This window comes from Ailuropoda melanoleuca, chromosome 14 (genome assembly GCF_002007445.2).
Source record: "Ailuropoda melanoleuca isolate Jingjing chromosome 14, ASM200744v2, whole genome shotgun sequence".
NCBI classification, from domain to species: domain Eukaryota; kingdom Metazoa; phylum Chordata; class Mammalia; order Carnivora; family Ursidae; genus Ailuropoda; species Ailuropoda melanoleuca.
This window is the reverse complement of record NC_048231.1, coordinates 15,028,945-15,171,126: the sequence shown is the minus strand read 5'-3', so window position 1 is coordinate 15,171,126 and position 142,182 is coordinate 15,028,945. Positions and strand designations below refer to the sequence as shown.

General features: G+C 47.8%; 3 protein-coding genes and 1 long non-coding RNA gene across 10 annotated transcripts in view; 2 read left to right on the top strand and 2 right to left on the bottom strand.

Annotated features, from left to right (window-relative positions):
- The first annotated feature begins 26,664 nt into the window (after positions 1-26,664).
- Positions 26,665-42,053, top strand: ABCD4 (ATP binding cassette subfamily D member 4). Of its 5 annotated transcripts, XM_034642584.1 has the most exons (19): positions 26,669-26,854; positions 29,001-29,119; positions 29,269-29,396; positions 30,561-30,700; positions 31,907-31,986; positions 32,595-32,769; positions 33,382-33,432; positions 34,861-34,955; positions 35,214-35,335; positions 35,415-35,506; positions 35,679-35,768; positions 37,455-37,663; positions 37,835-37,926; positions 38,424-38,460; positions 38,856-38,905; positions 39,338-39,390; positions 39,906-39,982; positions 40,653-40,768; positions 40,939-42,052. In XM_034642584.1, the coding sequence occupies exons 1-19, from the start codon at positions 26,817-26,819 to the stop codon at positions 41,005-41,007; spliced, it is 1,833 nt and encodes a 610-aa protein (XP_034498475.1). In that variant the 5' UTR covers positions 26,669-26,816; the 3' UTR covers positions 41,008-42,052. The 5 variants fall into 5 exon arrangements, 4 of the variants coding, with proteins under 4 accessions (XP_034498473.1, XP_034498476.1, XP_034498475.1 ...); XM_034642585.1 differs by having other exon boundaries at positions 26,668-26,854; positions 31,907-32,014; positions 32,644-32,769; positions 40,653-42,053; XR_004620256.1 differs by lacking the exons at positions 29,001-29,119; positions 29,269-29,396; positions 30,561-30,700; positions 31,907-31,986; positions 40,939-42,052 and adding an exon at positions 40,430-40,575 and having other exon boundaries at positions 26,665-26,854; positions 32,644-32,769; positions 39,906-40,341.
- Positions 42,054-43,569: 1,516 nt separating this feature from the next.
- LOC117796108 lies at positions 43,570-47,486 on the top strand. The gene is made up of 2 exons (XR_004620474.1): positions 43,570-46,415; positions 47,083-47,486. It is a non-coding gene; the product is annotated as an uncharacterized LOC117796108 (long non-coding RNA).
- Positions 47,487-54,133: 6,647 nt separating this feature from the next.
- On the bottom strand, positions 54,134-71,017 carry VSX2 (visual system homeobox 2). The gene is made up of 5 exons (XM_002914692.4): positions 70,648-71,017; positions 69,309-69,393; positions 65,373-65,496; positions 56,315-56,495; positions 54,134-55,500 (listed from the first exon to the last, which is right to left on the bottom strand). Exons 1-5 carry the CDS (start codon positions 71,015-71,017, stop codon positions 55,172-55,174), a joined length of 1,089 nt encoding a protein of 362 aa, XP_002914738.1. The 3' UTR covers positions 54,134-55,171.
- A 36,851-nt stretch (positions 71,018-107,868) lies between these two features.
- LIN52 (lin-52 DREAM MuvB core complex component) overlaps positions 107,869-142,182 on the bottom strand; it is a 109,611-nt gene continuing 75,297 nt past the window's right edge. The window contains exons 6-8 of one of the 3 annotated variants that reach the window (XM_034642430.1): positions 113,871-114,061; positions 113,597-113,724; positions 107,869-109,930 (exon numbers count right to left, since the gene is read on the bottom strand). In XM_034642430.1, the coding sequence (XP_034498321.1) occupies positions 109,783-109,930; positions 113,597-113,724; positions 113,871-114,061 (467 nt within the window). In that variant the 3' untranslated portion in view covers positions 107,869-109,782. The remainder of the gene's footprint in view (positions 109,931-113,596; positions 113,725-113,870; positions 114,062-142,182) is intronic. The other 2 variants (XM_034642431.1, XM_002914691.4) reach the window with 2 other exon arrangements.

The following is a 142,182-nucleotide window of genomic DNA, read 5'->3' as shown; positions in this document are numbered from 1 at the left end:
TCCAAGGGCTCCATTCCCACCTTTCTCTGAGCATCCCCCAGGCGTGGGGCTCAACACCTCTCCCAAAGCCTGCCTGGGCCAAAACTGCGTCTGTCGGGGGCCAGGGTGCCTATCCCAGGACACCTAGTTCTCTGAGCCCCACAGGAAGGCGGGGGCGTGCGGTACCTGGGCTTCCGTCCCTCCGGGAGCTCATCCCAGCCCAGGGGCCTCAGATAATCCCAGAAGAACCAGTCCTATCCGCCCGTCTAGTCCCCGCTGGTGGGGGAGGTGAAGGCCGCCGGATTTCAGCCTTTGGTGGTAGCTCCCCCCCAGGGGCTTTCCTGCCCGGCTTTAACCCTTTGGAGTGCTGGGGCTAGCTGCTGCCCTCCCGGGCTTCATTCCACCCACCTCCCCTCTATGGCCTGACCCCTGACTACCCCTGTAAAATGCCACCCCCGCTCCCCCACCCCAGACCCCCAGTGCCGGTTATGCCCCGGCTCACAATTACCATTTCTCCTCTGCCAATCATGAGCCCTACACTTACCACCTAGATCAAAAATCCTTTATTGAACGCTCGTTCCCAGGAGCACAGGAGGAGGAGGGGGGGCCACCAGATGTGAGCTCAAGTCCGGTCCCTGGATCGAAATCACACCAGCCCCACCCACCATGCTGGCAGGCGCCCGAGGCTGCGGCTTAGACTTGTCCTGGACTTGGATTTGAATGCCAACCCTGCCCCTTACTAGAGTATGGCCTTAGGCGAATTGTTTCAGCCCTTGGAGCCCTGATTGAAAGGTTACTGGGGCACAACCTTTCCCCCAGAGTTGCGGCATAGATTCAACGAGATGATCAATTTAAAGCATTCAGGACCGTGCTTGGCACGGAACAAGTCTGTTGCCGTCCTCAGCCTCTCCAGCTAATTTGAAATTATTTTAAGTTCTTAAGATATATGTAGCATTTTAAAAGTTTCAGAGAATAGTGGTTATCTTGTAGAAGGAGCTGGATATTTTTCCTTTCCAAATTATCTTTCTGTGTTGACATTTTATAAGAAGTTACCTTACTTGCTATCATTTTAAAAAGCAATGAAGATAATTTTAAATTCTTTAAAAGGCTAATGGAATCTTTAAAGGTATTTTTTAAAAAGAAACTAAAGGTTTGTTGGTGCTTCCATCACCAAGGTATGAGTCTTTTTTATAGACTAATTGGGAAAATTTAGAATAATTGGGAAACTTTTTAAAGTAGAAAGAAGAGGGGCGCCTGGGTGGCACAGCGGTTAAGCGTCTGCCTTCGGCTCAGGGCGTGATACCGGCGTTATGGGATCGAGCCCCACATCAGGCTCCTGTGCTGGGAGCCTGCTTCTTCCCTTCCCACTCCCCCTGCTTGTGTTCCCTCTCTCGCTGGCTGTCTCTATTTCTGTCGAATAAATAAATAAAATCTTTAAAAAAAAAAGATTTAAAAAAAAATAAAAATAAAAAAGTAGAAAGAAGAAAAAGTTACCTATAATCTCATTACCTAAAGACAGATATTGTGAACATCTTGGTATATTTCTTTCTAATCTAGTTTTTTTTTCTTCTTAGACTTACACAAATTAAATATTCTCTTTCCAAAAGATCCAAATGGTACAGAGTAAAAAATAGAGTAAATTGAGCAAGTCTTCCCTTTCAATCCCTAACACATTCTCTTCACTATGCTTAACTGCCAGTTCTTTTTCTGTACATTTACAAAGCGTATAAATTTCTGATCTTTCTATGCATATTTTTGTTCTATGCTAAACATTTTTAAATTACTTTTGACTAATATATATTCTGTTTTATATACATAAAAAATAACATTATTCAAAGCACATGTAAATTTTGCTTCAGGAATTTACAAAAGGATTCAGGATTCAAATTTCAGCCTTGTCTACAGTTTCCCTCTCCAGAAGCAGCCAATGTTGTTTCTAGGGTACCATTCCAGAAATATGCATAAACAAGCAAATCTCTGAGAGAGTGCTTTTTCCCTTTCTTTGAAGCACAAATGGTAGTACACTAAACCCTCTTATGCACCTTGCTTTTCTCACTTTATTTTTTTATCCAGTCACCATTGTCCAACAAAACGTAATGAGAGCCACACATAAAACCTTTAAATTTTCTAGAAGCCACATTAAAGAGAGTTAGAAGACTTGAATTGAATGGACAGAGGGATCATTGAATTGGGCAGGTGAAATTAATTTAACAATATATTTTATTCAAACCAATATATCTGAAATATTATCATCTTGAGAGGAAATCAACATAAAAATTAGTTTTTAATTTAAAAATTATTAATGAGATGTTTCACATTCTTTTTTTGCACCAAGTCTTCAAAGTTCAATGTCTTTTCCACTTGAAGCAAATCTCATGTAGAACTAGCCACATTTCAAATGTTCTATAGCTGGTAGCAAATGCACTAGGATGTATCTAGATGGAGCACGAACTGCATTTTATGAATTAACGTAATGTCCTATCCAGTCCTCTGCTGGTGGACATTAAGGTCATTTCCATCTTTTGCTCTTCAACCAAGCTACAATGGGTAATCTTGCACATACATAGGTATAGCTATACTTCCAGAGTGCACTGTAGTAATCTGTATAGATTTTGCCAAATTTCCCTCCCTAGAAGTTGTACCAATTTATTTCCCCCAAAACACAGTATGAGAGTGCAGTCTCTCTACCCCTTGGCCAGGACAATGCGTTAACACTTCTTTTTTTTTTTTTTTTTAAGATTATTTATTTATTTATTTGACAGAGATAGAGACAGCCAGCGAGAGAGGGAACACAAGCAGGGGGAATGGGAGAGGAAGAAGCAGGCTCATAGCGGAAGAGCCTGATGTGGGGCTCGATCCCATAACGCCGGGATCGCCCTGAGCCGAAGGCAGATGCTTAACTGCTGTGCCACCCAGGCGCCCCAACACTTCTTTATCTTTACCAGTTTAATAGGTGAAAAATTAGTTCCTCCACATGGCTTTCATTTACATTTTTTCATTATGAGTAAGAGAGAACATTTTTCATATATTTTTTTTCATATATTTTTGAAACATTCATATTTTGTTCCCTGTGATATCCTTTGCCCATTTTCCTATTGATCATAAACCTTTTCCTTACTGTTTTTTTTTTTAAGATTTTTTATTTATTTATGTGACAGAGAGACAGCCAGCCAGAGAGGGGAACACAGCCGGGGAGTGGGAGAGGAAGAAGCAGGCTCCCAGAGGAGGAGCCCGATGTGGGACTCGATCCCAGAAGGCCGGAATCACGCTCTGAACCCAAGGCAGGGGCTTAAGGACTGCGCTACCCAGGCGCCCCCCTTTTTCTTACTGTTGATGAAAGTTTTGTATAAAGATCGTCTTTGGTCCATGGTAGGAATTACAAATGTCTTTTCTGGGGGCACCTGGTTGGTTCAGTTGGTAAAACACTAGCCTCTTGATCTCAGGGTTGTGAGTTCAAGCCCCAAGTTGGATGTGGGATTACTTAAAAATAAAATCTTTTAAAAAAAATTCTTTTTAATAGATTAAAAAATAGGGGTGCCTGGGTGGCTCAGTCGGTTAAGCATTTGCCTTCAGGGCGGGTGGTGATCCCCAGGTCCTGGGGTGGAGTCCTGCATCAGGCTCCCTGCTCAGCGGGGAGTCTGCTTCTCCTTCTCCCTCTGCCTGCCACTCCCCCTGCTTGCCACTCCCCCGGCTTGGGCTCTCTCTCTCCCTCCTTCTGTCAAATAAATAACTAAAATCTTTAAAATAAATAATAAATAAATACAATCTTCTAAAAAATAAAGTAAAATAAAAATAGATGTTTTTTCCAATTTTGTGGTTTATAATTAGACTTTGCTTATGGTGGTTTTTATCCTGAAGAAAACTTTTTATGTTTGCATATATTGACCATACCTGCTTTTCTTTCATGGATTCTGGTTTTGCTAAATTTTAATTTACCTTTCTTTAAACTGTTAAAATTAGGTATTACAAAATTAAGGTCTTAGTCATCAGGTGTCCAAACACCAAAAATCCTAGATTCCCAGCGATAATTAAACGAAATCCTACAAGTAGACATCTTTAGTTAATATGTACCTTGCTTTGAACAAAATTCAGATTTAGGAAGCAGATGAGTCGGGGGGTAATCCTTCACTTATAAAGAGACATACAATAGAAAAGCTTCCTTTAAATAATGAACTGAGATAAGTAATTAACTGGGTTTAAATGTATAGCTGTCCAGGGCTTGTATAAGTGGGGGGGGGTCACCTGTATTTGCATCACCTACAAAAAATAAGTTCTGAATTGAGCATCGATTGGGCACTGGCTGGGCAGTGAGCAGCCCGAGCTGTGGGGTGGGACAGCAGGGTTGAAATTCCAGTTCTGCCCTTGTGTGCAACTGAACAGGTTTTCTCATGTCTCCAGACCTAATTCCTCGCTTAAAAAATGATGAGAATAATACTGGAGAGGTTTGCTATGAGGATTAAATGAAAAACGGCTTATGAAATTCTTAGCACGGGTCTAATGATAAAGGCTCAGCAAAGGACACTGCTATTCCATTTAGCTGTACTACTCATTCCCCACGGAGATTTAAAGAATTCATCCCTCTCCATTCAATTCATTTATCCACTGGTGCCTAAGTAACATACATTAGTCCATCATTCATTCAATCATTTCTTTATTCCGTCGTTCACTTACTCCTGTATTTGCTCATGCGCTGGCAGATATCTGAGCTCTGACTACGCACCAGGTCCTGGGCTAGGCCTGAGGGGGACACAGTGATGTCTAAAGACCTGACTCTAGAGTCCGAGGGCTGAGGCTCAAAACTCTTGTCATACCTTCCACATGCAAAACCACACTTATTACTGTGTTTACCGAACATGAAGGCCCTACATTCGATGGCTGACAGTTACTCCATGATGTCATAATCTCCTGGTTTCCTTTCTTTTTCCTTTGTTCCTTTTCTTCTCCCTCTTCCTCCCTGCCACTTCCCCTCTACCCAGAGTCCCTTGGCAATTACACGGAAAGACAGGTAACAACTCAGACTCCGGATTCTGGCCAACCCGAGCTGACTCTCCGCTCCTGTACTACTTCCTGGTTAAGGGAACTTACACAAATCTGACCCCTAGTTTCCTCATCTGTGAAATGGGGACGATATCCACTTCATTCCAATGATGGAATTAAACACTGACGTCACTCCTGGGCTGTGAAGAAACATTTAATACCAGGGAGATATGATTATCAATTCAAATCACAATGGGCTGAGCATCTACTCTCTGTAGACGTTACGCTCAGTGCTGTGGAAGCCACCTAAAGAGCTCGTGTCATCTCTTCCAGTCAGAAGCCACAGCCCAGCTGGGGTCGCAGTGAGTACTCCAGAAGAGCTACTCTTACCAAGGAAAGGAACAAGGGCTTTGTGAGTCCGTCACTCCTGGACGCTGGATGGCTCAGAGCCCTGTGCTGAGCAGGCTGTCAGGCTGTTGCTGGCTTCTCTGGCTTCGTTTGCAGCTCCAATCTGGAATTATCTGTGGCTTTAGAGTCATTTACTGGGGCACCTGGGTGGCTCAGTGGGTTAAGCGTCTGCCTGTGGCTCAAGTCCTGGGATTGAGTCCCACATCAGGCTCCCCCTGCTTCCTCCTCTCCCTCAGCCTGCTGCTCCCCCTGCTTCTCTCTCGTTTTCTCTCTTTCTCTCTGTCAAAAAATAAATAAAACCTTAAAAAAAAAAAAGTAAAGTCATGGGACGCCTGGGAGGCTGCTTCGGTGGCTCAGTTGACTAAATGCCTGCCTTTGGCTCTCGGTATGATCCCAGATCAAGTCCCATACTGGGCTCCTTGCTCAGCGGGGAGCCTGCTTCTCCCTCTGCCTGCTGCTCCCCCTGCTTGTGTGCTCTGTCTCTCTCTCTCTCTGGCAAACAAATAAATAAAACCTTAAAAACAAATACATAAAGTCATTTACTTTGGTGGTAAGTTTGAATATAGACTGTCTTAGCATATACTAAGGAAGTAATGTTAATGTGTACAAAGTGGTAATAGTAAAATATGTCCTGAATTTTCAGATAGACGTGTAAGAGGCATGAAATGATAGGACCTCAGGTATTTGCTTCTTTTTTTTATTTTTAATCAGGTATTTACTTCTTAAAAACCACAGGAAAAGAAGAGAAAAGGGTAAGCTACGTATGTCAAAGTACTGATAATTATTATTGAATCAGGGGTTCCTTTTCCCATTCATTCAAGGTGATTCATTATGCGGTTCTCTCAATTTTGGTGTATTTCGTAAGTTTTATAATAGAAGAGTGAATTATGTAGGGTTGAGGTGTGGGAGTATCACTTTCCGGGAAGGAAACTTACCTGCAAGCAGCATTCCCATTTAGGCGCAGGGCAGACAGGACAGTGTTGGAAATGTGCCTGGTGGACAGTCTTTGCCCCCAGGGATCGACACTTACTTTGTCTGCAGGGCCTTTGCTAGGGGCCCTTGGAGTGAGGGGCTTCACACAGCAGCCGTCCTTAGGGAATTTACCTGGAGAGGAAAGAGGGCTGGTGGATAATAGCTCCTCCCCGGACCCCAAGGGAACAAGCACGTGTACCCAACTAGAAAAGCCCAGCCTCAAACAAGGCTTCAAGGGCTCCTGGTCCTCTCCCCACTAGTTCATTGCATTTCTTCTATCACCTCTGCTTCATCTGAAAAGAGGATGAACCCAAGGTCCCCCAATCATTCTGTTCTTAATCTCAGGCCCGGTGCCCTTGATTTTGGTTAGCTTATTCCCAATTCCCTCCACTCCGCCACTCCACTCAGTTAAGCACTTTTATTCATTTCCTTCCAGAGTTTCTTTTTATAAGTACAAGCAAATACAAATATACATCCTCCAAGTACGTTTTGAATAGGCTTAAAACTAACAACAAAGCAAATTGAAAATACAGAAAATTGCCAAGTGTTCCAGGTAGAGTGAAATCCGGGAGTTGTTGGCCTGTAGATAAGATCTAAGGCCAAGGGAAGCGATAACAGATAATGGAGGAAGATAGGAGGAACAAGAGGAAGGAAAGAAAGGGACCACCCCATAGAGTGGGCTGGAGAAGAAAAACAAAGGAGCGAAGGAAAAATCAAGAGAGAGGATTTTTTTTTAAAGATTTTATTTATTATTTGACAGAGAGTACAAGCAGGGGAAGCAGCAGAGGGAGAGGGAGAAGCAGGGAGCTGGATGCGGGGCTCCATCCCAGGACCCTGGGATCATGACCTGGGCAGAAGGCAGACACTTAACCAACTGAGTCACCCAGGCACCCCTCAAGAGAGGATTTTTTTTTAAAGGGATTAAGTAGTCAATTGTGATACTTCTTCTAAGGTGTAAATAGATCTGCGTAAACCGACCTGGAAAGATAGCCAAGTTAAAAAAGGAGTTAAGAGTAAAATGTATTTTCTGATCCCATTTTTGCAAAAATCTATCTAATCAATATCTATCTACACGTGTTCAGTGAGGAGAAGGAAGTTTGGAAAACATTAAAGAGAACAAACATAGGGAGAAATCCTGGTGAGCATGTTTGTGGGAAGAGGTGGCTTTTTTACTTTGTACCCTTCAGTTTGGTTAGCCTTTTTTTTTTTTTACCATAAGAACACATTCTTTTCTTTTCTTTTTTAAGATTTTATTTATTTGCAGAGAGAGAGAACACAAGCAGGGGGAGGGGCAGGAAGAGGGAGAAGCAGGCTCCCCACTGAGCAAGGAGCCCACCTGGATCCCCCAATCCCCCAGGACCCCAGGATCATGACCTGAGCTGAAGGCAGCCGCTTAACTGACTGAACCAGCCAGGCATCCCAAGAACACATTCTTTTTGTAAATAAAAAAGATTTGGAAAAGAGGAGAAACTACTGGTTAGAGCCATCTATATTCAGAATTTTTCTTTCTTTTTTTTTTTTAATATTTTATTTAAGTAAACTCCATGCCCACTGTGGGGCTCAAACTCATGACCTGAGATCAAGCGTCTCATGCTCTCCCAACTCAGCCAGGTGCCCCTGTATTCAGAATTTCTGAGGCTGTAGAGATTAAGATTAAAAGCACTGGCTTTAGGAGCACCTGGGTGGCTCCGTTGGTGGAGTCTCTGACTCTTGATTTCGGCTCAAGTTGTGATCTCAGCTCCCTGAGGTCCAGCCTCCAGCCGCGGGCCAGCTCCCTGCTCAGTGGAGAGTCTGCTTGTCTCCCTCTCCCTCTGCCCCTCCCGCTTGTGCGCGCTCACACACTTTCTCTCTCTCTCAAATAAATAAATGAATCTTAAAAAAAAAAAAAAGGCAAGAAAAGCACTGGCTTCAGAAACTAATAAGCCTGAGTTTAAACCCAGCTCTACCCCAGGAACAAATTAACCCCTGTAAAGTTCAGTTTCCTCACCTGTAAAATGGTGATTATGATGATAATTACCTCATGGGTTGTGATAAGGGTTAAATGAAGAAATGCAAATAAAGCATTTAGTACAGCGACTGTCACACCGAAAAAGCTCAGTTAATACTAGTTGGCTTTTAAAATAGTTATTACTAGGGGCGCCTGGCTGGCTCAGTCGGTAGAGCATGGGACTCTTGATCTCAGGGTTGTGAGTTCGAGCCCCACAGGTTGTGTGTAGAGATTGGTTAAAAATGAAATCTTAAATACCTGGTTGTTACTAGACCAAAAAATAAAACAGTTATGACTTAGTCAGATGGGCCAATCACAGAGTTGCAAAGTTGGACCACATTATTCTAGAACTGCTGTCACTGAAATGCTTTTTCTGTGTTGTGCTGTGGACCTTCACAGAGGGTCGGTCAGACTGGGAACTCAAGAGGGACCCTGTGTCCACTGGAGGGAAGAGACAAGATGATCCTCAGAATTTCTTTGTGTATCTATATTTTTCTCTCATTCTTTTCAATTTTTATTTTTGTATTTTATAATGCATGTCCTATTGCATACGTTCATCCATGCATATGCACAGTTTATAAGCAAATATACCCAATGCAGGGTTAAAACCCACGATCCTGAGACCAAGACCTGAGCTGAGATCAAGAGTTGAACACTCAACCAACCCAGTCACCCAGGTGCCCCATAAAGCAATTATTATTTTTTTTAATTTTATTTTTAAGTAATCTCTGCAGCCAACTTGGGGCTCAAACTCACAACCCCAAGATCAAGCGTCATAGGCTCCAGGAGCAGAGCCAGCCAGGTGCCCCAGCAGCTAAAGCAATTAGAACAGGCGTGCCTGGTGCTTGGCTGGCTCAGTCGGTAGCGCATACCACTCTTAATCTCAGGGGTCATGAGTTCAAGTTTACTTAAAAAAACTTTCTTAAGTATAAAAAAAAATAATAAAGCAATTAGAACAGTACTCAGCATATACTAAGCACTCAAATATTATTTATATTATTATTTTTTAAAGATTTATTTATTTATTTTAAAAAGAGAGCACATGAGTACGGGGGGGAGGGGCAGAGGGGGAGGGGAGAGAGAGAGACGCAGACTTCCTGCAGAGTGCAGAGCCCACTACCCTGAGATTATGACCTGAGCCAAAATCAACAGTCTGACACTCAGCCAACCGAGCCACCCAGGCGTCCCGATATTGTCATTATTTTTATGATTATTATTGGCTCTCATTCTAGGATTTCCTTACCCTCCCATTTCTTCAGCCCCATTTCTGCAACTCTGTAGGTATTTTAGGAAGATACTTCAAATCTTTTTTTTTTGGAAAGAGCATAAGCAAGCAACTACATAAATATATTTTTAATATGCCAGTCACTGTGTTCAGTGCTTGAAGAATACACAGATCAACAAAAGATTGTTTCTGTCTTCAAGGAAATGCTCAGTCTGCTGGGGGAGACACACATACCCACAGCTATAACCCAAATACTCCAGTAAGCCATGCAGTAGTGGTATCCAAGCGCCATGAGGACACAGAGCAGCTGAGACACGTGGAGGTTCCTGGAGAAGGTGGCATGAGAGCATGCTGCCCAGGAGACACAGATGACAGAGCAGGGATTCCAAGTGGAGGGAGCCATGGATGACCCAAGACAGACCCTCCAGGACTGATGTGCTACCCATGCTGCTGGGTCTCACGGGCGGACGTGTTCAGCAAGGCCCTGTTTGTGACTATTTGATTCAAGTGGTGGAGGTGCCTGGGTGGCGCGGTCGTTAAGCATCTGCCTTTGGCTCAGGGCGTGATCCCAGGGTTCTGGGATTGAGCCCCACAACAGGCTTCTCCGCTAGGAGCCTGATTCTTCCTCTCCCACTCCCCCTGCTTGTGTTCCCTCTCTGTCAACTAAATAAATAAAACCTTAAAAAAAAAAAAAGAAAGAAAAAAGAAAATAAAAAAAAAAGTGGTGTGAAAAGGGGTAGGAAGAGACAGCAGACAATGCCCAGGGGCACCTGCCTTTTTCAAGAGAACTGAAAAAGAGTAAAAGCAGAACCAAATCCTCTGGAGTAGGAAGATGCACTTGCCTGCCAGGCCAGGAAACAGGTGTGAACACCAGGTTAAGCTGCAGCTGTTTTGAGGGAGGAGGGAATGGAAGGTTTGGGGGTGGAAAATGGGAGGCCTCCTCTGCCCAGATCCGTCTGCCGTGCAGAACAAATGCCCAAAGCCTCTGACACTTCCCCTTGGGCTCAGAGATAGAAGTCTCCTTGTCTTTCATGGTGCGGGTTCCTACAGGTCTTAACGTGTTCTATCATTTCCAAGCAGAGTGACCCCAGATGACTTTGGCCACACCCTCCCTTTCTCTGGTGGTATATGGAGAGTGCATCTGAAAATGAGAGGGGCTAATCACAGTTATTTTCCAGCCCCAAATGTCCCTAAGAAGTGACAGGGTGGGGGCACCCGGATGGCTCAGTAGGTAGAGCATATGACTCTTGATCTCAGGGTCTTGAGTTCGAGCCCCACGTTGGGTGGAGAGAGTACTTTAAAAAAAGAGAGAGAGAGAGATGTCAACGTTTGCCTCCCAAACAACGGGGCTTGTGTGGGAGGATTGTGCGACAGAATGCCCAAGTGCCTGGTACTTGGCTCATCTCTGAGCTCCCTCCCTTCCTGAAAACAAAGAAGCTACCACTTTTTGAGAGCCTCTGCTGTGTCAGGCCCTGTGCGTTATCTGTGCTCCCAGTTTACTAATGAGGCGGCGGCTCATGTCCTTTGGAACGCAGCAACGTGGACCCTTTCCTTTATTTCTGCCCTTGGAGACTTGATCTCCTCAAGTCAAGCGATCAACTTCTAGAAGACCTCAGGTGTCATCAGAAAAGTTTGGTATCGCTAAGTTCCATGCCGATAGAAGCCTAGGGATGATTCGAAGTGACCCCAGGCCCGTTCTTTTCCCAGAAAAAAGGAAGGTAATATCTGTTTAAATTTCATGTGAAGCATTTACAAGCTCATTTTCCTTTCTCAACCTTTCCTTCCTTCTGTTTCTTTAAGGTGGTTTTTCCCAAGTTGGCCGCTCGTAGGAATCACCTGAAGAGGTTAAAAAAGAGGTGACTCCCTCTCACCCCAAGAAATTATGATATAATTTGGAGTGCAACCTGGGCTTCTGGATTTTTTTTTAATACCCAGGTATTCTAAAGACTTTTTTAAAGACTTTATTTTATTTATTTAAGTAATCTCTACACCCAATGTGGGGCTCGAACTCACTACCCTGAGATCAAGAGTCACATGCTCCACTGACTGAGCCAGCCAGATGCCCTGATTACCTCACACTTTTAACAGCTGCAGAATACATATGTATGTTTTAAATTTTATTTGAGAGAGAGAGTGTGTGCACAAGCAGGAGCGTGAGCGGGGAAGGGGCCGAAGGGGAAGAAGAAGAGGGAAAGAATCCCAAGCCCACTCTGTGCTGAGCCAGAGCCCTGCCTCCAGAGCTCAATTCCACGACCCTGAGATCCTGACCTGAGCCCAAATCAAGAGTCAGACACTTAACCAACTGAGCCAGCCAGGCGTCCCCCAGCTATAGAATATTTTATTGTAGGGATTAATAATGTATTTAATCCCTTGCAATTGGACATTTAGGTTGTTTCCAGTTGTTCTGTATTATAAAAACAATGTGCAGGAGACATATTTGCACATATTGTGCAAACATTTCCATAAGACTCATGAGGTGGAATTGCTTAGCCAAAGAACATAATATGTAGGTAAGTATTTACATACTTCTGTATTTATTTCTGTGTTTCAGTAAGTGAACAAAGGAAGCACCTCGTGTTGTCTTTTGCTCAGTACGTACATGGAATTATTGTGACTGAAGTGGCTTCTGAAGGTGGGGTCCTTGGCCCTTTGAGGTTGAGGCTGGCAGGGCTACTGCCCTTGACCACATCCATGGCTAGATTTCAGCTCTTCAGTCAGAGGCAGGAGGTGGCCAGGGAGCAGAGTTTTCCTTCCTCTCCCCATCGGGTGCCTTTTGATGTGTTGGCGGGTGACCTAGGAAGCCGAAGGCACTTTGCGAACTATCAGAAGAGGTGGAACATGCCAGTGAGAATCAACCAGCACTCATTTTGACTGAAGCTAGGCCCTGTCCACAGAGGCCGGGCCTGACAGAAATGAAGGAGGGTCAGGGAGCCGCAAATCCGAGCCATACTTGAATCTTGACAGGGCTCCTCACAGAGGTGAGGAATAACTATCCCTTACCTTGGCCTGTCCTGCTGAGCTAGTATTTGAAACAAAATGTGGGCTTCTCAGGAGGCCATCTTAGGAGGGCAAGGGGTGCTCAGGTGGGGCCAGTCCTGAGGCCCCAGGAAGGGTCAGGATGATGGCCTGATTTTGGAGCCGGGGGTAAACGTGTAAATAACAGAGGCTGAGGAATTGTGCAAGAGAATGTGAGGTAGGGGTTACCCAAGGGTCCTCAGACTTACCCTTAAGGTAGAGGGTAGGGGGAGACCTGGGCCCACATCTTGGGCTGCCGCTGATAGCTGACTGCCAGCTGACTGTGTGGAGGCTTGGGGCAAGCCTCTCCTCTCTGAGCCTCTTGTCTCATCTGGAAAATGTGGCCCATACTCATTCCACCTGGGGTGGTTTTAAGATTTACAGGAGGGGACAGATACAAAGGCATTCACCACTGTTCGCAAGACACGGGAGGTGCTTAATAAATAGTAGCTGCATTTATTAGTGGATTAGGAAGCCATGCAAAGAGATAGGGACCAACATCCTCCAGGGCAGCCCCCACGTGGGGCCTGGAACCGCGACCCCAAGAACAGGGAGGCAACTAACGTGTACTGCTGCTGGGTGGGACGTCCTGTCTTGGACAAAGGGCCGCTCCTTCGGCCCAGCATTCCGGCTAGCATGGGCCCTGAGCATGGTGTCCCTGTCGGTATTCCTGCTGCCCTGGCTGTTTCCCCGGCAAGTACCCTCCACCTCCAGGGAGCTGTGGACCGGTGGCCCTGGCCGTGGCCAAGAAGGAAAGAGGGGAGCGGTGGTGGCAGTGGGGAAGCTGTAAAAAATGTAAATTGTGTGGCGTGGAGCATGGCTCCAGCTGTCTGGCACTCCCTGGAGCTGGCAAGAGCCCGAGGAGGGAGCCCCAGACCCCGGGCGCCTTTTGTCCCTGGTCTTGGCTATGTAAAAGGTGGGGGAAGGGGCAAGAATCCGTGGAACTTGTCCATTCATCGGAGCCCCCCTGCTGCCAGCAGGTGCGAGAATGGGGGAGGGAGATGCGGACTCTGGCCTGGAAGGTTTAGAAATAAGAATTGCAACTCAGCATGCAGTGGACTGACAAACAGATTCCTCGGGTTCCAGCCTCTAAGGCTGTGAACCTTCAGGCCAGCCAGACTCCATCCTGCTTTGAATGCGGCCGTGAACTGGTTCCCCGCCCCCCAGGTGGCCTCCCGAACTCCCCTCTCGCCAGTTCCCAAATCCCAGCTTCGCAGGCTCTGCCAAAGAACGCTGCTTCGCCAGGCCTACTCCCAAACCCATTTGATTTTCTGAGGTTTTCGTTTGTTTTTCTTTGTCTGCTCCTCTCTGGCTTCCAGGGCCTTCTCCAAAGCACCACATTCGAGCGTTAGATGTTGCCTGGACTGAAGTCTTAGAAAAAGCAGCGTGGGGAGAGGAAGGACTTGAACCACACAAACCTGAGTCTGAACCCTGCTCTGCCCTTCCCAGCTGAGTGCGTTCAAGGCAAGTTACTAACCTTTCTAAGCCCACGTGTTCTGCAGGTAAAATGGGAATTCCCTTTGTTCCTGTTTCTCAAGGTTTTTGTACAAATTAAATGCTGAGTTAATGTGTAGAAAGCTCTTAAAGCACAATACTTGGCACAGAATAGGTGCTCAATGAATATTAAGTGATTCCCCTTAATAATCATAGGAAAATAAGGCAGAGCCTCCCTACAGTCTTGCTACAATTTGTATTTCCCTGTTGCTAGAGACATTCATCTTGTTTTTCATATGTATATTGACCATTTGTATTTCCTGTGTGAATTGTCTGTTCATATCTGCCATCCATTTTTCTTTCTTTTTTTTTTAAATTTTATTTATTTAGTTGTGGGCAGAGGAGTGCACAAGCAGGGGGAGCGGCAGGCAGAGAGACAAGTAGGCTCCCCACTGAGCAAGGAGCCTGATGCCGGACTCCGTCCCAGGACCCTGGGATCATGACCTGAGCCGAAGGCAGATGCTTAACCGACTGAGCCACCCAGGCATCCCTGGCATCCAGTTGTCTTTTCTTTCTTTCTCTTTCTTTCTTTCTTTCTTTCTTTCTTTCTTTCTTTTAAAAAAGATTTTATTTATTTATTTATTTATTTATTTATTTATTTATTTATTTGACAGAGAGAGAGAGCCAGTGAGAGAGGGAACACAAGCAGGCGGAGTGGGAGAGGAAGAAGCAGGCTCCCAGCGGAGGAGCCTCATGTGGGGCTCGATCCCAGAACGCTGGGATCACGCCCTGGGCTGAAGGCAGACGCTTAATGACTGAGCCACCCAGGCGCCCCTCTTTCTTTCTTTCTTTCTTTCTTTCTTTCTTTCTTTCTTTCTTTCTTTCTTGTCTTTGGTTTAATGATTGGTGGGACATCTTTATGCATTCTGAAATTCCTTGTTAATACAATTTGCAGATTTTTTTCTTTTGGTCTGTCACTTGCTTTGGCTTTTTTTTTTTTTTTTAAGATTTTATTTTTAAGTCATCTCCACACCCATCGTGGGGCTTGAACTCACAACCCCGAGACCAAGAATCGAGTGCTTTACCCGCTGAGCCAGCCAGGTGCCCCGCTTTTGTTTTTTGGGGGTCTCTCAACATACAAAGTCTGTTTTCTTTCTACACGGTGTACACCCAAATCTGCCCATCAGGGCCGGTCCCCTACAGGCTGACTTAGTTGGCAGTTTGGGGGCCCCCTGACCAGCGCTCTGCCCAGAGCTTTCTCAGACCCTCCATTGTTCTCTCAACCACAGTGAAACCCTGCGGCGGTGCTGTTTGACTGCTCCTGCCGAATCCCACTTCAGTCCTCAAATGCACACACTCCCACCTACTGGTTTCTGGAAGGATCACATCTTTCTGTTACTGGTTGGCGGATTTGGGAAAACTCCAAGATCTGACTAAGAAATTAGCAGCTGAATGAGACTTTGGATGTCCTCCAGGAACCCTCTGTTTGGGGCCCAGGACTGACTGATCTCTCCATACTTCACCATCCCAGCCAGACTCACGTGAACTTTCCATTTACCTGATCTATTTCTGAGAAGCTGTGTGTAAATCTGATTTGATGAATTTTACTTTAATGCTGTAGGAGAGAAGGAAATTAAATGTTAAAAATTCTACTAGCTCATTTATAGGGCACTTATCATGTGCCTTCCGCTGATGAGGCACTTTACAAAAGACCTTATTTAATCCTCATGACAATGAGGAAAGCTCAAATTTCTCCATTTTATAGATAAGAAGCCTGAAGATCAAAGGGGGTATTACGTAGCTTGGCCAAGGTCCACCCAACTGGGATGTTGCCAGATTAGGCAAATAAACATGCAGGGGCCCAGTTAAATTTGAATTTCATATAAATGAGTAATTTTTTAGTATAGCATATCTCAATATTGCATGCAGTGTTTTAGCTGGCAGCCCTATCCACATGGTAAGTGGGGAATGCGAACTGGAATCCAAGTCTCCTGATTCCCCAGCACGTTCCAGCGGTACGACCGTGGACTACTTGCGTGGGATTCTTTGAAAACAGAAGAACTGCCTTGTGCTAAGTTTTGGCCTCCACCTCAGACATGCTGAATAAAATGTCTGGGGGTAGAATATCCAGGAGAAGCACCCTCAACCACAAACCCCTACTCCTCAGGGTGTCCTTTGCTCTCGGAATTTTGAGAGCACTTTAGTATGTATCCAGCTTGCAAACTTATTTATTTATTTTTTAAGATTTTATTTATTTATTTGACAGAGAGAGAGCAGGAGAGCACAGGCAGGGGGAGCAGCAGAGGAGAGGGAGAAGCAGACTTCCCACTGAGCAGGGAGCCCTGGGATCATGACCTGAGCCAAAGGCAGCCGCTTACCTACTGAGCCACCCAGGTACTCCATCCAGCTTGCAAATTTAGATGGCACGTATTCAGCTGACTTGTGGTTGCCAACATTCCTAGTAACTCTTTACATTCCTTCAGTCATCCATCTATTCAACTCCTTAACAAATATTTGCTGCTGGAGGGCCTGTCCTGCCAGCCAGAGATAGGGAGATGAATTAGATGGAGCTTGTGCCCTTGAAGAGGTCCTGCTCCACTGCACGCAGGACTGATAAGTAAACAGACACATTGTGGTGGGTGCTGGGTGCTGGGTTGGGCAACAGCATAGTAGAGACCATGATAGAAGTTTGGCCCAAAGCAGAGGGGGTGGGGGTGGGAGAAGTCAGATACAAATACCAGGAGATTCGCTTCAACCAAGTCTTGAAGGGTCCACAGTTTTGTTTCTCTCTGTGGAGATATAACACAGGATAATGGATATAAATTTTAGCCAGTGGTTGTGTTTTGCAGTAAGAGAGAAATCCAGATGAAGAAGAAAGTGAGCACAAGGGCCCCAGAGTCGGACCTCTTGCTTACATACAATTACACCATGGTCATGAGACCATGGCCATGTAACTAACCCGTCCTCCCCATGCCCCAACTTGTCTTCTGTGAAATGGGGAGGACAACATTATCTACCTCATTGGCTTGGTGCACAATTAAGCAATCCATATGAAATGCCTGACACAGCTCCTGGAAAGTGGTAAGTATGCAATGGAGGTTCACATCAACAATTTCCCCTTGTCTACTAGATCTTTCCTTCAGCCTGCAAACGTATCACAATACCTTTCCATCTTTGACCTCATATCCTCCTCTGACCATTGGTATATTTCTGTTCCTTTTTTAGGCACAACTCGGAAAAGAATCACCTCTTTCTGATTGCCTATTTCCACTTTCTCACCTCCTCTCTCCTGAACCCACTCCATGGAACCTGCCCTTGGCAAGGTTGCTGACAAGCTTCACGATGCAATTCCAGTGAACAATTTGTTTCTGTCTCTGTAACCCTATGGCAGTCAGCCCGGCTGATCTGGCCATGTCTCATGAAGCGTTTGCTTCCCTTGGCTCCCAGGACACCACGGTCACCTGGTTATCTCCTCCTCCTTCCCTGTTGCTGCTTCTTCATCTTCTTTGCTGGCTCTTCCTCTTCCTGTCCTGGTCCTACTGCTGGATGTGAAAGTCCTGCAGGGCTCAGTCCTCTGACCTCTCTCTCTGTCTATGTTCGCTCCTTAGATGATCTCTCGTAATCTACTGATTTCAAAGGCCACCTTTCTTCTGATGATTCCCACATTGATAGCACCAGCTCATCTCTGTCCTGAATTCAAGACTAAATAGCCAGTCACCTATGTAACGTCACCCCTGGGCGTCCAGTAGGCATCGTTGATTCCACCTGTCCTTAAGCAGACCCATGACTTACTGCCTGTCCCTACCCAGAATCTGTTCTTCCTTCAGAGTCCCCCGTCTCAGTAAACAGTACCATCATCCACTGCTATTCAGGCCAAAAGCCTTAGAATCACTCTTGATTCCTCTTTCTCTCATTCCCCACACCCAAATTCAAATTCTGTCCATTCTAGTTTCAAAATACATCCCAAATCTGATACTTCTCACTTCCTCTGAAGCAAGGTCTCTCAGCTTCGCTACTTTGGACATTCTGGACTAGGGGGCTCTCTGTTCGGAGGGCTGTCCGATGCATTATTGTTGGGTGCTTAACAGCATCCCTGGTCTCTCCCCGATAGGTGCTAGTAGCATCTGGAGACCAAAAATGTCTCCTGATGTTGCCAAATGTCCCTAGCCTGGGCAGTAGGGGATGGACAGGGTGGGGCAAAATCTCCTTAGTCGAGAACCACATCTCCACAGCTACCATTCCCTAGTCTCAACCATTATTCTCTCTTACCAAGTAGCCTCCTGACTGGTGTCCCTACCTCCATTCTAGCTCCTCTTTCTCCACGCAGCAGCAACCAGAGCCAAATTTTTTTAAATTAATTTATTTAAAATAGGCTCAAGGGGCGCCTGGGTGGCACGGCGGTTAAGCGTCTGCCTTCGGCTCAGGGCGTGATCCCGGCGTTATGGGATCGAGTCCCACCATCAGGCTCCTCTGCTGTGAGCCTGCTTCTTCCTCTCCCACNAAAATAAAATAAAATAAAATAAAATAAAATAAAATAAAATAAAATAAAATAAAATAAAATAAAATAGGCTCCACAGCCAATATGGAGCTTGAACTCATGACCCTGAGACCAAGAGTTGCATGCTTCACCAACTGAGCCAGCCAGGTGCCCCCAGAGTAGTCTTCTTAAATCAGAAAGCCATTCTTGTCCCTCTTCTGTTTTCAGCCCTCCGATGATTTCCTATACCATTAACCATAAAACCCAGTGTCCTTATGATGGTATGCAACGCCCTACATGGTTTGGCCCTTGTTCATTTACCCCAGTCTCCCCTTGCTCACGGCACTCCAGCCACGCTGACTTTCTTGCTGCACCTTGAACATGTCAAGAATATTCTTCCCTCGAAGCATTTGCATTTGCTGTCCCTTTATTTAGGATGCTTTCCCTCAGAATCCTCCCCTCCCATTACTTCATTCAGGGTTGCCATTGAAACATCCTCAGAGAGGGCTTCCCTGACCACCCTGTCTCAAGGCCACGGGCACTGCCATCCCTCTCTCCCCACACTCTGTGTGATGGCCATGGACGTGTGCAGCCTAGATCCCCTTCCTTGAGGAGGGACTCCTGCCCAGCGGCTGGGAATGCAGTCAGCAGACAGCTTTCAGCTCGCAGCCCCTTCAAGGATTGCCTCAGCCACAGAGAGAGTTGCCCAAGCTCACGGCCTTCGCTGGGTAGCCCACATCCAAGCATTGACTGGGGGCAAGTAGAAGGGAGTCCACTCAGTTGGGTCCTTTTAGCTCTGGAGTTCCCCGTGGAGTTGGCTGAGGCTGTCATTAGCTCTGCCTCTCAGCCTGATTTCCCCCTCTGCTCCCTCTTGCTTCCTTCCCCTCCCTTGCACAGATGTGATACGAGAGCATTCAGGGTGCTCACCATCTCAGGGGGTGTGGCCCAGAGGACTCCACCACTGACATCCTCTGTAGTTTTCTTAGACTTACATTTAATATCATTTTATTTGTTTATCATATTATTTGCTTAAGGTCTGTGAAAGCGGGGACTTTGCTCTGAAACCATTGTAGCTCTGGCACCTAGAACAATGCCAGGCACACGCCGAGTGGGTGGTCCCAGTGAACACTTAACTGAATGTTGAATAATTCTTCTTCTTTTTTTTTTTATTAAAGATTTTATTTATGTATTTGAGATAGAGCGAGAGTGAGCGAGGGAGAGAGAGAGCAAGTGAGAGCACCAATGGGGGGAAGGGCAGAGGGAGAGGGAGAGGGAGAAGCAGACCCCCCACCGAGCAGGGATTCCTGACCTCCATCCCAGGACCCCGGGATCATGACCTGAGCAGAAGGCAGACGCTTCACTGACTGAGCCCCTCAGGCACCCCTGAATGAATGATTCTCATCCGCAATCTCAGCTCCGCACTGCTCTCAGATTTCTCTGTGGTCAGGGAATCCTTGAGTGACTTCTAATATGAACTTTGTAACAGACATGCAAGTCAGGGGACGTAATCTTTCCAAAATGATTTACTTCTAGAGTGGGAACAGACCCAGATGGTTTCAAATCTAGAAGATGTGACAGCAGGGCTCTGCTCAGCTAACAACTTTATTCCTCCCGCTCTGTCGTCTTTCTGTCTGGTAACAAATTGAACATGCTGGTGTCATATGGGGGAAGCTGCCTCGGGCCTTTGAACCAGCCACACTGGGGGTGTTTGACCTTGTCAGCCCATAGGATACATTTCAGATTGATGATTCTTGAGTATTTTTATACACTGTTTCATCTTTTTCCTTTTTTTTTTTTTTTTAAGATTTTAATTCATTTGACAGAGAGCGAGAGAGAGCACACACAAGCAGGGCGGCCAGGAGGCAGAGGGAGAGGGAGACTCCCTGTAGAGCAAGGAGACCCACGGACTCTGGGATCACGAACTGAGCCGAAGGCAGGTACTTAACCAACTGAGCTGCCCAGGGGCCTGTTTCATCTTTTTCAAGAACATTCACGTTGCTCAGTAATTTCTTGTGATGGCTATGAACTGCAGGTCTGCTTTCCCATCCTAGTTTTGTATCCAGGGAAACTGGCGGTTGGATGATTAACTTCATTCATTCTGAAAGTGTTTACCAAACACCTTCAATGTGCCAGGCACTGGGCTGGGTGCTGCGGGATGTGCGGGTCCCTAGGCAGGCATGCAGGGGCGAGAGGCAGGAATTCTCTACGACTGAGGTGTGAACCCAGAGTTGAGAGAGCCAGAAGGTGATGTGATTGTTTCTGTATTGGGAGACAGTTTGGGGGAAGGTTTTATTGTGTGGGTTACATTTTCATTTTCATTTTTTTAAACCCACTTTCAACATACAGGCTCTTTTGTTCAAACTGTCCTCTTTCTATTCCTTGCATTCCTAATTCCTACAGATTCCAATTATTTTCAGTGGGTGCATACTTACGCACACACCAGCATGCACTGTAAAAACAAAATATGGACTACTCCTTCTTTTAAACTTAACCGTATTTTGGCTATATCCAAGGATATTCATTGCTGCATTCTATGTATTAGCAAGAGAATATCACCCCCTAAAATGTCCATCAGTAGGGAACTGGATAAATAGTTCCTCCTTAGGTGGTGTATGTTATAGTGGGGGAAAAAATGAGATAGCTATGAATGGTATGGAACAAGTTCCAAGCTACACTATAAACCATAAAAAGCTAGGGTGCCTGGGTGGCTCAGTCACTTAACGTGGAACTAACTCTTGATTTAGGCTTAGGTCATGATCTCAAGGTCGTGAGATTGAGCCCCGTGTCGGGCTCCATGCTTGGCTGGGGGGGGGATTCTGTTTGAGATTCTCTCTCTCCCTCTCCCCAGCCCCCTCCACCTGCCCATGCACATGTGCTCTTTCTCTCTCAGTAAATAAATAAATAAAATATTTTTAAAAATAAAGTGTAAAAAGCAAACTGCAAGACAAAGTGTTTTTTTATTTTTTTATTTTTATATATTTTTTAAGATTTTTAATTTATTTATCAGACAGAGAGTTAGAGAGAGGGGGAACACAAGTAGGGGGAGTGGGAGAGGGAGGAACAGGCCTCCCGCCCAGCAGGGAGCCTGATGCAGGGCTCAATCCCACACTGGGATCATGACCTGAGCCGAAGGCAGACACTTAACGACTGAGCCAACCAGGCGCCCCAAGACAAAGTGTTTAAAAGGAAAAGATGGGTGTGTGTGTGTGTGTGTGTGAGAGAGAGAGAGAGAGAGAGAGAGGGAGAGAGAATAATTATCACACATATAAGTTTGTATATGCATAGAACATTTCTGGAAAAATTCCTAAGAAACCGTGAATAGTAGTTGTCGCTGGGACAGGAGACAGACTTATTTTTCGTTATATACCCTATCATCCTGTGTGAATTTTTTACCATGTGTTTAACATTTTTTTTCTTCCTTTTTTTTTTCCTCTTAGTAATCTCTACAGCTGACGTGGGGCTCGAACTCACAGCACCGAGATCAAGAGTCGCTTGTTCTCCTGGCTGAGCCAGCCAGGTACCCCAATTAACTAGTGCCTGGCACATAGAAGGTGTTCAGTTTAAATTTTTCAATTAAAAAACTAGTTAATTTGGAGCTCCTCAGTGGCTCGGTCATTAAACATCTGCCTTCAGCTCAGGGTGTGATCCCAGAGTCCTGGGATCGAGCCCCACATCGGGCTCCTCTGCTGGGAGCCTGCTTCTTCCTCTCCCACTCTCCCTGCTTGTGTTCCCTCTCTCGCTGGCTGTCTCTCTCTGTCAAATAAATAAATAAAATCTTAAAAAAAACCCAAAAAAACCCTAGATAATTGGGGCACCTGGCTGGCTACACATTGGGTATAGAGATTACTGACAAAAATAAACTTTAAAAAAAACTAGTTAATTAAAAACAAACTAAACAATATAGTAGGGGCATTTTTTCTGTGTTACTATACATTATATATAGGAAAACTCTCATTGCCACATACTGTTTAGATATTTCATTTGTATTAACTTACTATTTCCCACAACAACCCTCAGTCATTATTCCATTTCACAGATAAGGAAGCTGAGACAATTTGTCCAATGTCACACAGATATTAGGCGGTGGAGCAGGAATTTGAACCCATGTGACCTGGCTCTGAAGTCCATGCTTTTAACCATCTTGGTGATGACACCATTCTCCCGTTAAGGTAAGGGCTGCAAAGTGTATTCTACGAAGTGATGGTGTGGCACTTTATCTAACCTTTCCTCCTTTAATATGCATTCTGGTTGCTTCTGGGATTTGGCTCTTACCTACCAGGCTGCAGAAACACCCCTGTGATGAACCCTTTGTGCTCTTGGGTAAATATATTCATAAGAGAAGTCCGGGAAATGAAACCACTGCATCATCTAAAATTTGGTAGTTATTGCCAAATTACTTCCTATTGTTTTATTTCACCAATGTGTTCTCCCCTTGTCTATGTATGAGAATGAGGAAGTAGCCCAGAAGTCCAGTAGCTAGAAAAGGGGAAGCTCGGTCCTAGATGAAAACCGAATGGGCAGACACACTGACCTATGTGTTTTGTGAGATTGTCTAGCTTGTCTTTGTTCAACATTTATTGTGCCCTTCCTGAGTGCGTTTGGACAACGGAGACAGAGTCAAGGCGAACACACAGACATGGCCCATACCTTCATGGGGCAGACAGTCTGGGGAGAGAGGCGTTAATGAAGTAAACACACAGCGTGAAAATATAAAAACAATGTGCAATAAATGCTATCAGGTGAGAAAATGGAGTGTTGTGGGAAGGAATAATGCAGGCTTTCTTCAGAGAGGGTGGTCAGGAGAGGACCTTCTGGGGAAGACACGTTACACAGGGGACAGAAGGAAGAATAGAAATTAACAGCAGAGTTGAGGGGAGCAAGGCTATTTCCTGGCCCCTAAAGAAGGTGGAGTGGTAAGTAGGGTCAAAGCCCTAGCCCGGGGCCCCTTGAGCCTTTTGAAGCACTGAAGGGTTTAAGTGAGGTGTTGATCTCGTATACATTTCTGCGATGTAGGAACTGGATTAGAGCAGGAACAAGAATCTGAGTAGGAAAACCAGTTAGGAGGCTGACCTATGGTGATGGAGGAGGAACCTATGGATTAAGAGTCTCCAAAAATGCATGGATCGACTGCCATGTGTGGACCTCATTTGGATCCTGATTTTTTTTTTTAGGATTTTTAAAATTTATTTGAGAGAGAGCGTGCGCACGCTCTCTAGTGCAGAGTGGAGGGGCAGAGAGGGAGGGAGAGGCACAGGGTAAGAATCTCAAGCCGACACCGAGCTGAGCACAGAGCCCCACACAGGACTCAATTCCACCATCCTGAGATCATGACCTGAGTGGAAGCCAAGAGTCGGAGGCTCAACCGACTGCGTCACCCAGGCGCCCCTGGATCCTGATTTTTTTTAGCTGTAAAAAAAAAAAAAATCACAGCTATGAGACAATTAGAAATTTGAACACAGTATATTTGATATTAAGGAACTATTTTTAAAATATTTAGGTATTCTGTCAGGTTTCCCACTATCCCCACGCCTGGATTAAAGAGTTGGAATTTAGAAATGTAAACCAATATATTAATGAAAGATATGATACACATAGCATTTTGTTATATTTCATTATAGTTTTTCCTATGCAGATATTGACATACATATTTTCATAGTTGAGATCATACTTAAATCCAGTTGGTATTGGAACAATACTTTTTAAAAGGTTAAAGTAATATATAGTGTTGAGGTGCCCTGGGACAGTAATGCCACCATATACCAAAGCAGGACACTTTTGAGAGTAAAAGGTGACAAGAACTGGAAACCTGAATTGCCCTAGACAGGCGAGGTCACTTGCCTTAATACTTTGGTTGCCTTATTAATTTTCCAGAGATTGCATCCTGACATGTTTATTTGTTGATTTTCAAAGTGACAAAGACATACTCGGGAAATCATACTTGGGAGTAAGTTAAGTTCTTGCCATCTCTGAGAGATGCTCAGTTATCTCCTCTACAAAGTTTGGACTCCCCTTCCCTCATCCTGAGTTGGATGGCGCTCCCTGAGGCTCTGGGGCAGTGGTTCTCAAAATGCTGGAGGTGGGCATGGCTAGTATTTTGTTTGTCCCCACACCCACCTACCAAGGGATATCTGGCAATGTCTGGAGACATTAGAGCTCGCACAACTAGATCGGGGAGAGTGCTGCTAGAAGCTAGTGGGTAGAAGCCAGGGATACCACTCAGTACCCTATAACACACAGGATGCACTCCCTACTCCCCCAACAAAGAATTACCAGGCCCCAAAAGTCAATACTGTCATGGTTGTGAAAACTTGCTGTAGGTAACTTCATCACAGCACTTCATGAAGACAACTGTAATTGTCAACAGGTTGGCCTTCCCAGCTAGACTGGCAGCTCCATGAAGACAGGTGATACATGCACTTTGTTGGGTGTTTGGTATACAGTTGACACTTAATACGGATTGAAGGAAGAGAGGCACCTGGGTGGCTCAGTCAGTTAAGCCTCTGCCGTCACCTCAGATCTTGATTCCCAGGTCCTGGGACTGAGCCCCACATCAGGCTCCCTGCTCAGTGGGGAATCGGCTTCTCCTTCTCCCAGCCCCCTGCTTGTGTTCTCTCTGTCTCTCTCTCTCAAATAAATAAAATCTTAAAAAAAAAAAAAAAAGAAAGGATTGAAGGAAGATGAGGAGGTACATCCAGATTCAAGTTTAGAGCCTTGTGAGATCATGCTGCTCGATTTCTTTTTTTTTTTTTCATTTTACTTATTTATTTGTTTGTGTATTTACAGTGCTACACTAGTTCCAGGTGTACGATATAGTGATTCAACAATTCCATACATCACTTACTGCTCATCAGGGCAAGTGCACTCCTTAATTCCCATCACCTGTTTAATCCAACCCCCCCCACCCACCTCCCCTCCGCTAAGCAGCAGTTTGTTCTCCATCGTTAAGAGCCTGTTTCTTGGTTTGCCTCTCTCTTTTTTTTTCCTTTGCTCTTTTGTTTTGTTTCTTAAATTACACATATGAGTGAAATCATCTGGTATTTGTCTTTCTCACATGCTGCTTGTTTTCTGAATTATTTCCCACCCCCCTTGGGCACAGTAATCAGGTGATAAGCACTGCATTCTCCAAAATTTAACAAATATTTACTAAGCACTTACTAAGTACTGGCAGTGTTCTAGGTACTGGGAATACAGCTATGAGCAACGCAGAGTCCCTGCTCAAATATAGTTTATTCTCAGAGGGGAAGACAAACAATAGGCAAGGAAACAAGATGGGTTCAGAAAGTGATAATTATCACGGAGAAAATAAAAGTGGGGCTCCTAGCTGGCTCAGTTAGTAGAGCATGCAACTTTTTTTTTTTTTTTAATTTGGGAGATTGAGAGAGAGCGAGCGCACCCAGGTGCATGAGCAGTGGGGAGCCACAGAGGGAGAGGGAGAAGCTGACTCCCCGCTGAGCAGGGAGCCACATGCTGGACTCCATTCCAGGCAGCCGCTTAACCAACTGAGCCACCCAAGCGCCCAAGCATGCAATTCTTGATCTTGGGGTTCTGAGTTCGAGCCGTGTAGAGATTACAAATAAATAAAGAAAGAAAAGAAAAGAAATAAGAAAGAAAGAAAAAGAAAGAAAGAGAGAGAGAAAGAAAGAAAAAGAAAGAGAGAAAGAAAGAAAGAAAAGAAAGAAAGAAAGAGAAAGAAAAAAAGAAAGAAAGAAAGAAAGAAAGAAAAAGAAAGAAAGAAAAAAATACCATCAGGAATGATGCAGGTGCAGGCAGGATGGTATATTCTAGGTAAGGTGACCAGGTGACTGATTGTGAGAGCAAGCCATCCATGGAAAAGCTCCCGGCCAGGACAACTACACTTGCAAAGGCCCTGAGGTGGAAAACAGTGGCCACTCAATGAAAATTTAAGGGGAAGGCGCCATCACTTCCGCCATGGAAATGTGGATTTTATTCTAACTGCATTCCGGAAGCCTGATTGATGTTGTTAAAAGATCACCGTGGCTTCTGTGGGAGAATGTATGAAACATCTATACTCCGAGTCTAAAATACTAGTCATAAAATAGTCACATTTCTCGGCTCTTCTTGTCAAAAAGCAAACCTCCAAGATCCAGCAGCAGGCGCCGTAGGCGCAGGGTCGACAGAATGCAACACTCCGCACTCTTTGGTTCTTTCCGAGGGGTGGGTCGCTTCCGGGAGCGGCCTTGTCCTTCGGCGGCTTCCTCTCTATCCCCGCGTCTCTGTGGTCACGATGAGCCCGCCTCTCTTCGGAAGACCTAGTGCTCCTAGGAGTCGCACAGCAGCCGATTCCCGGGCAGCAGGGTCCCGTGGAGGCTGGAACCCGGCTCATGGCGGTCCCGGGGCCCGCGGCCGGGCCTGGCGCCAGGTGAGCGGGGCGGTGGGGGAGGAGAGCCGGGCCTCTGGGTGCCCTCCCCGGGGCTGTGTGGCTTGAAGAGCCCCGGCCCTGGCGAAAGAGGAGCTCCCGAAGGGGCGCCCACTCTCCCCCGATCCGAGGCAGCCTCCGGCGCTCTGGCTGTGGGATCCTCTCTCCCTCGAAAGTGCCCACCCCCCGCCCCCGCGCCAAGAACTTCCAAGTGTACAGAATTGAGTTAATCGTCCTCAGTTCTTGGCACACTGTGGTCCAGTGCAAGGCCCTTCTTGTGTTTTACTTTATTATGTTCCTAATTCTCAATCCTGTTTCACCCTTCTCAGACACCCACTCAGGTGTATTAAAAGAGTGTACAGCCCAGTTTACATAAGTTCGCGTGTCTGTTACCTTGAAAAATAGTGGGTTTTGAATTCCTATAAATGATAATATGCTGTTATTTTTTCGGAAAAAAAAAACTTTTTACTCAACGGTGTGTTTTTGAGATCATACATTCAGTGGTCTAATTTCTATTTCTGAGGGCTGCATGATACTAGCATATGTACTTTGGACTGCGTTTTACCTATATATTCCCCTAGTGATGGACACTTAGATTGCTTCCAGTTTTTAACCACCACAAATATACTGGCACATGTCTCCTTGTGGTTATGGGTAATATTTTTCTGGATTATCCACCCCAGGGTAGAATGCTGGGTCATACCTAATTCTGCAGAATTGTTCTCTGGAATGGTCACATGAGTTTATACTTCCCAATAGCATTGCATAAAGGTTCTGGCTTCCCCACATCCTGGGAATGTTTGGTACTGTTTGGTTTTCTGATGTTTATCAATCTAATGGGTTGTAAGGTGGCATCCCATTGTGTTTTCATGTATTAAGCATTTGGTTTTTCTCTTTTCTAAATTGCCTGTTTGTATCCTTTTCCCACTTTCCGTGGATTTTGTATCTTCCTGACTTGCAGGAATTCCTTGTATGCTGTAGATTTTAATTTCTTTTTTTTTCTTTTTTTTTTTTTTCTTTTTAGGTTTTATTTATTTATTTGACAGAGATAGAGACAGCCAGCGAGAGAGGGAACACAAGCAGGGGGAGTGGGAGAGGAAGAAGCAGGCTCACAGCTGAAGAGCCCGATGTGGGGCTCGATCCCATAACGCCGGGATCACGCCCTGAGCCGAAGGCAGACGCCCAACCGCTGTGCCACCCAGGCGCCCCTAGATTTTAATTTCTTGTTGGTTTTACACTCTACACATAACTTCCCTAAGTCTTTTAATCTATGGCACTGTATTGAACAAAAATAAGTCCATTAGTTTTCCCCTTTTATCAAAATTTGTGGATTTGGGGTCTTATCTGAGGAATATCTAAACTGACTGAGCCACCTGGGCTTCCCTAAAAATAAAATCTTTAAAAAAATGTGGGGCACCTGGGTGGCTCAGTCAGTGAAGCCTCTGACTCTTGATCTCAGCTCAGGTCCCGATCTCAGGGTCGTGAGCTCAAGCCCCGCACTGGGCTCCATGCTGGGCGTGGGGGCCTGCTTTAAAAAAAAAAAACGTCTTATACATTCTTTTTTAAAAGTTAATTCCTGGATATTTTACAGTTGTTTTAATGCTTTTCTTTTGTAAGTGATGTCTTATTTTCTTTATATTTTCCAGTTGGTTATTGTTGGTACAGAACACTGTTGATATTTGTATGTTAACCCTGTATCTAGCTGAACTCCAGCATTTGTCCATTGATTTGCAGTTTGCTGTGTAAATGATCACATTATCTGCAAATAAAGACAATTTAGTCTCTCCCCTTTTAATTCTTCTACATCATTTATTTTTCTTGCTTTATTGATTTAGCCAGGACCTTAAAATCCTTGATGGGCTTTATTGTCGTGTTTGTGACCATAAAGAGGATGTGGCTAAAATTTCTTTATTAACTATGTTTTTTTGCTGTAAATTTTTGGTACATAACCTTTTATAGCATTTTTCAGCTTAAAGAAATTCCTTTCTCTCCCTGGTCTATTCCCAGCCTACTGGCTTCAGCATCAGTAAGCCGTTCTTCCTGCACGGCCTGGACCCTTCCCCAGAACAATGTAGATCAACTTGGTAACTGCTCTCGAAGGCTTAACTGCCCCCTTGGGGTTCTCTCGACTTCTGCATCTCTTCTTCAGGCCCAGGTTAGATCTGCAGTTTCTCCAGCGGTTCCTGCAGATACAGAAGGTTTTGTTTCCCTCCTGGTCATCACAGAATGCCTTGATGTTCCTGACCCTGTTGTGTGTCGCCCTACTGAGTGAGTGAGCTCAGGCTACAGGGGGAGGGCAGCCCTGGTTTGGGGTCCCTTCTTTCTGGGGAGTTGATAAGTCAAGGACTCAAGGGGAAGACTCTCTCCTCATTTTCTCCCCCTCCATCACTGACTTCGGACCCCTCTCCTCACCCCAGAACAACTGGTGATCTACCAGGTTGGCTTGATCCCCAGTCAGTACTATGGGGTCCTGGGAAACAAAGACTTGGATGGGTTTAAGACCCTGACATTCCTGGCTGTGGTGCTCATCGTTCTCAACTCCATGGTAAGGTCTTCTCCCTGTGTGTCTCTTCCTCTCCAGCCTAGTGTGAGCAGAATGCCCACTGGGACTTAGCCACCAGGAAGCAGGAATCAAGCCGTGGGGGTGTGTTCCCTCCCTTTCTGGGAACTGGAGGTCAGAACCCTGTGCAGGGCTTTGATCTTGCCATTGGGCCCAATTCCTGGGATGTTTCAAGCTCCCAGGACTTGGCCATGAGGTTCTGGTTTAAGTCAGCATTTAGCAGAAATGATCTTGTCCCTTCCACTCCCACTACGCTCGCTTTAGGGAACTCTGAGCATTTGAAAACTGGGAACAGCAGCCAGGGTGCCATTGCTTCTCTGTGGGGCTGAGGCCATGGTTCAGCCTGGCATTATGTCACACCTCCTAGCCTTTGGACCTGCTGCTTTCCTGCAGAATGGCCTCCTTCCCCACCCTTGTTCATTTGGTTAACGCCTGCTCACTCTGCAAGGTTCTGCTGTTGTCACCTCCTTCAAGTCCTCCTTAACCTTCTCCTTCATGTTTCCTCCGCCATACTCTGCCCTCTTCTCTGCTTAGCTAATACTGAGTTACCCTTTGCTGTAACACTCCTCACACCCTTGTAATTTTTTTCCTTGCTGGACTTGCTAGACTGAGCTCATTGTCATTGCCTTGGACTTAGCACGTAGGCGCTCCATCAGTGGTGAACAATGAGTCAGGCCTCCGCTAGGACTCACACCTAATGCTCTGCCTGCCTGTACAGCCTGTTTTCTTGGGGAGCCACTCTCATCACACTTGGGCACTTTGGATGGGTCTTCTGGCAGTGAACACCTATGTATATGGAACTCTGTTCCAAGTTTTGGGGAACAGGAAAATGAGAACATAGATGGTGTAGAAAACATCATGCCCGATCTCCAGAAGCTCACCTGCTCTCAGGATAAGACAGTACAATAGAAAGGGGCCAGAGGCCTGTGCTTGGTGAAGGAATGAGCATGGGAGGGAGCGAGGGAGGGAATAATCCCCTGACTTGACACTTTAACTCAGCAAAAGTGCTGAGTGGACAGAGACTAATCAGAGCGGGTTGGGACCGGTCAGCAGAGGCTCTGTGCCGCCACCCCCCCCAGCTCCTCGCTGAGACTTGCAGAAGCCATCTCTCCTCCTCTCTCACTTCCTCTTGCTTCCCGCACTGCACAGCTGAAGAGCTTTGACCAGTTCACCTGCAACCTGCTGTATGTGAGCTGGAGAAAGGACCTCACTGAGCACCTTCACCGCTTCTACTTCCGAGGCCGCGTGTACTACACCCTCAACGTGCTGCGGGATGACGTCGATAACCCGTAGGCGACCCCTCTCGGTCCTCCCCACCCTCTGCAGGGTTCTGTCGGTCCGGTTCAGCCCTGGGGAGTCCCTGCCTAGGGCCCCTGGAGATCATCCATAGCTACCTGCAAATGTTGATAAGCGCCACAGGGGAAGGGGGTCCTGTGGAGGAGCCCCCGAGCAGCTGCGGGGCTGAGAATAGGGAACTAAAAGAAAGGAGCGGCTCCCTTTTGCCCATTTTATATCCTGTGCTTCCCAACAAGGCACCCTCTGAGAAAAAGTATCCTTGCTAGCAAACCAGCTCTTGGATTTTCAGCAGTAAAAAATTATTGCTGCTCAGGGCTCGGTTTAAGATTCAGATCTTCGTTCTAACACCTCCCAGTTGATAGGCCTTTGTTCACTGAGCCTCAGGTTCCATTTCTGGAAAATGGGGATGATAGTTCCTATCTCAAGAATAGCTCAAAGGATATTCGTGCAATGCACCTGTTGGGTGCCTGGCACGTAGCAAGTGTCCCCGTGCGAGTTAGTGCTGGTTATTTTACAGATGAGGAAACTGAGGCCCAGAGAATGCAAGTGACTTGTCCAAGGTCATGTCTCTCATTGGAAATGGGAGTCATTGTGGCCCCAGTGGCGCAGTGGACATATGGGGTCTCTCCTCACACTCATCCCCTCTCCACTTACCGTCCCCAGGCACTTTCTTGCCTGGGGTGACCTTTCGTCAGCTTAAGCTGGGCCTTGCAGCAAAGATTCTTGGGATTCCTGTTGCCTCTTATCTTCCTCTTCTAGGCTTCTCCGTGACTCTACCCATATGAAGCTTCTGCAGCCAGATAGCTAAAATGGGGGCAGGCTCAGGCTTGCAGAAGACATTGGGAGGAGCCGGAGAGGGGGGATAGCTTTCCTGCTCACCCAGAAACTCAGCTCTTCTACCCTCGGGTCTTTCTCTGGGGCTACTCAGAACTGGCTCAGGACGCCTGGGTACTAGCCCTTCGTTTGCTACCTTTCCTGAGAGGTAAACTGAGGCATCCTCAACTCTTTAGAACCCTGTTTACAAGTCCTAAGGGTCTTAGTGCCTCTAGGAAAACGAGCACTTGTCTGGGTCCATCTTTCCCCCTTGGGATCGTGGCTAACAGCGCTGAAAGGCAAGGTCAGAGTAAGAGGTAACCTCTCAGCTCTCTCCACCCTCCGCCCCGCTCCCTGGTCCAGTTGCTCTGTGTTGTTGGCTCCAGGGACCAGCGCATCAGCCAGGACGTGGAACGGTTCTGCCGGCAGCTCAGCAGCATGGCCAGCAAGCTGATCATCTCNAAGAGTGTGCTGGTGGCAAACTTGCTCATGAAGTAGGGCCAGTTGCCCACCTTTTTGTCACCCCTACCCCTACAGCTCTGCCAGAGTGGCTTTGGAAGCCCCCCCCCCCCCCCCCCGCCCAGGTGTTTCCCCCGAGGTCCCTCACATGAGCTCCCCCAGGTCAGGGTCCAGAAGGCTGGTCTGCCCTCCCTCCCACCTGCAGCCCAGGAAGGCTTCCTCTGTCCTGTGCTCGGGCCCCTGCCCTCCCTTTGGACATGGATCGCTTCCGTGTCACGGGGGTTCTGGTATCTGACAACCTAGACCAGGAGCCAGCTGCCCCACCCAGGAGCAGAGGCCCCACAGGACTGCTGGCTGAAATTGGACGAGGGCTGCTTGAAGGAGCAAGAATCGGGGCTGAGGGGCGCCTGGATGGCTCAGTCGTTAAGCGTCTGCCTTCGGCTCAGGGCATGATCCCAGGATCCTGGGATTGAGTCCCACATCGGGCTCCTCCACTGGGAGCCTGCTTCTTCCTCTCCCACTCCCCCTGCTTGTGTTTGCTCTCTCGCTGGCTGTCTCTCTCTGTCAAGTAAATAAATAAAATCTTTAAAAAAAAAAAAAAGGATCAGGGCTGAGGCATGTGGGGATACATGACACCCCCACCCTCCCTTTGTCTGCCTTCCAGCACGGGTTGGCTTGGGCCTGTGAGCATCTTCGGGTATTTCATCCTGGGGACCCTGGTGAACAAAATGTTGATGGGGCCCATCGTGGCAAAACTGGTGCAGCAGGAGAAGCTGGAGGGGGATTTCAGGTATGTCTCCCTTGCTTGAGGTTTCTGGGCTGAGCATAATGGTTAGGGAATGGGATCTGGAGTAAGAGCCTCATTCGAATCCCAGCCTGTGCTCGTTACTAACCATGTGCTCTCGGGTGAGGTCTTGAACCTCAAACTTCAGTTTTCCCTTCTCTAAAATGGGGATGGTACTGTTGCCCACAGAGGAGATTGTGAGGAGCATTCCTGAGCTTCTAGGTGAGAAGCAGTGAGGACGGTGTCTGTGTGGCCATCATCATCCCTTGGCCTTCTCATGTGCTTCTGTTCCAACCTCCCTGTTTTGGCTCAGCCAATAGATCCAGCCCCTGCGCTGTGTTTCTTGGCCTCCTCCTCCAGGCTGGGCCCTGGGAGGAGGTGGTGTGGGCAGGAATGCACCTGTCCTCTGGGGAGGTGAGGGGTTGCCCTGTCTGCAGGGCTCCTGCCACCCCACCCAGGCCCTGGGATTCCCACCCTGGGACAGCTCAGGGAAGGGCTGGGCCTTTTTGAGGTGGAGCTAGGTTCCTCTTCACCTGGAGGTCTTCTTGGTCCAGGCCTCCAAAAGGAGAGGGGCCAGTACTGCCCTTGTCAGCACACGTTTCCCTTTGTTCTGCCCAGGTTCAAGCACATGCAGATCCGGGTGAATGCTGAGCCTGCTGCCTTTTTCAGGTGAGTCACGTGGGGATCGTTTCCTTCTGCCTCATCAGAGCTGATAGTGGAGATGGCAGAAAAGGAAAGTCGCACCGTATGGCCCTCCCACCATCACCGAGCCCTGGGGCTGAGCATCCTCACACTTGTCTATGACCCTTGCCCCACGTTTCTCACTGTCCTTGTCTGCCTCATCCTTAGGTCCAGGGATTTGCTTCTGAAGCTGGTAGTTCCTTCTAGTGGCCCAGCAGGAGGCCTAAATTTGTTCCAAGAATGAAACAAGTGAATGCTTCTCATCTTGGCGATGACTATCAGGCATTGCCTCTGCCTCTGTTTTTCCGTCTATAAAATGGCTTTCTGCCAGTGCCTAAGGGCTGATAAGAGTCTCAAAGGCTGATCCTTTGTCTCTGTAGGATGGGAGGGAAAGGAGGCCTCCAGAAATCAGGAGACCTGCTCCCCACAAACACTGTCCAAGTAGAACAAAGTGTCTGATCTCCTGACAGCAGCACTGTGAATGAGATCTCATTCCCTCCCTCAGGGTCAGGGCAGGTCCCTGGGCCCTGCCTTCTCTGAGACCTCTGGAATCATCGTTTGGCCCCAAAGAGATAGCTGAGCCCCCAGAGGTGCCTGTTTAAGGAGGAGAACCTGCTCTCGGATCACCTGGATCTAATGGCCCTGGGACCTTTGCACTTGTCTCTCTTTGCTGTATTTTGCAGCCGCCACCATTTGGGGGCGCCATGAATGCCAGGACTATGAGGTGGGGTTTGGTTGTGTGACAGGGCTGGGCCTGGACTGAGTGGCTTTTGGATTCTGCAGCCTCTTACGAAGTTCAGGGCTCTGGGGAAAGCAGGTTGGTTTTTGGAGCTCTGGATGGGTTCTTCCGTGGCTTCTCCATCCCTCCAACACTTTCCATGTGCCAGGTGAAGAATGCAGTGCGTCTGCCTGCCTCCCCTAAATTGGGAGACGGGGACTGTTTTATCCGCTTGTTTATCCCCCTGGCTGACTAGCACAGAGCCTGCCACCGAGGATCGGCTCTGCGCATAGTTGCTTAAGAATAACAGCTGTTATGTATTAAGGGCCCCTTTTCTGTCTGGCGCTTTCTATTTAGAAATTTTCACTCTAACTTCTTTTATAGGTATGATTAGCCCTATTTTACAGAAGACACTGAGATGCCGAGGCTTAAGTAACTTACCAATGTCACCCAGCTAGTAATTACCCAGAGCCAGTGTTTGAGCCAGGTCTGCCCAATCTAGAGTTCATGTTCTTTCCCCAGATAATACTGTGTTGAGTAAATGAAGCAGTGAATGGATGTTACTGGCAGAAAGGGTCTGAGATGAAGACCATTTGGTTGGGCTTGGTCCCCAAAGGAAAGAGTGATGAGGGCTGGAGGGTCCCCCTGCCTGGCTGAGGCTCTCTAGGCCCCCTAGACATCCCAGCCTTTCTCATCAGAGCTGGGCATGTGGAGCACATGAGGACAGACCGCAGGCTGCAGAGACTCCTTCAGACCCAGAGGGAGCTGATGTCCAAGGAGCTCTGGCTGTACAGTAGGTGGAGGGAGCCCCGGAGGCAGGAACCACGGGAGCGGGGTCGTCTCCTTCCTTTCCCGCACCTCCCCGCTCCCTCTCTGCACTAATCAATTGGCCGCGATGAAGGAATAACCATGGGGAGCCACTGCCTTGGCTAGGAGGGTCCTCGGGAGAACAAGGCTCCAGGGAATAGCTTGGTCCTGTTCGGCTTCCTCTTCCCTCAGAGCACATCCGTGGTCCCCGGGTCTCTTACCCTCGGGTTTCTGTCTCCTGCAGTCGGTGTCAACACGTTTGACTATCTGGGCAGCATCCTGAGTTATGTCGTGATCGCCATCCCTATTTTCAGTGATGTCTATGGAGACCTGAGCCCCGCAGAGCTCAGCACTCTGGTCAGCAAGGTAGGATCCCTCCTGGTGAGCCCTTCGGCCCAGGGCCTCGGAGGCCAGGCCCGCGCTCACTGCTCCGTGTCCTGTGCAGAATGCCTTTGTGTGCATTTACCTCATCAGCTGCTTCACCGGGCTCATTGACCTCTCCAGCACGCTCTCAGATGTGGCTGGTTACACACACAGGTGAGGCCGCGTCTGGCCCCTCGCCAGGTGCCGAGCACAGCAGGTGCCCCTGGGAGAAGTAGCTGAATGAAAACAGGAACAGGAAAACCATATGGCAGTGGGTGTGAGAGAGGAGGAGGGACGGGTTCACCTGGGTCCCCAGACCTACCTCAGGTTTGCACTTCTTGCCCAGGATCGGGGAACTTCAGGAGACCCTGCAGGACATGACCCTGAAGTCACGGGGTGGCGAAATCCTGGATGAGAGCGAGTGGGACATGGACAGGTGGGTGCCGGGCTGGCAGGGCAGTGCCGTGAGGGGTGCACCCAGCTTGGGTTCACCCCAGAGTCCTGCCCTTTCCCAGTCGGGTGGCAGAGCTGTGCGGAGCAGGTGCCCCGGCTATCTGCCTAGCGCCAGGCGCATGACAGCCGTTCACAGGCAGGGTGCTGTTCCCGCATCTGTCGTGGTCCTTTCCACTTTCCCCTGGCTGTGGGAAGCACAGTGTACACACCTGCCCAGGCCTGAGATGACAAGACAGATCTGGGTGGTCTCCCCACCGCTGAGCCCTGCCGCCTGACCCTTTCCTCAGGGCCTGCCTGTTCTGTTCCCCAGGTCTCGCTCACACCCACACGTCTTTACTCATGTCTCCTTTTTTTTTTTAAGATTTTATGTATTTGAGTGAGAGAGAACACGAGTGGAGGGGAGTGGCAGAGGCAGAGGGAGAAGCAGGCTCCCCCCTTAGCAGGGAGCCTGACACGGGGCTTGATCCCAGGACCCTGAGACCATGACCTGAGCTGAAGGCAGACACTCAACCAACTGAGCCACCTGAACCCCACTTAACTCACATCTCCTCGTATGCACTGTCATGTTTCTGACCTTTCTGTGCACTGAGGATTTGTTTCATGTCCTCACTTTCGTGGCTAATTACTCAGCTGTTCTGTGTCTGTTTCTTCATCTCTGTGAGGGGAACAGTAATGGAACCTTTGTCTCAGGGTGGTTGTGAGGATTAGCTGTCACGGTGCATGGAAAGTGCTTGGACAGTGGCCACAGAGTAAGCTTTCAAAAATGGAAACAGCCTGAGTTCCAGGGCCTACACACAACTCCTTCCTTAGGGACTAAAGCCTTAACTATTGCCCCCATTCAGAATTCAGCCTTTGTGCAGCTGTGGCTCTGGGGTTGGGGAGACCAGAGGTGCTGTTCTCCGGGAGAGGGCATCTGTGCAGAGCCAAAACTCCAGGTCCCTTATGACCACCATGCCCATCTTGTCATAGCCCCTGTCACCTGTGCTGTGCAAACCCACCAGTGTTAAGGTTAGACATCTTCAGCTCCGTAACCCTGAGTGAGTTACTTAGCCGCCTGACTTGGTTTCCTCCTCTGTCAAGTGGGGATAATATTTGTGATCCGTGGGTGTTAAAGCTGATGAAGATCAGTCATGGTGGGGCTTTGCACAGCCCAGCACAAAGCAGGTGCCCCCAGCCCTACCTCTGTGCTCGTGTGCCTGGGCTGCCGTAACAAAATACCACAGACCAGGTTGCTTATACAAGACACTTATTTTCTCACAGTCCTGGAGGCTGGAAGTCCAAGATCAAGGTGTTGGCCAGGTTGGTGTCTCCTGAGGCCTCTCTCCTTGGCTTGCAGATGGCCGTCTTCTTGCTATGTCCTTTCCTGGCCTTTTCTCTGCACGAGCATCCCTGGGGTCTCTCCCTCTTCTTAAAAGACCATCAGCCATATTGGATTAGGGCGCTACCCCGAGGGCCTCATGTTAACGTGATCATTTCTTTAAATACCTTCTCTTCAAATGCAGTTACATTCTGAGGTACTAGGGGTTGAGACTTCAGCCTGTTAATCTGGGGACACAGTTTAGCCCATAACAACCCCCCGGTCCAGAGGTGAGGCCCCCGAGGAGAAGACCCTGTCCCCCCACCCCCGCAGTCCTGACACTGCTTCTCTCCCCTCATCTTCTGACCGCAGGGCCGCAGAGTGGCCGGTCGCAGAGCCAACAGACACAGCTTTTCTCCTCAATCGGGTCTCCATCTGTGCCCCCTCCTCTCACAAACCCTTAATCAAGGATCTGAGCCTGAAGATCTCCGAGGGGCAGAGCCTGCTTATCACGGGCAACACGGGCACGGGCAAGACCTCCTTGCTCCGGGTTCTCGGCGGCCTCTGGACAAGCGCACGGGGTGAGAGCCAGCCCTGGCCCGGTGGGATGCGTGCCTGCGCGCGCGTGTGTGCCTGCGTGTGCGTGTGTGCCTGCGTGTGTAAACATCCAGGCCTTTTGTTGGGGAGAGGAAATGAGAGACAATTACCTTCTCTGGGTGATCTCGAAATGGAGGTTTCTGTGGGCTCTGCAGGCTCAGTGCAGATGGTGACGGACTTTGGACCCCACGGGGTGCTCTTCCTGCCACAAAAGCCATTCTTCACTGATGGGACCCTTCGGGAGCAGGTCAGCCTGGGGCCCACTCGTACCTCTACCCTAAAGAGACCTCTGGCAGAATGTAGGTGTCAGCTCTAGAAAGTTATGGGGCAGAAGGTGGGGTAGTAAACAGCTCCTGCCTGGGAACTCCCTGATTCTAAGAACATTTTATTCACCTCCGTGGATGGGCCATGTAGTTAGAGCAGCTCGGGGCAGGTTAACCTGTGGGGGCCGAAACCAAATGTCACATACATTTGTTGGTCACCAGGGTTGGATTCTGGAGGCCGTGTCCTTAGGAGGCTCACAGACTCTTCCCCTTAGACACACGTCTGAAGGTTGCAATGACCCTGTCCCACTGTCTGTTGGCCCAGCCTCTCCCACTGGACCCGGGTGTTCCTTACTGTCCTCAGGTGGAGAGGAGCCTGGGCTCCGGCAATTCTGGGGCTGTTTCTGAGGGAGGATAGGCTGTGTACGGCACCACCTCTCGCTGGCCCTCATCTCACGCCTGTGCGGTTTTGTTTTATCAGGTCATATATCCCCTGAAGGAAATCTACCCGGACTCAGGTGAGCTGGGCCTCCTTGGGCACATCCTCCCACCTAAATTGTCCCTGCTCTGCCTGACTGGGCCTCGCCGGTGCCTATTGGCAGAGGCTTTGGCAAGGCTGCTGGTTTCACGTGGGTTTTCTTCTCCTCCTTCAAGTGTTTACTGTTTGGGGGTCTGTACCCTGACCTCATCTTCTGTCTTCCCCTCCTTGAGGAGAGACACCCATCGGCGGAAGGGAAGATATTACTTCTTCGCCTGGCCCTTCCCTTGTCTATTACGCGCTTGAACCCTGTCACTGCAGAGCCTTAGCCCAGATTCTGGCACCCCCACCCCTGCCCCTTTCCATGATGTACCCCATCTCTTCTGGCTACCCGGAAGGAGCTGACTTCTTAAAGAAGGCTTCTCTGTTCTGAAGGTTCTACTGATGATGAGAGGATCGTGAGGTTCTTGGAGTTGGCAGGCCTGGTGAGTGCGGGCAGGGACCCTGAGGTCCGGGCCCACCTGGTGGCACTGACCACAAGGGCTGGTCCAGCAGAGCCGGCATAGTGCCCGGGCCCAGGACTGGAAGTGTGAGCCTGGACCGTGGGAGTGGGAGTAGAGAGTGGTGATGGGAGCAGTTGGCCGGGTACAGGCAACAAGGGGGTGCATTCTCTGTATCGAGTTTTAAAATGATAGTAAAAGTAAGTCAGTGTGCTTTTTCTTGTCATCCCGCCCCAGCAACTGTAAACAGTGTAGTTGATGGGGTAGTCCTCTCCGCGGGGGGCGGGTTGCTCCCACAGCTCCTGCCACGGTGCGTGCGCGGCAGGGCTGTAGGTGTCTCAGAGGGGCGTGTGGTGGGATGACAGGAAGCAGGGAAGGGCCCTCTCACAGATAGCATTCCCTCTGGGTGTGTTACAGTCCAGTTTGGTGACGAGGACAGAGGGTCTGGACAAGCAGGTCGATTGGAACTGGTAAGAAGGGAGTCGGGGTGCTCCAGAGCCAGCTCCCCCAAAGACAGTGGGTTCCAGGTATTTGCTGGCCCATCAGGGGCACGTTCATCCCCTCGGGAGCAGCGTTTTGGCCTCATCTCACATGGGCAGCAGGGCTGGACTGTGGTTAAAAGGGAAGGGTGATCGGGGCGCCTGGGTGGCACAGCGGTTAAGCGTCTGCCTTCGGCTCAGGGTGTGATCCCGGCGTTATGGGTTCGAGCCCCACATCAGGCTCCTCTGCTGTGAGCCTGCTTCTTCCTCTCCCACTCCCCCTGCTTGTGTTCCCTCTCTCGCTGGCTGTCCCTATCTCTGTCAAATAAATAAATAAAATATTAAAAAAATAAAAAATAAAAAAAAAATAAAAGGGAAGGGTGATGCCCGTCTGTCCCAGGGCCAGCCTCTCTGCCACAAGAACCTCTTCTTGCTTCGACCTATTCTATGCAAAAGCCAAGTCATAGCCTCTTCCCTCTAGCAGTCCTCTCCTTCCCATTCCTCAGGTACGATGTTCTGTCCCCAGGAGAGATGCAGAGGCTCTCCTTTGCCCGGCTCTTCTACCTACAGCCCAAGTATGCAGGTGAGGTCTGCCCCGGAAGTGCGCGCGCCGGTACAGTGCGCTCACGGGTGTGTGTGTGTGCGCGCGCGCGCACATGCGCGTGCACATGTGTAACCGCAGAGGCGTTCAGACGGGTAGGAGAGCACCCCTGTGCGTGGCCGGGCATCTCTGTCCCTGCAGGGAGGCCGGCAGGGCTCTGCCCATGCGGCAGCAAGGTTGGCATCCTCAGAGCAGCTCTGGATGTGTTACGCTACCAGTTCGAGAGCATTCTGCCGTGGCAGCAGCTGGAGCGAGCCTTGAAAGTTGTGATTTTATGCTTCTCAGCCTCTGCCGTGAATAAGTGGGCAACACCCCAGCTCTGCCTGGCAGGGGGATGGCAGGTGTGAACTTCTTCAGGGACTGGCATCCTGGGGGGAACTGAGAGGCGCTGGTTTGAGCGGTTCTAGCTGGTGCTGGCGCTTTCCCTAGGAAGCTGGGATCTTGTCCTGCTGCTGGTAGAAGGCTTCCCCCGTGGAGCCTCGCCCTCTGCTCTGTTGGCCCCCGCTCTTCCCGTGGCAGGGCTCCTGGAAGCCCGAGCAGCTTTCAGCCAGCCTCGCCCTGGGTCCCAGCCAGAGGTGAGCGTGGTTTGGAGGAGAAGCAGAGCTGGGCCAAGGGCAGGAGCCGATCTCTTCCCGCCGGATTCTGCCCTCAGTGCTTGACGAAGCCACCAGTGCCCTGACCGAGGAGGTGGAGAGCGAGCTCTACCGCATTGGCCAGCAGCTGGGCATGACGTTCATCAGTGTGGGACATCGACAAAGCCTCGAGAAGGTACCCAAGCTCATAGAGATGGCCTAAGGAGGAGGAAGAGCCCAAAGGCTGGGCCTGGCCAGGGCCAGGGGCCCTTCAAAATGGGGAGTGGGGGTAGCAGAGAGGGCAGGGTTGGCCTCCTGCTGTTGTGGCCAGGGGAGCCTGACCTCAGCGTCGTGCTGGTCTTGCAGTTTCACTCTTTGGTTCTGAAACTCTGTGGGGACGGAAGATGGGAACTGACCAGAATCAAAGTGGAGTGAAGCCAAAGGTGTGGTTGGCCACTGGAAGAAGTGCCCAGCTCGGGGCAGATCGGCGTTCTCCCGGAGAGACCGGGGCGTGGGGGGAGGGCTGCAGGAGACCCCTGGCTCACCTCCCAGCCCCTGTGCGGGGAGCGCTGGCAGCAGGGGGCCCTGCCGGGATGTGGCACTCTGGGGGGCACCCAGTCCTTCCAGGGCGCCTCCTGCTGCCTCAGCCAGAGCTCCCTGCACACTAACTGCCACTTACTTACGAACAGCCTCAGATTGTGTTTTCTAAAGAAAAACCTGAAAGTGTGGGATCTGTGAGAAATGTAGGGTCAATGTGGAGAGAATATCGGGCTTAAAGTCAAGAGATCCAGAAATTTTTTAAATCTGTTAAATTTTGTAGCAATAGATTTTTTTAACTTTAATCAACTTATTTAAATTTTATAACTTTTTTTTAAAGAAAAGATAAACATTTCTTACAAATTGCGGCTTTCTCCCTTTCTGTTTCTTTTCTACTGTAAGGTAACCTTTCAAATTGAATCCGCAGACTTGTATTTGGGAGATGGGGGGAAGGGAGATGCGCTCTCCATTGTACTGGAACCTTCGCCTAGGTTTTTACTCCACACCTGCACTTTCTCTCTGTCGGTTGTACCTGAGTCACTAACCTCTAGGGCCTTCTGGTTTTCTTATCCTAACCCAGGTAAAAATAAATCTCTTTCCCCTCAGTCAGCTAAAATAAGGTTAGAGATTTTTCCAAAATAATCTTTGTGAGGAAACAGCACCAACCAGGGGGAACAGACAAAACCCAGAAATCACAAAAACTTGAGATGGAAAACGATTGAGCCTGAAGTCCTTATTCTAGAACAGTGTTCCCCAAAGTTGAGTTGTCAGGGCAGCACGTTCATGATTTTTGCCCAATCTCTGTACTTCTTATACTGTGAATTACTTAATTTTTTTTTTAAGATTTTATTTGACAGAGCGAGAAAGCAGAAGGAGGGGGAGCAGCAGAGGGAGAGGGAGAAGCAGGCTCCCCGCTGAGCAGGGAGCCCGACGTGGGGCTCGGTCCCAGGACCCTGGGGATCATGACCTGAGCTGAAGGCAGACGCCCAACTGACTGAGCCACCCAGGCGCCCCTACTTAATATTTTTTAAATTCACTCTTGAAACCTAATAGATATTTAAAAAAAATGTTTATACTTGATATAAATAGACTGTAACTGTAAAATGAACGTAAGGCATGTTATGAAACTGCAGTTTGATACTATGCCTGCAGAGACTCAGAGCCTGAGGTCTGCTCTCTCTGTACAAAGGGAGGTTAAGGGAGGTCGTGGGGGAGTTAGACTTACTGGCACCCCGGTGAGAATGTTCTCCTTAATAAAGTTAGAAACCTAGAATGGGAACTGCTAGGGAAATAACTTGAGGTTACTTACTGCCTTGTTGGTGCTGATGAAAATGATGCCGGATGTGGGGTGGGAAATTGTAGGACTGGAAACTGAGGCAGTGCTGTCTGCATCGCTCACACCTCCCCCGCCGGCTTGGCTGGCCCGCAGCCCTGGGACCTGTTCTTAGCTCCGCCGTGTCTGGGCACTAGCACAGTGCATCCGGGTGCCTGGCTGCGAGAGCTTGGGTGGCCACCAGACCAGGTCTGATGGCAGGTCGGGTCCCCGGTGAAGCCTCCTGAGGGGCCCACAGGATACCAGGTCTCCGAAGGCCCATGGCAGCCTGGCAGCCCTGCAGCCAGAGTCCAACCCTCTTACAGGGCTGGGAGGGACCATCAAGGTTGGCTTCTGCTCCTGGAGCCTTCCCATCTTTGAATCTCCCAACTGCATCCTGCCAAATGGTTTCCTGGCCTCTGGTCAAACACCCAGCCCTGGGGACCACCCATCCTCAGGCCCCTCTAACTAAAGAAAGCTCTTGCTTAGGTTAGGTTAGGGGGGAACCTGTCTCCCTGAGGATTAAGGATTCCCCTGACTCCCGCCCCTTGGGTGTGTGTCTGTTAAATTGTGGGGGACGCCCTCAACAGTCTAATTGCTGTCCTTTTTTCAGTGTAACTGAAGCTCCCCCTGGCCTTTTTGGTGACAGCATCACCTTTACTGACCTGCTTCCTCCTCCTTAGACCCTTGAGCTCCCAAGCCTTCCTGCGGGTGCTGCTGCCGGCAGATGATTTGAGAGACCGAGTGGGTGCCTAACCTCGGGGTCTTGGTATTTGCTCTTCTTCTGCCTCAGACATGTTTCGGATGCTGTTTCTGTTTCGAATGCTCAGTGTTCTCCCTTGCAGAAGCTCTGCCAGGAGAAAGCTGTTCTTAGTGGCAGACCCCACCTTTACCCATCATTCATCTTCATTCAGAGATGGAGGCTACTGAGGGTTTGGATGAATCCATACACACCTGCATGGAAGTCCGGTTGTGTGGGGCGCCTGGGTGGCTCAGTCGTTAAGCATCTGCCTTCAGCTCAGGGCGTGATCCTGGAGTCCTGGGATCGAGCCCCACATCAGGCTCCTCCTGAAGAAGGCCTGCTTCTTCCTCTCCTACTCCCCCTGCCTGTGTTCCCCCTCTCGCTGGCTGTCTCTCTCTCTGTCAAATGAATAAATCTTAAAAAAAAAAAAAAAAAGTCCAGTTGTGTGTCCTCAGTGTAGAACAAGGATAAAATGTTTATTTTAAATGTTTTCAAATCAAGCAGGCAAATAATTTCCCAAACTTAAATCTCATTCTACCATTCAGGGAACTACACAGATCCAGCGGATGGGACGTAGAAACGTTATTCTATCCCTTTGTCACTCTCCTGAGGAGTCCTAGGGCTGTGGGATGTGGCAGAAAAGCAATCTTGTCATCCCCATCACATGTCTGCTTACCAGAGCAATACTTCCTAATGTGACCTACAGCTTAAATGCAATCCCTATCAAATTCCCAATGACCTGTTTTTGCAGAAATGGAAAAGTTGATCCTAAAATTCACATGGAATTGCAAGTGATCTCAAATAGCTAAAACATTCTTAAAAAAGAACAAAGTTGGAGGACTCACACTTCGAGATTTCAAAAATTACTTCGAAGCTATGGTAATCAAAACATGGCAGTATTCACATAAAGAGAGACATGCCATTCAATGGAACAGAATTAAGAGTCCAGAAATAAACCCATATCATCTATGGTCAAATGATTTTTGTCTAGAGTGCCAAGACCATTCAATGGGGAAAACCAGTCTGATAAATGGGGCTTGAAAACGATGTCCACATGCAAACAAAGGGAAGTGAACCCTTACCTTATACCAGGTGCAAAAGTTAACTCGAATGAAAATTAAGAACTAAGACTAAACAGCTCTTAAGACTCATGACCTTGGATCTGGCAATGGTTTCTTAAATACGATGCCCAAAGCACATGCAACAGAAGAAAAACATACATTGGACTTCATAAAAATGAAAGCTTTTGTGCATCAAAGGACACTGTCAAAAGATGGCAAAACATCCATCCCTCCAAAGAAACATTGAAAGACAAGCAGAAACCATCAGTACCAACTTTGTCAGAACCGGAAAACAGTCCAAGATTTATAGCAACCAAGCAAACACTGACTCAAGACAAAAGTGGTGGGAAAACTTTGTGGTGTTTTTCCTTGCCCTCACCTCATCTCTCAGGTTTGGTGGCAGTTTTGAAGAGGGCAGCTCATGTTCCCCATGTGGGACCCTAGTCCCTGGTTCCAGAGAAAGTAGAGCAGACCTTGTTCCCCAATGATTTAACCTGTGTAGTGCTAGGAAGACTGACACAGGAGCTCGTCTCTGTTTTACCTGACTCAGAACTCGCTGAGCAGAAAAGTAGTGGGCATGGCTCAAAAACTTCATAAGGTGCACAAGACTTGTGGCCACATGAAGCAAAAGATTATGCTTGAGACATACAATAGACTACCTAAAGCCGAAGAAATGCTGGGGAGAGAGCTGCTTTAGGACATTAGAGCGTTCAAAAGTGACATCGTGTACTAGGGAATTTTGAAAGCCACATGCATGGCCAGGACAGGATGCATGCTCGGAAAAGACCTGAGAAGACCCTGAGTGTTCCCCTCTGGCTGGTCTCTCTGCTCAGTCCAAGCAGGTAGTAAAGGCTAAGGTTAAAGGAATGTTTTAAACTAGCTCAGTGTTAAAGAGAACCCCAGCACAGAGCCAGCCTGGAAAGACGGGGAGAGATGTAGGTTTTGTTTGTTTGGGGTCCTGGTATTCAAGGAAATCTCTGTCAAAATACTGGCTGAACAGAGACTTCTAGTGACCACACATGACAAGGATGACAGTCCTTGCAAAACTAGTTTGAGAAAGTCACCAAAGAGATGTCTGCAGCTTTCCGTAGTCAAAAACAGCAAACTCTGGGAAAGGGAGGAACTGGTTCCCAGTTACCATATTATATTCAAATATCCAGTTTTCAACAAAAACAAATCATACAAAGAAACAGGATTATGGTCCATTCAAGGCGGGGGGGAATGACAGAAACCATTCGTGAGGAAGTCCAGATACTCTTAGTAGACAAAGCTTTAAACCGATGGCATTAAGTTTGCTCAGATAGTCAAAGGACACCTGAGAGCTCGTTCTGGCTCCGGCTCCATTCGGAGCCGACAGCTAGCCCTGGACCTTGCGCTGACTCTCGTGCTGGCTCTGGCGCTGCAGCTGCTTCTAACTCTGGAGCTGGCCCTGGCTCAAGGTCTATGACTGGCGCTGGAGCTGATGCTAGAGCCAGTCTGGCTCTAGCCCGACAGCTGGCTCTGTATCTGGCCCTGGCTCTGGCTGCGGCGGTAGAGCTGGGGCTGGAGTCAGGGCTAGCTCTGTCTAGTCAGTGGCTCTCTTACCGGCTCTGGCTCTGGAGCCTGCTCGAGTTCTAGAGCTGGCTCTGGTGCTGAAGCTTATTTTTGCTCTGAAGCTGACCTTATGTCTGTAGCCTGGGTGCAGTTTCTAGAGCTGGTGCTGGAGTAGCGCTGCTGCTAGGACTGATGCTGGTGATGGAGCTGGCAGGCTCTAGCTTTGGAGTGGACATTGGAGGCCACACTAACTTTGGAGATGGCACTGGATCTGGAGACCGCAACTCGAGAGCGGGCACGGAAGTTGAATGTAGCTCTGGAGCTGGCACCAGAGCGGGTTCTAGCTCGAGCTGGTGGTAGAGCTCACACTGGGATCTGGGCTGGAGCTTGTTCTAGCTCTAGCGTCGGCTCTGACTGCAGGTCTACAGCTAGACATGGTGCCAAAGCTATCTCTAGCTCTGGATCTGGGCTTACGGCTGGCACTGGTGCTGATTCTGGAAAAACTGGACACAACATTCCAGGTCCACGCCAGACAGGTCGCGATGTACAAACGCCACCAGCTACTTCTGTCAAGGAAACTCTGGAGGCTGACAGGAATCCTCCAAGTACCAGTCCAGCAGCCAGGAGCGCAGGATGGAGGAGACAGACGGCACTGAGGGTAGGAGGGCAGGCAGCAGAGTCCAAACCCTGGCCTTTCCTTCCACACTGCCTCCTATGGCACCTCTGCAGGGGGCTGGGCACCTATACCTGGCCTTGCGCATCCAGAGACCAGCCCCATCCCATCCCCACTCTGGCTGTCCTGGCAGAAGCAGGCCTGGTCATCATAGGGTGCTCTCGATATATGTCTGCCCAACCACCCCCCTTCTTCCTGGAAGCCTGGCATATTCCTCTGTCTCTTTCTCCCGCTATAAACCCCACGAGGGCAGGGAGGGGTTGTGCCTGCTCTGTTCGTTACACAGCACTGGCACACAGTAGGTGCTCCATAAATGTCTAACGGACAAGGGAACAAACGGAGTCTGTCCTGCCCAGCCTTCTCTGGGCCCTCGCGGCACCCCAACCCGTAGCTTGCGCGCGGAGCTGCTGCCTTAGTCTGCTCGCCGCCTGTGCTCTGCTCCTCCCGCGGACCCTGCAGCTTTGAAGGGCGGGGTCGCAGCCTGCCCTCGGCGCACGCGCAGACGAGCATGCGGGAGCCAGGCGCGAGGCGGACTTGGAAGCAGGTTGCTCGCAACGCCTCCTGTCCTGGACCCCGCGCGCAGGGTGGGGGGCGACAAGCAGAACTCGGAAGGGGCTGCGATGGGTCTGTGTCTGATTTTTTTCACGATTAGAGTCAGGTCTTACGACCTCATCGCGAGGAAATACCAGGCACATTCAAATTGGGGATACACCGTAAAGAAACTGGCCTGAAATCTTCAAAACTGTCAAAGTCATGGAAAGCAAGGAAAGACGGACTGTTCCCGACTGAAGGGAACTACAGAGACCTGGCAGCTAAATTCAATGCCCGTTGGAAAATTCAGCATTCTGGGGATTGGATGAAGTATTGAATCAATGTCAATTTCTTTATTGGTTGTATAGTGGGTATGTGGGGGGTATTTTCATTTTAAGGAAATATATACACTGAAGTATTAAGGAGTAATGGGATATCACGTCCTCAACTTGCTCTCAAATGGTTTAGAAAAAAAATGCAAAAACATGTATATAAAGAGAATAATAAGGCAATGTACTAAACTGTCCATTTTATTATTTTTTGGTTTTATTCATTTTAAATAATCTCTACACCCAGCGTGGGGCTCAGACGCAACCCTGAGATCAAGCATCACTCGCTCCTCTGACTGCGCCAGCCAGGTGCCCTGTAAACTGTCCATTTTAAAATTTAAAAATGACCATCAGGCTCCTCCGCTGGGAGCCTGCTTCTTCCTCTCCCACTCCCCCTGCTTGTGTTCCCTCTCTCGCTGGCTGTCTCTATCTCTGTCGAATAAATAAACAAAATCTTAAAAAAAAAATAAAATAAAAATAAAATTTAAAAATGACAATGAGCATTTTAAAACTCAGTTAAAAGCAAGTAACTACTAAAAGAGTAACTCCTTCCCCACTGCTACCCAACTACCTGACTATAGTACCAGATATGCAGCCTGTGTGCCCTTGGAGAACATGCATGTTCCACCGTAACTGCAACTAGTAGAACTAGACTGGAAGAAAATGCATTTCATATTTTCATGGTTTCTCTGCCTAACCAAACACATACCACGTATCACTTGCTCCTCCAAGGCTTCCTTGGCATTTCTGAATAAAGAGGACAGAGCCCAAGGGAAAGGTGCCAGTGGTAGGAGGAAGTTGACAAGAACCGAGTGAAACAAACCCAGCAGGTAGCTTGATGTCGGGATTGGGGGAGGTATCTCAACGGAGAACTGGTGGGACAGTGACCACTGGCAGTGGGGAAGGAGACTTACAAAAGCCATAAGCTTGAGAGGTAGTCCCATTATTCACATTGTACAATCCCCGACAGTTCACAAAGGAAAATGGTGGACTAGACTGGTCAGAAAAATCTGATCAAGAACACCTAGAGATGAATGAACAGCAAAAACAAGTCTGATACAGGACTGAACTAGGAAGCCAGAAAGGGAAATCCCAGCTGTGAGAGCCAGAACTGTGATGGGGGTGTGGGGTCAGCAGGTGACAAAATGCCGGTGCAGGGACAGGAGACCAGACCCAAGGCGAGGACTGGAAAGAACAGTTGAACAATCCAAGTATTCTCACCAAAAAAAAGAGAGAAAAGTTTGTCACATCTTACAAAACACGCAAGCCATATACCATGGGTCAGCAAATGCAACAAACAGGTAGAACTACAAGGAGAAATTGGTAGAGTGGAATGTATTTATTTACTTATATTTACCCCTCCTGCCCCAAGTGGAAGGTTTTTAATGCATCTCTCTCCATAATCAAAACAGAAAAAAAAAAAAAAGCAACACATAATATTTGAACAACCCAACTAACAGTTATGCAGAGCACTGCACTCCGAAATTGGAGAAAACATACTCTGTTTAATCACACATGGAATATTTACAAAAATTAGCCACATATTAATCTAAACCTAGTCTCAATATACCAAAAGATCAAGAGGATGAAAACGATGATCTCTGATCACAATATAATAAAATTAGAAGTCAATAACAGAGATAATCTCTTCCCCCCACAAAAATCCCATATGCTTGGAAAATTTTTAAACACTTAAAATAATCAGAAGTGGAAAAAAAAAAAGAAATGTGGTAAGTCTGTAAAACTGAAAGTAATAAAAGCTCTACAGTCTTTCGGGATGCAACTGCACTAAAATTTGCAAGTGCATGATTTTAAGTGTCTGTATCAGTAAAGAAGAAAGATTAAGAGAGAGTAAGTGTTCAAGAAGTTAGCCAAAATCTCCCACCCACCCCCCAAAAGGGGTAGAAAAACACTTTTTGTTTTATTTTTATTTTTTATAAGTTTTATTTATTTATTTGACAGAGAGAGAGAGGGGTCACAGGTAGGCAGAGCAGCAGGCAGAGGAAGGGAGAGAAGCAGGCTCCCCGCTGAGCAGGGGGGAGATGCGGGACTCGATCCCAGGGTGCTGGGATCATGACCTGAGCCGAAGGCAGACCCTTAACCAACTGAGCCACCCAGGGGCCCCCGGGGAAAACATGTTTAAATAAAAACAAAAACTTAATAAAAGAAGAAATAGAGTTTAATGCACACCATCTCGAAACCGGTAACTAAAGGGTTAATGGGACTATCCCGGGCGGCAATATTTTACCCAGACCTTTCTGCTTGCCTTTAAATTTCCCTGATCTCTGGCTTCGGCTTCGGAGAAGGTGGCCGGCTGTCTCCTTGCTGGAGACTTGCTGTGGGCGATGGTCTCTGCGGCCGCTGGGGCGGAGGAACTCGGGTTGAGTTACAGTCTCATCGCCTCACTGGCTCTTCGCACAATCCCGGTGAGGTCCTGTTCGACTGCGCATTTGAAGATGAGTGTACCAGTGTCCCGGGAGTGAGGAGGACAGCAGAGGCTGCGCTTCCATTTGCGTGTCCCGGATCCACCCGGCGTTCTTCCGTTTTCAGGGGCGCTCTGCTCCTGGGGCTGTCTCCCTGGGCGGTGGGCCTGGCAGACCGACAGGGGCGGTCCCTGCCTGGAGGAGGGCCGCGGGCTCTGCTCCTCCTGCATTGAAGACTCGGGTGGACAGCTCGCAGGACATCACGGAAGACAGACGTGTGTGAGGAGGGGAAAGTGGTGCTCTTGTTGGAGGGCGTGCTGGTTCTCCAACATTCTCCTGTATCTACCCCAGTTCAGCTCAGCATTTGTCTTAATAGCTTCTTGTTCCTAAATGCGCCCATCAGTCACATTCCTGGGTCTTCAACTCTGATGCAAAGGTCTGTTGGCTGAGCTCAGGTTTGGTTCTTAATCCTTTGTTCCGGGGCGCCTGGGTGGCTCAGTCAGTTAAGTGTCTGCCCTCCACTCAGGCCATGATCCCCGGGTCCTGGGATCAAGTCCTGCATCAGGCTGCCTGCTCAGCGAGGGTCTGCTTCTCCCTCTCCCTCTGCTGCTCCCCCTGCTTGTGCTCGCTCTCTCTCTTTCTCTCTGTCAAATAAATAAATAAAATCTTGAAAAAAAAATCCTTTGTTTCTACTTCTGGGCAGGTAAGAACTACTCTGGTCTACCCTCACGGGGGGCTGCGTGGAAGAAATAGGACAACTTTTCCTCTTCTTCACTCTCCCATCTGGGTTCACCATGGTCCCCCTGGTCGACCCACATTTGTTCTCTGGCCTCCTGAGTGCCAAGCGAGGCTGAGAGGAAATGCTGTAGGCACACCGGACAGCTTAGGCCACTGTGCAGCTTAACAGGAGGCCACCTTGTCATCACTCCCTGACTCCTTCCTGTGTCAGACTCCCTGAAGTCCAAACTGGGAGCAGAGCCTTTCAGGTAAAGCTGGCGTGGGCCCTGGCTGAGGCAAGGCGTTCAGGGGGAGGAGGCTGAGGCCCACTGAGAAGAGCTAGTGTTGGAACGGATTAATCTGAGTGAGAAGTTACTGGAGCTGATTGCTGCTGGGCCCACTCAGCTGTGACGGCCCAGAGACTTCGTTGCTGCCCGAGTTGAGGAAACAGGAGACAGCCAGTTGAGGCGGTGGCTCTTAACCCAGTTTCAGCTCCCCAGAGGGTGGGTCTTGGGTGCCTGGGTGATCTTGGGGAGATCTGGGATGGGGACACTCAGTAAGCAGAGCCCTGGGGTAAAGACAGGGAAAGGGGCAGCCCTGGCACTTGTTCCAACCCAAAGAAGCCATCTGCTGGTTTCCCTCTAGAAAACAAACCAGTTTATCTTTTTATTTTAATAAATTTTTTTGCAGTAATTTTAGATTTTTAGAGAAGTTGTGAAGCTAGCACAGAGAGTTGCCATCAACCCCTCACCAGGTTTCCGTATGATTAAAGCCTCCCACGAATATGGTACCTTTGCTACCATTGATGACCCAGGTGCCACAGCTCCAGGCCCCCAGGGGAGTCGGGGAGGAGGGGACTGCCGCTCTGGTGGGAGCGGCAGGAAGACTCCAAGGCCCTGCTGGGCTGGGGGTGCAGGAGACAGAGGAGGCTGGATGGGCCCATCCCCAGAGGTCCCTCCCATTTGCTGCCCTCACTTGTCACCTTCCGCCACCAGCCAGACTCCTCATCTATCCCTGCCTGGCCGTGCTCAGCAGCTCCAAGCTGCCTGCAGCCCGCATACATCAGTCCCCCTGCCCTTACCTCACTCTCTTGCCCTTCCTGGCACATGCAGCCCTCTCTGGGCAGCCTGTTGGGCTTGGGAAGCCTGGAAAATTCTCCCTTCCAGGTGCTGGGTTGTGGGATCTTTGGGGAGAAGTCCCTCCCGGGGCACAGACGGCACTGGAGCTGATTTCCCTTTGTTCAGTCCCTGGCTGTCCACGCCCTTCCTTTCCTGGCCCATGTGTTCCCTTTGCAGTGTCCCCACCTCTCCCTTCACTGATTACCTGTGGGCTTGTTTGCCCTGCAGAAAGCAGTGTGCCTCTTCCCAAGGTCAGCCCCCGGGGTGGTTGTCATCTCCCAAATCCCTCAAGTGTCCCAGTCGTCCCCCAGATGTAACTGAGGGGGGCAGCTGCCAAGGTTGGCCACTAGACTTGAGAAGTCTACGTTGGTGTGGCCACCCTTCCCTCATGTGGCTCCTTGGCCAATGTCCTTGCTGCTTCCTCACTGGAGGAATGACACTGGAGGGGCAGACATTATCATTCTCAGGAGAGAGGCACAGAGGTCAACACCTTGACTCAAGTCCCACCGACATGCTTTCATGGCCCCTTATCTCATGCCTCCAAGGCCTTAGGACATGTGCAATTTTGTATTTTACTTGTGTGCTTACTTGAATTCTATCTTTCCCTCCAAGTAAGATGCTTTGTCCACCACTGTAACCTCAGTGCCTTGCCTCACTGCCTGGTACACAGTAGATACTCAATAAACGTTTTTAAATTATTGAATGGACAAGTTAGAGGAAGAACATTCATTCTTTCATTCAATAGTAGATTGTCAGGCCCTCTGATGGTTCCTGGGGATAGAAGATAGGTAAGATACAATCCTCACCCTAGAAGAAACCAGTTAATTAAAAATGTACAGAACAATACACACAATGCCATAATGGCAGAATGTCGCAAGTGCTGGAGAGAACAGAGGTTATAAACTCTCCCTGGAGGGTCGGGAAGGCTCCAGGGAGGGGACTTGAGGGATAAATGTCGCTGAGTCTCCTGGCGTGGTGCCTATGGGCAGGGTGGGGGATGGGCATTCCTAAGCCAACAGGCCACAGTGAGGCCTTGCAGGGGACATGACATGCTCAGGGAAGGCCCAGGGGAGCATGTGTGGGCAGGACTTGAAGCCAGGCTCTTGGATCTGTCCCCTCACTGCATAGAAGTGGGAGATTTTCCACATGTGCCCTCCAGGCTCTGGGTCCAGAAAGATTATACCGGCTCCCAAGGCAGGATGCGGGGACTGCTGACCACCTGTCACTCTCCTTTGATGATGGCCGGCCAGAAAGCTCTCTTCTGAGAAGGAGTTCCCCATCTGAGGCAATTTGAAACAATCTTATGAGATTTCTTGAGCCCAAAGCTCAAATATAACCTATCTGGTCTGCTCCCTCCCCTTCTTGTAATTCCACCCAACACATCATGGAGCCAATGGGTCGCAGCTGTCCGCAGGCAATTTCTTGCCATCCTTCCCTACGCCCTCTCTGTTTCCTTCCCTTCTCTTTAACAGGCTTTAGCATAGGTCTCTTTGACTTTCAGTTCCAGATACCACTGCCTTTCCCGTTTGTTGTTGTGTTTGGGTTGTAGGCAAGATTTTGGAGTGCACACATGTACACGAGAGGAGGGAGTCGGGACTCTTGGGGGCTAAGGGAGGATGAGTATGAAGGAATGAGGTTGTTAGTAAGTCAATCAAGTACCAGAGGGCAAGGTTAACTAATTCGTTGTGTGGGAAGAAGGAGGGAGTTGTAGGTAATAACTTAGGGGCTCAATGGCTGAGATAATTCAGTCATGTCTACAATGGAGGAGGGTCTCATATCACAAAGACAAATGTCATTGAAAGGTGGTGTCAGCTCAGTGGAGAAAGGCAGGCCCCTATGCCTTTACAGTTGGAGTCATTTCGAATGAGGAATCTGGTAATTTTGACTTAAAAATGTCTTCATGGATTTTCTTTTTATGCTCCCCATACACATGCCGTCCTCACCCATGGAGGCTTTCTGGATCCCTCCCCTGATGTTTTTACGTTAATTTTATTTTTACTTGTATCTTTACAGAAAATGGCACAGAAATCACAGGTTTAGAATACCTAGAAGTTATTACAGTTCCGTATTTCAAACACCTCAATATCAAGTTTCTCTCTTCCCACTCTATGTACAGCATTTACACGCCAGGGGCTACAGTCTCTAACACTTCAAACTAACGGGGAACAAAGACAAGGAGAAGAAGGGGGTTCTATGAACGGAATGAGGAAGAAATCAACTTTGATACGGAATTAAAATCCAAACTCACTGTCTCAGGCCTTTCTCTTGCGAGGTATTCCCTGCAAAGGTGGGTGGGATAGTAGAGGAAATGTCGAGGATGGGAGGGAGACAGGCCTGGCCCGAGGGTGGAGGGGGCAGCTGCAGAGAGCCCATCCATGCGGATGTTTCCTCCCATCAGCAGACAGGAAGAAGGCCCCAGTCCCCTATTCCTACGTGGTCCCTGTGTGCAGCCTATTCTCATGGACAGAGGCCCCAGCATACACCTGGCAGGTGCGTGTGCCTGTTGCTTAGTCCGAGTCTAACCCTGGCTCCTGCCTTGCTCTCCTTCGAGCCCTTTCTTGTACCCTTCTTGACCACTCCTTGATGCTTATAGTAGCCCCAGACCCACTCCAGGCTTGGCCTCCCAGGGATGGCCCATATCAAGTCGAGCCAAGATCTGTGGCTTCCTATGTGTTCACTTTATAGCTGGGTTGGGTTGCTCCGAGGCAGGACACATGCGCACCAATAAACTGCAAGAAGGTCTAGAAGGGTGTCTTGCACAGCAAGTCAGGGTCCCAGGTAGCATATCGGGTGGTCAGGATGCTTCAGAATGCAGACCCAAGGGCTCTGGGTAAGAGTTTGGCCTCCCCAACCGTGCCCTGACCACAGCACTTGTGAAGGGGCCCCCTGGCTGCAGGGCACAGGCCCTGGGCGCTGCAGGTACTGTCTGTGGCCACCTGCGGTGCCGGCAGCCATGCTGGGGGGAACGGTGGGGCAGGCTGGGGGTGGAGAGGGCGGGCAGGTTCCTGAGGGTGACTGTGAAGGGCATGAGATGGAGGGGGGCGGAGGGGCTCAGGATGACACCTTCCAAGCTCAACCTGGAATCTGGGTCCCAGTTTTGCTGAAGACTGGGGGGCTCAGGACTTTGGTACTAGAGGGCAGGTCCTCAGTCCCTGTCACTGTCGTGGCAAGCAATGAGTTGGTGGCGGTGGGCTTTGGGCCTGGGCCGAGCAGAACCCACAGGGGGTGTAGAGGGTGTACAGCTGGGGAGGGGAGGCTCTTTCAAGCAAGAGAACAGAGAGTGAGGGTGGATTTGGACAGTGAGAGTCCCCAAGGGACCGACTGAAAGCGGCTGGATGGGGTGGTTTGGGGCAGCAAGAAGGCTTCTGAGGCAGGGCCGTTGGGATGAGGAAGAGGATGCTGGAGAGGTCAAGACTAGATAGGGGTTGTCTCAGCATGGCCCAAAGCCTCGGCCAGAACTGAGTTGTGCCTGAAGTCAGCCCAGGGGTCATGGGGGGGGGGGCTGTGGGGCAGGGGGAGGGTGGCAGAGGCCAGGCCCGAGCCCTGCCTCGGAGAACACCTCCCAGCACCACAGGCCCCGAGGAGAGCAGAGTCCTGGGGCTCGGCATCTGCCAGCCCTCCACCTAAGCCATGTCCTCAAGCTGTGGTGGGCTCAGCTTCTCTGTCGGCCTGTCTTCGTCCACGGCCTCCTCCTCCTCCTCGGGCTCCTCGGCATTTCGGGCCAGGCTGTCGGGCCCAGACACAGTCCCCAGCACTTTGGTGCTGTGCTCCTGAGCTCTGGCTCGGAGCGCTGCGATGCTGTTCTCCCTCAGTTCCTCCTGGGACATGGCCGCTGGGGGCTCGGGGCCCCCCTCCTCCTGCTCCACCTTGTTGAGTCTGGGCGGCGCCTGGCGCTCCACCTCGGGCTTCCTCCCCGACTCCGCTGCTGCCTCCAGCGACTTTTTGTGCATCCCTAAAAAGAATTGTTGGTATTCGGGTTTAGAAAAGCGCCTGGGAAAGCCATCTTGAACTGAAAACAGCAAAGATAGAGAGAGGCCAGCATTAAGGACGAGCAGAAAGCCTTGCTTCACACACCGCAGTCGCGCGAGTCCCAGGGGCCGGGCCAGGGCAGCGGGAGGGGGGCCAGGGGCTGGGGGCCAGCTGGGCACCAGGCCTGCAGGGGGCTTCTTCAGTTCAAGTCCCTGGGCACCTGGCCTCCAGGCAGCCTGTTCTGTCCCTTCCCAAGCCCAGCATGTGCTCCCCCATCCCTCCCTCCTGGGATTCCAGATCTTAGAACCCCAAGATAAGCTGGTCAGAGGCCCCGAGGGCAGGTGGTGGGAAGATGGCATGTGGAGAGATTTCAGGGGGAAGAAGTCCTTTGGGCAAAGCCAGAATGGTGGCCAGAGGGCCCTAGGGGTCCCCTCAACCCCTAGGAGGAGCTGTTTCATTCACCACAAGCCCACCTCTGGCCAAGGGAAGAGGAGGGTACAGACCCTGGGGCCAAAGCCACACCCTTCTCACAGGAAAAAAGAACCCACAGTCAGGGACCTAACAGGGATGAGAGTCCGAGCCACCTTGTAGGGGGGCGCAGGGGATAGACAGCAAGCCCTGGGCCCAGCCTGCCCTCTGAGCCTCCTAAGGGAGACTAGGAGGCCTGCTGTGGAGTGCCTCTGTCCTGCTACGCCGCTGTGGCCAGGTCTCCCTGCTCCGGGGCTCTGTCTCCTCCTCCAGGGAGCCCGCTCTCCTCGCCACAGGGGCAGGGCCCCAAGGAGGGTGCGGGCTCTTACCCAGCAGCCACGGGGCACAGGAGTCCATGATGCCATCCTTGGCAGACTTGAGGATGGACTCTGGCAGGGGGATAGAGTGCCGCACCATGGCCCCATAGAGCCCGTACTCCGCCATGACGCTGCTCCGGCCCCAGCACTTCTCCCGTTTCCTCCATTTGGCCCTGCGGTTCTGGAACCAGACCTGCAAGTGAGGACGAACAGGGCAGAGGTGTGTTCTGAGGGGCACTGAGGCCAGGCCCTTACCCCAGTGGGCCCCCTGTGAAGGTCCCCACCCCTTTGATTGCTGCATCCTCTTGTGACTGCTAGTTTCTCCAGCAGGGTGCCCTCACTTAAGCACCCCAACTCCATGGTACCCCCAGCGTTCCTCCAGGCTCAGAGTGCCCAGAAGGAGGACACCCAGTCCTGTAAGAACATGATGGGTGAAATGGGTCGTTTTTTTCTTTTCCTTTTTTAAATCAAAGCAGTTCTAAGGATGATGGGATAGAGGGCTCTGGGTCAGGGTCTTGAGGTGGTGGGCAGTTCCCAGCATGGTCCTCGGTTTGCAACTGAGAAGCCCCAGCGTGGTAGCTCTTTTGCAAGTGGTCACACCTCCAGCATATAAACAGAATCTCTTTTCTGACTTGCAGAGGGACACATTCCTTCCAGGGGCTGGACTAGCCATGCATCTTGTTCCGGGCTCCCTCTCCACCAGAACTTCAGAGGCTGAACGGTCCCTGAAGCCAGGCAAGGGTGGACTCAGGCAGCAAAGGGTATGGCATCCAGGTATCAGGAAGCCCCGGGGATACTCCCAGGAGAACCGAGTCAGCCTCCTTTCTCTGCCCTGTCCTGGCTAAGCCCTGCTTTGCCATAGTGCCCTCCATTCACCAGCTCTCCACAGTTTTGGACCTAACCCTGAATGACATTCCAGGGAGCTGGGCATCTATCCCTCAGTCAGGCAAGGAAGACAAAATCCTCCTGGTGTGCAGAGAAACGGGGATGGGGACCTAGGAGCGTGCAGTGGGGGACACCCTGGAGAAAGTTTCTCCACGCCAAAGCTGACTGGTGCAGGGCATGGGGTACCCTAGGGGTGTCAGCAACGCTCCAGTCGCGTGCTTGGAGCGGTCCCTGCCATGCTTGGGGGAAGGGAGATTTCTCGGTCTCCCAAAGCAGCTTTCCTGAGACTTGCGGCAGCTGACAGGAGCCAGCACCAGGGACAGCTGCACTGTCCCTCAGGCAGGTGAAAGCTCGGGGAGAAACCGGTGGGCTCTGGAAGGATCCCAAGCCCGACCAGCGGCCCACTCCAGTCCCCTCTCAGCCCCTGCGGGCCCTGACCCCCGGGATGGCGAGACGCTCAAGGCGCCCCGGGAAGTGGGGGGATGAGGGGGAGGACAGAGGCGGGTTCGGGGAAAATCTATTAGTTTCCTCTGCGATTTCCATTCCCTCGCCTCGGCCGGGTCCTCCGCCCCTTCCCTGCGGGCCACTCCCCCGCCCCCGGAGGCGGAGGTTTCAGCTTTTGATGAAAAATTGCTCCAGCTCTATTCAGGAGGCGGCAAAAGAAGAGTCACCCCCAGGGGCAGCCCTGGGCTGATTGAAAAATAAGTTAATTTCTGTTTGAATCGATGGGCCTCAGGCACTGAAATATCACGGGAAATTAAAGCGGCTGCTCTCTCGGGAGCCGCGGCATTGACCCGCACTAATTAATGCTGGGGAGGCAGCGCGAGCCGCGCCGCGAGCCGCTCCCCCTCCCCGGGGGACCCCAAACACTTCTCATTTAACTAATTAGACGGGGAAAATTGGGTGTTAATTTGTTTAGGATTTTTTCCCCTCTTCCCCCCGCAGCTCCCTCCCCGTCCCCCCCCGCCCCAGCGCGGGGGCGCGGGAAATGAATGCGGGGCTCGCCGGCAGATGGCTGCCCGGGTCACTCTGCAATCTTCTCCGACTTGATTGCTTGATTAGGTCGTTAGCACATTAAAAAAAAAAATTGCTTGCCGTCTGGCGCTGGCGTGATGAGTGGGACGCGCGGCAGCGCCTGGGTAATTTATCTTTTTATACGGCAAAGAATTTGATTTCAATCTGCAGATATATGGGGCGCCTTTGACACCTGTTTAACATCGCGCCGCTGACAGTTTAACCCTTTGCTGCCTCGGCCGCCGGGAGGCTCGGGCGGGGGTTCGGATCCGCGCGCCCCCGCTGTTCCAGCCGCCGCCGCTATGTGGCGCAGTGAGAGCCTCAGGGGCCCCAGACAACCCTGAGTCTGCGGCTGAGCGCGGCCCGACGCCTCCAGCAGGGGGCGCCCCGGCAGTCCCGCCTCGCTTCCCGACGACCCTCATAAGAGCCCAGTGGTCACAGACACGCTCTCCGGGGCTGCGGAAAGACCGCGGGGTCCATGCACACCTTTAAATGGACCGAAATGTGTGTAACCCTGTTTTGAAATTTCTCCGTTTGTAAATAACCAGGAACCTACAAAAATGGGAGAGACGCGGCCCAAGACTTCCCGGGCCTCGCCACCCCTAATAGAAAACGATCGCTCGATCCACCCTGGATGGCTCCGCCTGCAGCGAGATGCACATTTGCCACCACCGGGTTTGGCACCTGCTGTTCCTGCTCGGGCCCTCCTAGAAAGCTGCGGAGCCATTGTGCAGGGCCTTTCCCCTGGTCCGGACCCAGACCGCCACAGGTGACCCCTGCCAAGAAAAGGGTTTATGCAATCTGAAAGACCCTGGATGGCTGCGCTTCGTGGCCTACAGAGCGGAGACGATGAGCAATGCGAGCCCCGGCTAACTCGCCCGTCGTGCTGGCCTGGCTCCACGCTGTGTTTAGATCCCTCCCCAGCGCCACCTGTCTGCTCCGTAAGCTCTCCTCTCGACTGTCTGCCAAACCCAGTGTCTGCGGTTTGTCTGAGACCTCTGTCCTGTCCCATCTTCCTTGCCAGTAGCACTTGGTGGCCCTCTATAAATACCCACTTGTCACAATCTGCCTTCTCCCATAGAGGAAAAATCTGAAAGGACTGATCCACATAAAAGTCTGTGACTCCTGGTTTCATCCACCTCTCAGAGAATACAGAAGAATGAAGCCCTTGGTGATGGACTTGCGGGCACCCAGTGTGACCACAGAGGGTTGGGAAGGCTTTCTTTATGAATCTAAGTAAGACATCTGCATCCTGGTCAGGAGATGACCTTCCTGCTTGAATACAGTGCATTATAAAACAGCCAGACCACAGCCCTTTAACTGAATCCATGGGACCAGACTCCACAATGTTTGGGATTTTAGAAAGAAGAGGTGACGCATATACCACATTACATCACACTGCTGCAGCCCGCCAGAACCAGACTCACTCGTTTTGATTTCTGCAGCAAAACACGTGTATATTCACGCTAAAAGGGATAAATAAAGAGCATAAAGTCAGGTCTGGGTTTTGCCACTAGTGAGTTCTGATGCCTCACTTAGGAAAGATCTGTCTTTTCAGCACAGTGTGGATTTATGGATTCTGCACACGGGATTGTGGATTATACAAAGACAGAGATGCCCCACCCGCCCCAGTGGATGCCTGGGAGGTGCGCGGTCCTGGCTTCCTCTGGATTCCATGAGCATTGGTGCTGGGGGAGGGGGGCAAGGCTCTCACACGGAAACTGCGTCTTTACTGGAACACTGAAGAAGGGGGTGCAGACTTGGGATTCAGATGCTCTATGGAGCTTATAAACAGAACCATTTTCCTGCGTCTCCTAATTTAGGCAAATGCATAACTGGTCTACAGATCAGACTTTGCCCACAGACATTCCCAAGGGAGTTGGTGCCAGCTGGTCATTCAAACCAGGAGTCATGCAGGCCCTTGCTTATGGGCTCCTGGAATGCCTGGCTCTCTGCGAAGACCAGATGCTGCTCCAATTTATGGAGGAGACCTGGACAGCCAAAACAATTTCTTTTTAGGACAGTTGGCAGGGAAGCTGTGGCTTGATGCCTTGGAGGGAAGTGTACAAGGAATTAGCATTAACCCTAACCACTCTTCATGTCTGCTTTTCTTACCCTTCGTGGAAGCAACTGGCACGTATACAGAACTTGATGTTTACAAGAAGCACTGAAGTCAGACAGCCTCGAACTGGAATTCCCAGATGCGGCAAAAATTGCTGTGTGATCTTGGGCAAGTTACTTGCCTTCTCTGTCTCAGTCTCTTCAAACATAAAATAATGCCTATTTTTCAAGGTTGTTTTGAGGATTAATGAAGTAAGTGACAGTTCCTAAAACCCATGATTATCACATAGAAGGTGTCCAAAAAGTGCTACTTATTATTTCAGTGGAGGCAAAGAAAACCAGTGGTAGTGTGCCCAGAGGGCAGGTTAATCAACAGCATTACCTACCCCTCTGGCCTCCTCCGCAGGCCCTTTAGCAAGGTTGGACTGACAAATAATAGCTCCAGGAGAGGGGCAGAGGGACAGAACTAATCTTCGAGGTGTACGATTTTAATACAGCTAGGCTCTGTTTCCCCTTTAGGCACCCAGGGGGCCAAACGGAGGCCCCTGACACTCTCAGCACATTTCTAATGTATTCCAGGCCCTTGAGGCTCAAATTTGAGAGAACAGGCATGCGGTGCCCAACGCTCCCTGCACGTAGGCTGTGAGCGGAAGCTAGAAGGCCTTGGCTGGAGATCCTTGCCCTGCCTCCAACTGTCTTAGTGATCTTGGGCGCATTTCTTAACCTTTCGAGCTTCCGGTTCCTCATCTGTCCTGTCATACAGCCTCCTTGAAAGCTTGTTATAAAAATTAACTATAATAGTGCATGGAGAATGCCTGGCACATAATAAGAACTAAAAAACACTGACCAGCTGCTGGATGAATTCTGTGGATAAACGTGCAACAAGATGAGGCTTTGCTTTCCAGCAAATGCTCAATGACATTCTTTTGCATAAAGCCAGGTCCTCCCATTTCCCACCTTTGAGATTCCTGCTAAGCATTTAGGCCCTTTTCCCTACTTGGCCTCTTGGTTCTGGCAATCTCCAAATATTCCTTCAGCCCCTCGCACCTTCCCTTTCCTGGCTGCCCACTTTCTACAGGAGACTGCCCCTCTCCCACGACAGTCAAGCCTGGCACTCCTAGCAGAACCTGCGTCAAGGCCACAGTGGGGACCAGAGCCCTGCCTCACACGTCAGGGCTCCGAGGGCCTGAGAGGGGACCCGAAAGTGACACCAAGGGTCAGAGGTTTGGCACTCCAGGTGGATCTTCCAGCTTGGGAAAGAGTCTGGGTTCCCACATTTCCCCTCAGAGGTGGCGCCCTACAGCACACAGTAGGATGCCTCTGGCTGCCAGCAGCTGGCCTAGCGGGAGCCTCCACGGCTGGCAGCAAGGGTCCCAAAAGATTGTGCCTCCACGGATGGACGGGACCGGGGGAGGGGTACTTGCCCAACAGGTGCTCTCCTGCCACGGGGCGCACTTGGAGCAAAGCGGGCAACCATACCAGCAATTTCTTTCACGGTGAGGGTAGAGCAGCTGTGCTTGTGCCCATGGCCTCTCTTGTCATCACACAGCTCCTGTCTTGCCAGCTCCCATCCTGGCATCTCTGCAGGACATCGTACCCAGGGCTCCTTCCCTCAAAGGCCTCACAGGAGGCCCTCTGTAGTCCTCCCACGGCTGTCCCCCTCAAGGAGACATCTCGTAGGATGGTTGCTCTTTGCACATTCCGGTCACTCGCCTCCCCAGGCCCTGCCTTCCGATCTTGCCTCCTACCATCAGGCCTGGCTCTGTCAGCCATGTGGCGGGTCCCATCACATTCACCCGGCTTCCTTCCTCTCCTCGGGCTGGAAGCTGATTAATTTGAGCTCATCGCGGTAGTGATTTAATGACTTAACACTTCACATGCGCTCAGCATTCCTGACACCATATTTCACCATCTCCCTTCCCGTTCCTGCTTCAGGCTCCAAGAAGCCAGTCCTTGCTGCAGCCTCTGATGTCCAGTAGGGGGCAGCTTTGCCCACATTTCCCAGCAGCCCAGGCAGCATCCTTCCCTGCGCACCTGACTGGTCATCTTGTCCCTCATCCTGCCCTGTCCCCCTAAACTCCACTTCCTTCCACTCATATTAAACCACATAAAATGCAGAAACTCCTTTACAGAGCCTCTGACCCAGCGTTTTTACACTGGCTTCCCACAATCACTGGAGAGCTTTAAAAACATACAGATGCCAAAAGCTTCATGCCAAAGCAATCAAATCAGAATGGCCGGGCACGGGAGCCCGGCATGGGTGCTTCCAAAAGCTGCCCTGTGATGCTAATAAACGTCCCGGGCTGAGAGACTGCATATCTCCTAACTTCTGGAATAGAATCCCTTCAAACTTTGTTCCCTATCCTTGGACAGGGATCCCTTTAAAAGAGGCAGACGTGAACAGCACTAGTCAGAGTATCCAAGCCATGAACTTATATACAAGAATTTGTCCACTTGAAAAATAATTTTTTATGAGTGAGTTTTTGAGTTTTTTTCTTGAGAACAATGCCTGCTACTCATGAAATGGTTATTTTTATAAAAAGGTTTGATACAGGTCCCCACCTGGCCTCCAGCCATCTCTGCTCCCCCAGCTTCAAGTCAAAGCACAGGCTTCAAACTCAAGAGGCAGGTGGTGACCGTGTGGGCTTTCGACGCAGACCTGAGTTAGAGCCCGGTGCCCCCCGCTTCCCAGCTGTGTGGCCTTGGGTCAGTTGCTGTGCTGCTGCTTCCTGGGCTGTCCCCAGGACTAAATGAGATCAGTGCTGAGATCGAGCGAGCACCGGGCACCTGCCAGGCATCTCTCAGAACACATGACCCGTGGCTCACGGCATCTGTACCAGGGGCGGGGGTCACCATCATCGCCATTTTACAGATGAAGAATCAGGGGCTCTGCAGGTTGAAGTAACTTGTCCAGTCACCCAGCTGGGAATGGCGGAGCCAGGACGTGTCTGGCTCTGAAACAGCATCCCCTAACCACTACATGGACTTGCCTCTGCTGTGCACGTCGTGCGTTCAGAACACCCGGCATGTGGAAACTGCTCTGTAAAGGACAGCTGTGATAGCCGCGGATACATGCTGAGACTTTTCCCGTGCCACCTGGGCAAGGCTATGTGACAGCTCACATGCACCTTCTGGAGGCGGCATTTAGCCAAAGAACCCTGTGGCGCTCAAAGACTCTGAGACATTCTTGGCTCCATTCTCCCAGATCTGCAGTCCTCGAAGTCCCAGGGCCATCCACTGACTCCACGCCCTAGCTCCTCCTTGCTGGCTCTTGTGGCTTCAGACTCCACCCGACAGATACCCCCTGGCCCCACCCCCAGGCAACTTAAAGAAGCCTGGCACCTGCCTACTGGGGCATTTGTGGCAATGCAGTAATAGCTGAGCAAGAGCCTTCCCCAGAATCCTTCACGCCCTCCCAGCCACGCCACCACGGCCGAGCAGGTCTGGGGCCGAACAGCCCACCCCCCGCAAGAGGCAGCTGTTCCTACTGGTCAGCAATGCCAGTGTGAGGCCTGCCAGCAGGGGAGTTTCTCAGCTCTCCACCCCACCCCGCCACGTGTGATGGCCAACTTTGTGCAAACAGAGGCCAGGTAGGGGTTACCACTCCACATTGACTGGATTGGGCCTTGGCTTACACACACACACACATGCGCACACATGCGTGCACGATTCAGAATCAACGCCCCAGGCTTACCCCACTGGAACCCAGTTGGGTGGGGTGGGGTGATGGATCTAGTCCACCATGGATAATGCACCAAACAGATAATCTGCTTATGAATAATTGAGCTTATTGTTAGTGTCAATGTCTAAAGCCACTGGCTGAAATTCTTAATAGATTTCCAGGAGAGAGGAAGACTCTTCTGGAAAAGTAGCCCGTGTCTCATTTCTAAATCTCTGGTGGTCCAGTGAGAGAACACAAAGCAACCCACAACTCATCTGGTTCCTTCTCCCCCCAACACACATCCCACCTCCAAGGGTTCTTGACTGGGAAGGGTTTCAGGAAGTCGAGACCCCCGCTCCCCCTCACTTTTCCCAGCCTTAGCAGTGAACTGCTCTGGACCATTCCACTGATGGAAGCAGTTTTCACTTAAGGATGTGATTCAGTTAAGGCAAACCCAAATCTTCTGGGCACGTTCCTTCTACCCCACTCGCTTCTGCCTCATGGAGGCCCTACCTAGAAAATCATCCGACTTCATCTTCTCCCAGAGAAACGATTAAGCAGACCCAGTCCTGCCTAGTGAGGGGGGTTCTGACCTTGGAAAGGTCTTGCTGCTGATGAAAGGGAGCCCTGTGCCCAGCACAGCTGAGAACATCCCAGTCCAGACCAGTGGTTGGTTATGCCGCAGAAGTCTCTAGGACAGGGGCACCTGGCTGACTCAGAGGAGCATGTGACTCTTGATCTGGGGGTTGTAAGTTCAAGCCCCATGTTGGGTGTGGAGATTACTTAAAAATAAAATCTTAAAAAAAAACCCAAAACTGTAGGAGAGGAGAAGGGCTTAATGAACCATACTTGCAGGCAAGAGTCCCCAGCCACATCCCAGGCCAGACCCGAGCAGGAGCTCAGGGCAGGGCCAGCTGTCTGATTGTGAGAGGAAGGAGTTTCAGGTGGATGCAGGTGGTGGGGAGTAGACAGAAAGGGGGGGACGACTTTTTCTTCATGAGTCGGGGGAGCAGAAGAAAGGGAAACAGAAAGGAGTCAGGGCTAGAAGCCATTCTCCCCTTCTACCCACCTCTGGCCTTGGAGGAGACATTTAGCTATACCTAAGAGCTATTTGCCACAATGGAGACCCCCCTTAGAACCTATGATCCACCCAGAATGCCTTGTCTCACCACAGGCCCCTTCACGTTCTGCCTGACATACTCCTCGGGAAGCCTACAGTCTGGAACAGCAGGCCAGCCACATCATCTGAGTCTCTTGTCCCCCCCACCCCTCCCACAGTGCCCACCTCACATGGTAGGTGTTCAGCAAATACCTGTCAGCTTAACTGGACTATTCTTCACAAGGACCCAGAGCTGGGGGGTGGGAGATGGGGTCACAGTTATCCAGGAGCCTGGGGCAGTCAATGCCTCAGAGAGTGTGGAAAGAGAGAGAGGAACCTGGGGCTGTTACCTGTATCCTGTCTTCTGGCAGCTCTGTTTTCATGGCCAGCATCTCCCGGGCATAGACATCTGGGTAGTGGGCCTCGTTGAATGCCTTCTCCAGCTCCTCTAGCTGGTAGGAAGTAAAGATTGTCCTAAGGGGAGCAAAACCAGACACTCGGGACCCAGAAACTGAAGGAGACTGGTTCAGAGAGGACAGAATGACACTCCTCCATGCCTCCTAGACAGACCCGAAACACAGGGCTGGCTCAGCATATCAGACACAGACTCCCTCACACGCACACACACACACACACACACGCACGCACCACACTCACGCTCACTCACGCTCACATATGTTCACACACACTCGTAGCTTAACCCTCTAGACTCTTCTTCATTCAAGGCTGAGGATCCCCACTACCCTTCTTGGGAGGACATTATTTTAGCCCCCAGTGACATTTCATACTGGGAATCTTTCCGGAAGTGATTTGGGAGAAAGGATGTTGAGACAGAAATTTCAGAAAACTGTAGAAAGCCCTTCTTCTTCCTCCCAAGCACAGAGTGAGGGACTCACCGGATAAATAAACCCTTCAGGCCTACTGGGACCTGCTTCCCAGTTTCCTCGTGCAGACAGTTTATCTCTTAAATGACACCTACGTTCAAAGACCCACCAGAAGGTCCAATGGAATGGCAACCCCAGTGTTTGAACAGCTGAGAATTGACTCTCCCACCTCCTCACGCACCCCGACACTTTGCCCTCCTCACCTGCCCTTCCCCTGCCACCACCCAGGTCTACTAGCCCCTCAGAGCTGCCCTCAGAGCCCCGTCCACTTCCTGTGCTCAGAAGACAAGGAGCACCTTCCGAGCAACTCACAGCTGGGCTCAGCCACTCATCAAGGGGGCATCCCATTCAGGTCACTGTGACAGAGCCCGCCTGCACAGCCCCCACTCCCCACAGAGCCGTCTACATTGACCTATTAGGGTCCTAACCTGTTTTAAGAATCCGGTAAAAGCTACATCCTTTTGCCCTAGGAAAATGGGCAAATGAATACGCTGAGCACAAAATTTTACCTCCAACATCAGGGGCTTCGCAGACCCCCTGTTCCCCATAAACCATTCACGCCCACTGACAGGCACCAATTCTTCTCTTTTCAGACCTTAATTTCACCCACTTCCAGGTGACCTTTATCCTGTACCCTTATCAATCAATGGGCAATATAGCCTCGATTCCACACCCCCAGCTCGTAAAAATGGTTCATTCTTAGCTTGAGCCCCTGGATCTGACCCTGGGGACCAGCACAGGGGGTTAGAATCCTTCACTGATGCCCTCACTCTCACCCTCACCCAGCACAAGGAAAAAGTACTCGTGTAAGCCCCATTGGGTCTTTGTGCTGGTGTCGGCTTTCATATCTTGGGGGAAGATGCAGGGGATGTGTGAGGAAGAAAGATTCTGCCCTTTATAGAAAATGACTGGTTTGATTCTAAATTGTTTCTCCTATTCTCTTGGGAGGGGGGAATGGAATGTTTATGTACACAGAAAGTGAATTCTTCACAATTTTGAAGATCTGCTGGTTTCTATTTTGTTCTTGCCACTTACTGAAGGGCCCCTGAACAGACTGTCAAAATAAACAATCAAAGCATGTAAGTCTTCTCAAATCTAGGGAAACCGAGGCACACAGGTGTTGTGGTTTGGCCAAAGCCAAAGAAGGGAGAGGATGAGCGGTCGTTTAGAACCATTCAAGTGCCAGCCTCTGCTTGGGAGAACTCTCACTGAAAAAACAGAACAAATCAAAACCTCAAATCCCCCAAACTTTCCCTCATTCCTGCCTCAGAGCTAAGGAAACCCTCCTCCTCTCCAGGGGGCTCCTGCATCTCAAAATGTGATCCGAGCCCTGCTCCTGGCTTAACGCAGAGCCCCACACTCTTCATGTGCCCATTGGATCCTGTCTGCAGAGAAGCTGAACTTTATCGGTGCACAGACGAGCAGAATGAGTGGAATCCGAGAGACTGCCAAGGCGGCTGTTCCGTGCCTACTCCCATCTCTGACCCTTACTAAGCCCAGCGTGTTTCTGGGGGAAAAAGAGATGCCCATCTCTCATTACCAGATCCAGGGACTCTTACCTGGAAATCCCCCAATGAGAGAAGCTTAGGAAAAAACTTTTTTTTTTTAACTAATTAAAAGCTGCACCGGCCATCAGTAGCCGTTCTGATGTTTCTAATGATCTGCTCTCTTCATACACCAGAAATTGCCTGAAACCTGGGGCAGGTGGGGAGTGGTGCTGTCTCACTGGGAACCCCCAAACACCTCCTCTGTGGGGAGAGCATCATGGAAGGATGGAGTCAGGAGCCTTAAGCAGAGACTTTGGGCTAGGGGTCAGCCAGTCCAGCTGCCACACAAGGAGATGTCCTGGAGCAGAAACACTGTTCCGACGCCCAGGGGATGGTTTCTCCTGGACTCTCCTTGATGTGTGAACCCCTCTTCCCATTTCCGCACCAGCACAGAAGCAGTTCAGCCCCGGCTCTGACCTGTCTTCCCTCCATGGTCCCAGTCCGTGCCCCTGCTCAGGGGAAGCTGACAGGATCTCCCACCCTGGGACCCGCAGGAGAAGGGTGCATAAAAGATGCTCTAATGAATATTTGTTGGATGAATGAATATAAAAAAAAATGACCCCGGATCAATGTTTCCGTTTAAAATAAAACAAAGCTAAACACAACAAAAACACTGCCTAAAGGGAACGAATAAACAAGGTCACTGAGAAACCAAGTCAAAGTTCACCCTCATTCCAGCGCAAACATATTGGGCCCTTAGAGGACGGGAAGAGCCATTTTAAAAGGTGGGAGCCAATAGGGGAGTTTCCAAGGGCTAGCTAAGAGAGACGGGAATGCAGAAAAGTGCCCGGAGAAAGAATGCAAAGAGGCTGGGAACAAACTGGGGAGAAGAGGATGGGGTGGATGGCAGCCAGGGGAGCTCCCCAGGGGAGAAATGTCCCTTGAGCCAGCAGGAACCTTGCAGGCACCCCACCTGGACTGGGGCACAGAGACAGATTGGGGGAAACAGACCAGCTGGTAAGCACAGGGAAGGAGTCTGGAAGCAGCAATCGCAGAAAGTCAGGCAGATTTTTGGTTCTCACTTCTTTATTTCCTTAAAACCCCCTCATAAATTTCTACAGGGAACTAGTAGCCGTGGTGTGGATGCGGAAGGGAATGAAGGTCTGGGGTGGGGGTGGGGGTTGCTTTTCAAGATATACCTTTCAGCACCTATTGAATTTTAAAGTTGTACCAGTAATGCCTATTTGGAGACTAATTTTTAAAAATTCTCTCTGTAGCGGGTACCCCAATGCAGCCCACTCGGCTCCAGCTGGGGCTGGTGGAGTCATCCAGTCCACACACTTTCCCTCCCCATTTTACAGACCAGGAAACTGAGGCTCACAGGGAAGAGACCCTCTCGATCACAAAAGAGCAGAAGCCTAACGAAAAATTTCTACCCGTGCAGCTAGATCACGCTCAAGATGTTTGGCGCGGTGGGAGCAGAAGGCTAGGGGTGTGGCAGAGTGGACAGGGTCGGCGGGAGCGGAATACGCGCCCGGGGGGCAGCAGGCAGAGGGGCTGGCTTGGGCGGGAGGTGGGAGCCACTCTGCCCGGCGGTCCTCCGAAGGCGCTGATGCCTGGATCGAATGTGGGGACCGCCTGCTCCTCTCTGGCTCCGGTTCGGCCCTTTCCTTTCTCCCGTAGAAGGAAAAAGCCCGGCCCGTGTCGCCTCCCTGGCGGCCACACACTATCCTCGCCCAGTGTGGCTGGACGCCAGGGTCCCGGGCCGATGTCCCCAAGCAACGTTTGGTCTCCCCGGCCCTGGAGCAGCCTTGGACTTCTAACTCAGGAGTCGGCGAGAATAGGGTTGGAGCGACCCGACCCCGAACAGGATCTGGCGGGGAGTGGGCGAGCAGAAGAACCGCAGGGGCCTTACCGGTGTCGCCGCTTCTTCCGTTTCTTGGTCTGGTTTAAAGCCGATTTGGACATTTTTCGGTCGCTGGAGGAAACATCTTCAGAATCTGAAAAGCGGGTGGAGGCACATGCGGCATAATGGGGGGCGCGCTCGGCAGCGCCGGGGGATGTCAGGCGCCCGAAGCCCACGAGGGGCCCACCCCGGGCCGCCTCCGGGAGCGGCGGGGGCCTGCTCTGCCTGCCGGGGGAGCCCTCCGAGAGGCCGACCCCATCCCTCAGCCCCGGCTGGCTCTACCCACGCCGGCCCCCGAATCCGGAGATTTTGAATCGATTTCGTTGTAAGAGAGGCAAAGGCCCCAACGCGCTTGGGGCAGGGACGGCGGTGGAGCGAGGCAGCCTCAGCGGGTCTCAGGGCCGGCGGGCGGGTATCCCCGAGCTGCGCCCTGCCCCGCGCCTGTAGCCCCGGCACCCCGGGCACGAAAGTTGGCCCCGGGGAAAGGAGCCGGGGCGCAGGAAGCTGGGCGCCGGGAAGCGCTGGAGTCTCCCCCGGCAGAGCCCCTTTTCCAGTGCCTGCAGAATGCGCCCCGCTCGAGACCGGAGAGACTGCGACGCGCCACTTTTCGTTGCTCCTCCAAATAAAAATAAATAAATAAATAAAAAGATAACGAAAAATCGGGGTAAGTGCCGAGCGCGAGCACGAGCCGGAGGTCGCGCGGGTGGGGACGCACCGCTGGGAAAGCAGTCCAGGGAGGGCGCGGTGGGGTCATCCCGGGGCTCCCGAACCCGCCGGGCGCTGGCATCCGATAGATTGTGGCGTTTAGGTGGAGTCGGATGGTGGCAGCTCCTGCCGCCGCAGAGGCCAGGGTGTCCAAGCTCGTGGGGTAAAAAATAAACCCCAGCTGACCAACGTTGGCGTTGTGGAACGGAGAAAAAGAGCAAGGAACAACTTTGGATACCAGGGCCGGGGCCGAAGCGGGCACCCGCTTTCTGGGCCGCCAGCACGCGGAACAGAATAGGCTTCCGGAGCGCGGGTCCTCCGGCAGGCCGGGGCCGCGGTGGAGCCGCGGAGCTTCCAGCCCGCGCCACAGGCTCCGACACCCCCCGGCAGAGCGGGGCCGGACGCGGGTACCAGAGAAGGGCGCGGAGGCCGGAAACGCCGGGGCCAAAACCAGGCGGGCGCCAGGAGCATCCTCCCCGCGCCGGCCCCGGGCGCGCCGGCCCCAGGCAGGAGCTACGACCCCTCGGCCTGGCGCGAACTTTTGCGCCGGGAGGAGGCCTTGAGGTGCAAGCGAAAGCCGACGGCGTGGGGCTTCCGGCTCTCGCCCCCAGTCGGGCAGCCTGGCAGCCTCGCCCTCACCTACCGGAGCTGGCCGTCTGGCTGGTGTCCAGCGGCCCCGACGCTCTGCCCAGCGGCTGCAAGTGGACGCTCTGCGGGTCGGACAGCACTTCCAGGAAGGTGGGCTGCGCGTAGAAGCCGGGGAGCCCCCCGGGCCCCAGCAGCCCCATGCCGCCCACTCCTGCGGGACTGAGCACGGAGCGCGCGGCCAGCAAATGCCCGGGGGCCAGGCCGTCGAGGGCAGCCCGCGGGTGGGAGCTGGGGGGCTCCTTGTTCAAACCCAGGATCTCCTGGATGCCGAACCCCGTGCACCTGGCCGGGGCGCCCCCCGAGGTACTCTTGGCCACTGTCTCGGATTTGGGCTTGCTCAGCGCTTCCCCCGCTTTCCCCGTCATCTCCCGGCTCTTTGGAGGGGCTGAGGCCGCAGGTCTTTTGCTCCCCCCACCCCCCCGCCGGGCTCCCCGCTTCGCGAAGTTGGTCCCAGGTGCCCCCTCCGGTGTCTAATGCTCTGGAGCCCCAAGGAGATTCCCCTTTTATCCAACCAGGCGGCAGCCCAAGTGGGGTCAGAGCTGAGCAGCCAATCACCGGGGCCAGGAGCATTAGGAATTCCAAAAAGCTGGCAGCTCCCGCTGCAGGCAGCACTGAGGGGCCAGGGTGCTGGGGGCCGGGCACCGGGAGGACTCGGCAGGATGCCCATGGGCAGGGACCCCAGGGGCTGAAATGAGACAACAAGGTTCAGGGCTGTTCCAGGAGGCTGGGTGGCTTGGGATTCTGGGCAGAGCCTGGCTGGGACATGTCCCTGGGGTGGGGTAGGAGAATGGGCTGAGGGCAGATGTTAGAGACTGGAAGTCCTCCCTCCTTTAAGTCCAGTGCAGATTGACAGGGTCAAAGAAGCCCAAATAGGGGATCCTTGTGTAAAAGGCAGAACAAGGAAAGGGGGCAAGTGCCCTGGACAGGGTGTGTGGTGTCAAGGGGAGAAAAAGGGGTCAGAGTGTGAAGAGGGAGATGTATGGGTGGGAAGAGCTCCACACTTGCCTTGCAGCACAGGATTAAGCGCCTAGTTCAGAATTACTCAGTAAAGGTCGGCCCAATGAATAAATGAATGATAAAGAGGTCAGGAGTAGGGGTCCCTGGAGGGGCAAGAATGGTGGTGATTTCTTTTGGAGAAAAACTGTGGGCATCCACACATCCTCCTAGAGTAAGCATGAGTGTGCCCAGCTTCCGGGGAAGGACTTCATGTATTCTTCCATCCATTCGTTGGACTAATGCGTATTGAGCACCTTATCAGGTCTGAGGCAGGACCTCGGGGTCCGCTGTAAATTAGATAGACAAGGCAAGGGGTCTGCTATACCTCCGAGTTCACGGAGCAGACAGAACGAAGAGGATGGGATTATGGATATGGAGGACCAGGCTGGGGAGAGGGCATTAGAGGCAATTAAGAGGTGAGCTTCTGTCCCCGGTTGAGCAGGATCACTTGACCAATTCCTGTGTTGGAAGTTGCAGAATTGCAGCCAACTGGGCCAGTTGAAAAGTGATAAGAAGCGGCACCCTACTTGGAGAATAGGCTGAATTCCCAAAGTGGGCCACGAAGCCACTGGTTTCCTGCTTGAGGGCTCTGTGGGGAACAGGATCCCCTAGGGCGCAGATGTCAAGTGAAGGTGATTCTACACACACACACACACACACACACACACCTGCCGTGGGCCTCTGAGTGCCAGCACCCCACCCACTCAGCTAATTCTTCTGTGACATTCTTGGGGCTAGGGACTGTCTTATTTACTCGGCATTCCCCACTCTACTGTGCCTAATACACACTAGGTTTTCATTCAATCTTTCTTGCTCTCTTTCTTGCATGCTTGCATGCTTTCTTAAGAGGAGTAGCTTTTATTTCCTTGTCTCACAAATAAAGTTGGTTGCATTGATTGCTTTAAATATTTCTTGAATTAAAGTCACCCTATGAGGCAAGATAAAGACAGGGTGGGTTGCTTTAGGCCAAGACTGGAAAACCAGACTGGGGGAGAGACTCCATTGAGGATTTCTTGGCTAGTCAGCTGCAAACCCCCAAATACACTGAAACATCCTCACCCAGCCTCCTGCCAAGGTGTCTGGTACCCCTCGTCGTTGCCATGAGGCCAAACTGAGAGATGAGAGGAGACCCCACAGGGGATGGAAACTGAGGCCTTGCTATCAGGGCTGTTATGAGGTAGGTCTCCACTCACCGTGGCTGGGTCCACACAAGAGTTGGAACTGGGCTGGGGGATTTCTTGGTGCAGGAGGTGTCTGGGACAGGTGTACTGTTCACTCCAAGGGCTGCCTCCCTGTCCCATAATAATGCCATTCCTACTGTGCACTTATGTTGCTCAACCCCTTTATGTAGCAAAATCTCTGTCCTCACAAGAACCCTGTTGGTATCTTGGTTCCACATCTGAAAGCTGACATACCTATTCTTGTTTTTTTTTTTTCTTTTTTTGTTTTCTTTTTCTTTCTTTCTTTCTTTCTTTCTTTCTTTCTTTCTTTCTTTCCTTTCTTTCTTTCTTTCTTTCTTTCTTTCTTTCTTTTTCTTTTCTTCCTTCATTCCTTCCTTCCTTCTTTCCCTCTTTTCTTTTCATTTTTTGTGAGTATGCTTGACATACATGGCATAGCCATTCTTACTTGCAAGGTGCAGACTCAAGGATATGTAATCTTGAGACATCCTTCACCTTGTATTCTATGGAGTTGGGTTCCATGTGGCACCACTCACATAGACAGCAGCAGAGGTGGAGGGGGAGGGGCAGAAGGAATGGGAGAAGCATGCTCCCCGCTGAGCAGGGAGCCCCATGCGGGGCTCCAACCCAGGACCCTGGGATCATGACCTGAACCAAAGGCAGACGCTCAACCGACTGAGCCACCCAGGCGCCCGCCCCTCAGGTAAGAATTTCTATCCCCATTTTATGAATATGGAAACTTAAGTGCCTGGAGAGGTTAGGTAACCTGTCCCAAGTGACCCAGCTAGTAAGCGGCAGAGGCCAGACTCAACTTCAAGCGAGTCTGGCGTCAAAAGCTGTTCTGTTTTGGGGCGCCTGGGTGGCACAGCGGTTAAGCGTCTGCCTTCGGCTCAGGGCGTGATCCCGGCGTTATGGGATCGAGCCCCACGTCAGGCTCTTCCGCTATGGGCCTGCTTCTTCCTCTCCCACTCCCCCTGCTTGTGTTCCCTCTCTCGCTGGCTGTCTCTATCTCTGTCAAATAAATAAATAAAATCTTAAAAAAGAAAAAAAAAAAGCTGTTCTGTTTTGACTTCATCCCTCTCTTGGCCTCCTCTCCATGCCAGCCTACCCTGGAAGGATGAATGGGGATGTTATGTTAATGGCATCTGTCACGTCGCTTACTTATCCTGGGACATCCACGATGAGCCAGATGCCAGCCAACGAGCAAGGATGTGAGTGATGGAAAACAAGCGTGTGAGTGATGGAAGCTCGGCTCTTGCCAGGAGATGAGGATGAAAAGTCTCTTGACCAAACCCTGTATCTGAAGCGGCCAGTTCCCTACCCCAGGGAGACAGTTACCACCGTGACCGAGGAGGTGGGGATGGGGGCAACCCCAGGCTCCCTGAGAGACACCTTTCCAGAGACTGCAGGTGGAGAGAGGGCCCAGCATCAGCCTGAAGCCAGCCCCACCCTCAGACCTGAACCTCTGACAGACTCCTGGGGGTGGGAGTAGGTGCTGTCTAAGAATTTGGGTTAGAGGTGCGGGGAGTGAAATGTACCCTTTTGGAGACATTCGGCCAGGTCACACTGGATCCAAATCCTGGGTCTGCCACCTAACAGCTCTGCGGCTTTGAACCAACCATTAAATTCTCTCTTAGCTTCAATTGCTGATCTATAAAACAGCCTGGTACTAGATTTGGGAGCACCCCCTGACCCCCTGAGATAGCACTCGGTCAAAAACATGGACTGTAGGGGCGCCCGGGTGGCTCAGTTGTTAAATGTCTGCCTTCGGCTCAGGGCGTGATCCCAGCGTTATGGGATCGAGCCCCACATCAGTCTCCTCCGCTGGGAGCCTGCTTCTTCCTCTCCCACTCCCCCTGCTTGTGTTCCCTCTCTCGCTGGCTCTCTCTCCCTGTCAAATAAATAAATAAAAAATGAGAAAAAAAATGGTAGTACTTCCCCGTTGAATTGTCAGGAAGATTAGAAATGTGCATAAAGCTCTCCTGTGAGTTTACAAAATAAGGTTCTTTTTTTTTTTCATAACTTTCAAATATTGATATATGTGACATATGATATTTTAGGAACAAAATAAGGTTCTTATGAGTGTTGGTTACTATTATCATCATGCAGGAGGCATTGTACTTGGGACTGGCAATATGTAGGGAACAGGACAGATCTAGTCCCAGCTATCGTGGAGTTTGGGCCAGTGACTGAAGGAGGTGATATTTTTAAAGCACTGAGCATGTTCCCGACCCTGGGCACTCAATACATCGTGGCTCGTACTATTATTATTAATGGAAGCCAGACCCCTTACCACACTGAATCCACTCAACGTCTCTGACAGGTCGAGTGTTCTGTCCTCTTGTGACAAATAAGACGTTGAGGCTCAGGGAGGGGGATCCAGGGCGAGGGAGGAGGCCACCGTAGCACTGGTCATTTTTAGCGCCAGCTGCAGCTAAGTCATTCTCCCCTGCTAGCCTCCTCCCTGAGTCACTACCCAGCCGTCAGCAACAATTTTTGGAGGGAGGAGGAGGGGGAAAATGCAAGGGAGAGAAAGGATGTGTGTTTGAATCAATAATCCCATTATGAATCTGTCACCCATGAACGTGTTTCACTTTTTAAAATGCTCTTGTGTATTTGGGGCTTCCCCCTTGAGAGTAAGCCTTCTCCTTTGTTGTGCTGGCCAGTTCTCCTGAGGGTCTCCTCAGAGAGCCCCAGAGGCCCCCCTCTATCATCCTCCTGTCGTCAGACGTTGGGCCAGGCATTCCACTTTCTTCGTGTAGTCGAGGGGCTACTGCTGGGAGAAAAACGAGAGATTCTGATTCACATTTAACTTACATACAATGAACATGTACTAAGTTCTGAACTTTTTGACAATGATTCAATGCATCCGTCCAACTATCCTGAAAGATGTGTATCATCGTGCTTTCCACGTGAGGAAGCCACCTCAGTGAGGCTAGGTGACCTTCCGAGGAGCATGCGGCCACCAAGGGCGAAGCAGAGTCTAGATCCCCTGCTTTCTTCTTTTCTTTCTCTCTCTCTCTCTCTCTCTCTTTGAGTAAGCTCTAGGCCCAACATGGGGCTTGAACTCATGACCCTGAGATCAAGCATTGCATCTCCTACCAACTGAGCCAGCTGGGCACCCCTCTTGTTTTCTTGAAGATAGAATCAGAGCTTCAAGCAGAAGAAGGGATCTTGGATAGAGGGAGGGAAAGGATGCCCCAAGAATGCCTGAGCCACCATCTTGCCCCACCGAGAATGGGGGAGGGGAAAGGAAGGAGCACCAGACGGGGTTGAGAAGGGCCACTGAGGGGAAGGCTGATGAATCCCTGGAGCCCAGGGCTGCTAAGAGCATCTTTCTTCACACACCTGGGCCTGTTTCCTTCTTCTATTTCTCCAAGGAACAATCCTCTTTGGACTTTTCTTGGAGGGCCTCAGGGAATGGGAAGGAAGGAACACACTTTTGGCAATGCTTTCAAGCCAGCCTTGTAGAAAGCCCTGTTTCTGTCAGTCCCCTCCCAGGTGCCCCTTGGAGCCCCCCCCCCCGCCCCAGGGATCTTATCCCAGCAGAACACCATCCATCAGGCTTCAGCTGCCCACAACGCCTGTGCCCTCCCTCCGTATGAACCCTTCCTTCCTTAGTCCCCAAGGGGAAAGAGAAACATTCCACTCGTGTCGCCCTGTCTCTTCCCCAGTGTTCATCTATGGGGAGTGTGGAGCAATGGGGAAAAGCAAGCCTTAGAGCACCTGCTCCATGAACAGCCTGCTGCACGTCCCTTGCTGTGCCTCAGTTTCCCTTCCGTCTCAGGTGGTAGGAACGACTGCAGCCCTGATGCCCCAAGAGGGTGTTCTGTCTTATGCCATAGGACTGTTGCATGAGAACTTAACCAGGTATCTTCAGAAAGTAGTTATTGTATACCTACTCTGCACCAGACGCTGTGGGAATACTGTGGGGTCAGAGAGAGCAAAGCCCCTATTCTCATGAACTCAGATTCTGGTTGTGGGAGACAGTTAACCAACAGGCAAGTAAATACACCAGCAAGATAATTTAAGAAGGCAAAAGTACTAAAGAGAAAATAGAGCAGGGTTAGGGGTTATTGAGAGATTGTGGGAGGGGGCTTTTTTTGACAAACAGGAAGGACTTTCTGGGGAGTCAGCGTCTGGGTGGAGACCTGAGTTGTGAGAAGCCAGCCATGTGGGGGGGTGCTGGGGCAGGTGGCTAGGTTAGGGGAACAGCTGGTGTTCCTGCCCTGGGGAGGAACCAGGTAGGCATTTCTGAGGAAAAGCAAGGAGGCCAGGGAAGCTGGAGGGGACAGCTGAAGGTCAGGTGAGCCTTTGGGAGGAGCTCCGAGGGTCGGTAGGAGTCAGGCCCTGCAGGGCCTCACGGGCCAGGGGAAGAACAGTGGTTGTTATCCTCAGTGTGAAGGGAAGGAGTTGTGAAACAAGGAGGCAATCAGGAGGTGGCTCTGTGGTCCAGGCCAGAGACAGCACTGGTTGTTTTAGGGGTCAAAGGCAGCCCTCGAGGTAGAGGGTAGAGGATAGATTTGGGATTAATACAAAAGAAAGCGGAAAGCAGCAGAGGCTCTCCCATGGCTGAGTGCAGTTGTTAAAGCTCAGACCTTGGAGCCCAGGTCTCTCTGACAGCCGTTTCTATGTTCTCACAGAGTCCCAACAGTGCACACAGCAGGCCCTGGGCTCCCCTGAAGGGATCTGCAGGAAGCTCAAGGACCCCTGTGGCCTTTCTCCTTCCCTGTGCCCAGAAGTTCAGCCTCCATCTGTTTATCAAATTCAGGGGCAAGTTTCAGATCCAAGCAGGTCCCAATGATCAGTGGAGCAGCCTGCCATAGCCGTTAATGTAAAGCTGTTGTAAATGGGTGGAAAGGCAGGTGGGTCTGGAAGAGGAGCACGAGATGGAGGCAATGGACATGTGACCTGATGGGCAGCTTGACCAGAGACCCAGGAGGCAGGTGGGAGTGAGGGAACCATAGAGATGCTGCAACCGCTTTAAGAAGGGCAAGGGGTGGGGGAGCAGAGACACCACCAGGGGCTGATCCCAGGAAGAAATGTCCAGATTCCTCACTTACTGGGCCTCTGAGGTGGGCAGCTTGACCGGCCTATTGCATGACTTTGGGCAGGTTCCTTCTCTTCTCTGAGCTTCAATTTTGTTGTGTGTAAAATGAATTGTTGGGGCTCCTGGTTGGGTGACCAACTGTTGGTTTTGGCTTAGGTCATGATCTTGGGGTCCTGATCTTGAGGTCCTGAGATTGAGCCCCGCATCGGGCTCCAAGCTCAGTGTGGAGTCGGCTTGTCCCTCTCCCTCCCCGTCTGCCCCTCCTCCTGTGCTCTCTCTCTCTCAAATAAATAAATACAGTCTTTAAAAAAATGAATTGTTGTGAAGATTACATGAAATATCTAAAGTCCTATAACAGACACTCATTATTTTGTGAGCTGTCCAACATCTGAACCTGATTCCTATTTGGGAGAAGTCCCCAACTTATGAGCCCTAGTGCAAGACAGAGCCCTGGATTCTGCAACTGACACTGGAAATGCCAGACATTTGCTTTCCCAGCGTTCCTTGCAGCTGGAACAGGGTCATGGGACCCGAGCTCCATCAATCAGAAGCAGCCGCCCCTGACTTTGTATTGGGAGCCAGTGACACAAAGAAGCAAGAGAACCCAGGAGAGTCTCCTGCAGTGGCAGCAGTGGCTGCTGTAAGATCAGGTTCCAGGGTAACAGGTTGGCAGCAGAATTCCTTGCCCAGGGTCAGTGGTGGCATTAGTGGGAGTTCCAGCACCTAGGGTCCAGTGGAGATGACCGTAACTGCAGTGGCTTCTTCACGAGACCATACTGTCATGAGCTTTTAGGCATTGACTCTAGCCTCCAAACCTGGAGAATCTCTGCACTACCCAGTATCTTTCTAGTAAAGTCCTTTTTTTTTTTGTCCAAACAAAAAATCTTACATGTTTGGGCTACCTGGCTGATTCGGTCAGTAGAGCATGTGACTCTAGATCTCAGGGTTGTAAGTTTGAAACCCACATTGGGTGTGGAGATTCCTTAAAAATAAAATCTTTAAAAAATATATCATACAGGGGCACCTGGGTGGCTCAATCAGTTAAGCATCTGACTCTTGGTTTGGCTCAGGTCATGATCTCAGAGTTCTGAGACCGAACCCCGGGTCGGGTTCCCTGCTCAGCAGGGAGCCTGCTTCCCCCTCTCCCATTTGCCACTCCTCCTGCTTGTGCTCTTTCTCTCTCTCTGTCAAAATAAATAAATAAAATATTAAAAATATATATCGTACATATTTATTACTGAACCAACCTACTAGTGCAGAAGCATAGAAACAGAAAAAAAATAGCATGTTCTCAATAAAACACGTCTAACTGTTCGGCAGTAGTGATGTTTACGGAGTGATACGGGTGAACAGGTGACCTCCATGCAGCATAAATGTGTGTACCATCTCAGGTGTGATTCTTCAGATACCCAGCTCGATTCTCTCCAATACCTCCTCTTGGAACTGTACCTGACTTTATTACCAGTTTTCATCTGAATCCACTGGGGAATGGGACAATTCTGCTTTTGCTTCTTAGCCAGGAACAACTTGATCCTGCGAGTCTTGTGAGAAACCAAGGCAAGGAGCAGTCCAGTGCACACACCACAAGGGCGGGGAAAAGGGGAGAGGGGCAGTAAATTGCCCTTTGAGTCAAATCAGACAGTTGTTTATAACCCAGACCCCGAGCTATTATAAGATGTGAGTATGATACCTAACTCTACTCCCCAGGGCCATCCCATCTGGCAACTAGTTTCCCTTAATGATCTTACTTGGGCCAAATTTGAGCTGTGATTAGTATGGGGTTACAAAGAGAAGGGCTTTGGAGAGAGATTTCTTCATAAATTCTGGGTCTATGGTATGGATGAGACTGATAGTTGCCCACTCAGTTTCTAGTCTCTCCTTTTTCCTTAGTATCAGAGCCCTCATTTTATTCAGAGTGGTGCTGTCTGTAGGTAAAAGACTACATTTCCCAGCCTCCTTTGCAGCTAGGAGGGGCCCTTTGATAAAGTTCTAGCCAATGAGATGTGAGGAGAAATCTTAAGCCATTTCGCAGACCCCTTTGCTCTTTCCACCCTTCCTTTAGTTTCTGTCTAGAACACAGACATGAGGGCTAGTGTCTCAACAGTTGTTTTAGACTATGAGGTGACCTTGAGGATGGAAGCCAATATTAGGAGAGTGAGTGAACGAACAATAGGAGTCTGGGTGCCTGGAGACTCAGAGTCACCATATCAGCCCTTAGCCCTGAATTGCTTTAGTGAGGTGTTTTTGTTTTTGTTTTTGTTTTTCATAGGGAGAAGCAAATTTCCATCTTCTACCAATGTTTAAACCACTGGTTTCTTCTCTTTTTCTTTTTTTTTCAACCACTGGTTTCTGGTCTGTCACTAGAGGCCACAAGCGATCCCTCGCCAATACAAAGCAGAAGCATTTGAAATCAATTTTTTTCACCTGGGGGAATGTTGAAGGGCTTGTCATGACAGCTGAGATCTGCTTTCCCCCAAGTTCTGACAGCTGGGACTCTCTTGAATCTGTCTCTTGTCTCCAACCTTACAGACATTGATGCTCACCGATTCTATTCTTTCCCCCGCCATCTAGATGGCTGTCTCTAGTATTTCGAGTGGTGGCCCCTAGAATAGCTTTTGCAGTGGTCTAACCCTGATTTTGTCACAGAGAGGTCCCTTACTTTTTTGTTTTGGTGCTTTTCCATGGTGCCCAGCATCTTCTGCCCAGGGAGAGCTGTGGACATGGTTCTAGTCCTGCCTCTGGTACTAACTCATGTGCTGTGGGGTCTTTAGCTTCTCTGTGCCTCAGTTCCTTTACCTGTAAAATGGGAATGGTGATGCCTATCCTGGTTTTCTTAGCTCTCGAAGAAAAATAGGCTTGGAAGTGTCTAGAAGATGGTGAAGGACCATATAGAAATCTGGTCATCTTTTTCCTGGTTACAAACGATGGCTCAGAATATATCAACCATCTCGTTTGCAAGCTTTCATTTTTTCTACTTTATACTTGTCCGCAATTGCAACTCATCTGCCCACATTTCTTCCTCTTCAGTCTTTTAAGACCCACCCTAAATTTATATCTGTTGACTTGGTATTTTACTATATATAATTCATATATAGATAGCATTTATTTGTTGAGATTTACAACTACTTCTGGCAATCCCCATTAACATTTATCGAGTGCTTACTATGTGCCAGGCATTTTGCTGAGCTCTGTACATGAATTATCTTATTCAATACTCATAAAAAACCTATGAGATGGGTGTTCCGTTACCTTCTTTCTACAGATGAGGAAACTGAGTCACAGTGTGGTTATGGTCAAGCAGCTAGTGAAATGTGTAGTCAGTATTTGAACCCAAATTAGGCTTTGTGGCAACAAGACTGTGTCGGTTTGAGTAAGGAAGCAGATGCCGAGACAGTTAGGAGTACAAGTGACTTCTTGGGGTGATGGGTAACACCTGGGAAAGGTAAAGGGGGAGGAAGGAGGTAAAGGGGGAGGACTGGACGGGAAGAGCCTCAGACCACAATGCAGATCTCACGAAGTCTCAGCCATTCTGAGAGGGAGCTTTGGAGGAGATTGCCCAGTTTGAGTTGGGCAGAAACAGCCAGGCCCCAGTCTCCCCACCCTGCCACGCAGACTCACTCAAACACTGCAGTGGGTGATTATAACTACCAATACTGCACCGTGTACTTGAATGTGACTGAGAGAGATGTTACACGTATTCACCACAAAAAAGAAATGGGAGCTAAGTGATGGGGTAGAGATGGTAGCTAATGCGATGGTGGTAATCATTTTGCAATTTATAAATGTATCAAATCAACATGCTGTATACCTTAAATGTATAAAATGTTATGTGTCACTTATACATCGATAAAGCTGGGAGGGGAGGGGAGAAACTACTGTATCTACTGTATGCATCTCCAAGAGGCTGCAGCTGGAGTCCACTAACCTCACTCTTGCACCTGAATAGTAAGTCGTTCTTGAGAGAACATCCACGCAGTGCAACTCCACACATTCTGCAATATGGTGTCTGCAAATATGCAGGCAACATCTGCATCTCAGGGGTCTATCTCTTGCTCAGGGTCCTGGGGTCCCTAGCACATCGAGGCTTGGGTTGGTCTCAGGTCTGCTTCATACAGCTCATTCTGGGACCGGTGGCTGCCAACACATGCTCTTTTCCTTGCTGAGGTCAGGTGAATAGTGACAGCCAGACCACACAGGCCCATTTCAAGTCTTTGCTTGGGTCCTATCTGTTTACACCCCATTGGCTGAAGCTAATCACATGACCAAGACCAAAGGCAATGCAGTGGGGCAATAAACACCCCCCGCCCCCGGCCAGGGGAAGTTATGCCGAGAGTGGAGAGGGAGGGAAGGATTGTGAACAAATGCATACACTATCAAGCTAGCCATCGGGCACTGAAGACTACATCTTGGCTGATTTGTCATAAGTGGCAAGTACAGCACCCGAAAGGGAGCATTATGGGGGAGTGGCTAAAAGCATAGTTCTGGAGTCAGATGGCTGGGGTCAGACCCTGGCTCCAACATGACAAGCTATGCCATTTCAGGTTTACTTGACTTCCAGGAGCCTCAATTTCCTCTTTTGTAAATAGGGAAATTAAAGAATCCCTGTACTTTTTGTGATGCCGGGTCCATGGTGGGCCCTCACAAGTGTTGCATTTACTTCTAATCCTTACAACAGCCGTGTGTGATGGTGCCTTACTGTTTGCTCCCCCAGAACTGTGTGTCAGTCTAGTAACCCACCTCCCTTCCCATGTCTTAAGACAGCTTGCAGCAATGGACCTCCCAACTCCTTCACCTGTGACCATCTGCTCTCAATGCATGCTCATCAACACTCAGGTTTAGGACACCTCTCTGGAAAAATCCCGTCCCATCCAGCACCTCCTTATGTTTCTCTTTAGTCATCCTGTGGAGAAGTTTGTTCTTTCCCACGCGGCCAGGGATATCCTCCAGCCCATCCCAATTTCCTCTTGCTTGGAATCACCACTTGGCACAACCAACGGTCAAGGTGGGGGGAGATGTTGAAGGAGGTGGGAGGAGAGACCCCTTTCCAGCACTCCCCAGAGGGAGGAGGGACTGTGGTGGGCACAGTGGGGAGGAGGCCAACAGAGCACGGAAAGCCAGCCAGGGAAGGTTTAGCCTGCAATCCAATTCCACTTAATATCCCATAATAAAATGCTGTCAACATGAGTTTCCTGTTCAAGTGGATTTGTTAAGAAGGCTGGGGGAGGTCAGAGGTGTATTCTGGCTCTCCTGGGGTTGGAGCAGAGACCAGTGGAGTAGGGGGGTCCCTCAGGCTTGAGGGCCCCCTTCTCAACCGTCCCCACTGCAGTCCAGACAGGCTCTCAGGAAGGAGTTTGTCACACTTGTCTGTCTCCGTCAACCCACGAAGACTCACAGAGGGGCCCCTCACCCCCTTGGAGGGAGGCTCTGTCTCCTCTGATAAGCATCCAGCCCGTGAGGTAGAGAGTGTGATTTTAATGTAGGGGACTCAGAGTTGGGCCAGAAGGTGGGGTAGTGTGCCCCGGTTGAGGAGGGTGTGTACCAGAGCCCCTGGAATCCCATATGAAGGGGGAGCCACAGGCCAACACTAGGGCAACCTTAGGGGACAGAGGGCTGCTTACCGAGAAGCCTAAAGGTCTGGGGTGGCCTCGGTCCTCTTGAATGACAACTTGGGGGTGACCTCACCTAGTTATTCAGAATGGCTGTTGTCTGCTGCCCATCTCTGCCTCCCTGGCTGACCCACTGCTAAGCTTTCCTTTTTCGGGGGGTGGGTGGTGTTGCGGGGGGCACAGGCCTGATTTCCCCAGGGTCCTGACATGGCTGAGTTGCCCAGGGAGCCTTGAGGAGGAGCTTGACCAGACCTCACTACTGAGTGGTCACCTTGGATCAGGCGCAGAGCTGGGGATTGTCCTGATGTCATCTTGTTGAATCTAGGGAGCAGCGACGGCGTTAGGGCTGGGGAGAGAGACTGCAGGAGGGTGGGGGGCTAGTATTCTCCCCATTTTCTTAGGGAGTAAACAGAGAGTTTAAGAAACGAAAACAAGACCTCATGTAGTGAGAGAGAGCCGTGGGACAGGCGCCCATGCGGGAGGTGTGACTTCCCAGTGACTCAGTCACAGCCTTCAGGAACCCAGCTTGGGCTTGGAGGGGGAAGCTGGGGAGGCTGCAGAAAGGCGTGAGGCACTAGTTGAGAGGATGAGGTCAGGCCATGGGTCCTCTTCCTGGGCCTGCAGGCAGGTGACACGCAAGGACTATGAGACCAGGGTGGGGGTGGGGGGGCCGAGAAGGGTAGAGGGCTGGGCTTCCAGTGCTTTTGTGAGCCCTTTTAATTCGTGTAAATGAGGGGTTTTAATTTGTTATTCTGGGTTTTATTTCTATTACCATCTCATTTGCCTCTAAACCCTATTTCGCCCCAGCCTGGACCGAATTCCATTTGATGCATTAGGACTAATTCTCCTCCCAAAGGGTTAGATGTTTTCTCCCCACACAAAAGTCGCTTATTTTGGATAAAGAGACGATTAGATTTATCTTTAATATTTTAATGGCAGCTGGGATTAGTGGGCAAACAGCCCCAACTGGGGTTGTTCACTGAGGATTAGGTTCTGATAAACTCTCAGATGGGGAGCCCCCCCGCACTGTACTTCCTGTTTTCCACAAAGTCCTTTTTACTATTTTTGGTTGAAAAAAAAATTCCCTTGTCTTTTGGAGCATCATAAATTCCATTTGCTGTTTTCTATTAAATCAAGTTGATTAAATTCGTTGTGACTCTTTGCACATAGATCTTTTTAATTTTAACATCTCCAGCATAAAATCTTTAATGGTGCAATTTGAAATGGCTGCAGTCTACAGTACAGGCCTTGATAGAACAGATGGAAATGAGGTTCTGCCGGGGAGGGGGTCCTGTCAGGAGGGGCAGAGGCAGGAGCAGGCACAGACCTCCCGGAGAAGGCAGGGAACGACTCTCTGCAAGGCCCAGAGAAGACCTGGTTCCAAACCCTGTTCTTTTTTTTAAGATTTTATTTATTTATTTGAGAGAGAGAGAGGGAGAACACAAGCAGGGGGAGGGGTAGAGAGAGAGGGAGAAGCAGGCTCCCCACTGAGCAGGGAGCCCGACGCGGGGCTCGATCCCAGGACCCTGGGATCATGACCTGAGCCAAAGGCAGACGCTTAACCGACTGAGCCACCCAGGCGCCCCTCGAACCCTGTTCCGAGCAGCAAGCTTGGCCAATGTTTATGGAGTGCTTACTGTGCGGGGTAGTAAGCTTGGCTGATGTTTGGCAGAGTACTCCCTCCCCACCCCCGTGCCTGGCTCTGTGCATGCATTGTCAATAATCCTTACAAGGAGACTCAGAGAGGCCTCACGCTCAAGGTCACACAGCACATTGGTGGCAGTGGTTGAGACCAGGTTATCTTTGGCTGGTGGAGCCTCTTCTCACCTCTTGTAGCCTCCATTTCCTTATCAGTGAAATGGGGTGATCAGTCCTGCCCTGCCTCACAGGTGCTTGGAAAGATTAGATGAGGTCCACAAATGGCGTTGGGAATGGTATGGGGGAGGGCTCTCCTGGGGACATGAGGGGTGAGGCCAGCCCATCTGGGGCCCAGAGGCCCTGACATCATTGGGAAGAGCTGATTTTTGAGACCCTGGGAGGCTTCCTTAACTCCAGGGTCGGTGAGAGGCCCGAGGGACCTGGGCTCCCCCTCCTACCACCTCTCCAGACCTCAGGCCTCCCACCTCGGGCTTTTCTCCCTGTCCCTCCGGCTCTAATCCCGACCTCATCAAGTCCTGGGAAGGGTTGATCCACAGAAGCAAATCCCTCATTCGGAGGGACAAAATCAGCTTAATTTGCAGCAACTTGAAGCAGGTCTTTGCCAGGATTTGAATATCAAATTATCCCCACAGCCTAGGCTGGCCTGGAAGGCCTCCTGCCACAATATGGACAGGCATGCTCTGGGCTCCTCTGGTGAGATTGTTCTGTGAAGTGAGTGAGGCTGGGCTGGGTGTGCTTGGAGTGGGGGCACCAGGGGGCATCAGGGGGTACTGAGGAAGGCAAGAGCACTGCAGCTCCCAGGCCTGGGAGATGGCAGGAAGGTGGAAACCTCCTATTCATAAGACTTACCTGGGGGGGGGGTAAGTCAAAATAGATTCCAGGCCCCTCCCCAAACGTAAGGAATCAAGGTTTTTATGATGAGGAAAGCTTGAAAAATTCTGGAGCTGCTCCGTTAGCCAATTAGTAAATACTTTAGTGGGCACACACTGGGCACCTCATCACGTTCTGAGGAAATCAGCCTCCTCTGGCGTCCACTCCCTCCATCCCCCGCCCGCGGCACCGCAGACCATGATCCCTCTGCCCGCTGCTCAGCGACAGCCCCAGATGCTGCTGCTCAAGGGTTCCTCAGCCCTCCCTCCCAGGTCAGTGGGCCTGTCTCCTTCCTTCCTGGCAGACATCCTCTGATGCCGGCCCCAGGACACAGTGCCCAGACCTGAGCCGTCGGCGGGGGGGGGGGGGGGGGGGGGGGAAGACCCCTCTAGGGGAATGTCACTGCCCCGGAAGCTGTGAGCTTCTTCAGAAAGGGTGGGGACTCTGGGTCTAGCCACAAGCCTCCGTCAATATTAGGGGAGACATACCGGTCTCCCTATGCAACGCGTGCCCCTTTGGGACCTTCGGTGTGAAAGCAGCAGCTGGGACTGCTGAGCAAGCTCCATGTGGGCCCGTCTGTCCATCTGACACCATCGACAGACACTGAAAAGTCCTGTCCAGGTCCTCAGGGAGCCCCCAGCTGGGGGGAAAACAACCTGGTGTGACGAGCTCTATGAATACCCACAGGGGCTTCTTAAGTAGTCACTATGTGCTAAGCACAGTTCGAAGTGCTTCTCCTCTATCCGCCCACTGTATCCTTATAAAAACCCCATGAGGTAGGAAATATCATTAAACACATCCACTTTACAGATGAGGGAACTGAGGCACAGAGAGATTAATAACATGCTCAAGGTCACACAGGTGTAAGTGGTGGACCTGGAATTCATACACAGGCAGTCTGACTCCGAGCCTGTCCTCTAAACCACTTTGCTCTCAGTCCATCCATCTTTTTCTCGATCTATTTGTCTGTGTATATTACATCTCCATAAGTGACTTGCCTTGTTTTTAAAGGTGTAATCATAGAGTGTTTTGGGAGCATAGGAAGGAGCACTAAACCTACATGAAGGCAATCACAGAAGGCTTTTTGGAGGAGGCATCCTTATTAATTCAATGTTGCTGTTGAGCAATTATTGTGTCCCCAGCACTGATGATGCAGAGATGAAAAAGCCATGGTTCCTGTCCTCCGGAGCTCACAACATGGGAGATGAATGCCTGTAAGCCGATGTGCTAAGTGCACTGAGAAAGCACAGGGCATTATGGGAGCCCTGGGGACACCCCAAAGCTGGAGAGATCGGGGAAGGCTTTCTGGAGGAGATGCATGTGAGCTGAGGGTGAAAGGATGAATGGGAATATCAGAGACATGTCCCCTCCACTAGGTCCAGTCATCAGCTGAGGTTAAGGGGGCCCAAAGGCTCTGCTGGGCACTCATCTCTCTTTCTCTTGGCTAGACTCTCCTCTATGGGAGCCTTCCTGATGCAACGAACCCCAGTCTCTTCTCTGACCGCCTATCCCAGGCAGGCAGACCCCATCCTGGGGAGGTCTACATCTTGTGTGTTCCCGGGAGGCAGGGCCTGAACACCAGACTCCTGACTGCCCAGGTACTATGCCTAGCAGGGGTCAGGCCAGATCTGTCACTGTGGCCTTGGGAAAGCCTAGTGGTTTGATTTGAGGGCCCCTGGAATTTAGAGCAAGAAGGGAGCCCGGGAACCACACAAGCCCACTAAGAAGGAAAGAGCGAGGCCCAGGGAAGTAACAGGAGCTGCCCAGGCCCCACAGCTGAGATGGTACTCAAACTCAGGCCCCCAGCGCCCTGATCTGCTCTCTGGGGTGGTCTGAGCCCACCTGGGCTCTCCTCTAACCCTTGCCCCTCCGTGCCTGCCTAGCCTGATGGTGGCCACGTCAGTCTTCCCTGAATAACGATGGTATTGGCTCAGATTAAGGGCAACTAGCTGGCTCTTGGCTTTTCCTTTTTATATAACAACTAATCTCCTTCTAATCAGCCATTATTAAATTATATTCCTTTTTTAATTCATTCACAGATCACCGTTGGGACAGCTGGATGGATAATTGGGGAGAGATAATTTATGTAAATGAGGAACAGCAGAAGGTAGGGGAGAGGGAGGCTGAGGGCCAAAGGGGGCCCTTCCTTTGCCCAGGCTGGGGAGGGGGCAGTGAGCTGGCCCTGGCTAGAAATGGGTGACTGGGGATGCTGAGGGGATTGGGGCCTGTCATGGGACCTCAGGGCTCCTGACTGATTAGACTGTCTGTCAGCATCACTTTGAATGTTTTTGGCTAGTGGGGAGCCCCTTACTTTTTGGGGGGCAGTTCTCAGATCCATCAGCCCTCCTCATTAGAAGTGGATCCTGAGAAGCAATAAAATGTCCTGGAGAATTCGAGTCAGAGCTTTGAGTACAGCTCCACCATTGTGTAGCTGTCTCTCTCCCTCTCTTTTTAAAAAATTTTATTTATTGGAGACAGAGAGGAAGAGAGTCTGAAGCAGACTGAGCGAGGAGCGCAGAGCCCTGAGCTCACAATCTGGGTCAGCTCAACCAACCGCACCCCCTGGGCACCCCCACACAGCTGTCTCTACACCGGAGGGTCCAGTCTGCCTCCGGAGGGCATGTTGCGGTCTCGGAACCTCTGTGCTCTTACGCTCGGTGGCCGGTGCAGCACCGGGAGTAGCAGGGGAAGGGCCGACCGGGCGGCTCCGATCACCAGCCCAAGGGCTCTGTGCGGCCAAGGCGCCTCCCGCTAACACATGCCCCAGGCCACGAGGCTTCCTTCTGGAAACACAGACTACATCCACTTCCTTTGCATATCTGACCTGTCCGCCCGGCTGATACTAATTACAGCAGCCCGGACACCTCAGTGTGCCCCCTCTGGGCAGTTGTCACACAGCGACTCCCCGTGTCAGCAAAAGACTGCAGGAGGCACGCGCTACTTTACAGGTGAAACTACCTGGGACCTCAGCTCTCTCCTGACCCTTCCTGCAACAGAAACTCAACAGAAGCCTGCTTAGCAGGGGACAGGAGGCTCCTAAAACCTGGAGCCCAGCTGGAGCCATTCTGGGAAGGTGCCCTGGGGACCGGCGCCAGGGGCAGGGCCAACAGGGGAGGCGGCTCAAGCAGGTTGGACCTCCAGCCCTCCTGGCTGTTCCTTTGGGGCCCCAGGAATCAGGGGCGCGGGGACACAGGTGTCTGATGGGGCCTGGTCGGGGAGGACAGTATGTATCTGGGGCTGGCCGGGGCCAGTGGGTAGGGCCTTGGACCGTTCCCAGAGGGAGGCAGGGTTAGATTAAGGAGGGTGAGGGAGGGTGGTCCCAGAGGGTCTGGCAGAGTAATGGGATTAGCCTTCAGGCAGTGAGTGAAAGTTATTAGCGTGTGGGGCCTCTGGCCTCCCACCCAAGGCTGCAGCTGTCACCCATCCCCAGGAGAGAGTCACTAGCAGGGCCCCACCCCCACCTTGAGGCAGGCTGGCACCCTCTGCCCCCCCGCAGGCTTTCCTGATGCGATCATCTGTCAAGGGGCTGGCCTCCTAGTCTTAGCCTCCTGCCTACCCCTGACAGGCTGGGCCACCCACAAAAGCAGTTGACCCTAGCACTACCCTGTGCCTCGGTTTTCCCGTCTGGATAGGGAACTACAGTGAGGATGCTCGAGACCCGAGGAAGAACCCGTGATGCAGGGAGGTCCGGAGCAGACGCCGCCGTGGGTTTCTGGTTCTGCCCTGCCTTGGCGGTGCTTCCCCGGACGCGTCTGCTAGCCTCTCTGTGTCCTAATGCATAGAAGGCGGCCGGTAGCGCTGCACGGTTTGCACCGGGGAGGGCTGGGCCAGGGCACGCAGCGCGAGTCCCTCGGCGGAGTTCAGGGGGCCTGAGGCCTACCGACTGGAAGGGGCCCAGGGAGGCCGGAGCCTCACGGCGCCCGCCGCGCTGGAGGGCGGGCGGCTCCCGGCTCCCTCTAGCGGCGAAGGCGCGGAAGCCCCTCCGGGCCGGGCGGGCGGCGGGGCCCGGCCGCGTTCCTCCCGGCCATCAGAGGAGGGTCCCAACCGCCTCCTAACCGCTGCCTGACTCCCGCCTTGAGAGCCGACGTCCTTCAGCTTGCGTGCGGGTCCGTGAAGACGAAAAGGTCTTACCCCCGGCTTCCGCAGCCCGAAGGCCAGGAACGCGGGAGCGTTTGCCCAGGCTGGCTGCGCGGGGCATCGGGGTGCCCAGGAACCCGCAGGGACAGTCTGTGACCAGGCACGAGTAATTCCTTCTTGTAGCCTCACTTGCCTTGCGGTAAACGGATGGTGGGACCGGGTCAGTGGTTCCACCTGTTCCACTCGGAACCACGTTTTTAAATGTAAAACAGTTCAGAGGACCACAGGGCAGTACATTTCCTTCTCCCGTTGGACTAGGGAACCCACATGGTGACCCAACACTGTTAGGCATTCAGTAACACTTTTACATGAAGCCATACTTTCTTAATCTCAACAACTATAGAGGTTTTAAAATTATCTTCATTTTTAAAAAAAGGTTTTATTTATTTATTTGACAGAGAGAGGAGTGCACACAAGCAGGGGGAGCAGCAGAGGCAGAGGCAGGCTCCCCGCTGAGCAGGGAGCCCGATGTGGGGCTCGATTCCAGGACCCTGGGGTCATGACCTGAGCGGAAGACAGACGCTTCACCGACTGAGCCACCCCGGCGCCCCTAAAATTATCTTTAAATCAGCACTATTTTTTAGGAGCAGCTTTAACTGTGTAGAAAAATTGTGAGATTGTAGAGTTCTCAATATCCCCCACACCCAAATCCCCGTGATCAACATCTGACATCAGCATATTTGTTAATGATCTAAGATTGATACATTGCTAACTGAAGTTTGTGCTTTATTCAGTGTTCCTTAAAGTCCTTATTTCCGCTCCAGGATCTCACACAGGATACCACATGCCATGTAGTAGTCCTATCTCCTTAGGATCCTTTGGGCTGTGATGATTTTATGTAACTTCAAAAAGGGGAAAAAAGTACACGTTCATGCAGTAGAATATTGTGGGGTCGTTATTACACATTCTGATCTGGAACGATCAGTATGATATTAGTCATATTAGTATGATAAGGAACATACAGGATGGCATATTTTACTTCCACTTTTTTTGAGAGAGAGAGAGTGGGAGGGGGGGACAGAGGGAGAGAGAGAGAGAGAAAGAATCTTAAGCAGGCTCCATCTTCCAACCCTGAGATCATGACCTGAGCTGAAATCAAGAGTCTGACGCCCAACCAACTGAGCCACCCAGGCGCCCCATGTATATATAATTATTTTTAAACCTCTGGAAAGGTATCTGAAAAACCAGGTACTGGTTGATTGTGGGGAAGAGAATCAGATGACTAGAAAACAAGAGTGTGAGGGAAGCCCACATTTAACTCTACCCCCTTTTGTATTAATTTGGTTATAAGAACTGTGTATGCAGGGCACCTGGCTGGCTCCGTTGGTGGAACTCACAACTCTTGGTCTTTGGGGTTGTGAGTTCGAATGCCACGTTGGGTGTACAGATTACTTAAAAATAAAATCTTTACAAATATAAAAATAAAAACTGTGTGTATGCATTACCTAACTTGATAAACATAAACATCAAACAACAGTATATACAGGTATAGTCTATTCATTGAACCTCTCACTGGGCTCTGGGCTGTTTGTATGATAAAATCCAGGCCCCAACTCCATGAGGGCGTCCCTCCAGTTCGGTGCTGCTGTGGCTGCATCAGAACTGGCCTGGCTGGTCTGTAAAATGCCTTTCCGCCCGTGGGCTGGGCCTCCTCGGAATACCCGTGTGCCAGGTGCTTTGCGGTGGAGGATTCTGGGTGGGGCCCAGGTACAGATGCCTAGACTTACTGAAGTAAGAAAGGACCACAAGGAGGTGGGGGCCTTGTGGGCTCTGGAAGAGGTGGTCCCAGAAAGACAGGACTGCAGCTTCTCTCGGGGGGGCTGCCTCCTGCCCCCGCAGCCTGGCTGCCTGAGCTTCTCCTTCCCTCGGCCCTGCCTCAGCTCCCAGGAGTGTGTCTCCTCCGTTCCAGCCCCAGTGGAACTCGGAGTCTCAACTCCAAAATTTCCAGAGGGATAAATATGTCTGGGCTTTAGGCAAGCTCCTGCATCCTTGTACATGTTAGTAGGTGACAGGGAGAAACAAATCACATCCCCCAGATAGTTCACAGGCTTTGCCGTGTGCTCAGCACCAGGTTAGGGGTACAAAAGAGGAAGCAGGCCTCTCTCCCAGGAGGCAGGCTACAGAATGATGTGATTTCAGGGGTTTTAGGAAGGTCCCACTGCTCCAGATCCCTCCCTCTCCTTCTGGAGATACACTCAAGCAGCTTCATTTAGTTAAATTATGGATCGATCCTGGTGGAATTCAGCTCCCCTAAGACAGGTGAGAGTTCAGGCAATCTTCCAAAGGTTCCCCCAGTCCCTACTAGAAAGTCCCTTTTGAAGGCCCTCTGAGATCCTGCTTTTGCCCCCTAGGCAGTGAGCATTTACTGAGGTTCCTTCAGCTACTCAGGCAATATTCTCTATTTCCCAAACTCTTCCCGTCCTTTGTATGCCTCTGGGCCTTCACATTTGCTGGTCCCTCTGTCTAGAATACTGCCTCCTTCAAGGCTCAACTCAAGCTTCCCTTTCCATGGGAGACCTCACCTGCCCAGGCCCAGGTGGAGGTAGCATCCCCCGGGCTACCTGCCTGCCCCCCTTCCCATCCCCGCCGCTGGGGTCAGACCTGATTGCTCGAGGTGGACAGGATTCAGAAGGATCGGCATCCACGTCTGGCTTTGCCACTCCTTCCAGCATCCGGCAGGTACTTAACAAATCCCAGCTCCCTTCTGTTCCTCACCTCTCCAGAGTGTGCATTCGTGATTTGTAGGCACAACAAATGTTTGCTAAATGACTGAGTGATTTAACCAGGGAAAGGGAAGATGTTTCCAAGCTCAGTAGCAAGGCTGAGGACCTCTGCTACCCCAAGAAGCAGGGCGAGGGAGTCCTGTGCCACGGTCAAGATAGGAGGTACAGGTGAGAAATTTGGTGGGTTGCTTTCAAGGGGTGATTGGAGTGGAATAAGGGGACAGAATCGGATGGGTGTGGTGCCATTTGACCATCAGTAGGGGCACTCATCTATCCAGGTGGCCCCCAGCCTCATCCTGTCCTGTGCTAAGCAGAGGGGGCACCCTATTCAGCCTCTAGGACCATGGTTGGGGGCATGTCCTTGGAGGCTGGATGTGCCCTTTTCTCTGCATTCTGCAGTCCAAGACCCAAGGAAGCAGGGGCCCTCTTTTGCTCTCTTCTTCCTGGTCACTGGTTAGAGACCTGTGGTTACCTCATCTGGGGCGCTCCGTACGCCACCCAGGGCTCTCAGTATGCATGCTCGAAGGTGCTGGGTCATGAGGGGTGGAGAGCAGGTGGTAGTCAGGACACGCCAGCTTCCAGCGCCCAACATGTACTCGGCAGCCCACCGACATTGTTCAGGGGCATACTGCAGAACGTGGGGACACATTGCACCGTTTGAATGGTTCTCTGATAAGAGCCACCTACCTCCTTCAGTCCCTGCTCAAGTCCTTTGAACACTTAACCACTGGGCCGGTGCTTCACAGGCATAATCTCATTTAGCCCTCCCAAAGATACAGTAAGATCTCTTAAAAAATTTTTTTTTCTTCATGGAAACTGAACCAAAGAAGCGAAGTCCCTTCCTGGGGTCACAGAACTCATGAGTGGCAGGGCCAGATTGGAAGCTAGTCTGCCTGCCGCACAGGCCTGAACTTCTAGCCAGGACCTGCGCCGCCCCCCGCCCCCCGTCCAGCTCGGAGCCCAGCTTCAGCCTCTCACAAGTGCAGGGAGCTGGTAGCTCCGACCTGAAGCCCTCCCTTCGCCACGGCCTTCCTCGGCCTGGCCACGCAGTTTCCACCAACAGTGGTCCCACCCGCCCCCAGGCTCTGCACCTTCCTCTCCTGAGGCACCGTCCACCCAGCTGCCCAGGAGGTCCAGGAGGTCCCCGGGGTGCGGGGAGCACGGTGGGCAGAGGGCCCCCTTGCCCCTGCGCCGGGCGGGTAGCTGAGAGCGGCGGGGAGGCGGGCGCGGTGCACAGCGCTGATCCTAACCAAGTTTGCCAGCCCGGCTTTTCTCATGGCTCCCACACAATGGTCTGCTTTGTGCCCACCTGCCGATAATGCTTAATTAGGCGAGGAGTTGATTAATTTGAGGTAATTGACAGCTAATTAGAGGCCCACAGGCTCATTAACTTGACATCTTGTCTTCGTGAATTGGCTGAGTAGGGTCAGGTGACGGAAGCCGTTGCTGTCTCCCTCCCCAGCCCTGTGGGCAGAGGTGAGCACCTGGGGGAGGGCTGAGCCGGGCGCGTTCAGGTGGGGCAGTCCCAGGGCCGAGAAGAGAGGAAACCAAGGAAGGGAGGGAGGAGACGTGCGCCCAGACTATAGGAAGGAGGGAGTGAGTGGCAACGGAGGGCTCATGGCATGGGGGCAAAGGAAGGCACTGAAGAGAGGTAGGAGGCTGTGAACGTGGGAAACAGCCGGGAGAAGGGGCAAGGGCAGAGGGGTGTGCGGGGAAGCCTATTGGTAATAAGCTTAGGCTTTGAAGTGAGACAGACCTGGGGTTGAATCCCAGCTCCACTACTAACCGGCTAGGTGACCATGAATTAGGGAATCTCTAAGCCTCAGGCTTCTCCTCTGTAAAATGGGAACAACAATCGTTTCTACACCTGAGACTGTGGTGAAGAGTACGTGAGACGTGGAAGTAAGAGATGTAGACTAGTATCTGGGAGCCTGGTGAATACTCAAGTAAGTTAAGCACTCTTGGCCGCGGGAGGGAGTGACAAGAAGAGAAGGTAGGCGGGTGGGATGGGTTGTAGGAGGCGATGGAAGCCTTCTCCCAAGAGGAGCCACTGTTACTCTGCAGGAAGCCAGCATACCTGCTAACAGCACTGCTGAGAGTGTGGGCAAAAGATCTCATTGTTGCGGGCAAAAGATCTCATTGTTGCAACCGCTTTAGGGGGACAATTCAGCATGTGACCTTTGACCCAGCAATGCCCTCCTTAGCAATCTAGTCTACAGATATATTTGTATATGCACAATGAGTTGCATACAAGGATATTTGTTCATTACAATGTAGTTCGTAACAACAGAAGACCAGAAACAAACTAAACGTCCGTCAGAGGGACTGGCTAAATAAATTATGGTATGTCCATACATCGGGAGAGTATGCGGCTGTGAGATCTGTATCTACCAATATGAACAAGACCCAAGATAAATTAAGTGGGAGAAAAAGCAAGAGGTAGGACAGGGTGTAGCTCCCACAAGCTGGTGAATCATGGCCTGAGGGTCAGCGGATGGGGAGATGTGGGTTTTTTCCCCCGCAATGTGCTTATTTTAAATGGGGTTTGTACTTATTGTCTTTTCAAAAAGCGCTGTAAAATTAAAACGCAGTAGAGCTTTTTTCCCTAAATGAAACTTAACTTGAAACCTGAATTCATAAGGTAGGGTGGCTCTATGGAACTCGGGAGAGAGGTTCGATCCTCCTCACTTCCTTCCTCCTCTCCTCCAAAGGTGGTTCAAGAGGGTTTAAAGATCCTCTAGAATTCAGTATTGTCCAACAGACTTTCTATGATGATGGAAATGTAAGGAGTCCTGCCCTGTCCAGTACGGTAGTCAACAGATACATGCTGCTGCTGAGCCCTTGAAATGTGGCTAGCCACTGTAATGAACTAAATTTTAAATTTTATTTACTTTTAATTTAAATGTAATAGCTACATGTGGCTAATAGCTACCTGTTTGGATAGCACAGAAATCTCCTCAAGGGACTGAACAACCCAGCTATCCTAGCCTCTGTCCACACAGCTCTTTGCCAGTAGTGGGTGGAAATGGAACCTTCAAATAGTCCTGGGAAAATTGGTTATAGAGAGGACTTGAGGCCTTTTCTAGTGGATTCAGAACTGCATTGGACAGAAGCAGGTCAGAGATGCCAGGAGCTCACCTACAATGCCAGTTCTTTTAGGAAAGCTCACCTAAATGACCTAATTACCTAAATGAGCACATCTCTAGCTTTGAGATCAGTCGTCCGCTCCAGCTGGGAAGATTTAATAATGCCCTAGGTGATTGGAGGCCATGGATTCAGGCATCCGTTTGGCAACTGTGCAGCGAGCACCTACAGGGAAGCACAGACCAGGTCCTGGCCTTTGAGCAGCCCCCAGTCTTGGGACTGAGTTCACAGGGGAGGGGTAGATGGAGAATGATACTCCCTCACAAGAGAGCCCAAGCATCAGGGTTTCTAGCCCCCTTGGAGTTTGGCTCACAGCCCTTCCCCATGCCAAGGTCACAGAGGAAAAGCACAGAACAGGGACCCCCAGCCCTTAGGGTGTTGCTGGCGGAGCACGGAAAGTAGCTGCCAAAGGCACACATTGAACCTTCTCTATCCTTTCCTCTGACTCCATAGCTTAGAAGTCAGGATGAGTCTGAGATCTTCCAGATTCTCCCGTGTTATTGCCCCAGTCAACTCCATGGGGTTGTGATAGCTTTCCCTAAGTTTCCCTTTAGAGGCTCTGAGGACCCTAAATTCACTTGTTTTAATGGAGGCATAGATGACAGACGTAAAACATACGACTACTAAATATACAGCTCGATGGATGTTTTTGTTGTTTTTCGTTTTTTAAAGCTTTTATATTTTTTAGGGGCGCCTGAGTGGCTCAGTCGTTAAGTGTCTGCCTTCGGCTCAGGGCATGATCCCGGGGTCCTGGGATCGAGCCCCACATCGGGCTCCTCCGCTGGGAGCCTGCTTCTTCCTCTCCCACTCCCCCTGCCTGTGTTCCCTCTCTCGCTGGCTGTCTCTCTCTCTATCAAATAAATAAATAAAATCTTAAAAAAATAAAGCTTTTATATTTTTTAAAGATTTACTTATTTATTTTAGAGAGAGAGCACGGGGCAGAGGGGGCAGAGGGAGACAGAGAGGGAATCTTAAGCAGACTCCCTGCTGAGGACTTGGCTGCATGCAGGGCTGGACCCCAGGACCCTGAGATCACGACCCGAATGGAAACCAGGCGTCAGATGCTCAACGTACTGTGCCACCCGGGGGCCCCAGATTTTATTTTTAGGTAATGTCTACACCAACGTGGGGCTTGAACTCGGGACCCTGAGATCAAGAGTCGCATATTCTACCAACTAAGCCAGCCAGGTTTCCCTCGATGGATGGTCATACACACACTCACATGTATATAGTCCTGTGTCACCACTACTCCAATCAAGACAGAGAATATTTCCTACACCCCAGAAGGTTCCTCATACCCCTCCCCAGTCAATACCCCAAGGTGACCACTATTCTGACCTCTACCGCCCTACATTAGTTTTGCCCATTCTAGAATCATGCCGGTGTGCCCTTGCGTGCCTGCCTGAGTCCTCTCCTCCTTGTTTGCAAGATTCATTCATGTTACTGTGTGAGCATAGTAGTGAATTTTTTGATTGCTGACTAACATTCCACTGTGTAAATACATGACAATGTATTCATTCTCTCGATGGACATTTGGGTTTTTATCAATCTTTGACTCACATGAATAAAGTCGCTGTTAACATTCTTGCACAGGTCTTTGGGTGGACGCCGGCACCCATTTCTGTTGGGGATGTACCTAGAAGTGGAATGAACAGATTATGTAATCCTCAAGGTCACACTGACTGGGTGACTCCACAGTCCTGGCAGTGAGGCTTTAAGGTAGGGGTGGGGAGTCAGCTTTGAGAATCCTCCTGGGGAACTATATGCCCCCACTGGCTGTGAAGGGGAGAGTAGCTGCTATTCGAAAAGAATCAGGGAGAGAGCCAAGCAAAGAGCGCAACACGGTTCCCGAATCGAGGCCATGTGACCCTGATGTCAGAGGCACGAGGCATGAAGGGAGGCCGGGAGGACAGCTGAGCACAGCAAAACAGAAGCTTTTGTTTTGTAGGGTGAAGTGTGTATGAGGAAGAAGCAAGAACAACTAACGTTCTCTGCAGATTGTTTATTTAATTCACCCCATGGAAACTAAGTTTCTTTTAAGTTCTCTCTCTTTCTGCCTTTATTTACATAACCAACAGAGTAGAGAAAAATGTTTTTGGTCACCCAAATATCATGTTGGCTTCACAGAGATGATAAAGCTAGTATTTGTGCCTAGAACGTTTCTAGCCCTGTAGAAGTCCCCCTCAAGGTCCTTCCTAGTTGGCGCCTGACAAGTGTAACCACTATTCTGACTTCTGTCATCAGAAACTAGGTTGTGGGGCGCCCGGGTGGCACAACGGTTAAGCGTCTGCCTTCGGCTCAGGGCGTGATCCCGGTGTTATGGGATCGAGCCCCACATCAGGCTCCTCTGCTATGAGCCTGCTTCTTCCTCTCCCACTCCCCCTGCTTGTATTCCCTCTCTAGCTGGCTGTCTCTATCTCTGTCGAATAAAATAAAATCTTAAAAAAAAAAAAAGAAACTAGGTTGTGACTGTTTTCAAACTTTACTTACATGCAATCTGACAGTTTATGTCAATATTTACTGAGCATTTATTATGTGTCAAACACGTTGCTAAACTATCAAACAGCATCTCATTTGAGCCTTCCAACAATACCCTTGACTGAAGAGAAAACCAATTTCAACAAGGCCAGGAACACTATCCAAGGCCACAAAACTACAAAGTAGCAGAGCTTGGATCCAAACTAGAGTGACCAACTCTCCCATTAGCAGGACTGTCCCTTGCCCTGGGTTACCCCTGAGTCCCAAGCAAACTGGATGATTAGTCACCCTAATTCAGCCTGGATCGGACTCAAAAGCCAGATTTCTTTCCTTTGGCTTAAGATTTCATCCAACGATGGCTGTGTTGTTAGCACAATCTCATGGGGAACGTTCTGTGTGAAGAAAACCTCTGTGATATCAGCATTTTATTTGGGTTTGTCTGTCTGTTTGTCTTAAGTAGGCTCCATGCCCAGCATGGAGACCAACACGGGACTTGAACTCACAACCCTGATATCAAGATCTGGGCTGAAACCAAAGAGTTGGATGCTTAACTGACTGAGCCATGCAGGTGCCCCTTATTTCTATCTTTCTTGGCTTTGTTTCATTTTATTTATTTATTTATTTTATTTTTTATTTTATTTTATTTTATTTATTTTAAAGATTTTATNATTTTATTTATTTATTTGACAGAGATAGAGACAGCCAGCGAGAGAGGGAACACAAGCAGGGGGAGTGGGAGAGGAAGAAGCAGGCTCATAGCAGAGAAGCCTGATGTGGGACTCGATCCCAGAACACCGGGATCACGCCCTGAGCTGAAGGCAGACGCTTAACCGCTGTGCCACCCAGGCGCCCCGATTGGCTTTGTTTCATTTTAAAGAAAGATTTCATTGAAAGTAGATCAGAGTAGGGTAAGAACAAAATTCTTCATATTAAAAGGGAATTCTGGCACTACCAACATATCAAACAAGGATTTACTCAGCATCTAAACACTGAAAAAGAATTTTAAGATAGTCCCCGACTTCAAGAAGTTTATCATTTAGTTGGAGAGTTAGGAGTAAAGCTTAGGGAATAAAATTAGAAGGTAATAAATAGTAATAATAATCACCCGCATAGGGCACACTATGTCCTAGGGGGCTTATATATTCTATCTCACTTAATCCTCACAGTACAGCTATGAGATATGTAGTGCTGCGTATCCATTTTAGACAAAGAAATCAGGGCTTGGTGAGGTTAAAAGATTTGCTTAAAAAAATCACTGAGCTGTTCAGTTAATATTTGTATGCTAAATGCAAATGAATTATACCTCCAAGCAATGTTTACTGAATGGGAAACCCCTGAAGATGGGGAAAATCTTTTCTCCCGCCCTTTTTAAAAATAATCTCTACACCCAGTGTGGGGCTCAAACTCATAACCCCAAGACCAAGAGTTGCATGCTCTTACTGACTGAGCCAGCCGGGCACCCCTCCCCTACTCTTGAAGAACCTATTCCCAGTAATTTGGGGCAACATTTTTAGCCTCAATGGCTTGAATGCAAATAGGCAGAGCTTGGGGCTGTGAAGTAAGAGTTCAGCCTTGCCCAGGGGCCCCGGGGGCGGGGGTGGGGGGTGGGTGCTGACAAAAGCGCCATAGGCCTGCTCCAGTCTTCTGGCGGCAGCCAGGCCTGCCAGGAATGGACAAGGGGATCTGTCCCCTGGGTCCTCAAGGCCAGCTCCTCTGTCTCCCCCACCACACCCCAGACCTTATCCCTTCACTCAACCGCCTGCCCCACCACCCATCTCTGCTTTCCAGGTTCACGGGCCTCCACCCAGAGGCACCTTCATCATTCCTGCCTGACACGTCGACTTTCATTTTCCTAAGACGAACCTCATTTGACAATCTCCTGCCCATATTTCTAAGCTCTCTGGGTCTCGCGGTGCTATTTCTCTGTCCTCTCTGGGGTTTGGGACACCAATCATCTGCAGGTTTCATTAGCATGCTGTTTACCCCTGTCTTCCAGATCATTAATGAAGATGCGTGGTGAGACACCCATCCTCACAGCCCCCGCCACATGCCCCCTCCCGGGCCCCGCGCGGCTGGAATCATTATCCTTCCTGGTGTGACAGGGTCAGAACCAAACCAATTTGCATCAATCTTTGGTGGTGTTGTAAGGTGTCGCTCGCCCTGCAATCCCCATGTTGTAACAACCGCTTCAGCTCTCCGTTCTGGCGTGTTCCTTGCTCCTCCAGGAGGGCTGACCCCAATCTGGCCGCCCCAGCTCTTCAGGCTGAAAGCCCCTAACGGTCAGGCAGGATTCAGGGTTGCGCGTGGCTGATCTTTGCCCTTTGTTTCGCTATCCTGAGCTGGGCAGAAAGTAGCCCCTCTCTGGGAGGCAGGATGGACAAGGACACAGACTGGTGACCTGGAGGAGGGAGCAGGTGTCTCGGACACAGCATTTTTCTTACTCATCATGACATCTATTTCTTGAAAGGAAATGAGGAGCAAGGCTCCTTAAGGCCCTCCAAGGCCTAGTCAGATGCCTGGGCCTGTATATTCCTGAAGCCGACGCCTGGGGTGGACGAGCCATTTTTTATGATGAAGTTCATTCTTCTGCACGATTTCCATGTGACCCAGCCCCCGAGGCTCTCATCCCTTCTTTCTCAGTTCCGTGGCTCTGCTTCCCATCTCGCAGGGACACTGACTGTATACACACACGTTCCCAGTAAAGGTGACAACCACCTCCCACACACCCCTCATGTCCCTCAGATCCCAACTTGCACAGAAGACACCTCATGTTCTCTTCTGAGGGTGCAGCGCCTCTGTCTGGAGCTCTGGAATGAGAATAGCGGAGTATCATTGTAGGCTGCCCTGACCCATGACCCATGGCTACCCCTGACTCCGAGTTCCTCTCCGCCCCCCCCCCCCATTTGGGAAGGGAAAATGACCAGGAAGAAAGCAGCGAAGGAAACTCTCACCAGCACGATGTCTGAAGTAATGTTTGGCATGCCCCAGAGCTGGGGAAATTCAGCCTTAAGAGTCGACAGCAAAATTAGGTGAGATGTATTTTTCTATTTGGGGACGGACTGAGGAAAAAGAGCTATTTTGCAACACTGACTGCACATGTACCGAGAGAACATTCTTCTGCTCCTGAGCAAAGGCTCTGTGGCGTGTGAGGAGGGCCGGGCCCTGGGTGGAGTATGCTTAGGGCACAAGTCATTGCATCCACACTACATGGGATGGAGTAGGGTCTAGGGCAGGGCTGGAGGCTCAGGAGGCGCTTGGGAAAACTTAGAGGTTTACAGATTGATAGACATGTTCATATACAAGAACAAATCTCATTACCATAAACAAATGTCACCAGTGAACTCTGCGTGTGCGCATGCCCACGGGCATTGTACTAGGTTGGGCTGATAGGGCATTTTAAGCCCCATATACCTGTATACTCAGCTCCAGAGGCCTCCCCCCTTATTATGAACGCAACAGGTGCTTCTGTACAGAGTTTGGAAAATGTAGGAAAAAAACAAAAATTACCCACAATATTCCAACTAGGCAGCAAGTACTGTTAATGCCTTGGTCTATTTCCTTACAATCCCCTCCCCCCCCATATTGGACATCACGTTGCATTTATAATTTTACATCTTGCTATTTTATTTTTGCTTATCCTTATGACAAACCACGTCTTCCATGATATTATAACCTTTCGCAAACATACTAACTGGCTGTACAGTATTTTACTATGTGAAGGTACCATAATTTAATCAATAGTTCCAGGTACGAAGGACCTTCGGGTAGGTTGGCTTGAGGTAAGGAGCACTGTGAGAAAAGCAAGGATGAGGGTCCACCAATAAGAAGGTGGAGGCAGGGGCGCCTGGGTGGTACAGTCGGTTAAGCGTCTGACTCTTGATTTCAGCTCCGGTCATGGGTGGTGAGATCTCAGAGTGGTGAGATCGGGCCCTGCGTGGGGCTCTGCACGGGTGTGGAGCCTGCTTGGGATTCTCTCTGCCTCTCCCTCTGCCCCTCCTTCTCCCCGCTCTTCTCTGTCTCAAAGAAAAAAAAAAAAAGGGTGGAGACTGTGATAGCAGACACAAATGGAGGGGAGGGGGCCAAGGAAGAAATTCCCAGGAGCTTGCTTTCCCCATTCCTCGTGGCCCTTCCCAGGGCTTTGCTGGTGGCTGCAGCCAATGCTTCTCATTTCCACTGAGCCTAAAGTCAGTGACTTTTCCAACCTGACTCTTTTCAGCTGCTCCTTTGTGTGAAGCCGCTGGCTCGGGCCTGCTCGGCTCCTGGGGCTTGGCCGCATCCGGGAAAGCCCTGGGATGTGACCTTCAGCCCTGCTTGACCCCGAGGCCCCTGGCTGCAGAGGCAGGCCAGGCTGTTCTCCATGGGCTCTTGGAGAGGGCGAAGCCGGGAGGAGGCTGCTAGGGGGGAGCCCAAGCCCAAGGGAATCCTGCTCAGGCCTGGAAAGGGAGCATCTGGAAGAAGGATGGAGGGATTGGGGTAGGGGTGGGGTGGGGAGGGTCAGAGGATGCAGCAAAACAGGAAGAGCATTCCCGTGCAGTGACTGGAATGGTATGGATGCTCAGCAAATGTAGGGAGCATCGAGACTAGTATAGCACAAGGAGCTGAGGCTCGGGCAGGGCTCAGGATCAGCTCAGAAACCTGCCACCGTCTCCTCCCCTTGTTCGTGAGTAACAAATCGTCAATGCCACCGTCTGCAGAGTCAGCCGTGGTATTTGCTGCACATCCATGCGAGCACAGGCTGCCCCAGAGCATGGCAGGAGGGGGGCAGGAGTACCCAGTAAACTGTCAGCTCTCCGGAAGAGTGAGAGAAATGGGTTCCCTGCTTCACCCATTTCGACTATTCTAGGTAACCACAAGTTACTGTATTTTCCCTGTAAGAATTACCACATTCTATCAGATGTGAGTATAATAAATAATGCATGGAAACCATTTTTAAAGATATTTCCATCAAGCACTCATATAATGGGTAAGATAGGCCATGTACTGTTCTAAATACTTGCAAGTACTAATTTAATCTCTACAATGACCCTAGGAGTTAGATGCTACTATTGGACCCACTCCATAAATGGGTAAGCTAAGGCACAGAGAGATGAAGCAATTTACAGTCACATGGGTAGTAGATGGCAAAAATAGGATTTGGACCTAGGGAGTCTGACATCTGGGTCTGTGCCCTTATCCATGATGCTTTGCCTGCCTGCTTCTCTTTTTTGCTTTTTTTTTTTTTTGAGGGGGGGAGGGGCAGAGAGGGAGAGAAGGAAGAGAGGAGAGAGAATCCTCCTCTCCCAGAGGAGAGGAAGAGAGAATCTTAAGCAGGCTCCACGCCCAGTGCAGAGGCCGATGTGGGTCTTGATCTCACAACCCTGAGATCATGACCTGAGCTGAAGTCAAGAGTCGGATGCTTAACTAAGCCACGCAGGCACCCCTTGCCTGCCTCTTTAAAGCAGAAAAGGTCCCAAGGGCGCTGTGGTTCAGAGAGAAGTGACTTGCATGACCACACCGTGCCTCTCTCTCAAGACCCATGCTCTTACCTTAGACCAGCAAGAAAGCTATGAACACTGAGTATTATGGTGCAGTTCTTTCAACAAATTCTTATTAAGCACTTATTATGTGCCAGGTACTATTCTAAGCTCTGTTTATAACCAAAGAAACTATAAGAGACTGAACAAATTTGTATCAGATTCTTTGACATCTCCCAATAGTTATTTAAAAAGTCAAATCCTATTGTTACCTCTGTGTGGCTCAGGGAAGATGGAAAAACAACAAAGCAACTCTTATTACTTGAGCTTTCTGGCTCCTTGGATTCCAGATAATTGTTTTCTGGTATTGGAGGTCACTTTCAGAAGCATCAAGTATAGATCAAAACAGAAAGCAGAGAACAGGATAAGATGAAAATATGTGTGAGTCCAACTCAGCTCAGAGCTTGAGTTTAATTGAGATTCCAAATGCCATTCTCCCCTGCATTCCTTTGTCCCTGACTATGACCAAGTTCATGGCTGTATCGCCCCTAGTAATCCCTGTAATGGGCTGCGATCCTGGGGGAGCAGTTTCTGTTTATTAAGCGGCCAACCTCTGAGCCACATGGAGTGTGGCAAGTTGTGACTTCTCGGCCTGGCCATTGATGGGCCACTTTTCTGTTTAAAAAAAAACAGGGATCTTCCAGGAGAGAATGGGAATAGAAAGCACGGCTTGTGGGAGAGCCAGAGACCCAGAGGTGATGGGTGCTGGAAGCGAGAGCCCCTTCCAGGTCATGAGCTCTTTGAGCACAGAATTCACATATGTGTGCTGCCCATTAGCTAGCCTTGAGATCGTTGACTACGGTTGTACAGGGCTTCAGTGCAGGTCCAAGGATGGTGCCATAGTTGTAGCTGCCCACGATGCCACCAGCGTGGACAGGGGGGAGAAGGGATGAGGAAACCCAAAGGGGACAACTGGCAGGAGGTGGCAAATGAATGGGACGAGGCAAATAGCAGAGAGTGGGTCTGTCCCGAGGTGCCGGAATTCTCAGGGCTTCACACGGCAGCCCAGGCAATGGGACCAGGCTGCACCTAGAGCTGTTCTCCCAAACCAATGGCCTCTTCCTTCTCTGCCCGCAGCCCCAGTGTCTGCCTTTTGGAGTTGGGGAGACACTGCCGCAGCTGCTTCGCTGTTTAGACACCCTGTCCCCTCACTGTGTCCCCCCTCCCCCCCGGGCATCTGTCCTCTGGTTAGAGTTGTGTGAAGCGGAAGACAATTTGGGGCTTATTAGTGTCCCAGGGAGACATGTAACTTGTGTTGCTGGGACCCAAACAGCAAGAGTCTTAGCGGCAAACTCCAGCCGAGAAAAGACTGAGGAATTGTCTCACCTAATTACAAGGAATGGCCCTCTTTGTGTTTGTGATTCGGTACGGTTGTCCGATCGCTTTTGATCGCTTTTCTCCATTTGCTGGCTCAGGCCATGCTGGAATTGTGCTAATTAGAAGAGAAATGGACAGAGTGATCCTGTCAGCCCTGGTTACTGGTGGGGACAAAGCGGAATATTATTCTGAGGCAGTGTTTTGTGAGGGCCCTTCTTCCAGCTCTCATTAGGAGGAAGGGGCCCACAGGAGGGGAAGGTTCCGAATGCCTGGCCTGGCTAATGGAGCATTGGGTGTTCATGTGCTAATTAACAAGCTCTGGCTCACGGTTGCACCTGGTGCCACCTGAAGCCCCCAAATGTCCCTGCTCATGAAGAAAAAGTGCAGGACAGAGAGTGGGAAGTCTGGTGGCCTCTTTAGGCATAGTCGGGGACACAGCCCCAAAGTGCCAAGGAGTGTAAATAGATAGGAACAGCCAGTTAGAGGCCAGTCAGAACTTAGGAACTTGGAGAGGCCACTGTTTGGGGTGGGGCTATCAGGCTCTCTGGGGAGAGAGAAGCCCATGTAGGGGCCATCTGGCTGGCACGAGATGGAGAAAACAGAAACTGGAGAACATAACCAAATGGCTGGAGATGGATTTTGTGTAGAAGTCGAAAGCTGGTAAGGAATCATGCCGGCTGACCCCCGGGACCATCCACCTTGGCCCACCAGCCTATTTCCTCCCTTCCTGTTCTGCCTGTTTCTCTTTTCTGTGAGAAAACAGAAGGGGCCTCATCCTGGAGGAAACAGAAGGGACCAGAGCATCCCACTGGAAAGGAAATGTCTTGGTTTCATCACAAAGCTCCTGCGGAAGTCCAAACACCCTTCAGAAAGCAAAGAGGCAATGGGTTGACTTACCATCTCCATTTTCACGGCCCAGAAGACAGAAGCTACAGTAAGCTGCAGCCAGAGAACCACAAACAGGCAGCAGTTCCCAAGAGTCCATTTAAAAAATATGGTAAGTGGGTCACCAAAAGATACAGAAAAATTAATAACGGCAACTTGCTATTAATACAGTTAATAGCCTGTGAACTTTCAGTGCTCTGACAATGGAGGGAAGGCCAAGCAAATCAGCAGAGGCCAAAGCAAGAATCTGAGAGACTGAAGTAAGCAAGAAGCAACAAGACTGCTCCTGAGAAAAGACTTGAATAAGAATTTGAAAATGTGGGGGCGCCTGGGTGGCACAGCGGTTGAGCGTCTGCCTTCGGCTCAGGGCGTGATCCCGGCGTTGTTGGATCGAGCCCCACATCGGGCTCTTCCGCTGGAAGCCTGCTTCTTCCTCTCCCATTCCCCCTGCTTGTGTTCCCTGTCTCACTGGCTGTCTCCGTCTCTGTCGAATAAATAAATAAATTAAAAAAAAAAAAAAAAAAAAGAATTTGAAAATGTGTCTCCAAGCCCCAGGGCTCTTCCTCTCAGTCAACAGATGCTTCTGCAAGGAAGGCATTCAGAATGGCAAAGGGAAAGGCAAAAGAAACCTGTGGGCAGATAATACAGAATTATCTATTGGAAAAATAATCTCTCAAGATTTAGAGCAGCGCAGTCGTGACGCTGTCCCTGTCGAGGCAGCCGGCCAGCCGTGCTTTTCCAGGTCACGGAAATCCACTGCCCACCCAGTTGTTTTCTTGGAAATCAATGATAAGCCAATGATGCCAAGCAATTTGCTTTCCTCACATGGAATGTTTCCCTAAAAGGGCATCACGTTCTGCTCTAGGGCAGGTAAACTATCGATGGGGAGACAGCCATAGAACTAATACTTGCTCTTCTCCAGTTCTTGGGCAGAGTTGAAAAGGAAGTCACACTAAGGATTTTAGTAGGTGGTAGAGAAACATTTGTTTTCAATCCATCATACTTAACTGGAAGTCTGCAAGCAGGTATGGACCCTTCCAGCTGAAAGACAACACAGAAGAGTAACTCAATGTGTAGGAGACAACTGTAACCTCGAGGAACTTACAACTCAGTGGGACAAGAAGAGACGCACTCGGATCACTTAAATATAAGGTGGAATTGGTAAGAGTGGTAAGGATGGGATACGTAAATGTTGTAGGAGTGCAGGAAGAAAGAAGACTGTTTCCAGCTGGTTCATCAGGGGTTTATAGGAAGGGTAGGTTTGATATGTGCAAAAGAGACTTTCTAGGGACTCAGTGGCATGAGCAAAGGCACTCAAGTGAGGAAAAGGGAATTGTTCAGATTAACTGGAATGGAGACTTCGTATATTAGAGAGGAGGGGTGATTAGAATTACATGCAGAGAGTTCTAAATGCCAGGATGAGACCCAGACTTTATTATTAGATACAAGGAGGTATTAAAGGTTTTTAAATAATACTTCAGGGAGTTGAGCACTAATGAGCTTGGATGGCAAAACAGACTGGAAGCTGGGAGACCAAGTAGTAGATGGTCATAAAGCCCCACGCCGCCCACTATGATAGTAAGGGGAAAACAGCAGGTTATTTATCATGAGAGCTGTACTTTCTGATGAATGACTTAAATATGCAACTTGGCCCTTTGAGGAAAAGAAAAACTCACTCTCCTATAAAAGGGACATATTTATTATGACGACACAGATACCATCATATACAAAGCACAGTCCTCTAAAACCCTGAAGTACACACATATTACACATCCATTTACATTATCAATATAAAAATACATCATTAACATTTCTAAGGATGACAAATACAAAACCAATAAATATCACAATTCTAAAATATCTACTTACATTAAGTGCTGGTGAATAAGATGACAATAAAAGAAAGGCCAAAGCAGACCAGAAAACCAACTCCATAGCCTTGGGTTACAGACCTGAGTTGGTTTTGGGGAGGTATCTTCATATTCTCCATGTTCTTCTCAATTTCCCCAAATGCTTAAAAGTGCCTGATGTCATCAACTCTCAAAAACAGAGCAAAGGAAAAATCTGACGTTACAGCACTATTTTTTGCACTCTCCTCCCCTCCCACTCCAACCGTATTTAGAGAAAAAGGAATGTCAATAATAAGCTTAACTTAAAATCTAAGCCTCTCCAGCCTAAATTTCTATATCGCAGCCAGGCCGAATCTTTTCTTTCTCACTTACCCATCCTTTGTGACTTGTGTTCAACTTTCCCTTATCAATACATAAAATTGCATGGATGGCAAAAATGAGAGAAAAACCCAACATTAATTCTAGCATGGGCAACAAGGCACAAATGTCAGAAATGGTTAATAGACCAGCTATTAAACTGAATAGTGCTGCACCCTAGCACGGACACTCAGGACCAACAGTTTAACCAAACTTTTCTTGTATCCAAACACCATCAGACAACGGCCATGTGGATGTTCTTTGCACGAAGGTTAGGAAGCCTCATATACTTCTCGGAACATTAGAGGCTGGGGGCTGGCTTACGAGACAAAATACGGAGAACATGGGTCATCAATTTTACGCATGGGTTCGGTTTTCAGGTTTTAACACAGGGACAGATGACTGGCAAAGAGCTCCATAAGAACTGTATTTAGTTCAGGAAATTCTTTTTTTCTGTGTGTGTGCATGCACGTGCGTGGGTATTTCTGTTACACTGGTGAAATATCTGCTATGTGCTATGAGAGGGGACAAGGGGGGCAAAACATTGCCACCATTCCACAGCACATTCCTCTCAGGTCAATTAGAGTTTCTAGTTTTTAATCAAATGGGAACTCCTGTAAGCAATCCCCTTCTACCTTTTAGGCCATACTGACTTTCTTGTGTGAATCTGTAACAGGTTACTGGAACTCGAAAGTCCTTTCTTTCATCTTTAACTTGGTCTTGAGGTCTAGAACCCAATTCAACCTTGCATGGGCCTTTCACTAGCTAATCCCAGGAGGGATTCAATACACAGAGATCACCTTTCCTGGAATCAGAACTGATGGGGGGGCGGAATGAAAGGCACTGGGCAACGGGACTGCTGTGAGAGGTACAGAACTTTTAAAGCAGGTATACATTTCATGAAGATTCTGGCTTCTCCAGCTGGGGATTCTTGGAACCCAATATATATTGGAGAGTTCACAGGTTAGGCTGCCTGGTCGGTTTCAGAATCTAATTGGTCTCTGGTCTCCTCGCACCATAAACACTTCCTAAGATATCAAGTACAAGTCAAAAGAACCCGTCCAATCAACGTCCCACAACCGACTTTGCCATCACCAAACCAAATCAACTGTAAGATCCTGGGACTCCTGAATCACTTTCTGAAACGAGAGGGCAGGACTTTGACCTTTAAGAATGATGTGCCCCCTGGTGTTACCCACACACCCAAGGCTGAGATGGTCAATCTGGAAGCTGACTGAGTAACTGCACTGATCCTTCTGTAGAGAATCCATCGAGCAGATTCCTCTCTTGCCGCCGAATGTCCTCAGAGGAGCAGAGTGCCAGGAGCCGGGGACAGGGTCAGTCCTGGAGGTGCACCCTCCAGCCTCTCACCAGAAAGCAGAGAGTTGCACGTCGTCAGAGCTGCACTGGGAGGGGAGCAGGGTTCCAGTCCCCAGGACATCCTGTCCACAAGCAGCTGCTACTTCTTGGGTTTCTCCAGAATGTTGAGAAATTTCCCCCGTGTCATCTCTCTGGCTGGAATCACAGCAAATGGAAGATCAGTGAAAACCCACAATCTGCAAAATAGATCTCAGGAAAATATAACTGAATACTGTAAGTTGATTTAAATTGTAAAAACAAGTTGCTACCGTAAGAGATTTAATCACCATTGACCACCAAAAAGAGGGAAAAACAAACCACCACTGACAATGAAAACTGCACAAAGCTGTTCGGAAGTTGGCAATTGCTATAAGGCATAGGCCAACTGGGGAAGACTATCATCCCCCTTAAAAAAATCCCCAGGGAATTCCCTCATTTTCCCCCCACCCAAGAATGTAACCTGATACTCATGTTCGCTATGTTGGGGGGGGTTTGCTCTTGGAGACTACAATCCAACCACGATTACAGTCTTCTCTGGGTTGTTGGTCTCTGGACATTTATAATCTCAAATCAAAATTAGAGATCATTTACCCCATCTCTCAGCAGTGGAAGTCCCTGGATGCTGTAATATAACAGGGTTTATATTCCCTCAGTGCAGTTCATCTGTGGATGGTGTAATAAAGTAGGGTTTATAGAGCTTTGGTCTTCTCTCTCTTGGCATTGTCAGTCCTTAGATATTTAATATAGCCAGGCAAGGTTTATGTGTCTTTCTCTGACTTTCGGCACCATCAATCTTTGAATGCTGTAGTTACAAGAGGGTTTATACAGCTACTTTCCTACATATGAGGCTCCAAAATGAAAGTAAAACATTTCTCAATTACGAGGGCCACTCCAGGAGCCCACTGTTTCAGCTCTGTCAAGCAAATCCTCAGAAAGTAGATGTATTATAACACCCCCTTCTTCCTCATCCCTCCAAAATCATCTTTCCACATCTCTTGAATAGATTTAACAGTGCTCAAAGTTTCCAATGGTTGGTCCTGAAGGCCAGAAGTCTCCTGGCCCCATATGGTGGGCACACAGCAGGCTATGCCTGTGGCCTCCCAAGACTATGTCCCCATCCTGGCCAACAAGTGAGATGGCTGGAGAGGCACCTGTAGAACGAGAAGGACCTTTGCTCTAGCCTCCTTGCGGCCTGATTCAAGTCCAGAGATGGTGCTAGATGGGTGGGCTTCACTCCCCCTCCATAGAAGTTTCTGGTTTATTCGTACAACAGAGAAATACAACAATACAAACTCTGTAGCCACAGGGAAGCTTCTGGTATCTGCAGTCCATATATTCCTCATCTCTGGAGCTCCAACAAAGGGAAAGGAAATCCCCCTAACTAGGAACGGAAGTGCCAGTGCGAAGTGCTGCCTCATGTGCCCACAACCCCACCCAGGCGCAAATCCAACTGACCATTCCTTTCCTCGGTGGATTTGCACCAAACCCTATACAGACAAAGTTCCAGTACGACTTGCAATTATTTGTTTATATACGTGTCTTCCTGCCCTAAAGGGTAAGAACTGAGGGTAGAGACCGTTTCACTATTCCTTATATCACCAGCACTAGATGTAGTTATCTGCTAAATAAATGTTGGCCGGATGAGTGATAATATACAAAAGAAGTATTTTAAGCAGGAACGCAATAATGCTTCTGGCCTTCCTTTCCAGAGACAAATAAGACCTGCTAATGGCCCTCAGTGCTGCACTCTCTACATTGTGGGTTGATGTTGTTTCTAAATTTACCTTGCTTATTTGGCAAGAAAAAGAACTTCCTTTGATGAAAGTAATGCCAGATTAATGGAGAGACAGAGGTAGGACTAACTACCCTAGAAGAAATCCAAGCAGGTATTTTCTTGCCCACGCACAGGGTCTGAACTCAATTTACGTTCCAGCTCCAGCACTTAGCAGCGGGGTGACCTCGGGCTGGGCAAGATCTCCGAGCCTGTTTCTTTATCTGCAAAATGAGTAGCATATGAATGACACCTGCCCTGCTTTTCTCTCGCTATTGAGCAGTGAACATGCTTGGTAGAGTGGTACCATTAACACACCACCTTCCAAAGGAGGGTAAGCAGTCTGCTGCTTCTCCTGCACTCAGTGTTTCCTGAGTTAATGAAAGAACCGTGATAAGAAGGGAGGCTAGCAACCTCAAAAATCCCATTCCTTGGAAGCTTTTCCCTCCGCCTGATCCTACTGGAACTGACTTATACTTTTGGCCAGAGTGGGTCTCATCATTTATTTCTACTGGATGGGTCTCCTGCCTACTCTCCGGTGCTTACTAAGGAGTTTGACAGAGTATCAAATGATCCTGAGCATGGCTAGGAGCAGGTACTTTGGAAACCAGACGTGGGTAATCCAAAATTTTGCTTGGTAGAACAGAACCTTGCACCAAAAATCCTGGGCCTGGAGCACTGTATCGATCTTACTAATTATTTCTGCCTGCTGCCCTTCACATCCCCCGATTCTTTACTGTTTTTTTCCCCAAAATGGGAGAATGACCAATATTTTAAGGCATAAAATTTAAAAAGACCCAATCTAGTTGAGGGATCAAAAGGATTTAAAAGGCAAAATAAACGGATCACCCAAAGTCTCTCAGGGGCAAGCTCTCCTTGAATTTAACCAATCCTTTTTAACAACCCTTTCCCCACTCAATCATTCCTCCCCCTACAACCTAATCTGAGCACACAGAGCTGCAGAAAACCACTGTAAAAGTAGAAGTAATTCAAAGACCTCATCTTCTACATGGGAGGGGAGAAAGTTTTCCTACTCGCCAGTCCCATATAGGAGATATACGAATTTGTGACATAGCTGCTCCCTAAAAGAGGGCTGTGCCCTATAAATCACATCCTAAGCACCAACCCCTCTTTGTGCGCAGAGAAATTGGTGTGGGTCAGGGGCAGCTTCGGACCTCGAGCCCTCCTGTTCACTTGTTATCGGATATCTTAACATCTCTGATTAATTCACATACCCCTTATTTTATTCTTCATTTCTTTATCCTTGCCTTCCTGCTTTGCTGCAGTGTGAAGATTCTTACCGACCCGCTACAGTCATCGCCGCCTGCTAGCCGCACCCCCCTAAACCTAGTGAAATTGTTTAGTGATGCCAACCGCGCTTTTAATTTGCAAGACATCAGACACAGAGGTAATTTATACCAACATCTGTTCATTTTTGACTTCTGAAACAAACTCGCACATGCTGCTACAAAATCCCATTAGGAGTAAGGAGACAGCCTTCTGCTACTATTCTGTATTCCTCTTATACACACACACACACACACACACGAGTGTGCGCACTCGCACGCATGCACATACACACCCCTTCCAGCAGGGTTTTATATGTAAATGTATTTTAAGAAAAAACTCCCACCAAGGATTTCAAATCTCTCCAGGGAAGAGCCTTTAGAGATGTCTCTGGCTTGCTTACAGAGGCGAGGAAGACATTTCTACTCCCCTGCCTCGTTCCATTCCTTCTTCTTCCCACTAGTTACAGCTGGGCACAATTCTTGCATTAGTGGCCCTGGTAGGATTACATGCTCCCCAGCTTGACACTTCCAGTTCCTCTCTTTTCTCCTGTTCCCCCCCCCCCCGCCCACCATGTGTTAGAAGACAATCCTAGAGACGATAAGATTGCTAGAGTTTTGCCTAGAGTCAGTAAAATTTCTTAACTATTTTCTAATTGTGGATTAATTCTCTAGGATGATGAGGTTCAACACGAAGGCAACGCTGCCACCACATTCTAATAATTATGCCAAGAGGGATCCACTGGTCACCAGCCACCACAGTACCTGCGTGCAGAAGAGAAGCAGGACCTCCATGTCAAGTCATGATGTACGGGCCCTCCTATGCAGTGTACAGGCCATGGGCGGAGTGAGTCACAATACAGACCGTCACCATAGGGTGAACGTGTGAATTGCTGCAGAGAATGTGGGACAGGAAACCACTTGTACACATTTAAAGATAGCACATGGATAAACTACAACCAACTTCCAGGTTAATGCAGCTTCTATTACCCCCTCATTGCTTCACTAGGACTGTCAGGTTCACGGCAGCCGTAAATACCTGGGTATACTTGGAGAGGTCAGGGCTGAAGGGAGGACTCCGTCCTGCTTGCTCTGAAGGTGGCGTGTGCTTTAATACAATCCCTTCTTTAGATTCTCCAATTCCTCCATCTACAGTTAGCCTTGCCTCTGGCTCTCTTTCCACAATGAGTATCCCCAAACCGCCTTCTCTGCAGTAAATTTTCTTGGTGGCTGGTTGAAAAAGATTCAGTGGTACAGATTGATTTCTTACCAGTGAGGGGATGAGGGATTACCAGAGGCACCCTGGTTAACGAGATTGGGTGCAGAATCTCTCACGAGACCAACCCTCTCTGCCAGGGCTTTGCACCTTTCGCCCATGACATATGGGTTTCATTACAGAAAGATTTTCCAGATTATAACTTTGAGGCAATTGCCTGATAAAATTCTGCTCGGCTTTAATGTAGAGAACAATGTAAAGATTAAGTAACTTTTTAATGAAATGGGAGAAACTCATAATGTTTGGTTTTCAATTCCAATGCAAACTACTTTAAATACTTCTGTGCCTCAACATAATTAAAAACATTAGCAAGATGGAGAAAAGTTACAACAAGCTGTCTTTAGGAGACTCTAATACGACTGGCAGGAAACAAAGGAAACAGCTTAACCCTGTGAGAAAAGCAGGGCTTTTAGCATCAGACAGGCATGGAGGTGAACCCCAGCTCCTACCTGGACCACTGCAGGCAAGTCACCCAAGACATCTTTCCGAGCTTTGATTCCCCCCCCCTTTTTCAAAAATAAAACTCACTTTTATTTTATTATTTTTTAAAAGTAAGGTCTATGTCCAACGTGGGGCTCAAACTCAGGACCTTGAGATCAGAGGCTGCATGCTCTAATGACTGAGCCAGCCAGGCACCCCTTGGTTCCCTCATTTGTTCGTGGTGGAATTAATATAAAAGTCACATAGGCATTTAGTAAACGCTAGCTACTATATAACTATCCTTTTCTTTCTTTCATTTCAAACAAGAAGTTTATTTAAGCAAAGAGACACTTGATGGGAAAACTATCTAGGATTCATTTTTTTTTCTTTTTAAAGATTTTATTTATTTATTTGACAGAGAGAGAGACAGCCAGCGAGAGAGGGAACACAAGCAAGCGGAGTGGGAGAGGAGGAAGCAGGTTCCCCAGCAGAGCAGGGAGCCTGATGTGGGGCTCGATCCCAGGACCCTGGGATCACGCCCTGAGCCCAAGGCAGACGCTCAACAACTGAGCCACCCAGGTGCCCCAAGGATTCATTTCTTTTAGAGCAATTTATTTCTACTTAAAGACAAAATGCCCTATGTGTAACAGCTATGTACAAAAAAGTTATACACTTGTCCTTGGTTTTACAATGATAGATGAAAAACATTAAAATTCTCCAATGAACAAGGCATGCAAGGATTTTTTGTTTTGTTAAACAGTGAGAGCAAAATTACTTACTGGAATATGAGGTAAGAGCTGAAAGAGCATGCCACTAATGGGGAAAGGGGATACTTTCACTGAATTGTGTTTTATCCCATTCCATATCCGTTCAGTGTCAATCAGAACACAGCATTGGTCATTTCATTTTTTAAAAAGGCCATATGCTTGTATATATACACCAGTTACTTTATGCACAATGAAGGAATGAGGAAAGGGAAAATGAAAGAAGAGAGAAATCCATACTGCAGAGGTCAGGACGTGGTGGAACCAAACCGCAGCTTTCTGAGAATGGGTCCGTGTGCTCTGTGGGAACTGAGTTTTGGCGTAAACAGCAGGACCCCCTTGTGGTAGACACTTCCTGTCTGCTGCTGGAACACATTAACTGCGTCTTCAAACTACTTCCAACTGTGCAGGTGTATGTCTTTTGTGACTTGGCCGCCTATCAAACTGGGGTCTGAACTGCTTACTGGTAAGCGCTGTCGTGCACAAGAGACATTTATTAGCGGACTAAGTGGCGTATGCCTCTTAAATAGCACCACAGACCTATCCTGTCCTGCCACCTTCAAGTTAATGTGACTATTGTACTTAGTCTTGACTTCTTCCTTCCTTGAGTTTTTCGCTGGCCCAAGCGAGCCCTGGAGCTCCTCAGCTGCCACTTCATGAAAGAGGTACCAGGTCCGCACCAAAACCACATACAGGCAGTCCAGGGAGTGGCAGAAGGAGATCAAACTATTTGTTTTCTAAAAGATCTCAAATGCAAAACAAAAAGAAACAGGAATGACCTGCATCTGTGTAGCACGTCTAATCTGGAGAACCATGCCTGCTGGAGTAATGCTGGGTATTAGTTAGAGGCAACCCCTTCCTTAACTATACCAGCAGCTGCTTCTAGCAAAGAGGAACACATAAAATCCGAGTTTAGTTTAAATCAGCATGCTAAGAAGCTGTTTATTGAGTTAGCTTCATAGAAAGATAGTTTTGTAGAAATGATGCCATTTGTTATAATTATGGTTTTGACTCTTTTAAAACGGACTTTTTTGGTCCTTGAAACCTTGAAAGCATTCTAATAACTCTGACAAGAGGGATCTCCTAGTCATCACGGTGTGCTGAGAGGAGAGAAGCAGGAACGGGTTGGATGAACAGTTAAGTTAGTCACACGCAGTGACTACCATGGACTAGGTATTAGGGAAGGTTCACATTCATGACAGGTGGCCTTTGGGATGGAGCTAGCTGGTCACAGGTTACTTTGGTGCATTAGAGGAGAACAAAAGGAAACCAGTGTGATTTATAATTCCGAGTTCTCTCTCAGAGGAACGTGGAAAGTTTTTTGGTGGCTCTGGCAGAGAGCTGGGGTACAGCAGAGCAGCTCCGGGGCAGCTTGCCAGACTGAGATTCCTCCCCGGGCTCCAGTTCAGACCTCTGCACAGAACGTACCAGTAAGTGATCAATAATTCACGTCAAGGACTAAGCGCTTTTTCATGCGTCTCATACAAGAGCAGCTGGTGCTGGCATCACTGTCAAGAACAGAAGCTGCTCTGAAGCTGAGTATGGTGTCATGGATGAGAAGGGGTCTCCTGGAGCCTCATTTAGACACTCGGTGGCCCTCAGAAGGTGGTGTAATTGTAATAAGGTCTCCTGACCATTCTCAACTCATGGGACAGTTCACGAGTAAGAGTCTGTAGTAGAAATCTCACGTTTCTCAAAAATATGTAGAAGAAGCATTTGAAGGTAAGCAGAACAGCTTTGAGGCTTTTGCCTAAAGTTCTTAGGGCATAAGCATTTCAAAAAGGAGACTGAGGGGGCGCCTGGGTGGCACAGCGGTTAAGCGTCTGCCTTCAGCTCAGGGTGTGATCCCGGCGTTGTGGGATCGAGCCCCACATCAGGATCCTCCGCCATGAGCCTGCTTCTTCCTCTCCCACTCCCTGCTTGTGTTCCCTCTCTCGCTGGCTGTCTCTATCTCTGTCAAATAAATAAATAAAATCTTTAACAAAAAAAAAAAAGGAGACTGAAATATATATCTGAGAAAAGAACAGTCTGGACACTACATCTGTGACCGAACTATCACTATGAAAATCTTCATCCTGAGAATTCTTTAGAGAGCCTTTTCTTGGTGCACGCTTTCCAGATTCTCTTTCTATGGGGTGTCTTGACTCTCTAACAGGACTTTTTCTTCCAAAAGGGTGGGGTGGCTAAGAACAGTGTTCTCTCCAGGGAATTCAGAGAAAGATAATTTTATATCACACATCCCCCCCCCCATTCACAGTAAGGCCCATTTCTAGAGAATGTTTTATCTAAGATGTAATATAAAAAAGAAAAGCCAAGACTCAATGTATAGGTAAACAAATTTGGACAGTTCCAATATGGAAAATAATTTTAATGGCTTTTCATGACAAAAAAGAAAAAAAAAAAGGACAGAAATACCCGGCCAACAGATTTATTCTCCGAATATAAAACATCAAGCAAGAACATAAAATATGGGAAGCGTCAGCCATGGTGCCTGAAGATTGAAAGCAGAAGTAGAAGAATCTTAATTGTCAGCATTTGAAAAATGTTGTATTCAGGTGGAAGCCTGTGTTTCTCCAACAACTGTCCTTGCCCTGCCTTCTTTTAAGAGCAAAACAAGACTAGTTTTCAAATATTCAGTCTTTATCATCCTTCTCCCCACTAAAAAACAAAACAAACCAAAACAACAACAAAAAAACCCCAAAAATTTGTGTTCAGAAATGAGAGCTATCAACTTCTTATTTGTATTTTGTATCCTTTTCAGAGGGCTTCAGAGGCCCACTTCACAGTTTTGCTTCGTTCCCTTTCAGGAAGGCAATGAGATCAAAGCAATGGATTAATGCTCTTGGGTGAGAACTTTTACTAAACATTTAGAGATTTGTGCAGAACATTCATGCTTCAGGGCATGAGTAGTAATACATCGTGGTGAAACATTTATTATGACCGAGGGCTAGTAGCTTCACACAGTATTAATTTCTTCATCCATAAAGTGAGTAAAGCAATAAACCTATCGTGTAAGGTTAAGATAAAACAATAACTAGTCAAACTGACTTGATCAGTACACAAAATATTTTGCCTCAAGTTAGAGTAATTTATCCATAGGCTATATTCCACTTTCAGGAAAAATCAGACCAAGATCACCATACAGATAAATTTCAAGCGAGTTGGACATTAAGACAACTTTCCCGCTTGCAACATCCCCACTGCAAGGTGCTGGCAGTAACTAAAAGTCTATAGAAGATGAAGGCCCAGTCTTCTTGACCCTCAGGGCAGGGAAAGAGTTACATCTTCACACTGAGAAGCCAATAAAAACCTCTCTTGATTATAATTTAGATAAGAACCATTGGATTGAATAATAATGTCTGAAACTCCCCTAGCTGTTTCACCTTGAGACGTCTATCACTGGGTTAAACATGATGCTAATTGCATTTGGATTGATTAATTTCTCTCACTCCTGTCTATTCGAATAATGCTTAACAAAATAATCATAGCACCCAGAGCCAAATCTTTTCCGTCAAAGGAATGAAGCCATCAGAACAGGCAGAGATGAAAGAAATGAAGATGACCCGTAATTACTGCAACGGTGATATCATTACCATATTATACAAAATGAGTGTGGGGGGGAGGGGGAGTGGAGAGAGGAGGGGCTGAGATTATTTATTTTTTTTAATGGAACCCTACAATCTAAGAATACAGATCTGACATCAAGTAGAACACACAGAAATACAGAACACACAAAAATACAAATCTTGCTCATGAAATTACAAAATCCAACAAACACTGAGGCCCAAGATACATCAAATGTCTCGGGCTGTGAGCAGGTATTATTCACGCCACTATTTTTTCATTGCAATAACACTTTGTGTATGACTTGCATAGAGATTTAAGATGCTGTCTTCATGCCACAGCATTCCTATAGTTTCTGGAGAATTTTTCTTTAAGTCAGGAAATAATATCACTTTATTTTAATATTGTTAGAGGTGGCCTTGTTTGTAAAATTAGCATCTGGGTTTTAGCTGCTAAAATAGTTCTAGTTTAAGACACCAAAGAAAATATCTATGAATCTTCATGCGTGGTTCATTGGTCAAGAGTATAGCCTTAACTCACTGGCAAGGAAGAATATAATAATTTCCTACTTTCTTAGTGTTTGAGATGACCTTTTTAATACTTAGGATATAAAACCAATGACTGTGTAGGATTTGAACTTTAGGTCTAAAAACTATCACTTATTAGAAGGTAACTGCAAGTAAATTATGTAGCCTCTCTGTGCCTCAGTTCCTTCATCTATAAAATGGGGATCACTACTGACCTGAGTTGTTGTAATACTTAAGAGAATATATTTAAGTGCTCAGTAAGTGCTGGTACAAGAAAAAAAATTTCCCCCTAAGATTAATTATATGGTTATTTATAGAACCTTGAACAATTTGGTTACTTAATTTACTAAAGTTAATTTATTTTATTTATTAATTTTTTAAAAAGATTTTATTTATCTGACAGAGAGAGACAGCCAGTGAGAGAGGGAACACAAGCAGGGGGAGTGGGAGAGGAAGAAGCAGGCTCCCAAGCAGAGGAGCCTGATGTGGGGCCCGATCCCAGAACGCCAGGATCACGCCCTGAGCCGAAGGCAGACGTTTAACAACTGCGCTACCCAGGCGCCCCACTAAAGTTAATTTAAACAGACACTTTAAAGTACCTTTTATATAAATTGTAACAAATATCTCTGAAATAAATAAAAAGGATACTCAGAAGGTACATCATTTTAATAGGCTAGAAATATCTGGGCGACATTTTTGCTACGATATTTTAAACACAGAACCATTATTAAATCGAAAACAATAAAAACAGATATTGAAATAATTTCATTTAGCTTGGACAAGAAGGTCCATTTTCTTTTTCTTTCTTTCTTTTTTTTATAGATTTTATTTATTTATTTGACAGAGATAGAGACAGCCAGCGAGAGAGGGAACACAAGCAGGGGGAGTGGGAGAGGAAGAAGCAGGCTCACAGCGGAGGAGCCTGATGTGGGACTCGATCCCATAACACTGGGATCACGCCCTGAGCCGAAGGCAGACGCTTAACCGCTATGCCACCCAGGCGCCCCAAGAAGGCCCATTTTCTTATTTAACAAATATTCCCAAATAAAATGAGCATATGTATTCTGAAATATAATCATTCAGTAATAAATAAATTAAACCATTTACTACATTAACTAGTATTCACTGCTTTCTTTCTAAGAGGCAATGCAATACAGGAAAAAGGGTTTGTCTTATCTGGCTTTGGAATTAAACAGGCCTAGATTTGGTCCAAATCCCAGCCCCTATTTCTAAGTTTCAAGGTCTTTTTTTTTTTTTTTTAAAGATTTTATTTATTTATTTGACGGAGAGAGAGCCAGCGAGAGAGGGAACACAGGCAGGGGGAGTGGGAGAGGAAGAAGCAGGCTCCCAGTGGAGAAGCCTGATGTGGGGCTTGATCCCACGACTCTGGGATCACACCCTGAGCCAAAGGCAGACGCTTAACGACTGATCCACCCAGGCACCCCCTAAGTTTCAAGGTCTTGAGCAAGTAATTTATTTTTCTGAGCATGAGTTTTCTTATCTGTAAAACAGGAATTATAAAGTAGACTTTGCAGAGTCTATGGAACAAAATAATGTATGAAAATCCTTTTTACTGCCTGGTATATAGTAGGGAAGTCAATAAATGGCGGCATTGATAATTTTTACCTTTCATGTCTCAGCTCAAATGTCACCTTTTCAGAGAGGTCTTCCTTGACTACCCTATCCAAAGTGAGTCCTCTTAGTTTATTCTTTCATATCAACCCATTTACTTCCTTCATAGTGCTTACCAAATCTGCAATTAACTGTTTATTTAACTTCATGCTCCATGAAGTTCTTTAGAACTTCCTGCTGGTCCTCATTAGAACAATGCCAGGCACACAGTAGGTGGCCAACTATATATCTACTGAAACTATATATCTACTATATATCTACTTTCCTCATATTCATATATGAGGAAAAAAGAACTCTGCTTCTTTTTCAATTCTTTTTTTTAAACAAGATTTTATTTATTTATTTGAGAGAGAGAGAGAGAGTAGAGCGAAAGAGAGAGAGAGCACAAGCAGGGGTGAGGGGCAGAGGGAGTAGGACAAACAGACTTTCCACTGAGCAGGGAGCCCAATGTGGGGCTCCATTCCAGGACCCTGAGATCATGACCTGAGCTGAAGGCAGACATTTAACCGACTGAGCCACCCAGGCACCCTTTCCTTTTCAATTCTTAAACACTGCATATAAGAAATTTTTGTTCTAGTAAAACTACATATGCATTTTACCCCGTGACCCAGCAATTCCACTTCTAGGAAGCAATCCTAAAGATACACCAGCAGAGTATTAAATAGAGTATTCATATTTCCATTCATTTCAGCACTATTTGTAATAACTGGAGATTGGAAACAATCCAAATATCTATCTTTATGGAGAGGACTCCTTTTGATAGAGTACTGTTCAGCTATAAAAAGGAATAAAGATACCTGTATTTTGTTGTGGAGAGATCTTCAGGACATATTGTTAAGTGAAAAAAAAGTAAGGTGCAGAAGACTGTATATAGCATGTTACCTTATGTGGAAAATTAGGAAAGAGCGAAATACATATGCATATTTACTTATATCTTCGAAAGAAACTATGGAAGGATGAGGTTTGTTATTAGTTTTTACTAATAAAGATGGTTACCTCAGGGATGTAAATGAAAAGGGGAAGAAATAGAGATGGAAGGTAGACATTTTGAATGTACCTTATTTTACACGTTTTTCTTTTCTTTTCTTTTTTAGAGGAGGGGAAGGGCAGAGAGACAATCTTAAGCAGGCTCCACGCCCAGCATGAAGCACAACATGGGGCTCAACCTCATGATCCTAAGATCATGACCTGAGCCAAAATCAAGAGTTGGACTCCCAGGTGCCCCCATACACTTTTTTTTTTTTTTAAGATTTTATTTATTTATTTGACAGAGAGACAGCCAGCAAGAGAGGGAACATAAGCAGGGGGAGTGGAAGAGGAAGAAGCAGGCTCGCAGCAGAGGAGCCCGATGTGGGGCTCGATCCCATAACGCTAGGATCACACCCTGAGCCGAAGGCAGATGCTTAACGACTGAGCCACCCAGGCGCCCTTACCCTCATACATTTTTCTTCGGGACACCATATAAATATTTTATATACTGAACACAAAATTCATTAATTAGAAAAAAGCAATCTCTAAAAATTGAAATAAACAAAATAATTTGAATATATAAAGTTTGCATAACCACACAGTACAAAAGTTTATTTTATTATTTTTTAAAATTTTATTTTATTTTAATTCCAGTATAGTTAACTAATTTTAAAAGACATTCTGATTGGGGCACTTAGGTGGTTCAGTCGCTTAAGTGTATGCCTTAGGCTGAGGTCATGATCCCAGGGTTCTGGGACTGACTGTATAGGGTTCCCTGCTTAGTAGGGAGTCTGCTTCTCCCTCTCCCTCTGACCCTCCTCCCTACTTGTGCTCTATCACTCTCTCTCTCTGTCTCAAACAAATAAAATCTTGAAAAAAAAAAAGACATTCTGATTATACATCCCAAGTATATATCATAAAGATATAAAAGAAGCAGAGAAATCTTAAACTGCATCCAACAGTCTTGTTACACATAGTTAATTCTTTTGAAGCTAGTTTTGGTGTGGATTAAAGCAAATAATTATGCTAATTATTAGGAAACAATTTTTCAGCATTAAAAGAAAAGAGATATCATTATAAAATTAAATACATTAAATAAAAATCCTTTAACATCTTCAATTTGAACTGGGCATATTGTAGGAACATAATTTCCTTTTCTCTTTTCAAAAACCAAACCAAACCAAACCAAAAACTTATTTACCAACCCTGTCTATGGGAAAGGCCTAGGAGCAAAGACAGTCCAGTAACAATGAATAACCATTAGTACTTAGATGTCTACTAAAGGGGACCAGGGTGCCTTAGAGAAATGAATGAAATTCCAAGTCTGACGAAGTATGTGAACCAGGGCTAACTTATCCTGAAAGCAAGAAATTACCAAAGTCACAAGGGTCGTGTCAAATGACACAGAAGGCGGCCTGAAGGGGCATCCACTCACCAAAGGTGGGACAGTTTTGAGTGTCAAAAAGAATCATGACTATAGTAGATGAAACACATCAAATATAAACATCCACAATAATTTTTAAAAGCTCTCATCACTTCAACTCATTTTATGTTCTGAAAATACATAAATGAAAGGAGGGGAAAATCTAGCATTTTCCCTGCCTTTCCTATGTGGATTGTATTTCAGGAGAACCAAATAGTGATTTATTAGAATCATTATCATCATCACCATCATCATCATAATCATTACCATCATTATTATAAAAAGGATCAGACTGATACCACCTAAATCTACTGATCTTCACTGAAACTGGAACAAATGGAGGTGACGTGCTTCCTGATACGAAGCAACAGTAGCAAGCAAACAGTACCACTTATGAGGCATTCTTACCAGAAAGACGGAATCCAAACTCAATTTCTTCTCTAACTTTATCAGATTCCAGGAAATATGAGGGAAAAGAAGAACATGTGGAACACTACCACCAGGATAAAGTCATTAAAATTTAAAGTGTGGGATTGAAAAAAGAAACCAAAAAAAGAAAAAAATAAATAAATAGAATGTGGGAAATCCTGCAGGACAAACAACCTAGTTCTTCCATAATTAAATAGCATGAGGGGAAAAACTTGGAGGAAGTAGGCAGTGTGGTATAGAGAAGTTTAAGAAACTGAGGATTCATATCAAGCAAATACAATGTGTGGGATCCAGTTGAGATCCTGATTCATACAAATTAATTTTATTATTATTATTATTTTTAAAAGATTTTATTTATTTATTTGACAGAGACAGCCAGCAAGAGAGGGAACACAAGCTGGGGGAGTGGGAGAGGAAGAAGCATGCTCCCAGCGGAGCAGGGAGCCTGATGTGGGGCTCGATCCCAGGACTCTGGGATCACACCCTGAGCCGAAGGCAGAGGCTTAATGACTGAGCCACCCAGGCACCCCTATCATGAAGTATACTCTTTTTTTTTTTTTTTTAAAGATTTTATTTATTTATTTGACAGAGATAGAGACAGCCAGTGAGAGAGGGAACAGAAGCAGGGGCAGTGGGAGAGGAAGGAGCAGGCTCATACTGGAGGAGCCTGATGTGGGGCTCGATCCCACAACGCCGGGATCACGCCCTGAGCCGAAGGCAGACGTGTTTAACCACTGTGCCACCCAGGCGCCCCATGAAGTATACTCTTAATCCCCTTCTCCTATTTCACCCATCCCCCCACCTACCTTCCCTCTGGTAACCATCAGCTTGATCTCTATAGTTAAGTCTATTATTTTTGTTTGTCTCCTTTTTTTTTTTTTTTAAAGATTTTATTTATTCATTCGACAGAGAGAGAGAGACAGCCAGCGAGAGAGGGAACACAGGCAGGAGGAGTGGGAGAGGAAGAAGCAGGCTCCCAGCAGAGGACCCTGATGTGGGGCTCGATCCCAGGACTCCGGGATCACTCCCTGAGCCAAAGGCAGATGCTTAACGATTGCACCACCCAGGCGCCCCTAATTTTATTTTTTAAAAGTTATTTATTTTACAGAGAGAGTGAGAGAGCGCAGGTGCATAAGCCTGGGGGGTTGAGACAGAGTAAGATTCTCTGCCCCTCTCCCTGTGCTCTCTCTAAAACAAATAAACAAAATCTTTAAAAGACAAAATTTTGAGCCAAACTGGACATGGACTATTAGATGTTATTAAGGAATTATTATTTTATTTTGTTCAGTGTAATAATGGTGGGTTGTTTTTTTTTTTTAAAGATTTTATTTATGTATTTGAGAAACAGAGAGTGAGCCCAGAGCAGGGGTGGGCAGTCAAGAGGGAGTGGGTGAAGCAGACTCCCCACTGAGCAGTGAGACGGGCCCAGGGCTTGACCCCAGGACCCCGGGATCATGACCTGAGCCAAAGGCAGCTGCTTAACTGTTTAACCGACTGAGCCTCTCAGCACCCCAATGGTGGTGGGGTTTTTTTGTTTTTTTGTTTTTTTTGGTTTGTTTGTTTTTGTTTTTAAGAAAAAAGCTCTCTCTCAAAAAAAAAAAAAGNATGACCTGAGCCAAAGGCAGCTGCTTAACTGTTTAACCGACTGAGCCTCTCAGCACCCCAATGGTGGTGGGGTTTTTTTGTTTTTTTGTTTTTTTTGGTTTGTTTGTTTTTGTTTTTAAGAAAAAAGCTCTCTCTCAAAAAAAAAAAAGAAAGAAAAGAAAAGAAAAGAAAAGAAAAGAAAAGAAAAGAAAAGAAAAGGAAAAGAAAAAGGCCTTCTCAGATTTGCTTTAAAATACTTCAGCCAACAACAGGAGTATAACAAACAACGTGATACAAGGGAGTAGAGATAAAATATGAATGGCAGAAAGTGGACAATTACTGAAGATGGAGATATGGGTCCATTATAGCATTCTCTCTACTTTAGTTAGTATAGGCTTGGAAAATTTCCGCAGTAAAAAGAAAACCTCACCAAACGCTTCTCTGGATATACAGCCTTTTCTCATTATCACCACATATCATAACACAACGAAGAGTAAGCCAGGGAACAGAGACCGGGATAATTCATTCTGCAGAAGGCTTGGAAATGGATGGACAGGGAATGCTTTAGAAAGGGGTGACTTTTCATGTCATGAATGTTTATCTCCACCGTTAAATTCTTTGGATGAGGAACAAATTACACATGACCAAGCAATCAAAAGCAGATTATATATTTTTTAAAGTCTACCAAATCTTTTTTTTTTTTTTTTTTAAAGATTTTATTTATTTATTTGACAGAGATAGAGACAGCCAGCGAGAGAGGGAACACAAGCAGGGGGAGTGGGAGGAAGAAGCAGGCTCATAGCGGAGGAGCCTGATGTGGGGCTCGATCCCATTACGCCGGGATCACGCCCTGAGCCGAAGGCAGACGCCCAACCGCTGTGCCACCCAGGCGCCCCTAAAGTCTACCAAATCTAACTCAGGTTAAGCCTAATATTAAGGAGCAGCTGCCCTCCAACCTTTCTCTCTCTTAATTATTTAAGAAATCAAACTGACAAATCTAAGAGCACGGTTTTCAATTTATTCATAAAATAGCCATGAAAGAAGCTCTCTGGCTCGATACTCTGCTCCTACAAAATTCTCCGGGAGGTGGAGAGAACAAGTCCTTGGTTACTCATTTATTGAATCTTCTCAAAAAACCTTTAGAGTTCGGGAGCAAGACTAACTTCAAGCTGTCAGTCCAACAGTTAATGATTTACAAAAAGGAATAGCTTAATCTCAACTTTCACTAGTCCAGCGAAATTTCAACATAGTTGGCCTTCATACCGTCAAGAACTGTGTATATAAATGATGACCTCACCGATCCTACTTTGAACACCTTTTTATTCATAGATGATTTATACAATGTAAAACAAATTACTTGTTCTAGCTGATAATTTGATTTTTAATTGTTTGCACTGTGGTTTCACATATATATGGTTCATGTTCTCAACCTGACCAGACAATAAATTCATCAATGGAAGAGACCTTTCAAGATGATTTCCCTGATGGACTTAGAAAAAATGTACAATATACAGGAGCTATCCAGTAAGCCTTAATTTAAAAAATCTTTTTCCTTTAAAATCATGTAGTAATACAAAGGCACAACAACTATTACCTTCATTTGACCATGGATTTTTTAAATTAATTATTTATTTATTTAAAGATTTTATTTATTTATTTGACAGAGATAGAGACAGCCAGCGAGAGAGGGAACAGAAGCAGGGGGAGTGGGAGAGGATGAAGCAGGCTCATAGCAGAGGAGCCTGACGTAGGGCTCGATCCCATAACACCGGGATCACGCCCTGAGCCGAAGGCAGACGTGTTTAACCACTGTGCCACCCAGGCGCCCCATGACCATGGATTTTTTTTAAATCTACATCACAATCAGGTAAGAACTTGACTGTATGACATGTCTACTTGGGAAGTAATATGGTAGGGGTTATTTTCCTTCCAATTGGAAATAACAGCTCATTAACCTTCTGGGTTTTTTTTCCCCCAGAATATCTGGCTCTGATGTTTCCAAATAATCTTATTTACAACATTCATGAATTATTAATTTAAAATAATTAGAACACAAAACTATCCTCAACCAGAAAATTATAGTCTATTGTATATAATAGTGTGCATTACTGAAACTCCAGAGCTTAATCAATACATAGTTAACGTAAAATAAACATGTATTAAATGAAAAGAACTTTAACACTACAAACCATAATTTAGGATCTTAAAAACGATTTATGAGTAGGGGCACCTGGCTGGCTCAGTTGGAAGAGCATAAGACTCTTGATCTCAGGGTCATGAATTCAAGCCCCACCTGGGGTGTAGAGATTACTGAAATAAATAAATCTTAAAAAAGAAAAACAATTTATGGGTAATCAGTATAGTTAAATACAATGGGAGGGGGACCCAGATGTCCATCGACAGATGAATGGATAAAGAAGATGTGGTATATATATACAATGGAATATTATGCAGCCATTAAAAACCTGAAATCTTGCCATTTGCCACAACGTAGAATTAGAGGGTATTATGCTAGGTGAAATAAGTCAATCAGAGAAAGACAATTATCATATGATCTCACTGATATGCGGAATTTAAGAAACAAGGCAGAGGATCATAGGGGAAGAGAGGAAGAAATGAAACAAGATGAAACCAGAGAGGGAGACAAACCATAAGAGACTCTTAATCTTAGGAAACAAATGGAGGGTTGCTGGAGGGGAGGAGGGTAGAAGATGGGGTGGCTGGGTGATGGACACTGGGGAGGGTATGCGTTGTGGTGAGCGCTGATGTAAGACTGATGAATCACAGACCTGTACCCCTGAAACAAATACTACATTATGTTAATTAATTGAATTTAAATTAAAAATAAATTAATTTTTAAAAATATGATGGGGAAATCTGGTTAATTAGATATTATAATGATTAATAATTACATTTAAAATATCTTTTTCATTAATTTTATTTGCATTCAAACCAATACAGAAGTAAAGTGAAAAGAACCATTTTTTTTTTTAAAGATTTTATTTATCTATTTGACAGAGAGAGAGAGAGAAGAGAGCACAAGCAGGGGGAGCAGCAAGCAGAGGGAGAGGGAGAAGCAGGCTCCCCACCGAGCAGGGAGCCCGATGCAGGGCTCAATCCCAGGATCCTGGGATCATGACCTGAGCCAAAGGCAGCCACTTAACTGACTGAGCCACCCAGGTGCCCCGAAAATGAAGCATCTTATAGATGCTAGACCACTGGCTTCAAAACCAGAAGGTTAGAGTTCTAAACTAGTTTCATCAAGCAGTCAACAAGCTCTTGTGTGCTCACGTATATTCTTACACCTGCAGATGATGAGACACCAAAAGAGATCAACCAATCTTCCTCAGAAAACCCCTCCCAGCTCCTGTGGGCACCAAAGTTTGCTCATTAACAGCTTAACTGTGTTCTGTGTAGATACTTGCAGAGAGCTTTGCAATCATGGAGTACTTTTCCCCCCAAGATCTTAAAAAGAGGGCTAGGTGGGAAGATCCCTTTCAATATACTGGAGGTCTTTCAGATAGCTTAGTTAGAATCCATATCCTGTATCAGTGGTTCTCAAAGTGTGGTCCCTGGACCAACCACACTTTAGCACCTTGGGAACTTGTCAGACATACAAATTCTTATGTCCTCATCCCAAATCTACTGAATCAGAAATTCTAGAGGTTGGGTCCAAGAATCCATGTTTTAACAAACCTGTCAGGTGATTCTGATGGATGCTAAAGTATGACTACCACAAATCTACATTACCCAGGCTTTCTGATTTTGTTTCCAGTTCTCTGCAGTTCTAATTCATTACCAAAAGAGAAAGCATGGTTTTATTATATTAAAATTATGATCTGAAAGTTAAAAAGATTTAAAAAAACGGTAAAAAACTGAAGAGACTATCTTTTAGAAAATATGAACAACAATGGGAGAAATAAAAACATTCAGCCAAAGGATTAGAATTTTGTTTTTAAGTAGGCTCCACATCCAACTTGGGGCTTGAACTCATGACCACAACATCACGAACTGCATGCTCTACCGAGCCAGCCAGGCGCCCCCATGGGATTAGAATTTTTACTAAAACTTTAGCTCTATCTCTGTTGTTACAATTGTGCTTAGTGTTAAGGTTACCATACAATCCTTAACCTTGAGAAACTTGACAGAAGACAGACTGGTAAATAAACAATTATCAAACAATGTCATGAAAGCTGTAAGAGCAGTAGATAACACATTAAGAGGACAGACATGGGCATACTTAATTAACTCTGCACAAGGTTTGGTTTGGATGGGCAAGAAGAAGCTTTAGAAAAAGGGGTGATGTTTGAACTGAAACTCGAGAAATGTACTACCTAGGAACACCTAGACAAGCTAAGCACAGCTCCTTTTTAAAAGCTTTCCACTAGGCCACTGTTGTAAAATGCAACTGAATGTTATGAAATAGATCATAGAAGCCCTAAGTACCTGCTTAATTCCCAGCACTGTTTGGGATTTCTTATAGCTACCAAAGTAGTATAAAACATGGCCCTACTTTAAAGAAATTAAACCACAGATAATGAATTTGGCCTATCCAAAGTTTGGCAGAAGCTAAGGCAACTGTAACTATTCTTCATCATATTCTGTTGAGCAAAAAACTGTGACAGTAAACAACCAAAACACACTTACATCAAGTGATCTGTTCCTAAGTCCAGTTTCCTCTCTCAAGACTGAAGTTTTCACATGATTTACAAAAAATGGAGACATCTACCATGCTTTTATATAAAAAGCTTTACTTAAATACTTTGATGTTTATTTGAAAGAAATATATGTTTTATAAAGTCCAGGCTGGATAATGCTATCTTAATGAACTAAAAATCCTTGGGCTTGTAAGATCAACCTGATCTAATTCCGTGAAACAGCCAAATCTTAAATCAGTTTTTTCCTCTATACTCATGTTGATTTCAATAAACTAGCGTTTCTGTAACCAAACGTATCTGACTGAACCTTATGTTTTCAGAATGTAGAAAGACTTAAAAGCTAGCTCTCATAATTTGCTAAAACGTTTATTTTAATAAAGACTACTTAGTAAGTTGCAAATAATCTAGCTCTGATTTGATTATGGGTTCTTATTTCTAATAAATAAACCCCCAGATCCAGAACTGAGTCTAAGGTCAGAAGACAATGTGGATAACACACTTAAATATTCTTACTATTAATCACATTCTCTGAACTACTTTCTTAATGGCTGTCCAAGTTCAGCTTAAGTTACTGGATACATTCACTTCATTTGTACAATCAATGATGTGTCTTCGAGGTTAATGTCTACACAGAAATTAAATTCTGTATGCCAGAAGCTGTTCAGCATTCCAAGCCTATAAATTCTTTCAGAGTTTCACTCTAAGCAAAAACAAAATGAGAATATATAAGATTAAAAATAACAAAACAGATGATATGACCTAATGTTGTCATTCAGCTTTTCATGCCCCCAAATAGTCAACCAACTGTAAATGAATTCACAATAAGCCATTCTTCTCTAATCTAGCTCAGGATATGAAATATCAAACTCCAGAGTCCTTTCGAATGGAGTCCAACACAGAGAGTGATGAAAGCATACAGGGAATTTCACTCAGTCAGCTTTTAAGTGACTCCGAAAGACAAAGGAGAGACTGATAAATGGTTGAGTTACCTACTAGTTTAGCAAAATGCACTTAGATCATTGGATGATATACGTTATACTAAGTTAAAACTATATCCAGGCAATTCTAATGCAAATCTTAAGATATAATATACACATACAACCCCACATCAAAATGAAGTTTAAAATGGTGATGACACAAAACCTTGTACATGAATATTCATAGCAGCATTACCATAATAGCCAAGAATTGAAAACAACCAAATGTTCATCAACTGATGAATAATGTGGTATATCCATATAATGGAATACTATTAGGCAATTAAAAGGAATGAAACCCTTAGACAAAAAGTAGCTTAGTGATTAGGGCTGGTTGGGGAAGAGTGGAGTTGGGGGGATGGAAGAGACTGCTAATTAATATGCAGTATGGGGTTTCTTTTCAGGGTGATGGACATATTCCAAAATTAGATTGTCATGATGGCTGCACATTCCTGTGAATATACTAAAAACTCACTGACGTGTATATTTTAAACAGATAAATTTTATGGTATGTGGAACATATCTCAATAAGTCTGCTTTTATAAAAATGGGTGATGCATACGTCTGTGCCAAAATTAAACACACAAGGGGCGCCTGGGTAGCACAGTGGTTGGGCGTCTGCCTTCGGCTCAGGGTGTGATCCCGGGGTTGTGGCATCGAGCCCCACATCAGGCTCCTCCGCTGTGAGCCTGCTTCTTCCTCTCCCACTCCCCCTGCTTGTGTTCCCTCTCTCGCTGGCTGTCTCGATCTCTGTCAAATAAATAAATAAATAAAATCTTTAAAAAAAAATTAAACACACAAATGTAAAAAGCTCCTTGGGCTCAAGTAAAATCCTTCATAAAAAGATCTCACACAGTGAACATCCAAGGCAATGGAACCTGAGTTTCTCTACTAAAGACACAGGCATCCAGTTCTTACCTCTGTCCTACAGCACAAAGGAAAATAGCCCCTTTCTTTTGGCTTTATTCTTACTAAAAAAGTGACTGAAAATCTAACCAATCAATGTTTTTGATAAAAGATCTGGGTGTTGGAACATTATTGCCATATACTTCAAGAGAAAATACACTTCATAAATTCAATTGTGTAAATTCAGATAACATCAGAATTTGTATTTACGATGTACTTTCAGAAAGCAAAGAAACTATATTCTGAATTAAAATAACTACAGTACTTAAGATTACTTAGACACTATGAATAATTATTTGAAAAATGTTCCTTTTGTTTAATGATTAAATATTCATCCCAGGAAGTCAGAATGCAATTAGATTTAATATAAGTAGATTAGATTAATGCAAATGCATTAAATGCAAAAACATTTAACAAAGCTATATATTTAAACATATCAAAATCCATGAAATGAAAGATTAAGGTTGCTATGAAAACTAAGTAATCCTCTGTACATGTAAATAATTGGTTAAATGTAATAACCGAATTAGCAGTCCTCACTCAGATCATGAGCAATGCAGGTAACTTCATTTGCACAAAAGCATTTAATTGTAGACTTTCTGTGTGCTCATTACAGTGTTATGCTCTGAAGATACTAAGAATAATAATGCTGATAGTTTCTTTTTAAAAACTAGTTCATTCAACAAGTGTTTACTGGACATAGCTTCATACAGGATTAGTAACGCTCACCTGTTTACATTCACATTTTGAAGAGATTAAAGGATTCAGGTAATCACTACAGAAGTTAACACAATCATTCTTATGGTATAATTTCTCACTGGGTCCCTAAGAACCTCCATAATTGTCACACTAGTACTTGGTTGTCCTTCAGTCCTGTGTGGCTGTTTGAGTAGAATCATTTTCTGATCTGAATACATTCTTACATTTTTAATATATTTGTGAGGCGAAGTTCTCACTTGTTCTAGTAAGTGCCATCTTTCCTTGGTGTTAATGTGACATCATGCTTCTGACCCCTTACTGGAACAAGTTGTATCCTTCTCCACACACCACATAACCTGCTCAGTCCTAGGTTTCATCTGACTGGCATCACTGTAATGTTAATGTGCTTATTACACATTGCTCAAAATTTATAGCACACCCAGTGAAGAGTTTGTGCTACTGAATGGCTAAGAACTACAGTCGCTAACATTTTTGAGTGGTGACTATATGCTGGGTACTATTCAAAGCATTTAACATGTGTTATCATTATTTAAAATTCTCACAACAAATAGGTACCTCACAAATAGGTACCACTTATGATTCCTGTTTTACAAACGAGGCACAGAGAGGTTACTTAACTTGCTCAAGTTTATACAGCTACTAAGTGATAGAGGCAGGATTAGAATCCAGGTGTCTTGACTCCAGAGCCTATACTCTTAGCTACTTTGCTACAGTTACCTCCCCATGGTTCTTGACCTAAAGGAGTTCACAGACTAGAGATACAGACATCATTTATTATATAGTTTGATACTGGCTATAACAGAACAACGTACAGAAGTACAGAAAAAGGGCTAGGAAAATGGACAAAGCATTCCAGGGATAAGAAACAGCACTGAGTATTTCAAACATTCCAGGTATAAATTTCCCAAGAGATGGGAATTAGATTTGTCTTAAGAGCTACAGTGATATAGGGGCGCCTGGGTGGTGCAGTTGATTAAGCGTCCGCCTCCTGGTTTCAGCTTGGGTCATGATCTCAGGGTTGTGAGACTAAGTCCCACACTGGGATCTGCACTTAGTGTGGAGTCAGCTTGGGTTTCTCTCTCACTCTGTCCACCACCCAATAAATAAATAAATCTTTGAAAAAAAAAGAATTATAGTGATATAAAACTTGACACCCAAAAACCAACTAATCCAATTAAAAATGGGCAGAACACATGAACAGACATTTTTCCAAAAATGACATAGAGATGGCCAACAGACACATGAAAAGATGCTCAACATCACTCATCATCAGGAAAATACAAATCAAAACCTCAATGAGATATCACTTCATAACTGTCAGAATGACTAAAATCAACAACACAAGAAACAACATGTGTTGGCAAGGATGCGGAGAAAGGGGAACCCTCTTGCAGGGCTGGTGGGAATGCGAACTGGTACGGCCACTCTGGAAAACAGGATGGAGGTTCCTCAAAAAGTTAAAAATAGAACTACCCTATGATCCAGTAATCACACTATGGGGTATTTACCCAAAGAATGCAGAAATGCTAATTCAAAGGGATACATGCATAGCGATGATTATAGCAGCATTATCTACAATAGCCAAATTACAGAAACTTAGACTGATGAATGGATAAAGAAGATGTGGTATATATACACAACGGACTATTACTCAGCCATAAAAAAGAACAAAATCTTGCCATTTGCAAGGATGTGGATGGAGCTAGAGAGTATTATGCTAAGTGAAGCAAGTCAAAGAAAGACAAGTACTGTATGATTTCACTCATAGGTAGAATATAAGAAACAAAACAAATTATCATAGCGGGGAGGAAAGAGAGGCAAACCACGAAATAGACTCTTAACTATAGAGAACAAACTGATGGTTACCAGAGGGGAGGTAGGTGGTGGGGAGGCTAAATAGGTGATGGGGATTAAGGAGTGCACTTGCTGTGATGAGCAAAGGGTGTTGTGTGGAAGTGCTGAATCACTAAACTGTACACCCCAAACTAATATTACACTGTATGTTAACTAACTGGAAATAGTTTAAATAAAAAGTTTTTTAAAAATTAAAAAAGAGAGTTATAGTGAAAGACATATGAGAATACTGGATCTAAATTCACTTTCCAATTTCCCAATCTACATAAATGCACTCTTTACCCACATAATGCCTGTTTACTACTTTTTAGATAACTCAAAAAAGTTTTTAGTATAGTGGCTTTTGTTTTCCTTCTAGTTCGTGACATTTATTTAGGTTTTCTTTAATGTTTCTCAATAAAATGTACAATTTTCCCCATAAAGGTTTTACAAAATTTTTGGTAGATCAAACACTTAAGTATCTTAAATTCTTAAATTGGGAAGTTATCTTTTAAAACTATGTTAGGGGCGCCTGGGTGGCACAGCGGTTAAGCGTCTGCCTTCGGCTCAGGGCGTGATCCCGGCGTTGTGGGTTCGAGCCCCACGTCAGGCTCCGCTGCTATGAGCCTGCTTCTTCCTCTCCCACTCCCCCTGCTTGTGTTCCCTCTCTCGCTGGCTGTCTCTATCTCTGTCAAATAAATAAATAAAATCTTTAAAAAAAAAAAAACTATGTTATATTCTACTTGTTTCTGGTGTATAAAATACAGTAGACTTTTGTTTTTATATAACAGTCTTATAAAAAGTGTGTTTTCAAATTGGTACGTTCTATTCAATACTACCAGTTCTCCAGTCAGAGAACATCACATGCACCACGTTTGTGTTGTGTACCCATATTGAATAAACCCAACTTGCTTTGTTTATGTATGCCAAGTAAGAGGGATGATGGGATAACATCATCTGTAATTCTTTAATTACTTTGCACTTGCACTATTTCCATGGGATTTAAACCATTCTCATGTTTCTGCTATGATTTTAAGTGCAGTCTGAGTGCAAGATAACGTGAGCCCCCAAAAGGTTGAAAAATTAGTGAGGAACACTGTGCAGCAAGAAAAATGCATCTTCCAAAAGATGATGCTCTCACACTCCATCTCCACTACCATCCCCTATCAAATCTTCTCTTCTTCCCTTGGTAAACACAATCAAGTTTCATTACATCACGTTTGTTATACAATCTATATTTACATACTTTCAAATTATTTTTTTAAAAGATTTTATTCACTTATTTGAGAGAGAGAGCAGGAGCAGGGGGAGGGGCAGAGAAAGGGAGAAGCAACACCCTGCTGAGCCGGGAGCCCAACGCAGGGGTCAATCCCAGGACTCTGAGATCATGACCGAGCCAAAGGCAGGCGCTAAACCAACTGAGCCACCCAGGTGCCACTCAAATTCTAATTTATTACTTGAACCTATTGTCACTGTTCAGTTTATATATTTTTCTACCCATGAAATTTGTTTGGCTATCTTAGGTTGGGATGGAATGCACCATAGTTTTTCCTACTAAAAATAGTTTTGTAATTTTTCAGAAGCACATTCAAGATAACAGAGAGCTAGATATATTTATTCAAGTACTACTGGTTCTATGAAATGTGTACCATCAGGAAATGTGTAGTTCCTCCCTTCAAGACCCCAAATCCTCCCCTCAAAATCCAAAATAAATTTCAGCTAACTCATTCTTTGAAAGTTAACCTTCTTGAGCTATAACTTACATACAATAAATTGTACCCATTTTAATCATACAGTTTAATGATGTTTAAAATTGCATAAGTGTCATCTAATCAAGACAGAATATTTATATCAATCCAAATCATTCCTTTACATCCTTTGCAATCAACCACAGTGCTAGGCAACCACTGATCTACTTTCTGTCACTACAGATTAGATTTGCCTTTTCTAGAATTTCATATGAATAAAATTATACAGTAGGTACTCTTCACCATAACATTTTTAATATTCATCCATATTGTCATATGTATCAATGGTTTGTTGCTTTTTAGTGCTGAGTAGTGTTCAATTGTATGAATATACCATAAAATGTTTACTCACTCACCTGTTGATAGGCCTTTGGGATGTTTCCAACTTATGGTTATGAAAAAAAAAACTGTTGTGAATATTTTGTACAGTCTTCGTACAGACATATGTTTTCATTTATCTTCAGGACAAAATTAGGAGTGGAATTGTAAGGCTGGATGGTAAGTGTATGTCTAACAGCATAATAAATTGCCAAACTTTTCCAAAGTGGCTATATCATTTTACATTCCTATCAGCAATGTATAAGTTTCCAGTTGTTCCACATCTTCCCCAGCACTTGCTATCATTCATCTTTAATTTTAGCTATCCTAATGGGCATGTAGTGATATCTCATTGTGGTTTTTAATTTGCACAATTTCCCTGATGACTAATGATGTTAAGCACATTTTCACAGGCTTCTTGGCCATTATTATTATTTTTTTAAAAGATTTTATTTATTTATTTGACAGAGATAGAGACAGCCAGCGAGAGAGGGAACACAAGCAGGGGGAGTGGGAGAGGAAGAAGCAGGCTCATAGCGGAGAAGCCTGATGTGGGGCTCGATCCCATAACGCCGGGATCACGCCCTGAGCCGAAGGCAGATGCTTAACCGCTGCGCCACCCAGGCGCCCCTTCTTGGCCATTATTAATCTTCCATTTTTAGATTATTCAACTCTCTATTATCAAATAAATTAGAAAAATATATTTTGGGTAAAGTCCCTCATCAAGTACAGTTGATTCTCATTATTCTAGGTAGTTATGTTCTATAATGTCACCATGAACAGTGAATTAGCAAATACTGAACCACTGCTCCTATGGGAAATAACTGGGCTAGGTTCCTGAGAGTCTCTGGTCACAACATTTTAGTTAACCAGTCAACACAAAACCTCATTTGTTTCTGTTTAAAGACAACTTATTTAATACATATTGTGAATTCATTAACATTAAACTCCCAGCCAAGAACACTATAACTCATGCCTGGATGCAGCTGATCTCACACATGTATTTTTTCCACTAGGCATCATTACAACCGTGTACTTAGGAACACTGGATGGCACTTCAGCATTGTGCTTTGTGGGCTGTGCTAAATTGTAAAATCATCAACAAAAAGAATAAAAATGCAAAACTCATGGCACTAAATAAATAGGTCACAAAAATGACACTTGTTTATAGGATGAAAACTAAAACAAGAAGGCAGAGCACCACCATGTTTGACACTAGCTGGGAGCATGCATGTGGGGCAACTACAATTTTTGCCACCCTGGGAATGTCCACAAATGATCATGAAAGCACCACAAATATGGACTTCGGGGTTTTAATTTTAGCAAATAGGTGAATGTACAAACACAGAATCCATGAATGAGGATCAAGTGCATAGTACTGCGAATATATTATCCCCATCTCTGCTGATTTGTCAGTCTTTTTGTGATTTGTCTTTTCACTTTTTTTTTAAGATGTTATTTATTTTTTTGAGAGAGAAAGCGCATGCGTGCATGAGGCACAAATGGAGCGGGGAGAGGGGTACAGGGAAAGAGGCTCGGGGCTCAATCCCAGGACCCTGAGATCATGACTTGAGCTGAAGGCAGATGCTTAACGGACTGAGCCACCCAGGTTCCCCGTCTTTTCATTTTCTTAACAGTACTTTCTGAAGACCAGAAGTTTCTAATTTTGAAGAAGTACAACTTATCAAGTTTCTGCTTTATGGTTCATGCTGCTTCTGTTATCTAAGAAATCACATCCCAAGGATGTGAAGATTTTCTCTTATGCTTTCTACTAGAAGTTTCTACCATTTTGGGTTTTACATTTACATCTGTTACCTATTTTGTATTCATTTTTTTATGTTGTGAAATAAAGGTCAAGGTTAATTTTTTTTAAAGATTTTATTTATTTGTTTTGAGAGAGAGAGAGAGAGAGAGAGACAGCATGAGCAAGGGGGAGGGGCAAAGGGAGAGGGAGAAGCAGGCTCCCTGCTGATCAGGGAGCCCAATGTGGGGCTTGATCCCAGGAGCCTGGGATCATGACCTGAGCCGAAGGCAGACACTTAACCAACTGAGTCACCCAGGTGCCCTGTAGATTCCTTAGATTCTATGTAAACAATCATATCATCTTTGAATAAAGACAGTTTTACTTCTTTTCCAATCTGTAGACCTTTAATTTTTTTGTCTTTCCTTATTTCACCAGTTGATCTTCTGTAAAACATCAAATAAAAATGCTAAAAGCAGACATCCTTGCCTTGTCCCCAGTCTCAGGGAGAAAGCATCCAGTCTTTCATGATTAAGTATGATGACAGATGTTTTTTGTATATCATATAGATTTTAACAATAGGCATAAGCCCAGAATGCTTACTATCTTCCCTATGATTTGTAGCAGAAAGAATGGGGTTTCAGAAAAGGAAAGGGACTGAAGAGTGCTCAATTTTAGGAGAGGAAGGAAGAGAAGCAGAGCTTATGGGCTACTCATTTTATTTTTACTATCCAGTCTTATCAAACTAAAAAAAAAAACCCACCTTCTCTATATCTTTTTAACCTCTTGTTTTTAGTCAGAAAGAAAATGGAACATTCAAACTCCAAAACCACTTCTAAAATTTAAATAAGATACTGTGGAGTTCACCTCACCAAGAATTATTTTTATTTTCTTTTGCCAGATGTAATTTGGCAAAATGTAGCACTATAGGACGCCTGCGTGGCTCAGTCAGTTAAGCATCTGCCTTCCACCCGGGTCATGATCCCAGGGTCCTGGGATCAAGACACGCATTGGGGGGGGGGTCTCTGCTCAGCGGGGAGTCCACTTATCGCTCTCCCTCTGCCCTGCTCGTGCACTCTCTCTCTTTCTCAGTCTCAACCTCTCTCTCAAATAAATGAATAAAATCTTTTTAAAAAATGTGGCACTATAAATTCTGGCAGGTAATCAAATAAATTAATATTTCATATTCACCTCAGATATACACAAAAAGTGAAGAAATGCTCATTAGTAATTGTGAATTGGCTTGAGGAACTGAAGAAGATATAAAAATCCTAAAAATGTAAAAAAGGCTAATCTTAGTAAAATTTAGATGAAAATTATAGTTGACCCTTGAACAATGTGGGGGTTGGAGTGCCCATCTGCTGTGCAGGCAAAAATCCACGTATAACTTTTGACTCCCCCAAAATTTAATTACTAAGAGCCTACTGTTAACCAGAAGGCTTAACAGATAAAAGATACCATAAACAAGTCGATTAACATATATTTTGTACGTTATATATATTAAACACAGTATTCTTACAATAAAGTAAGCTAGAAAAAATATTAAGAAAATTATAAGGAAGAGAAAATACATCTACAGTACTATACTGTAAAAAATCTACGTATACGTGGACTCGGGCAGTTCAAACTTGTGTTGTTCCAAAGTCAACTATACTTAACTTTTGTGAACATTGTTAATTGGCAGTATTACCTAGCTTTTCACAAGAGGGCAGCAAGAAGCTTTTCAGTGTAATAAAAGTCCTATTTGAAAGGTATGATGGAATTTCAAGCTATTATATAATTATTGGGGCAATCTGTAAAAACCTTATGAACACAAAGGTGATAAAGATTTCAGGAAGTTCTGTAACTTGTTCATCTACCTTTACAAGAGCTTATTAAGTTATCAAGGCAAGTAACATAAACATTTGATCTCGCCTTCAAAGACTTTATTTTGATAATATAGAAGATACTCTAAGAATGAGTAGACCAAAATAACAATAAACCACCATTAAGACAAAGTATGATAAGGACCACAATACAGGTAAAGAGTAAGTGCTATAGGAGCCCCCAAAGGGAAAGAACACTACTAAGGCCTAGAAAATTCATAGCATTAAGCCTGAACTGGGTCTTAAGTGTGAATAAGATATGGACAAGTGGAAAGGGAGGGCCAAGGTTTTCTTGACGGCAGTCACAGAAAAAGACAAGACATAGGGTGCTCTGGGAGAGAAAAATGAGGTACAATCTTTAGAAATCCTCACAGATAAATATTACAGGAAAGTATACAGCCTGCAAGAACAGGTTCCCAGAAGTGTGTGAAGAGTAATGAAGCTAGAAAAAGCTATTGGATAAATGTAAAATATGATATTTAATTTAAAAAAAAAAGGCTAGGCAGGATGGGAGGAGGTACATGATTTGACAACAGAAAAACCTAGAATTTTTAGCTGATTTTTAAGTTCAGTAGGAGCCAACTCTGGGAGAGGTAACTGCTAACCAACAAACACAAATTTTAGTTTCCATGAATAGAAGCAGTTTCCAGATCAAAGGAAACAATAGTGCAGTGCTCAGGGATCAGTCCACAGAGCGCTGTATTCAATTTTCATCGTCATATTTTAAGAAAAATGTTGATAAATTAGAATCTACATCCAAAGAAAGGCAACCAGAATGGTTATTGCCACAACAGGAAGTTAAAGACAATGCTGGTTTTATTTACTTTTATCTTACACTTTCAAGCCTGCTTCATCGTCTGTATTCCTGTTCTAGGCAATGGGAGCACAACCACTGAGCCACCTCACTTGGAAACCTGGGAAGATCACCCTGGGTTCTTTTCCTTCACTCTCATCTTCAACTGATGACTAAATCTTGTTGATTCTCTAGCCCAAACATCTGTCAGCCGCACTTTCTGCCTTACCACTGCCTTACTTGAGGTCTTCTCCATCTTGCTTCTGATTTATTTTTTTTTTAAAGATTTTATTTATTTATTTGACAGAGATAGAGACAGCCAGCGAGAGAGGGAACACAAGCAGGGGGAGTGGGAGAGGAGGAAGCAGGCTCATAGCGGAGGAGCCTGATGTGGGGCTCGATCCCATAACGCCGGGATCACGCCCTGAGCCAAAGGCAGACGCTTAACCACTGTGCCACCCAGGCACCCCTTGCTTCTGGATTTAAACTAATAACCTAACTGATCTCCCAGTCGCACCTTTACTCTCTCACAAAGCCATTCTTGACACTACGGCAATTGAACATGGAGACCAGCTGTTTATTTTGCTGTTGAAAGCAAAAAGAATGGATTCTTTAACTCTCTTGGTTGAAAAGAATATTTGAAATCACCTAATCTAAGCTCCCATCTAATCCCAAACAGCATCTAGTAACATTTCAGAGCTGGATGAAGAGCTCTGCCTAAGCATTCCCAGTGATAGGGAACTTAGTACTTTTTGAGAATCCATTTAATTTCTGGACATTTGGAAAGTTCTTCCTTAATACTGTGGCAAAAAAGAAAACAAACAAACCTCTTTCTTTTTTTTTTAAAAGATTTTATTTTTTAATTTTATTTATTCGACAGAGATAGACAGCCAGCGAGAGAGGGAACACAAGCAGGGGGAGTGGGAGAGGAAGAAGCAGGCTCCCCGTGGAGGATGGGAGAGGAAGAAGCAGGCCCATAACGCTGGGACCACGCCCTGAGCTGAAGGCAGACGCTTAACCGCTGTGCCACCCAGGCGCCCCAACAAACCCCTTTCTAACTTCACCCCATTGTTCCTAACTCTGTCCGTTGGAACAGGACACAGAAAAATACCCACAGTTAGTCGAAGCAGACAAAATGGAATGTAAAGACTCTACTCAAAAGTAAAGAAAAATAGGTGATGTACCAGAGACAACTAAGTCAACA

Coding starts and splice junctions, on each gene's coding strand:
- VSX2 (XM_002914692.4), bottom strand. CDS start 71,017: ATGACGGGGAAAGCGGGGGAAGCGCTGAGCAAGCCCAAATCCGAGACA. Junction 65,497..69,308: donor CGGAAGAAGCGGCGACACCG/GTAAGGCCCCTG, acceptor TGCTCCCCTTAG/GACAATCTTTACTTCCTACC. Junction 55,501..56,314: donor CTGTGCCCCGTGGCTGCTGG/GTAAGAGCCCGC, acceptor AATTCTTTTTAG/GGATGCACAAAAAGTCGCTG.